This window comes from Nothobranchius furzeri, chromosome 10, assembly GCF_043380555.1.
Source record: "Nothobranchius furzeri strain GRZ-AD chromosome 10, NfurGRZ-RIMD1, whole genome shotgun sequence".
NCBI lineage: Eukaryota > Metazoa > Chordata > Actinopteri > Cyprinodontiformes > Nothobranchiidae > Nothobranchius > Nothobranchius furzeri.
This window is the reverse complement of record NC_091750.1, coordinates 53,661,308-53,772,046: the sequence shown is the minus strand read 5'-3', so window position 1 is coordinate 53,772,046 and position 110,739 is coordinate 53,661,308. Positions and strand designations below refer to the sequence as shown.

General features: G+C 42.2%; 9 protein-coding genes and 1 long non-coding RNA gene across 15 annotated transcripts in view; 6 read left to right on the top strand and 4 right to left on the bottom strand.

Moving 5' to 3' along the window:
• The first annotated feature begins 8,388 nt into the window (after window positions 1–8,388).
• Window positions 8,389–26,032, top strand: LOC129160063 (dynein axonemal heavy chain 10-like). The gene is made up of 25 exons (XM_070555766.1): window positions 8,389–8,719; window positions 16,861–16,952; window positions 17,066–17,183; window positions 17,272–17,387; window positions 17,466–17,622; window positions 18,739–18,896; window positions 19,082–19,312; window positions 19,442–19,632; window positions 19,776–19,974; window positions 20,087–20,269; window positions 20,371–20,541; window positions 20,643–20,822; window positions 20,895–21,035; window positions 22,683–22,849; window positions 22,938–23,089; window positions 23,185–23,349; window positions 23,424–23,631; window positions 23,714–23,867; window positions 23,954–24,433; window positions 24,516–24,674; window positions 24,755–24,871; window positions 24,965–25,067; window positions 25,144–25,322; window positions 25,396–25,607; window positions 25,756–26,032. Exons 1-25 carry the CDS (start codon window positions 8,494–8,496, stop codon window positions 25,916–25,918), a joined length of 4,422 nt encoding a protein of 1,473 aa, XP_070411867.1. The 5' UTR covers window positions 8,389–8,493; the 3' UTR covers window positions 25,919–26,032.
• On the bottom strand, window positions 16,954–27,103 carry LOC139072239 (uncharacterized). Its single transcript, XR_011521821.1, has 3 exons — window positions 26,966–27,103; window positions 18,545–18,804; window positions 16,954–18,090 (listed from the first exon to the last, which is right to left on the bottom strand). It is a non-coding gene; the product is annotated as an uncharacterized lncRNA (long non-coding RNA).
• Window positions 26,886–71,918, top strand: LOC139072237 (uncharacterized). 3 transcript variants are annotated; one of them, XM_070555773.1, is made up of 6 exons: window positions 27,610–27,736; window positions 28,158–28,214; window positions 65,347–65,479; window positions 66,727–66,944; window positions 69,094–70,159; window positions 70,244–71,918. In XM_070555773.1, the coding sequence occupies exons 5-6, from the start codon at window positions 69,589–69,591 to the stop codon at window positions 70,411–70,413; spliced, it is 741 nt and encodes a 246-aa protein (XP_070411874.1). In that variant the 5' UTR covers window positions 27,610–27,736; window positions 28,158–28,214; window positions 65,347–65,479; window positions 66,727–66,944; window positions 69,094–69,588; the 3' UTR covers window positions 70,414–71,918. The 3 variants fall into 3 exon arrangements, 2 of the variants coding, with proteins under 2 accessions (XP_070411875.1, XP_070411874.1); XR_011521819.1 differs by lacking the exons at window positions 27,610–27,736; window positions 70,244–71,918 and adding an exon at window positions 26,886–27,234 and having other exon boundaries at window positions 69,094–69,593; XM_070555774.1 differs by lacking the exons at window positions 27,610–27,736; window positions 66,727–66,944; window positions 69,094–70,159; window positions 70,244–71,918 and adding an exon at window positions 26,886–27,234 and having other exon boundaries at window positions 65,347–66,698.
• On the bottom strand, window positions 47,528–49,655 carry LOC139072236 (uncharacterized). Its single transcript, XM_070555772.1, has 9 exons — window positions 49,522–49,655; window positions 49,358–49,408; window positions 49,245–49,289; window positions 49,099–49,163; window positions 48,797–48,920; window positions 48,636–48,665; window positions 48,253–48,418; window positions 48,039–48,149; window positions 47,528–47,880 (listed from the first exon to the last, which is right to left on the bottom strand). Exons 1-9 carry the CDS (start codon window positions 49,603–49,605, stop codon window positions 47,780–47,782), a joined length of 777 nt encoding a protein of 258 aa, XP_070411873.1. The 5' UTR covers window positions 49,606–49,655; the 3' UTR covers window positions 47,528–47,779.
• On the top strand, window positions 55,959–58,169 carry LOC139072234 (uncharacterized). Its single transcript, XM_070555770.1, has 2 exons — window positions 55,959–56,801; window positions 57,181–58,169. Exons 1-2 carry the CDS (start codon window positions 55,959–55,961, stop codon window positions 57,505–57,507), a joined length of 1,170 nt encoding a protein of 389 aa, XP_070411871.1. The 3' UTR covers window positions 57,508–58,169.
• On the bottom strand, window positions 58,714–65,350 carry LOC129160064 (uncharacterized). The gene is made up of 5 exons (XM_054737201.2): window positions 63,384–65,350; window positions 61,751–62,446; window positions 60,556–60,807; window positions 60,045–60,164; window positions 58,714–59,790 (listed from the first exon to the last, which is right to left on the bottom strand). The coding sequence occupies exons 1-5, from the start codon at window positions 63,633–63,635 to the stop codon at window positions 58,714–58,716; spliced, it is 2,397 nt and encodes a 798-aa protein (XP_054593176.2). The 5' UTR covers window positions 63,636–65,350.
• On the top strand, window positions 71,487–77,062 carry LOC139072043 (dynein axonemal heavy chain 10-like). The gene is made up of 6 exons (XM_070555232.1): window positions 71,487–71,502; window positions 72,426–72,551; window positions 72,625–72,770; window positions 72,846–72,991; window positions 73,359–73,506; window positions 76,197–77,062. The coding sequence occupies exons 1-6, from the start codon at window positions 71,487–71,489 to the stop codon at window positions 76,209–76,211; spliced, it is 597 nt and encodes a 198-aa protein (XP_070411333.1). The 3' UTR covers window positions 76,212–77,062.
• On the bottom strand, window positions 77,062–81,259 carry ftr97 (finTRIM family, member 97). 2 transcript variants are annotated; one of them, XM_070555775.1, is made up of 5 exons: window positions 81,150–81,257; window positions 81,015–81,071; window positions 80,126–80,941; window positions 79,553–79,680; window positions 77,062–79,127 (listed from the first exon to the last, which is right to left on the bottom strand). In XM_070555775.1, the coding sequence occupies exons 4-5, from the start codon at window positions 79,619–79,621 to the stop codon at window positions 78,543–78,545; spliced, it is 654 nt and encodes a 217-aa protein (XP_070411876.1). In that variant the 5' UTR covers window positions 79,622–79,680; window positions 80,126–80,941; window positions 81,015–81,071; window positions 81,150–81,257; the 3' UTR covers window positions 77,062–78,542. The 2 variants fall into 2 exon arrangements, with proteins under 2 accessions (XP_070411876.1, XP_070411877.1); XM_070555776.1 differs by lacking the exon at window positions 77,062–79,127 and adding an exon at window positions 79,135–79,269 and having other exon boundaries at window positions 80,126–81,071; window positions 81,150–81,259.
• Window positions 81,260–84,169: 2,910 nt separating this feature from the next.
• On the top strand, window positions 84,170–99,842 carry kif4 (kinesin family member 4). Of its 3 annotated transcripts, none has more exons than XM_015961231.3 (31): window positions 84,170–84,275; window positions 86,044–86,128; window positions 89,613–89,757; window positions 89,842–89,956; window positions 90,067–90,257; window positions 90,342–90,431; window positions 91,198–91,364; window positions 91,544–91,638; window positions 91,821–91,940; window positions 93,044–93,219; window positions 93,461–93,522; window positions 93,603–93,735; window positions 94,262–94,320; window positions 94,642–94,747; window positions 94,827–95,171; window positions 95,263–95,366; window positions 95,459–95,603; window positions 95,909–96,019; window positions 96,100–96,183; window positions 96,263–96,376; window positions 96,477–96,632; window positions 96,706–96,803; window positions 96,904–97,033; window positions 97,117–97,287; window positions 97,365–97,457; window positions 97,527–97,595; window positions 97,668–97,769; window positions 97,952–98,110; window positions 98,236–98,361; window positions 99,273–99,386; window positions 99,481–99,842. In XM_015961231.3, exons 3-31 carry the CDS (start codon window positions 89,635–89,637, stop codon window positions 99,688–99,690), a joined length of 3,768 nt encoding a protein of 1,255 aa, XP_015816717.3. In that variant the 5' UTR covers window positions 84,170–84,275; window positions 86,044–86,128; window positions 89,613–89,634; the 3' UTR covers window positions 99,691–99,842. The 3 variants fall into 3 exon arrangements, with proteins under 3 accessions (XP_015816717.3, XP_015816718.3, XP_015816716.3); XM_015961232.3 differs by lacking the exons at window positions 84,170–84,275; window positions 86,044–86,128 and adding an exon at window positions 86,159–86,329 and having other exon boundaries at window positions 94,827–94,934; window positions 95,013–95,171; XM_015961230.3 differs by lacking the exons at window positions 84,170–84,275; window positions 86,044–86,128 and adding an exon at window positions 86,159–86,329.
• Window positions 99,843–107,007: 7,165 nt separating this feature from the next.
• Window positions 107,008–110,739, top strand: part of adssl (adenylosuccinate synthase, like) — a 5,513-nt gene continuing 1,781 nt past the window's right edge. The window contains exons 1-11 of the mRNA XM_015961229.3: window positions 107,008–107,340; window positions 107,739–107,841; window positions 108,166–108,234; window positions 108,874–108,924; window positions 109,003–109,069; window positions 109,160–109,267; window positions 109,715–109,796; window positions 109,938–110,064; window positions 110,147–110,301; window positions 110,378–110,502; window positions 110,589–110,686. Of these exons, the coding sequence (XP_015816715.3) occupies window positions 107,107–107,340; window positions 107,739–107,841; window positions 108,166–108,234; window positions 108,874–108,924; window positions 109,003–109,069; window positions 109,160–109,267; window positions 109,715–109,796; window positions 109,938–110,064; window positions 110,147–110,301; window positions 110,378–110,502; window positions 110,589–110,686 (1,219 nt within the window). The 5' untranslated portion in view covers window positions 107,008–107,106. The remainder of the gene's footprint in view (window positions 107,341–107,738; window positions 107,842–108,165; window positions 108,235–108,873; window positions 108,925–109,002; window positions 109,070–109,159; window positions 109,268–109,714; window positions 109,797–109,937; window positions 110,065–110,146; window positions 110,302–110,377; window positions 110,503–110,588; window positions 110,687–110,739) is intronic.

The window sequence follows — 110,739 nt, the reverse complement described above, 5'->3', positions numbered from 1 at the left end:
TCAAAAGAGGAAAAAATCAACAGGTTCCACACACCAACTAAAAACCCTAACCCGAAGAAGAAAAGAGGGCCTGGAAACCAGCCAGTGGAGGATGAGAGTACTGCCTCAGCTATTTTGAAAGCAGTCAACGCTTTAACAGTAAAAATGGATGAACAGACGGCCCTGCTTCGTAAGTTGGATCAACGCATCGAAAAGAACACAGCTGAGATCGGCCAGAACAAGGAGTCGATTACCAAGCTTCAAGAGAAGGTTGTTGAATTGCACAAAGAAAATAAATTACTGCGCAGTCTTTGCGAGGACCAGGCTCGTTACAAGAGAAAGTGGAACTTGAGGTTGATCGGTCTGCCTGAAAAATCTGAGGAAAATGTAAGAGAGACGGTAATTGGGTTACTCACCAGAGTTGTGCCAGTTTCTGTGGATAAACTGAGGGATACCGTGGATACGGTTCATCGGCTTGGAGTGAAAGGGAACGCTGCCTCTTCCACGATCCCGAGAGCTGTAATGATCCAGTTCAGCATGAAAACGCTCCGAGACGAGGTTTGGAAAAAGTCCAAGGATGCGAGAGTCTGCAAGGAGATGAACGTTCGCTTCAGGGAGGATTTCTCCAAGGAGGACCGGGAGGCTCGCACTAAACTATGGCCACTAGTCCAGGAAGCCAGGAGGAAAGGGAAGAGGGCCTTTCTGAAAGATGGGTATGCCCTTATTGACAACAAGAGAGTGGATCCAAACTGAATTAATAGGTGGGATTCTATTCTACTCTACCTCAAAGACATGTGATTGTTAAAAGGTTGCAAAAATAGCTTATTTCTTAATAAAGGGTTATTGCACAAGTATGTTCTTGAAATATATGTTCAGGATAAAGCTGGTTGTTCCTGCGCCAAATTACTTCTCTTAAAAAAAAAGGAAAATAAAACAAACAAAAAAACTAAGTGTTCAGAAGCATTCTATGTTATCTTTTATTTCTTTAAATACAAGGGGGTTAAGAAATAATGTGAAACGTAAAGCAATTTTTCTGTTTTGCAAGGAGCAAAAGTCTAATTGTGTTTTTTTACAAGAGACACACTCAGTTGAAGAGGACACAAAGTTCTGGAAGTTACAGTGGGGGGATTCTATGTTTTTTAGCCATGGCTCCTCGCACTCAGCTGGCGTGATGATTTTATTTAACCGGTTTCCAGGTAATGTTATTGACTGTAAGAAGGATCCTGAAGGTCATTGGATAATGGTGGTGGTAGAAATTCAAGGTTTGAACTATATTCTGCTGTGCTTATATGGATATAATGTCAGATCTCAAAACAAGAAACTAATGTCCTTATTGAGTGATCAGCTGCAAAAATGGAAACTTAATTATTTGTCTGACAGAGTTGTTATTGGTGGAGATTATAACGTTGCCCCTGATTTATTCTTGGACCGCCTTCCTTCTAGGGCAACATGTCATACTTATGAAGATTATATTCTTAACTTGACTACCACAAACAACCTTTGTGATTACTGGAGAATGAAAAACCCATTTGCAACTAAATTCTCATGGTTTAGTCCTTCAAACAATGGTCAATGCTCTCGAATAGATTATTGGTTACTATCAAACAATTTAAGTGATATGGTTTCTAAATGTGATATATCTGCATCCCCCCTGACGGATCATTGTGTTATTATCTTAGATGTTTTACTTGACAAGCGAGAACAGATAACTGCAGTATGGAAGTTTAATAACAGCCTTTTACATAATTTGGACTTCTGTACAGAAGTTAAAGCTTTAGCTGAGGAAATTGAAGCGCTGGAAATGTCAAGCTTGAACAAATGGGAATGGTTCAAATTCCAAATTAAAACGGTATCGATCAAAATAAGCAAATCCTCCTCAAAACAGAAAAAACACGAGCAACAAAACATTGTTGAAGGTATCAACAAACTATGCCTCAAAAAGGATCTATCACTGGAGGACCATATTCTTCTTAATAAATTTCAATCTCAACTAGATAATATTTATCTAGAAAAAGCTAATGGTGCTTATGTTCGCTCAAGAGCGCGATGGATTGAAGGAGAAAAAAACTCTTCATATTTTTTCAACCTAGAAAAACAAAGACAAACAAAGAAAAAAATTTGTAAACTCTCATTGCAAGATGGAATAACAGATGATCCAGATAAAATAAATAAGGAAATATTTCACTTTTACAGGGAATTATACAAATCCCATTATTCTAAGGAAGCTGCCACAGATTTTTTTGGAAAAATAAAAGAACACATCACACCACTAGCAAATGACTTAAAAAATCTTACAGAGGGAAAACTTGAGATTGGTGAGTTGGATAAATCATTAAAACAAATGCCTAAAGGTAAATCTCCAGGAATTGATGGGTTGACTGTAGAGTTTTACATCGGTTTTTGGGAAAATATTAGAGTAATGTTGTTTAACGCTCTTCTGGAATGCATCTCTAAAAATAGTCTCTCCCCTACAATGAAATATGGTCTTATAACACTAATCCCAAAACCCAACAAAGATAAATTGCTTCTAGATAACTGGAGACCCATAACGCTCCTATGTAATGATTATAAATTACTGGCCCGTGTATATGCTAACCGCTTAAACAATTGTTTACCCCAACTAATAGGTGAATATCAATCAGCCTTTATAAAGGGTAGAAATATACACAATCATATTCGGTTAATCCTTGATATGCTTGATTATAACGAGCTGATAGAATCGGAAAGCTTGATTTTGTTTCTAGACTTCTGTAAAGCCTTTGATACGGTTGAGCATCCCTTTCTGTTAGATACATTACATCACTTGGGTTTTGGGGACACATTTTGCAAAATAATAAAAATGTTTTACTCTGATATCTCTAGTTATGTATCTCTTAATCCAGGAATGACCAACAGATTTGAGGTTGAAAGAGGTATTCGACAGGGATGTCCAATCTCCCCCAAACTGTTCATATTGACCACACAATTGTTAGCGCTTGCAATCCTAAAAGACCAAAATTTAAAAGGCATAAATATTTTTGATAAGGAATTTAAAATAAGCCAATTTGCTGACGATACGGCCCTATTTCTAAAAGATAAATCTATGGTAGTGCACGCCCTCAACACCATCTCGTTATTTTCCCAGGCTTCAGGACTGTTTCTAAATATCAACAAGTGTGAATTACTTCCGGTTCATTCATGCAATGAATCGGAGATAGATTCAATAAGGGTGGTAACCGAAGTGAAATATCTAGGTATAGTTATGACCAAAAACACAATAAGGAGAGAAGAAATAAACATCTCTAATTGTATATCGAACATGAAATGTTCTCTCAGTAGATGGCTAACTCGAGACCTAACTATTTTTGGAAGAGTCATTCTCTCTAAAGCAGAAGGAATCTCTAAATTAATATACCCCTGCCATTCTCTCTATATTTCTCCCAAAAATATTAAGAAAGCTAGCTCCATAATTTTCCAGTTTCTCTGGAGAAACAAAACTCATTATATTAGAAGGTCCCAGTTAGTAAAGGACTACAACAAAGGTGGTGTTAAAGCCCTGGATTTTGAGTCCTTAGTTGGAACCTTTAAAGTTAACTGGCTCAAAGCTTGTTTAACTCAGTCTGATTCTATGTGGTTCCATATACCCAAATCTTTATTTAAGAAACTAGGAGGATTGGAATTTTTGTTAAAATGTGATTTCCAGATCAACAAAATTCCAATGAAACTTTCGAACTTTCATAGACAAATTCTTTTGTTTTGGAAAATGGCATTTACGCACAATTTTTCTCCCCACATGTCAACATTATGGAACAACAGAGTAGTTACGGTTAACGGAAAGTCCCTTTACATTAGAAACTGGCATGAGAAAGGTATTCTGTTTATACATGACCTTATGGACTCAAATGGGAATTTCCTAGATGTTAAACCATTTACACAAAATTTTAACTTTAACTGTGATCAAAAAGAATTCCATAAAGTTTGTAGAGCAGTCCCAGTGGCGCTACGGCTCCTAATACATAATAATATGTTATATTCTAAGGTTTCACCAACACTGCCTAATCTTAAAATAGGTGAATTTAGGCTACTGGACAGTAAATTGGGAAATAAAATCATTAATGCAAATTTTAAAGCTATTCTATATCAAGGTTTTACTGCTGGAAGGTTTTTACAAGCCCTTAATAGGGACCAATCCTTTATGGAAAAAGCCTTATCTAAATTTGTAAAGTGGCCAGTTGCACCCAAAGTCAAAGAAACACATTTTAAAGTAATCAATAATGTTTACCCAGTTGCTGATTTTCTAGAGAGAAGGTTCAAATTTGAAAGTATGCAGTGTGCTTTTTGTGATTCAGCCTGCGAAACATTACATCATCTCTTTTTTTGGTGCCCAATATCAACTACATTCTGGTGGCAAATATATAATTGGATTTCACTAAAAATTAATAATATTCCAAGATTTGAAGTTGATCATATTATTTTCTACATGGATAATCTGCCTCCTTCTATATCGGATATGATCAATGTAGTGATTCTCCTTGGGAAATACCATATTCACTGTAGCAAGTGGAAAAACCTATTACCCTCCTTTGCCAGATTTATGAATGACTTTAAACAATATTTTTCCTCGCTTAAGCATCTAAAATCAGGCCGATTTGTTACAATTTATGACAAAATCTCATCTCTCTTGGTCTTAGACTATTAGACTCTTATCTCCGGTGCTACAGGATTGTATTTGTACTTGCAGGAGTATTATTTGGACGTTGTGTTTACATTAACCCCCTGTTTTGTGTCTCGATTTTGGAAATGTCCCTTTTATTTTAGTTATGTCCCTTTTGTTTTCACATATCTATTTTATGTTGTACATAGATGCTGTCATGTTGTTCACTAAGCTGTTGGTTTTGGCTGTTGTATTGACGAGACTGTAATCCTCAATGAGAATATGTATCTTGTTCAATTATAAATAAAGAATACAAAAAAAAAAAAAAAAAAAAAAAAAAAAAAAAAAAAGGCTCGGGGTCCGTCGACTGCCAATGACGTCTAAGTAGTTGATTGGCTGAACATGAACCTCACTGAATTACGTAATCATGTTACGTTGTTATCACGTTACGTTGGTCCAGGCAAATCTGTCTATTGGAAAGATGGACAACTTTTACAAAGAAATCCATCATTACCTCTTTGAAAATACACTTTTAGCATAGAGCTGCATGTATATTAGGGCTGAACGATTAACTGCATGTGCAATTAAATTGCGATGTGACAAAAGGAGATTTTCTAATCTCAAAGGCTGCAATTTGGCAGCGAGTGGTTAGCGCAATGCTAATATACATGGGAAAACCCATAGGAATGCTAATGCTAATATCGCCGATTACATTCTTACAAATTATGAAATAGAAACGTGCCAAATGATTACATTTGGAGTCTAATAGAAAGTAAAAATACCATCAATCAAATAAGTACAGACAGATATTTTAGTAAAGCCAGGAGATTTTCTAATCTCAAAGGCTGCAATTTGGCAGCGAGTGGTTAGCGCAATACTAATATACATGGAAAAACCCATAGGAATGCTAATGCTAATATCGCCGATTACATTCTTACAAATTATGAAATAGAAACGTGCCAAATGATTACATTTGGAGTCTAATAGAAAGTAAAAATATCATCAATCAAATAAGTACAGACAGGTTTTTTAGTAAAGCCAGAAAACTTTTAACTCCAGAGTTTTGGCTAGCAGCTACAGTCTATGACAAGACGTCAAAAACTCTAAACACAAAATACTTAAATAAACGGGACACACTTCTTTCCTGCAAATACAATTTCACAGGTGTTGCTAATACCTATGATTCTTCAAGGGATGTGCTCAAAGAGGAGTTCAACATTATGAATAAGATATAGTGTTTTATTTTACAAATACCATTATAAACACAAACTTACGTCTTAAGAAACGTTATTTTAACAACGAAAGTGCTAAATTCTTTCCAACAGTATAGACGTGTAGTGTATTTTGTCCGAGTCGGTTTGCCGTAATTTGACGTCATCGGCAGTCGAAGGACCCCGAGCCGATCTTGCACCCGAGCAGATCTTGTACCGACACCTGTCCACCGGTCTTACTGTGAGACCGGGTTGACGCGTCACGCTTGTGCGTATGCGCTTCCTGAGCTGAAGGATGTCAGATTCTGGGCTTCTCCTCAGACAGGTTCCTGGATGCGTCGCCACATTGGAGACAGGAACAAGCGCTATTCAGCCAAAGTTTCATAATCAAGGAACATTTTCTAAGTGACAAGTCTCTCTGAGAGACCGGGTTTGGAAAACACTCGCTTCAGTGGGAGGAACCTTCCCGCATGCGCTCTGGTTCTGAGAGCCTGGATTTGTATTCTGAACAGTCTAAACATGTTTTTAAAAGAATCGCGTGACAAAAGTGGCACCTGCTCAGTAAAACCACCAACAGGGTGAAAAATATCAAAATATTGTAGGCAGAGAGGGGCTACAACTTCTGGATCATCTTTATATAAATCGTTTTATTGGTTATCTTCTTACGAAAGATAACTTTGACGTACACGAGCGACCAGGCGCGTTGCAAACTTTTCAAAAGTGTGGGGGATATTGTCTGTGCCTAAAATAAGTTCATGCTATTCATCTTGTTAGTTTAATTTCCATAATAGCGGAGCAGGTGCGAATTTTAGATGCGTCACGCATGTCTCCGTTTTAAACATGTTTAAACTGTTCAGAATCCAAATCCAGGCTCTGTCTCGTTATATTGGTATAACTAAAGTTTGTACTGAATGAAACTTTACATTAAACCATGTTGAAAAGAAAAGGATCCGATTAAATCATTTCCCCTCATTTACAGTCACGACGTACAGCGCAGTGCGCGTGGCTCTGGGGTTAATCAAGTTTAATTGTTTCTCTTTGCAACAATCTTCACAGGAAGGCAAAACAGTTAAATGGCAGGTTACAGATATTTATATTAGACTTTTATTTTGACGGATAAACTCAAGGATGTTCGTTGATTTCCTCCCACTGAAGCGGTCTGGAAACCCGGTCTCTCTGAGGGATGTGTCACTTGGAAAAATGTTATTTTTATGAAATTATGAAAGTTTGGCTGAACAGCGCTTGTTCCCGTCTCCAATATGGAGACGCATGACGCATCCAGTCGCCTCTTCAGCTCAGAAAGCACCTGTAGAGACATTTGATCACGCACAAAGTTTATGTGGAGCAGAAGCGGTCGGGCCACGGCAGGTGAAACGTTCCTAGCCTACATGAAGTGAAACTGTTTAATTGTAACATTAATATGTTACTGGACACGCAGGTCTGGTTGGTTAGACCAGTGTTTGAAGTGGAACACACACACACACACACACCAGATAAAATAATGCTGATAGCATGGACTAGAAGACAGGTGATGGTTTACGTATTTAAATGATCAGGCTGCTGTAAAATGTAATCTCCATCCACATCCAGACACAATTATCCTCTATTCTTTCTCTAGTTGCTCTGCTCTCGTCTGGGCCGATAGCTGACGGTGCGCGCGGCACGCCTAACTAGCGGCTGATGCACATTTTACGCATTTGGAGAGGTGGGCTGGATGCTTTGCGTTTACTGGAAGATGGTCCACTTAACACACGGGTGTAGACTACATATTAATGACAAATGAATGAAAATTAAATTGGGAGTTTTTACTTCATATTTTATAAATAAAAATGAGAGGGAAACACATTTATGACGTCTTATTAAACTAAATTTCCTAGCGCGACCTGCCTGCTTCACTAAGTCACTGCTTATTAAGGTCCGTCCAAAATTACCTTGGCCCACCCAAAAATGAAAACCTGGCGCCGCGCCTATTATAAACCTCTGCAAATGGTTGTTCTTCACTTTATCAAACTCAGACTTTGTACAGCTAATGTCAAGATGTAAAATTATGAATTCAGTCGAGCTCTTCCGTCCCTCCCTCTCCTGCTCTCCTGGAAACCCGACATCGGCTGTCAGAAGCGGAGGTGAAGAAGGAGATGAGGCAAACAGAGTGAGTGTGACGTAAAGAAACCAGACTGGTGTGGAGGTGAGCAAAACAGCTGGAAAAGTGTGGTTGTTGAATCCCCCACGGGTGCGACGCCCATGGTACCGGCTGCTGTCACCTGGTTGTGAGCAGCTCTCTGAGGCTAGGCCCCGCCCACAACGATGCGACTGCTGCGGTGTTTTCTTTACTGTGGGAAATGGGTAATAATGGCTCTTTGATGGGAACAGGTTGCCGACCCCTGGTAAAAGATCTGAGCTGGTAAAACAAAAATCCTCATCAGCAGGCTTTTTTGAAAGTGGGGGGGACACAGCTGCCAATTACAAATTTTGCCGGGGACATGTCCCCGGTTAAAATGACGCCTATGGAGACATTCCAGTCACTGCCCCCCCCCCCCCCCCCCCGGCCCTTTTAATCTACAAGACCGTTGTCAGGGTAACGGGACATCGCTACCAGCAACAGCGGCTGTAAGTGATTTGAACGGTTTCAACCACTTTACACGATTCGAGCTAGATAAAAATCTTAAAGAAATGGGGATCCACGATATTCGCGTGGAGTGGATCCGAAAGACGGTAACAGTTTCTTTTGGTTTAACAAAGTATCAAGAATCTTTCGACGAACTCCTGAGTCGGGACAGTGGCGCAGAAGAGACGATCATCCGGTTTTTAAACGGCGTCTCCGACGTGGACTGTTTTTCATGGCTTTATTTCCTTAAACATATTAGAGAGGAGGAAATAGAAGAGCAAGTTCCCGTCGGTAAGTGTTTATCTGGACAAACTCGCCTAAAACACCAAAATTATCTAGACCAACGGTTGTAAAAGCTGAATCAGACATTTACATAGTGTATTTGTGGAGGTTGTAGACTGAATAAGTTAAAAATATTATATATATTGCTTCTAAAAGTGCTTCTGATGTATTTGCCTAAGTATTATCTTTTATGTTTACAGTTTTATCTATTTTTTGGAGAGACCAATTGCTATTCTAGAGTTTGTTATTAAACGTTTTTAGCTGGTTTGGCATTGACTAGTCAGGTCTGAGTTGGCGCGAGGGGAAACGTTGAGCTTCTACTCAGTCATTAATAGAGTGGAAACGGCTGAACTCACACCGTGTTTGCGTGGTTCTCTCTATTCCCCTTTTATCTGTTTAAATTTATATGGGGAATAGAGAAAGAACCACGCAAACACGGTGTGAGTTCAGCCGTTTCCACTCTATTAATGAATTAGTGGAAGCTCAACGTTTCCCCTCGCGCCAACTCAGACAACACCGGATTAACCAGTGGCGGCTGGTGAAAAATATTTTTGGTGGGGCTGTGCTATTTTTTTTTAAACAAACTTGTGCGTTCTGAGCTTTGTGCACAACTTCACTATTTCCTGAATTAAGCACAGCTCTTATTTCCTGTCTTACATCATTGGACAAACTGATTAATCCAAGTGTGTCTGACTATTGGCACGCTGCCTTGCAGACCAAGGTTGAAAAATACTGCATTAAATTGCACATAAAATAACATGACCATAAATGGTAAATAGGCAATGCAAGAGGCAACAAAAACATTTTGTTTAATTTCAACATTTGAGTGAACACGAAAAATTATGAGCAGGTCACTGTTACAGTAATGGTAGTAAACACTACTTAGACAAAATGCCAGAAATTTACACTGTTAAATATTTCTGGAGTGTTGTGCCAAGGTCAACTTTATACAAAGATCAAGTGGATGCATTTGTGTGTGTGTGATACCTCATTTGTACAGAAATTTTGCCCTTCTGTCCTTCTGAGTGGCAAAGCTCTCGATTAGCTTTTTATTGAAGTCAGGAATGTTTGTGACAAGCTTTTTTTTTCCATGGAGAGCATGGCAAAAGCATTCAGCCCATCCTGTGTCATGGTGTTCCTCAAGGAAAGTCTTAATCCTCTTTAAAGTAGATAAATAAAACAGATAAGTACATAGGAAACACTTTCATAGGAAATAATATCAGTATCCACTTACAAATGTCATATTTCCCAGTTTTTGGGACAATTAAACATTTCTGATTCTGTCATGACCGAGGGAAGTTTCCTGACCCAAGACATGCAGAATTCACACTAGGAGACGTGGTAGGAAAAATAAATGGTTTATTTTAAGTAGAACTAAAGGTGCACCGCCAGACGTGGTGGTGAGGCTGAGCAGAGCTCCGGGCTGGGTCTATTGGAACAAACACTGTCAGTGTTGGGCAGCGAGGAATAGAATCTTGCAGGATTTAGTTTGTAGTGGATCTTACTGTGGGGCTGAGATCCAGAGCTTGGGAGGGTAGCCAGGACTGGGGTGAGCAACTTCAGCATGAATCCAAAATCCAAGGAAGGTGAGCGGTGGGAGAGCGGGTCGGTTCTGGTGAGGAGGGAGATCAGGCTTGGAGATGAAAAACCAGGTTATTGCAGGAAAGGTTCGTGGTGAGAATTCCTGATGAAGGGAAGGTAGAGGTCATCAAAAAAAACCATCAACAACAGACTAATATCAGGCAAGCCTAAACTGTAGTTTACTATAATGGCAAGAGCTACCCAAGGTGCGTAATCTTCCGGCGAGGTGAAGTGATCTCCAGCTCCTTATAAACCCATGTAGCCGATGAGGGAAACTCACTGCAGCTGGCCACTCTCCAGAGCCGCCCACCTGCAATGACTTAAGGTGATTAGAGGAATGTGCAGACTCACCCCAGATCCTGACAGATTCTCAATCAGATGTTTTTACATTTGAGGTAAAAACATCTAATTGAGAATCAGAAATGTTTTATTGTCCCAAAAGCTGGGAAATTTGTTTGCTGCAGCAGAAGTGTAACAAGTAAAATGGAATCAGATTGATGTATGTACAAATTTACATGAAATACACATTTACATGATTAAATATGTATAATAAGTATGTGTGTTGAAATTAGTTTTTACAGTTATTGCACATTAAACAATGTACATGTTTTTAAACAAATGTCCCAGTTTGTGGGACAACCAAGGATTTCTGATTCTGATTGTCTTGTTCACAGAAATGTAATGTACAGCTTACCTCTGCACCCAGCTGCTGTTGTTCCCTCGTCGAGCTGCATGGCAACATTAGCTCTGCTGCCTAGCATGGCTAGCTTCACCGTGTTGTTGTCCATGTGTGCCCGGGATGACTCGTGTTTCTTCACCTTCTCAGAAAAATGTTTCATGTCTGTAACTCCTGACTCATCCATGCCTTATCTGTCCCAGCAGTTTTGAATAACAAACACGGAAAGCAAAATAACGCATTAGCGTGATTGCATCCAGCTAGCCAAGCCTTCCTGGTGTACCAATTTCGGGAGAAGCCTAGTGTGTACAGTTTACCTCTCTCCTTCTCCTGCTGGCTTATCTTTACGTCGGGCTGATCTGGTCCAAGCTCTTTGACATTAAGTTTTTCCACCATAGTTCTCCTCTCGAACGGATACTGGAGAAGAGACCGAACTGAATTCAGTGGCTGCTGAGATCCGGTACCCATGCTGGTTGTTTTCACTGGCGGCGTCCATGTTACATCTGCGTCACGACCAAAAACGACTCTGCCGAGTTCTACCGAACACCAACGAAACCTTTGGCGGTAGCTCTATCGCCCATCATGCTTCTGAAACAACGTCGGCGCTGATTGGATACATTCCCATTCCTACCCTTTGATTTTCTTGTCAGCAATTGGACAGCTGGTCTCGTCTTGTTTGGGCGATTGAAACACAGCACACAGCCTCCACCGCTCGGCAGAGACCGGCAGAGATCGGCAGAGACCGGCAGAGACCAATATATATATATATATATATATATATATATATATATATATATATATATATATATATATGATTTATTTTTGTTACAAAACACACAATTAACTTAGAATATGTGATTATTGTTCATTTTATTTATTTATTTTTTAAATAAAAATTAAAAACACGGGAAAACTGGGAGGGCGGCGCCCTATCGCCCTCTACTGGCCAGCCGCCACTGGGATTAACCATATGGGCAATTGGGCAATTGCCCAGGGCCCACGAACTCTGAAGGGCCCAGGGCACGAGCAAAATACTGTATCTGTAATTTCCCGCTTTATGGAGGACTATGGTGACCGTACGTTCCGTTTTCCCCGGACATGTCCACTTTTCACTCTCTGTCCGGCGCGTCCGGACTGCGGGTTCTTGTATTGATGAAAATGTCCAGCTTTTCATCCAGGAGCAGGGATCGAATTGTGGGGGAGCTGTATATCCTACACATCCAGGGGAGCCGGAAAAAAGTTTTCTACCTATATTATATCATTTTTGGACTCTTTTGAGCAGAGAGCGGCACAGCGCTGTTGTTGCGCAGCGATCCAGGCAGCTGCTTCCAGCGCACGGTCCATTCTCAAAGTGGCGCAACCAAAAAAACTATAATTAGCACACGATCGTTCATGTCTGCACATGTTCTCTATTTTCTGTCTTATTTGTGCCTGAAGCGCTCAGCCACTGCGGAGCTCATCACCTGTGCTGCGGTCGGTGATTTCACCTCACGCAGCATCGAAAACGCGCTCTGCGCTTTGCGGCAGGAGATCCCTTTGATCTGCTCAAAAGTAACTGATGAGGTGAAAAATTAAGAATCCAGGCAACAGATTTTCTGGAGAATTAAGAGGAGGTGCAGATGAGAGACAGACAGGACAGGAAAATAGTTGCATAAAAACAAGAAAACAAAACTAAGTGTTGAAAGTAAAATGTAGATAGATTTATCTCCACTACACGTTTTACCAGTATAAAACAATAAGTTATACACATGTCATATTTATACATCTGATACAATTCAGATCACCTTCAAAACTCAGTCACACACCCAGGGCCGTTTCAAGACATTTTGGGGGCCAAGGCAAAATGCCCACCCACCCCCACCCACACCCCACCCCACCCCCCATAACTGGGCTCCCCAGAAGCCTGTGTGTAATTCATACCCTCTCCAGGAGTGTTAGCTATACAGTGTTTATAAAAGCCCCTCAGACATCACTGACATGTTCTAATATTTTCAGATGAAAAACTAAATTATCAGACACGCTGTCTCATCTGCTTCTTTTCTAAACTTGCAAAAAGTAACAAAACTATTTGAAAGCCACTATTTGTGGATTCTCTGAAAGTTTCCATGGAGTGTGGGACAACTTATTTTTTCATTGATCCTATCGTCTAATCTCACAGCTGAAACAAGCATCCTTAATAATCTGTGCACAGGAAGCTTACCGATGCTGTAGTAAAACAAAAGGTATAACAATTTATTATTAATAAAACCTTGTTGCAGCACTAAAGCAGAAAAAGGAGATTTTGCATTAAATATGCAAAATATTTACATATGAACTGTTTTGGAGCCCTTTTATTGGCAGAATCTGATATTAATTTAGTTCTTACAAAAAATGGGTCCCAACATGGTTTGTGTGGCTTTGTCATAGTGTGATGTCATAGGCACAGATCGCCTGTCCTCTTGTTTGGAAATGGAAATATGGTCACCCTATATTAAACAAACTGTCCACCCGGGATTTTGCACTGCAGAGAGACGCTTCGCTGCCTATGACTTTGAACGTCAGTTGAGAGTCAGTCTCATGCAGACTGACCAATGAAGAGAGGGCCTCAAGTTAAGACCCTCTCCTCATTGGTCAGTCCACACGAGGTGGGTCAAAGGTTACTCTGGGCGGGTTACATGTTGTCAGGCATTCAAGTATTGAGTATATTTACTGCATATTACAGTAAAATATTCTGTATGTGACCACATTATGGTGATCCTCGGGTCGTGATGATGGGGCCCTTGAATATTGTTGCCCAGGGTACAACAAAGTCTTAATCTGGCCCTGAACTCAGACCTGACTAGTCAATGCCAAACCAGCTAAAAACGTTTAATAACAAACTCTAGAATAGCAATTGGTCTCCAAAAAATAGATAAAACTGTAAACATAAAAGATAATACTTAGGCAAATACATCAGAAGCACTTTTAGAAGCAAATTTTGTGTCGTCTTGACAAGGCAGGAATAATCGATCACAGATCACTCGATCTTAAACTGCAGTGCATTCTAACTCTCACTCATGAGCAAAATAGCATTTTAGATAAACTTGTCTTCTACATTACGAAATATTTCAACAAATCACTCATTTCAATAAAGTATGTTTCTAACCAGCTTAACCATGAAATAAATCAAATATTTTTTACTTATTCAGTCTACAACCTCCACATAATGACCTGGGGCAGTGTAATGACCTGGCTGGGGTTGTAAGCCAGGTGCATTCTGGGTATTGTGTTATATGTGTTTCCTATCATTCTGCTAGTTTCTATGTGTTGATTTGAGTGTTATGTTAATGTAAGCCACAGGGAAGGTGATGTGTGTTCTGTGGAGCGGGTTGAATTAGCATGGTTAACTGACACCATGACTCTGTGTGGTAGGAGCGTGATAGAGGTCGGTGTCTGTAGCGTTGCAAAGCGTTGAAGAAGAAACCTAATATAGGTCTGGTGTGCACCGCTACTGCGTCCTACTGATAGATTTGGGGACCACAAACCTGCCGCTGAGACGCTCGGGGTCGCTACAATATGATGTTGTAGGCCAGAGATTCCTAAAGTGTGGTGGGGACTACAAACCTGCTGCTGAGACGCTCGGGGTCGCTACAATATTATGTCGTAGGCCAGAGATTCCTAAAGTGTGGTGCGCGCACCCCGGGGGGTGCGCGAGCTGCCGCGGCCCGCCAGGGGGTGCGCGAGGTGAAAAGTGTAATGGCTGCGGAGCTCAAAGAAGTCTGTCATATCATATGTCACCATTAGCGTAGCCAGAAACTCATTTGTGGGTGGGCCAAAGAAAAAGTAAGTGGGCCCAATAAATGTAATTGAAAACAAGTATATTTTTGCGCGCGCGCGCGTGTCCTCCACATGTGCCCTATAGCTTCATAATAACAATGCGCCGAGCTTCAGTACCCTGGCCTGCCCACGCCGATATGTTCCGTCGCGCACGCGCGTCCCCCACGTGTGCCCTAGCTTCACAATAACAATGCGCCGAGCTTCAGCACTCTGGCCTGCGCACGCCGATATGTTTCGCCGCGCGCGCGTGTCCTCCACGTGTGCCCTAGCTTCACAGTAACAATGCGCCGAGCTTCAGCACTCTGGCCTGCCCACGCCGATATGTTCCGTCGCGCACGCGCGTCCCCCACGTGTGCCCTAGCTTCACAGTAACAATGCGCCGAGCTTCAGCACTCTGGCCTGCGCACGCCGATATGTTCCGTCGCGCGCGCGCGTGTCCTCCACGTGTGCCCTAGCGTCACAATAACAATGCGCCGAGCTTCAGCACTCTGGCCTGCGCACGCCGAAATGTTCTGTCGCGCGCGCGCGCGTGTCCTCCACATGTGCCCTAGCGTCACAATAACAATGCGCCGAGCTTCAGCACTCTGGCCTGCGCACGCCGATATGTTCTGTCGCGCGCGCGTGTCCTCCACGTGTGCCCTAGCTTCACAATAACAATGCACCGAGCTTCAGCACTCTGGCCTGCGCACGCCGATATGTTCCGTCGCGCGCGCGTGTCCTCCACATGTGCCCTAGCTTCATAATAACAATGTGCGAGCTTCAGCATTCTGGCCTGCGGACGCCGATATGTTCAGTATTTGATCATTTTTAACGATGTTGGAGGAATCTGAAGGTGGCGAGCCATTCTGGCAGATTGTAATTAACACCGTGTCTCATGCAGGTGTTCTGACATTGTAAACCTCACACACAGAACATTGTGGATGTAACAAAATAAATCAAGAAATGATTCCCATTCAGGCTATTAACAGCGTGCTGAAGATCTGAAGTTCAGAGCGCGTCTGTCAGAGGTCACAGGCGTTACAAAATTGGTTTAAATAGCACCAATAACGAGACGCGGTGACTTGAGCGGCTCATGGAGCTGTGCCGCGTGTGCACACACACACACACACACACAGATTCAATAAGCGCGCACGCTGCGCAAACTCCGGCGCGCTGTCAGACTGAAGACAGAAATGAACGCTGCCTCCTCCGTGATAAAAACTTTTAAGAGGTTTTTTTTAACAACATTTTTCATTCAAGGTCAAATTAAGATATTAGCTTCTATTTTGGGATGACGTATTAAAGTCGGGTCCGCTCCAGCAGTGACTCCTCATGAACCTGACTACAACTCATGTTACTGCAGCATTTGTTGTTCCAGTCCGCGTGGCAGCGGATCGCAGATTCAGCCACAACATAAAACAGCAATAAGTCTGTCTGAGGCAAAAGTGAACGTCATGGCTTTTCCACCTTTTCCCGTATAGACATTTGATTACGCACAAGTAGGTGATCAGCTCAGGTTTACGCAGAACAGAAGGAAGGAGAGTGCTCTGGCCGCTCAGGTTAAACGTTCCTACTTTAAGAAAACCGTTAAATTGCATTGTTTATGTGCTACCTGGGCACTCTAAATATTTATTTAAAATTAAATCAAAGGAAATTGTAATGGTATCGAATGTTTATTAATTACTATTTAAAAAAAGAAAGTGATGGGGAAAAAGGTCGATCATATTTTTTTAACCCTGTCTGTTTAGCTTGACGTCTGATATATATATATATATATATATATATATATATATATATATATATATATATATATATATATATATATATATATATATATATATATGGCCATGCCCTGATGTGGGGGCTGGGGGGGTGGGGGGTGCGTCGACATGGTCGGGACATAGCAGGGGGTGCGCGGCTAAATAAGTTTGGGAACCACTGTCGTAGGCTACTGAAATTTGCTCCCTAATTGCATTAGAGTGAATCCACCACATTATTCTGGCTGGGGCAGTTTTATACGGTGCCTACTGGTGATTTCTGTGAACAGCTATGGAACTGACTGCCTCAAAAATGATGATATAAAAATGATTATTGTTGTTGTTACACTGAATAACCCAAGTATCTAGGACCTCAGAGCAGAATAACGGCGTATCTTCAGATCCTGACCACGAGTCCTTCAGTGAAGTGGAGTCAGAGACAAATGACAACTATGTAAGAAATTTCCCACAAACTTGTTTAAATTTATTTTAAAACACCTTTCCAGGTGATTGTAGGGATGCAGAAAATACAACCACCTCTGTTTTTTTCTTTGTGTTTGTTTTCAGAAGACTGAAGTTAAAGTTGTCCGTCACGTGGAATTATACGTATCATTGGACGAGATTCCAGAGAGATTTCATAAGAATCCTAAAGATCCTATCTTCTATTTTAAACGAAACCTTAAAGGTGACATAACTATTTCACAGTAAAACAAAGTTAAGTTGACATTAAAATTACAGACAATTAAATTAAATCAAATTTTACTTTGTAACAGAGACTATTGTTCACCCAGTGGACATGAAAGAAGCCAATACTCTAATGACTAGGTTAATAGACATTGGTATGCAGAGTGGAGATACGCTTGAGGCGTTTCGAAGGCAACTGCTCCATGTAAGTCCATAACAATGAAACATTTGTTACATCTGGCTCTTGGTAAATAATGGTGTATATTTCTCTGTCACCTTTCAGATTTATGTACCCTGGTTTACTGCTGAAGCAAGACCAACAGCTGCCCCAAAGAAAGCTCCTACTGATCTGCCACTTAAGGGTCGTCATTCGGTGCTCACCAGTGTGCACAAATACCTCGGAAAGCTCAGTCAAACAATCCGACAGATTCATGCTCAAGGTTTGTTTGGTTCACAACAAGAAAATAAAGGGAATGAAAACAGAATGTATTATTGAGGGCCAGAAATCAGGAAATAATTTGAACTGAGTAAAAAAAAAACATTTTCATCATGATGAATTTATTCTGAGTACAGTTGTCATGACTCGAGGTAAGTGCCTAACCCAAGACATGCAGAATCAGACTCGACGAGTAGGTTGAGTAAAAGAAAAGTTCTTCATTCAAAAAGCGGGAAAAAAAATAGCACAGGGAAGTCCTATGGGAGATGAGCGGTGCAGCTCGAGTCCATGTAGCGCTTGGGGTGAACAAGGGAGGCGTGAAAGCCGAGGTGAGTGCTGGGCAGAGGGTGAGCAATCCGGGATGGGTGAGGTAGCAGAGAGGGACCAGACAGGAACAACGGAGGAGGATGGGACGTGGTGTATGTAATCCAGAGTTCGAAACAGCGAGGGTGAGGCAGGTTGTGTGAGGATCCTGAGGGAAGGCAAACAAACACCAGATGTAAGGGGTAGTCCCAAAACGTAATCCACAAATCAGTCCGAGGTCAAAATCCAAGTAATCCAAGAGCGAGTCAAAGCAAACAAACAAGTACAAATGGCTGTATTTGATGTAGCGCCTTCTAGAGTCCTGGAAACCCCCAAGGCGCTTTACAACACAATCAGTCATTCACCCATTCACACGCTGGTGGGGATGAGCTACGATGTAGCCACAGCTGCCCTGGGGTGCACTGACAGAGGCGAGGCTGCCAAGCACTGGCACCACCGGTCCCTCTGACCACCACCAGCAGGCAAGGTGGCTTGCCCAAGGACACAACGACAGCGACAAACTGAGCGGAGCTCGAACCTGCAACCTTCCGATTATGAGGCGAGCACTTAACTCCTGTGCCACCGTCGCCCACAAAAGTACAAGTACAAGTGGCTGGGGCTACCTAAACTGGTGCAATCATCCGGCGTTGTGAGGTGCCTCCATCCTCCTTTTAAACCCGAGTTCCTGATTGGGAATCTCCTGCTGCTGCAGCCCCCTCCGCTCCTCACCTGTGGGAAATCAGCTCAATAACAGTTAGAGTGGAGATGGTGTCACTCACCTCGGCTCGGGAACATGACAACAGTGTCTTTGCCCTAGGTGAAATTGTACTCCAAATTCCTGACCTGGACCTGGAGCTGGAGGTGAATGTCCTGCTGAACAGTCCTGAGATAGTAGAGAGGTTGGAGCAATGTGTGATGAACTGGCAGACTCAGATTACCACCATTATGGAGGAACAGCAAAGCAATCAGCCAGAGGTTTGCAATGATCCATCATTCATAAAATTACAACATAACTGATCGTTTCAGGGACTGGAGCACATTTCATCACTCACATGTCAAGAAAAGAACATTTTTCATTCCTCTAATGATTTGGTAGAGGAGGGGAAGGGTTAATTCAGTGATACATCTGGGAGAAGTGATCACCTGTGATTCTCTTTCAGGCTCCTGGACCTATTGCAGAGATAGAACTTTGGCGGGACCGTGCTTCTGTTCTCAGTGCTCTGTGTCAACAGCTCAAACAGCCGATGGTACAGAAGATCCTGGATGTGACGACTAAAGCAAATCCAGCCATTATTCACACCCTCAATGGAACCATTGCTGATCTATCTAAATACCACTCAGAGTCAGATAATAATGTATTTTTCCTTAAGACGCTGGAAAGACACTTTTTGGTGAGTAGCCTTGTTTCTTTACACCCAAGTTTTTCTGAACAATTGAACAAGTAGGCGTTGGTCCATTTGTTGTGGCATCTCCTCCTTTAGAGGCATCTTCTCCTTTAGACGTGTTGTTGTCCTTTGTAGAATTTGGCTGCTGGGTCAGATTTTACCATGATGAAGGAGACTATCCCTGAGATGATGGAGAGCTTACAGATCATCTGGCAAATCTCTCGCCACTACAACTCAAACGAACGTATGGTCCCTCTAATGGAGCGGATTGCGTGGCAGCTTTGTGAGCAAGTGTCTAGAGGACTTCATGTTCTGAAACTGTTGAAGTATGCATTAATGCTTTTCATTTTATGGTTGAAAACAGCTCAAAAGTAAAGTTTTGGTGCTAATTTGTGAAAACAATATAATCGTCTATTCAAATGGATTTGCTGTTTAAGTCTAACTTCACAAAACGCTGTGTGTTGAACAGAGTGAATAGGGAAGAGGCCTATTCCATGGTGCTTTGCGCTAAGAGTGTCCTGGAGCAGTGGAAGTCATCCTACTATGACGTGCGCGCTGCAATTGAAAAATCAGGCAGAGCACCTCGATGGGAATTTGATCATAAAAGACTGTTTGAGATCAGCGATTACATGGCGTCTGTCTGCCAGGATCTGTGTTATGTGTTTCAGGTCAGGCTATTTATATTTAGTGAAACTCCAAAAGTTACTGGCCACTTACACAAAAGCCATATTGTAAATTTAGAACTTTTGACAAAGCTCTTCTGGATTTGGGGTTTTACAGGTGCAGAAGGAATTCCACAACTTCTTTGACCCAGACATGAAAAGTAGGGAACAGATCAAGGAAATGTTGATCAGACTCGATGGTCTAGTTTCACTTTTTGAGGAGGTCGAGTTTGATCCTTTCAACATCTCAGAAAACGGCAACTGGAAAAAGGTCATGCAAGACTTTGACTCTGCACTTGGGGTAGGTCCAGGAAATGTATAACTAGACCAGTTAATATTCAGCATAATTGAATGAAGAAAGGTGGATTTTTTTTTATCAAGCTTGTTTGTTTTCTCACTCAGGTTATCGATGAAGAAACGATTGAATTTGTCGATTTGGCTTTTAAAACTGTGCATTCGTCTGCTGCTGCTTTTGAAATGCTGCTGAAATTCCAACAAATCCCCTTCAGAAAGGCCATCAATGACCATTTGAAACGAAAGTTTGATGGATTCCTAATCCAGTATTGCAATGAGGTACTGTACAATCAAAATCTACAAAAGCTAGAAAAACTAAAATGTGGGGATGAAAGTATTTTGCAGTATGCAGAGAGTAAGTATTTTTGTTGCTGCTACAGGTTGACAGAATTAATAAAATCTTTGATGCAGAGAAGAGCAAACCATATTTAGTAAAGTGTGAGACTCCTGTGGCAGGATCCATTACATGGGCCAGAACTCTTTTCTGCCAAATTAAAGAACCCATGCTTTCCTTCCTGAAAGCAGCACAGATGCTTGGAAGTGAACAACAAAGCTACATGGTGAGTTGTCTTCACTCTGTTAAAGTTCCAATATGGGAAAACATTTATGGTTTTCACAGTTTTTCTGCTCAGGTCAAAATCAAGTATAAGGACACTGCACTGCGGATTAGGCAATATGAGACAAAGAAATATGAGGACTGGCTGAAACAAATTGAAAACAGCTGGCCACTATTGAAACAGCCTCTGCTGACTATCAGAGAAAACCAAGACCTGGTATGGACCACTCACTGTTACTCATATCAACTTGTTTCCCTCGTGTTTTTTTTATCGGCCGCCAATTGTGCACATTCTCCCACTTAAAAAGATGAGAGAGGCCTGTAATTTTCATCATAGGTGTACCTCAACTATTAGACAAAATGAGAAAGAAAGTTCCAGAAAATCACATTGTCTGATTTTTAAAGAATTTATTTGCAAATTATGGTGGAAAATAAGTATTTGGTCTCCTACAAACAAGCAAGGCTCTCACAGACCTGTAACCTCTTAATGGCACCTGTTGGAACTCGGTATCAGTATAAAAGACACCTGTCCACAACCTCAAAGAGTCACATTCTAAACTTTACCATGGCCAATACCAAAAAGCTGTCAAAGAACACCAAAACCTGCACCAGGCTGGAAAGTCTGAATGTGCAATAGGTAAGCAGCTTGGTGTGAAGAAACCAACTGTGAGAGCAATTTTTAGAAAGTTGAAGACAAGACCACTGATAATCTCCCACGATCAGGGCTCCACACAAGATCATACCCCATGTGGTCATTATGATCACAAGAACAGTGAGCAAAACTCCCAGAACTACACGGGGGACCCAGTGAATGACCAGCAGAGAGCTGGGACCAAAGTTACGAAGGCTACCAACAGTTAAACACTACGCCATCAGGGACTCAAATCCTGCAGTGCCAGACGTGTCCCTCTGCTTAAACCAGTACATGTGCAGGCCTGTTCTAAGTTTTCTAGAGAACATTTGAATGAACCAGGAGAGTATTGGGAGAATGTCAAATGGTCAGATGGAACCAAAATAGAACTTTATAGTAAAAACTCTACTCGTCTTGTTTGGTGGAAAAAGAATGCTCAGTTGTATCCAAAGAGCATCATACCTGCTGTAAAGCATGTGGGTGGAAACATCATGCTTTGGGTGTGCTTTTCTGCTAAGGGACCAGGATGAGTGATCTGTGTAAAGGAAAGAATGAATGGGGCAATGCATCGTCAGATTTTGAGTGAAAACCTCCATCCATCAGCAAGGGCATTGAAGATGAAACGTGGCTGAGTCTTTCAGCATGACGATGATCCTAAACACACTGCCTAGCTAATGAAGGACTGCCTTCATAATGGGGATGTAAGAAATTATCGATATGGCATTGTATTGTGATATTTTTTCTGCAATATTATAGCAATATTCAAAAGCCGTGTATCAAAAATATTGATATCAGAGTATATCATGATATTTTTTACTGCAATATTACATTGATATTCAAAAGCCTTGTATCTAATTTTTGGAACAATTTCCTTGCAAACTTTTGTGTATTTTCTTTTCTTTTGGTGCAGTTCAAATGCCAACCGCTGGTTGGCAGCAGTGTGCAGTGGGTTTTGTTTCCACCATTGAAATGTAAATCCCTTAATGGAATTTTGTTATGGACCAAACACTTATCTTCCACTGTCATTTGCAAATAAAGTCTTTAAGATTAAGACAGTGGGATTTTCTGGATTATTTGTTCTTCTTTTTGTCTCTCATAATCGAGGTACACCTATGATGAAAGTTACAGGGCTCATCTTGTTAAGTGGGAGAACGTGCATAATCAGTGGCTGACTAAATATTTTTTTGTCCCACTGTATATAAATATCCTAAAACCTCTTTTTGTTATTTAAAGAAAGTTCCAAGACCAGAACAAAGCAAGAAAAGGAACGTGCACTACATAGTAAACTTTCCTCCACAATTAAGGAAAATGATTTCTGAGATAAAGCCCCTCATGTTACTGGGCTACTCTGTTCCGAAAAAGGCAGAAGACTTGGCTATGTTGGAACACAGTCTCCTGAGGTGAGTACACTTCCTAAAGCACAGTGTATACTAAATGTTAAACCGTTTATGGTGTCTCTGCTTTCTGCTGCTTTAACCTCATCTTTAGGTCTGCTGATGATCTGAACAACCTTATCGAAGACTTTCACTCATTGGTGGACAGCCTGCGTGAGGAGCATCTCGACATGCTGCTGCCACATATAGAAGTGGTCAAAAAAGAGATGGAATTTGGATTGAAGAAGCTCAACTGGTGTTTCTTAGGTTTGTTAGCTTCACAGGATAAGCTATTTGAAGACCATGCAGTGGTTACATTATTCTTTCTGTTAGATTAAAGCACAAACGGTGTTTGGTTTTAGGGATACCTGAGTTCATCAGTCGAGGTGTCCAGGCTGTTTCTAAATTCAAGTCCATCGTCAACCAGATTCACAACAACGAGCGTGCAATTGATTCCAAGCTACAGTCGATAACTCTGTCCAACTTGCTGAAACTGCCAGTATCTGATAAATCTAGAGACTTGCCAGGTAACACGAAATTAAGGAGATATTTACTGGTTCAAAAAATGAAAATCTACCAGTGTAAAATCTTTTTTTTTAAGATATCAAGGACTTCTGTGACTGCATTGAGGGAGAGCAAACCAAGACTCTGAATATTCTCACTAAGAATTATTCTGACATCAGTTTCCTCATCAATGAGACAGAATATGTGATTATGAAAACCAAAAGTGGCAAAGCCAAATGCATGGCTAGATACTATAAATACTGGGAGTGCAAAGTGTTTGATTCCCTGATAGAGATGCTCCAGAGGTAATCAAATTATGATTTACCCTTGTATGTTTTAGTGTTAAAAACACATTCACACATTTGTTTGTCCTTTTGTGACCTTAAGGAGCATTCAGACGTTCACCAAGGTGCTGATGGGAAACACAGCTGTTTTCAAAGCAAACGTCGTCCTATCTACTGGTATTGTGTTAGAGCCACGAAGTGACGTCATCAACAGGATGATCACGGGGTGCATTGACATGTGTGTAGAGAGCACCAAGGTGAGCTCCTCTGGTGATATTTCTGGAAAGTATGTGCATTTAGCATCAAACTAGTGACTTGATCAGGCACATCATTTTGATTTCAGCGTTTTCCACGTTGGATGCATGGGACCTGCATCAACTGCCCCATACAACTTGTGAATGATGAAGAGGGGTCTAAGAAATTCACATTCTTCTGTGATGTGTCTAAGCATCCTCAGATAAAGCAAAGTCCTTTAATGGTGTCCCAAAAGATTGAGGAGCTGCTCCTCTCAGTGAGTCGCAACTTTGAGTACTGGAAACGCTACCAGTTTCTTTGGGAAAAGGACAGATGTCTTGTGACTGGAGAGTTTGCAGCCAAAAATCCATCCTATGCCAAGTATGATGATGAGATGAACGTCTTTGCTATGGCTAAGCAAGATGTGAATCTGGAGCCTCGCTGCAAGACGGAGAGCATGATCCATCTGAACCTATCGCCACTGCTTAACACACTACAGGTGATCGCAGAGTCCTGGATCGATTCACTTGGTTATTTGCTCAACAAATCTGCCAAAAAGAATCTCTTCAACTTTAGAGATGAACTCACGGTACTGAATCATGCTCCTCAGTCAGATGTTCCCAAGCTGAATGTTTCTGGATTTTTAACTTAATATTTGTCTTACACAACAGCAACTCTCTAAAAAGCTGAAGCAAAGCCCAGACACTGTGAACGACCTGAAGTCTGTTCTCAGCACCATCTCAGACATCAGGTACATGTCTGTAGACATGGAAATAAGAATCACTGATATCCAGGAGAGCTACAGAACCCTGGCCATCTATAAAGCTGAGGTACTGTGTTCAATTTGAAGTTGTTACTCAGAGATTGTATTTCTCACCCAGGTAATACCACAGTTCTGTGTGTGCCCTAGGTTGGAGAAGATGAAAAAGAGCTGGTGGCCATTATTGACCAGACATGGAGTGACCTTTACACAGAATCTAGACAAGTGGATCATAGTCTGAAAGATGTCAAGAAGTCATTTGCTGTGGTACAGTTTCAACAAGTCATTCATTAATATCTGAACTGAAAAGAATGTTTCAGAAATACACAGAGCCAACACATCTTTTTGGTTTCTGTTAAGATTACCAAAGAGAAGGTTGAAGAGTTCAGACAGAACGTGTCCATCTTTGCTGAAAGCTTCAACCTGCATGGTCCTGGAGCTGTGGGAGAAGATTTGGATAAAGGTGCCTAAATCAAAACCAGTAAAGGAATGTTTACATGTGAAATGCTGACATTTTCGTTGTTGTTGTTTTTTTCCAGGACTGAGCATCATGGACAAATATGAAGAAGACCTTGCCAAGATTGTGGCTGAATGGGAAGAGCTGACTAATGCTGAAAAGCTGTTGGACCTGCCTGTCACTGTGTGCCCAGAGGTCACCAGGATTCAGAAAGACATGAGCGGCTTAAGACAGGCTTATAATGTGTATGAAGCACAGAAGGTGGGAGAATGTTTGAATTTTCCCATCCTCAATTGATTCCACACTTTCTTGCTTGAGTTGGTTCTTTTTACAGGAAGCAAAAGCAAGATGGTCTGAAACACTGTGGGTAGATTTGGACATCCAGATGTTACAGGACAACATAGAAGGCTTCATCAAAAGCCTGAGACAGCTGCCCAAAGATGTGAGGGCTTTACCTGTTGCTTTTTTTCTGGACGCGAGTATGAACGAGTTCAGAGAATCACTGGCTCTTCTGCAAGACTTGAAGCACGAGGCACTCAGAGACAGGTTTGTCTGGAAAATGAAGAGTTTGAGTTCATTTCTTTTTTAAGGCAAATTTTTATGCCAATTAATTTATTTCACATCATGAGAACATTTGTTGGTTTTTCTTTTATCATGTGGTTACTTTATTATTGTTGTTTTAATTTTATTTTAGGCACTGGGAGGAGCTGATGGAAAGGACTGGCACCAGCTTTGAGATAAACCCTGACAGCTTTACTCTGGAGAACATGCTTGCTATGGAACTGCATAAATATGCAAACGTCATCAGTGACATTGTCACATCTGCTATAAAAGAGCTGAACATCGAGACACAGTAAAAAAATGACTGTGGAATTTACATAAAAACTTTGTAAATGCACAACAGAAATGTTATGTAAACTGCAACATGTATTTTCTGTTGTAATCACATTAAATGTTTGGAAATGATTAAACAATATGTTTATGTTATATTTACATTACCATTAAGTGAAAATAACTATATCTATTTGTTAAAACAACAAATAAAGGTAAAAAATAAAGCAAAACAATGTAATTGTTGTGAGCTGGGAGGTGAGCACTCCACACACACCATGACATCACCTGGCTTGTGAGTTCTGTTTTCAGGAGAGAGAGCAGCAGCTGCAATCAATCAGCTGATCAGTGGGTGGCCTTCATAAGGAGGACGGAGGACACTGCTAAGCCGCCGGATGATTACGCCTACTGGTAGAGTCCCAGCCACAGTGTTAACTCGATTTTGAAACCTTGACTTTGAACTGTCGGATCTTAGACTTTGAACTTTGAAACCTTAGCCTTGAACTTTAGAAACGTGTTTTTTGCTAGCGATCTTTTGCTCAGATTTTGTTCTCGTTTTGTCTCAGGCTCAGTCATCTTTCCATACACCACCTCCTCGCTGAGACCTTTTGGATTTACTACTCGACCATACTACGTCTGGACTTCACTCCCGGTTCCCGTCCTCCTCACGGCACTAACTGCTCCCAGCACTACAGGCTCTCTCTCTCCTTCCCTCCGGTTGTAAAACCTTGCCGATCTTCATCACCCCGGAATACTCATTCACTCTCCCAGCTCACCCCTCCCTGGAGATCCTCCACCACGCTACATCTGTAAGTCCTCCTACCAAACTCATCCTCTACCACACTACAGTTTCAATCAAGGACTCACCTCTGTTTCCCTTCCCTCAGACGCTGCTCCCGTTTACCCATTCACTGGATTTCCAGTGCACCCTAAGTTCTAGTTACCAAATAAATCTTTATTTTTTCACATCCTGCTCCAGTGTGTTGATTCTGCATGTCTTGGGTTAAATCATTACCTCAGATCATGACAGAATCATCCGGCCAAGACGTTAACCCAGCAGAATCGATACTCACCTCTCTTTCTCACAGATTAGCCCAGCAGGAACAAATCCTCCCGAAACTCATGGAGCAGTTAACCCAATCCAACCAACGCTGCCAGCAGTTGGAGACAATAGTTCGGCAACTGCATGAATCCATTTCTACGACTCGTCCCTCCACATCCTCCTCGGATTCACAGTTAAATCCAACCACTGCTACAAGCATTCATGGAGCTGAAGCTACAAGCTCCTCAGAGGAGACTCATTTCCGCGTTGCCCCGTCACCGGCGACAACCACCTTCGGAGGTGAGTTTGAGGAGTGTCACAGTTTCCTGCTTCAATGCAGATTGGCATTTGAACGTAGCCCTGCTGCTTTTAGATCTGATTCAGCCAAGATCTCCTATGTTGTTGGCAGTGGCGGAGCTTGATATGTGCAACATGTGCGGCCGAACAGGGCGGCAGTCTGCAGGGGGCGGCATTTAATTTCCTTTTTTTTTTTCCTAAAAAATTTTTTTTTTAGCATCAACCAATACATAAACAAAACATAGAAATCGCATGTTCTTAATAATAATAGTGATGATAATAATATTTCTGTAATAAAAGCACAACAAAGTGTAACCCATATCAACTACTCCCTGTCACATGACCCACGTCAGCTGATGTGAGGTCCCTCTCCTGATTGGCTTCTTCCAAGTTGCGGCAACCATGAAAGCTGCTCCTGCCGTAAGCTTGTTGCTTGTAGAACGGTGTTGGAAAACAAAGCGTTTTTTCCCCCTCAATTCATTTATACTCTCATTTTACCTCAGCGGTAAGTGTTCTTAACATCTACCAATAACACCCTTTTACTTGTCAGTGACCAGTCGATCGTTTTCGCTATAAAAAAATGACCTTGTTCGGCGGAGTTCCCACCGCGAGCAGAACTCCGGTTCGAAAACGCTGTTTTTGAAACACTTTTATTTACTTATGCACTTTAATGGGCTTAACTTGAAACCAAGAGCAATCGAATGATTATTGTTATGTGTTGCCTTGAATTCGGCTATGCTGTCTGTCAGACAGTTGTTTTCCTTTATTGTTGTTTTTGTATTTGTTTGTAGCAAACGCTACTGGAATGCACAGATTGAGCTACGTAGCCAAGATGATTAATAATTGACCTGTTGTACATTCGTGATATGTTTACCGGTAAACTGAATCAAACTTGATGTGCTAATGAACATTTCTCTGGCCTACAGGTCAGGTTTTTTTTCCCCATGTTGAACTGATCTTCTTCATATTGAAGTGGCAAGCTGGTAGGACCATTCTTTCTTCTTGGAATCGGGAAATTAGCTATTATTTACCCCATGAAAAACGGAGGGGCAGCGGGCCGCTGGAGGTGCCCTGCTAGTATGATCCCGTTTAAACTGTAAACTGCCATAAAATAAAAACTATAATAGCTAGAGCGGTCTTTTTTTAGCTGAAAGTTGAGACTCTCGCCTTTCAGCACATCTGTACTGTACAAGTCGATGATGCCGACATGTTGCGTTAAGTGTGTCTATTTCAGTAGAACTTTGACAAGTGGTGAGAAGGTGGCCAGGAGCTGGATGTTGTATTCAGTTAGCAAACGTTGTTATATATACACTCCACACAATCTGAAACAAAGTTGTAGGTGTACTGTTTTTTCGTGTGTGTGTGTGTGGGGGGGGGGGGGGGGGGGGGTCACAGGGGTATCTGCACAGGGCGCCATTTAGGCCAGCTCCGCCTCTGGTTGTTGGACTTTTACGGGGCAGAGCCTTAAGATGGGCTGAGGCCAAGAGCCACAATGATTCGTTTTTACATGGACTCTTTAATGACTTTGTGACAGAATTCACCCAGACGTTTGGCAGTGTGGAATCTGTTTCTGACATCAGGAGGAAACTAATAAATCTCTCCCAAGGCAGACGTTCTGTGGCAGACCTGGCTGTGGATTTTCGAATCTTAGCAGCACGCACGACTTGGGATGAGGATGCCCTTATGGGGGTGTTCACTGAGGCCCTGAATGACAGGATCAGGAACCAGCTGGCTCTTTGCCCCGAACCCAAATCGTTGGCTGAATTAATCAGGCTGGCCATGTCAATAGACAAGCGTCACCGCGAGATGAGAAGAGTGGAGTTGGTGACCCCTCTTCCTGTTCCAGAACATTACTCCGGGGCCAGGGGGCGTTCCACACCCGAACTCCTACCCAAGGACGAACCCATGCAAATGGGCAGAGCCAAACTCACTCAGGAAGAAAAAGAGCACCGACGCAAGATGGGACTCTGTTTATATTGTGGAATAGCGGGACATGTCGTGAACAACTGTCCCTCTCTGGTAAAAGGGCACGCCCACCGGTAAGACCGGGTCTATTGGTGGGCGGTAACCTGATTTCTTCTGTGACCCGGTGTTCTTTGCCATGCACTTTGTTTTATCAATCTAAGCAGATTCCTCTTGAAGCCCTAGTGGATTCTGGGTGTGAGCAATCGTTATTGGACCCTCGACTGGTGACGGAATGGGGAATTCCCACAACGAAGCTCTCTACGCCTCGCTCTGTCTCTTCCCTAGATAACCGCAATCTCTCATCCATAACTCTCCAGACGGTTCCTCTCCGCCTTCAGGTTTCAGGTAACCATGTGGAGACTCTCACTTTTTATGTGTTCCCTTCCCCTCAGTCTCCACTGGTGCTAGGACATTCATGGCTTGTCCGCCACAACCCCATTCTCGACTGGAGGGAGAACAAGATCATTGGATGGGGCCCAGAGTGCTCGCAGTTGTGTCTGCGCTCCGCAGCTCTGCCTAGCCGTGGACCTGTCAATCCCCCTGCAGAGAACATCGATCTGGCTACGGTACCACAAGTTTACCATGATCTGAAACTTGTTTTTAGTAAAGACCGTGCTTCTTCATTACCCCCACACAGACCGTTTGACTGTGCCATAGATCTATTACCCGGAGCCCCTCTGCCTTCCAGCCGTTTGTACCAACTGTCCAAACCGGAGAGAGAGAGCATGGAGGATTACATCCAGGACTGTCTTGCAGCCGGCACTATTCGACCGTCATCCTCCCCTCTGGGTGCCGGCTTCTTTTTCGTGCCTAAGAAGGACGGTTCCCTCAGGCCCTGCATTGACTATAGAGGTTTGAACCAAATCACGGTTAAAAACAAGTATCCTCTGCCTCTACTTTCATCCACGTTCGAACCAGTACAGGACTCCACCATCTTCACCCGACTAGACCTCCGGAACGCTTGCCACCTGGTTCGGGTGAAGGAGGGGGATGAATGGAAGACGGCGTTTAAAACGCCAGTGGGTCACTTCGAGTATCTGGTGATGCCCTTCGGACTTACTAACGCCCCTGCAGTCTTCCAATCCCTGGTTAACTCCGTGCTGGGTGATTTCCTTAACCGCTTTGTCACAGTTTACTTGGATGACATTCTGATCTTTTCTAAGACCCTGGAGCAACACATCCGGCATGTGAGAGCAGTTCTCCAGCGCCTTCTCGAAAACAGACTATACGTAAAAGCAGAGAAGTGCGAATTTCACGTCCCAACCGTCAAGTTTTTGGGGTTTGTCATTGAGGGTGGTAGGTTGAGGGCGGATCCTGAAAAGGTGCAGGCGGTGACCGAGTGGCCGACTCCGACGACTAGAAAGCAGCTTCAGAGGTTTCTGGGGTTCGCTAATTTTTATCGGAGGTTCATTCGTAACTTCAGTCAAATCGCCGCACCCCTGACCCAGCTGACCTCGATTAACAGAGCTTTTGTTTGGTCCCCAGAAGCTGAATCCGCTTTTCAGGTTCTGAAGAAGAGATTTGCCGACGCACCCATCCTACACCGGCCTGACCCTCAACGTCAGTTTACACTGGAGGTGGATGCCTCGGACACTGGTGTGGGGGCTGTGCTCTCCCAGGTGGCTGAAGAGGACAAACGCCTGCATCCCTGTGCATTCTTCTCACGACGCCTCACACCTACCGAGAGCCGTTACGACGTAGGGGACAGAGAGCTGTTGGCTGTGAAACTGGCCATTGAGGAATGGAGACATTGGTTGGAGGGGGCTGAACAACCATTCATCATCTGGACTGACCATAAGAACCTCATCTACCTCAAGGAAGCCAAACGTTTAAACCCACGCCAGTACAGATGGTCTCTTTTCTTTTCTCGGTTTAATTTCCTGATCTCTTACAGACCCGGTACAAAGAATACCAAACCCGACGCACTCTCTAGACAATATGCTCCAGACCGGGATAACCCACCATCGACCATCCTTCCCTCCAACTGTGTGGTAGGGAGCGTCACCTGGGAGATCCGGGAGCAGGTACTGGAGGCCCTTAAGACTGACCCTGGTCCAGACAACGGCCCCCCGGGTAAACTGTTTGTTCCCCAATCTGTTAGAGGCAAGGTCATTCACTGGGCTCATGCTGGTCGGTTCTCCTTACATCCGGGGGTGGCACGCACTGTGGCCCTTATTAAACGTACATTTTGGTGGCCGTCCATTTTTAAAGATACCAAGGACTATTGGTGGCCGTCCATTTTTAAAGATACCAAGGACTATGTTTCTGGTTGTCACACCTGTTCCCAACACAAGGGGGACCATCGCCTCCCAGCCGGTCTACTCCAGCCTCTGCCTACTCCCTCACGGCCTTGGTCGCACATCGCCCTGGACTTCGTCTGTGGTCTCCCCATCTCCCACGGTTTCACCTCCATTCTTACCATAGTCGACCGGTTTTCAAAGGCTTGCCACCTGGTGCCCCTTAAATCTCTCCCTTCATCCACAGGCACAGCGCAGCTCCTGGTTAAGCATGTGTTCCGTCTCCATGGCATCCCGGAGGAGATCCTGTCGGATCGGGGTCCGCAGTTCGTGTCCCAAGTATGGAGGGAGTTCGCAGAGGCCTTGGGGGCGAAAGTGGCACTTACCTCCGGACACCACCCCCAAACCAACGGCCAATGCGAACGGATGAACCAGGAGCTGGGGGCCATGCTGCGCTGTGTCTGCTCCATTCACCCGTCGTCCTGGAGCACCCATCTTCCCTGGGTGGAGTATGCCCATAACAGCCACATCTCTACAGCTACAGGTCAGTCCCCGTTTGAGGCTTCCCTTGGTTTTCAACCCTCGCTTTTCCCCGCACAATCTACGCCTGGCTCCTCCGTTCCCCAATTCCTCCGTTGTGCCCGTCGTGCCTGGACCACCACCAGGGCGGCGCTGGATCGCACTGCAGAGAGGAACAAGCAGATAGCTGATCGCCGACGGCGTCCGGCCCCAGTCTACGTCCCAGGGCAGTCTGTGTGGTTATCGTCCAGGGACATTCCACTGAAGGCCTCTTCCCGTAAGTTATCTCCCCGGTTCATTGGTCCCTTTAAAGTTTTGGCTGTTCCGTCCCCCACTACAGTCCGCCTGGACCTCCCTCGGACCCTACGTGTGCACCCGGTGTTCCACGTCTCCCTGGTCAAGCCTGTGGTCACTAGTCCTCTCTGTCCCGTGCCTGCACCTCCTCCTCCGGCTCGCCTGCACCAGGGGGACTTGATCTACACTGTTCGCAGGATCCTGGACTCCCGTCCCCGCGGTCGGGGTATGCAGTACCTTGTGGACTGGGAGGGCTACGGTCCCGAGGAACGCTCCTGGGTGCCACGCTCTGCCATCCTGGATCCTTCCCTCATTCGGGATTATGAGGCTGCTGCGGCTAGGACGCCTGGAGGCGTCCGTTGAGGGGGGGGTACTGTTGTGAGCTGGGAGGTGAGCACTCCACACACACCATGACATCACCTGGCTTGTGAGTTCTGTTTTCAGGAGAGAGAGCAGCAGCTGCAATCGATCAGCTGATCAGTGGGTGGCCTTCATAAGGAGGACGGAGGACACTGCTAAGCCGCCGGATGATTACGCCTACTGGTAGAGTCCCAGCCACAGTGTTAACTCGATTTTGAAACCTTGACTTTGAACTGTCGGATCTTAGACTTTGAACTTTGAAACCTTAGCCTTGAACTTTAGAAACGTGTTTTTTGCTAGCGATCTTTTGCTCAGATTTTGTTCTCGTTTTGTCTCAGGCTCAGTCATCTTTCCATACACCACCTCCTCGCTGAGACCTTTTGGATTTACTACTCGACCATACTACGTCTGGTCTTCACTCCCGGTTCCCGTCCTCCTCACGGCACTAACTGCTCCCAGCACTACAGGCGCTCTCTCTCCTTCCCTCCGGTTGTAAAACCTTGCCGATCTTCATCACCCCGGAATACTCATTCACTCTCCCAGCTCACCCCTCCCTGGAGATCCTCCACCACGCTACATCTGTAAGTCCTCCTACCAAACTCATCCTCTACCACACTACAGTTTCAATCAAGGACTCACCTCTGTTTCCCTTCCCTCAGACGCTGCTCCCGTTTACCCATTCACTGGATTTCCAGTGCACCATAAGTTCTAGTTACCAAATAAATCTTTATTTTTTCACATCCTGCTCCAGTGTGTTGATTCTGCATGTCTTGGGTTAAATCATTACCTCAGATCATGACAGAAATCCTTTTAACACAACAATTCTGGCAAGATTACATTAAAATATTGTAAAAAAAACTTTATTTTTGGCCTATTTTTAAAATACAATAACAGAAATATGTAAGTCACTTTACAAATTTAAGCTGTACCTATAATTGATTAAATTGTGCCTATTTCCGGTAATAGAATTGTTTTCAGTAAAAAATTAATCAGCATCATGAGAAGTTATGAGCTGCTGGGGTCTTAAGGTAGTGAGATCCGACTCCCACTGGTCAACATTATGATAATGTTACAGAAAATAATAATAATAATAATAATAATGCATAGGTGGATTTATAAAGCACTTTTAACAACTACTAAAAAATGCTGTTCAAATAAGGAGACAACCAGACAAAAACAAAATATAAATGAAATGTTATATATATAATTTTTTTGCTAACCATAACATTTGCATGCATAATGTTAAATTTAGTTTTAAATGGTGATCTACAACTTTTCCTTCTGGTTTTCTGTTTATTGATGAAAAATAAATACTAAAATGAGCACAGTGTGACTATCACAGGCTAAACAACATGAAAGTGCCTCCTCTGAAAGTGGACTTGTACATTTTCTTTTGTTTTTAATACGATTTAGCTGAAGAGCGTCTAATTTTGAATTTGAAAATTTAAAGCTGAGGCTCGTCTCTGATTGGATAAGACGTGAGGGCGGGAGGAGTACGTGCTTCACGTTCACGGTGCGACTGACGTCAATAACGAGCGAACGAGATAGACGCGGGCAAATGAGCTGCGTGTCGCTACCCGATCCGTACCGGAACCTCAAATTTCCTATAACTCCAAAAGCCAAAGAAATCCATTATAGAGTTTTAAATGACGTATACCCATCTGGGGAATTCTTACGACAGAGATGTGGTTTTGAAACAAATAAGTGTATTTTGGAGGTGGGGAGAGAAAGGAAGATGGCGGGAGTGCAGGCTGGTGGCTCTTCAGCTCCAGCAGGCTTGAGAGCCTTTGGTGGACCCAGAGCTAAACCAGTGATTTATAACACTTCTGATGGCAAGACTCTTGTTGAAGATGAGTTTTTAAATTTTCTTGTTAAGATGAAAACGTTATGCCATGATGACATCATTTTGCTTGCTGTGAAACACTTTGGTTCGGAGTGGATTGAGGCCTCAAAGAAGGTCCTCCATGATTTATGCCCGAGCCCAACGCTGCGTCTAGTAACGCACAAAGGCCCTCAAAAGGACGTTAACAACGTGAAGAGCTGCTTGAAGCTTCTTAATGAGGCCGGCGAAAACATCCCCCGCTTTGTGTCGCATCATCTGGACGAGCTTCCCACAATTACTTTTAGCAGTATGGATGTCTCCTGCCTGCTTGGTAAAATTGAAGCTAAGCACTGATGTTTCTCTGTTGACGCAAGCGATGTCTACCCAGACGAGTGTCTGCAAAAATCTCCGTGTGGTGACAGCTAACATGAGTGATCGCCTGGGCGCGGTAGAGCAACTTGGTGTGAACGGCGGAGGCAACCCGCCTTGTTCCGATCAGCTGGTGACGTGTCAAAGGATGGAGAAGACGGCGCGGCAGATCGGAGCTACTGCTGAGGTGCAAACGGCTTCATCACCTGCTTCGGGCGGTGGGGCTGGTGCCCGAACGGTGAGGAGGGATCCGGTGGTTTCAAATAATGTGGGGGCTTTGGATCCGAGTAACGCTTCTCCTGCCTGGAGTCAAGTTGTTAAAGAAGGACGCCGTCCAAAGCGGGCTCCAGATGACGGCCCCGCGCAACTAAGGCCTAAACGGAATTTCGCTAAGAGGCATGTTGTCGTGGGATCCTGTGCCGGAGGAAGGATCAAAGTTTTAAAAACGAAACTGGTGAGTGTCTTCGCAACGAAGTTCTGCCCTGATCTTATGCCGAGTGTGCTGGCTGACTATCTTAAAGAAAAACTACATCGTGAGGTGCGGTGTGAAAAGATTAACAACAACCAGAGCCGATGTAGTTCCTTTAAAGTTTCGGCAGAATGTGAGGAGGTATCTGAACTGTATGATCCTCAACTGTGGCCTGAAGGAACCTTCGTGAGGCGTTTCTATGAGAAGCGCAGAGCTGTGGCTGTAGATGGAGCTGCGGGTGGGCCCAGTGGGGAGCCACTTACTCAGGGAGCTTCCAGTAAAGCATGAGAATTGTGTCATATAACTCCCGTGGCCTGCGCCTTGGTAACGGGGCTGGGGATAGGGCACGTCGTATTGTTGTCGATAAACTTTTGGAAGATGTTGACATTTTATGTCTGCAAGAGACAATGCTGCCCAAACAGAACCTGGATCGGTTAAACTCCTTTCACTGCAATTTTTTTGGTGCTGGGGAGTCCACTACTGATCTGTCATCTGGAATTATTCAAGGAAGGATACCTGGAGGCGTGGCCATCCTATGGCACAAGGATTATGACCCTTTTATTTCTGTTGTCAGGCTAAATGTGGACTGGTGCATAGCAGTAAAAATTGTTATGGATGACAAGGTATTCATGATCTTAAATATTTATATGCCATATGAGAGTCAGCAGAATGAAGATGAATATCTGGCAAAACTTGGTTTTTTAAGCTCGTTTATCAGTCAGTGTGAGTTTAATTGTGTTTTTATCGTTGGTGATATGAATGCTGATATTTCAGACACTCGCTCCACCTTTGGGCAACATCTGATTCAGTTTTGTGTAAATAATAACTTGGTTTTAACTAGCAAAGAGAGACTGCCAGCAGACAGCCACACGTATGTCAGTGAGGCATGGCACTCAACTTCCTGGCTTGATCACTGTATATGCACTGAGGATGCACATGAATGCATATCCAGGGTGGAAATCTTATACTCCCTGGCAACATCTGATCACATCCCTGTTTCCTTAGTGGTAAACTGTGAATGTTTGCCTGTGCTGCTCCAACACCAGAGGCCCTCACACACAGAGAAGCTTACTTGGGCTAAAGTGTCAGTCGAGGATATTAGGAAATATTCCTTACTGTCAGACTGTAGTCTGAGATCTGTTAGTGTCCACAAAGAAACGTTACAGTGTAAAGATGTTAACTGTGAACATATAGAGCACAGGCTGCACTTATGCACTTTGTATCAAAATATTGTGGACAGCTTGATTATTGCCAGCGAGTTCCTCTGCCAAAAAGGAGCAACAAAATTTAAACCGCTTCCAGGATGGAGTGAGCATGCTTATGCGTTACATGCGGAGTCCAGAGCAGCCTATAAAGTCTGGGCAGCTGCTGGTAAACCAAAATCCGGTTCAATATTGGAGTCTAAGAAAGCCGCGAACGTTAAGTTCAAGAATGCTGTTCGCTATATCAAAAGAAATGAGCAAACAATGCGGGCAAACTCCTTGGCGAACAAACTAAAGAATAATGATGTTTCGGAGTTCTGGAAGGAGTTAAAACGCTCCTGTATCAGTAAGCAGCTGCTACCCGCATCTATAAATGGGGTATCAGGAGACAAGAACATTGTTGAAGCCTGGAGGAATCACTTTAGCAGAACTTTTAACTGTGTAAATAGTGAAAGGTTCAATCTTGGCAACATTGACTATAATGATGGTATGATTGTCAGAGCTGATGAAGTCCGTCTCGCTATAGAGAAAATGTCTTTAAACAAAGCTTGCGGCCCGGATCAACTATCAGCAGAGCACATGAAGTACGCTAGCTGTAGAGCTCAGGTGTTACTTTCATTGTGCTTTACCGGCTTTTTGAAGCATGGAATCTTGCCTGACCATGTGTTATCTGTTCTCTTAGTCCCTATAGTCAAAGAGAAAACTGGAAAAATCTCCTGTATTGATAACTACAGGCCTATTGCGATGGCAAGTGTGTTGTCCAAGGTGTTTGAGCATATTTTGCTGGAAAGACTGCAGAATTTTATAACTACGACAGAGAATCAGTTTGGTTTTAAAGGTAAACTTAGTACTGACTTGTGTATTTATGCTTTAAAAGAAACTGTAAGCAAATACATGAGGCATAATACTTCTGTTTTTATGTGTTTTTTAGATGCCTCTAAGGCCTTTGACAGAGTCAATCATCAGAAATTATTCATTAAGCTACAAAACAGAGGGGTCCCTTCTTACTGTTACACCCCTCTATGGGCTCAGCTAGGAAGGTGAGGGGAATAAACATAAGATGGACCAGTCTAACAAAAAGTGACCCTCGTTGGGGAGAAAAAGGCTTGTCCAAGCAAGACCAAACTCAAAGTTTCCTTTCAAGGATTTTATTACAAAAAGAAAGTACCAAAAGAAGGGCCAAAAACCCTTACCAAACTGAGTTTAAACGAATAACTAAAAATGTCCAGAGGACCAACCACTCTTAAAATTAATCTCCTTTATTTAAAAAGGGAATGAAACAGCAAAAGGGGAAAATCCCACCCTTAAATTAACCAAGGTTTGTCTAACAGACAAAACCAAATGCTGAATTAACTTAGGTTACCCAAACAACAAAAATAGCTCAGGAAACTGAGACTTCAAAAGGGGAATAATCCCCACCTGGTAATTTAAACCACAAGATGGTCTAGCAGACACACCAAAACCAAAATTACCGCTTAAATGCAACTATCCCAAAACACAAAAGGTTCTAAAGCTGCTTCTTTACAAAAAGCCAACAACAACCTGTTAACTGCCAACGGGGAGAGAACAAACGTTGTCTCTGCAACTCCAAACATTTCTCTCCCCTGATGAGCTCCAGCTGGCCGCTTTTGAAGGGCCGGCTGATGAGATAAAAAGTCCCAGCTGCTTGTGCCTGCCGCTCCGGCGCTCTCCATGGTGCTGGAGTAAGGACAACATCCCAGAGCGTAGCTGTCCGTGGTGCTGCGCTGCTGCACAGGGAACGGCGCGGAGCACACCTCTGGGCTTCAAAACGGCTGCGGCCGTAACATCCCCACCCTTAAAAGAAAAAAGGAGGGGGTGAGATAAAGAATCTAAAACCATACCTAAGACACCACCATCTTTTTTCTTAAAACGCAAGATGCATTTAAAACTCAACAGTATCCTCCATTTACACACAACCAGGGCATCCCGCTAACTACCTATGGGGGAGCTTCTCTAACTCAACCCTTGCTCTTCATGCGGGTTAAGGCGGGCAGATTAAGCACATGTGTGGGTGTACACATACAAACCAGCGACGACGAGGGGTGGCCCATTGGCAAGCCCGTCCCCCATCACCCTGGGGTGCTCCCGAGATGTCTGCAGGACACAGACAACACTAGCCTCTTGCCTCAACCCTAGAGAAAATAACAAACGGCAACACCCTAAAGAGGGTGAAGCCCTTGTGCCTACAAGGGGCCCTGGAAGGGGGAGTTAAAACAAATTGTATGCATCTGTGATATGTAGTGGTTATTGGACGCTACAGGTTACCAAAACTTCTGGACAACCCATCAGCAATGATGTTGTTAGTCCCCTTCTTGTGTCGAACCTCGATGGCATATTCCTGTAGGATGAGCGCCCACCGCATGAGCCGCTGGTTCTGGTTATACATCCTACTGAGGAAAGTCAAAGGGTTATGGTCTGTATACACTATTGTAGGAGAACAACTGGAACCCACGTAAACGTGGAAATGCTGCAATGAAAGGAGTAGAGCCAACGTTTCCTTTTCAATGGTGGAATAGTGCAGTTGTTGTCGGTTGAACTTCTTAGAAAAACAGACCGGATGATCAATACCAGCTGAATCTTCCTGGATCAGCACACTTCCAGCGGCTATAGCGCTGGCATCAACTTCCAGCTTGAACGGCCTGGTCAGATCGGGTGCAGCCAGGACAGGAGCAGAGCACAGCAGCAGCTTGGCAGCCTCAAAAGAGGCTTGGCACTCCGAAGTCCATTCAAACTTCCTTTTGGGACTTAGCTGATCTGTGAGAGGAAGAACAACGGCAGAAAAGTTTCGACAAAACCCCCTATAGTATCCAACCATGCCCAGGAACCGTCTCAGTTCTCGGCGAGTAGAGGGAGGAGGAAACGACATCATAGCCTTCACCTTTTCATGCAGGACCTTTACTTTCCCCTGCCCAACTTCTTTACCTAAGTAAGTGACGGTAGCCTTAACAAAGTCACATTTGGCCAAGTTCAGGGTCAGGTTGGCCTGCACCAGACGATCAAATAACTGAGTGAGAGTGTTGAGGTGTTCTTCCCAGGTGTCTGTATAAACAATATCGTCGAGGTAAGCACTACAATGTGAGAGGCCAGAAGTAACAGTGTTAATTAACCTTTGGAAGGTGGCAGGTGCATTTTTCATGCCAAAGGGTAACACAGTGTACTGTAAAAAGGCATCTGGGGTAACAAAAGCTGACATAAGAGAAGCTTCTTCTGTTAAAGGTACCTGCCAATATCCCTTTAACAGGTCCAACTTAGTCACAAACTTGGAAGGTCCCACACTGTCAACGCAATCATCTATACGGGGTAGAGGATATGAGTCTGAGATGGTAACCGCATTTAACTTCCTGTAATCGGTTATAAACCGAGCGGTTCCATCTGGTTTCCTCTCCAGACAGGGTGAACTCCAGGGGCTCCTGCTGGGAATAGCAAAGCCATTTTTCAATAAGTACTCCGTTTCTTCTTTCATAATCAGTCTTTTCTCGGGACTAGCACGGTACGGATGCTGTCTAATGGGCTTGGCTTCACTCACCTCAACATGATGTGCTAACACAGTGGTCTGAGTGGGCACATCAACAAACAGACTCTTCCTAGAGTGAATTAACTTCACCAAGTCTCCAGCCATTTCAGGTGACAAATGTGTTATCTGTCCTTCCAGTTCCTTAAGTGCCTCGGAGTTATTTAACCGAGGACTACAACTAGAGGGGAAGTCTTCTCCGACTTCACCAGCTTCCTGTGGTACCATAGGTTTGTTAGCAGCATCTGGTACTAAAACACAAGTTGTTACAGGTTTAGACAGAGGGGAACCATCCTCATAGCGCTTCAACATGTTAACATGACAAACCCTGCTTTTCTGTCTCCTGGCAGGTGTGTGTAGCACATAATTTGTGTCCCCGAGCTTACTCAGGATCTCAAATGGTCCCTCAAATTTGGTGCTGAGAGCCGAAATGGACAAAGGAGTTAGAACCAGTACCTTGTCTCCAACTGCAAAGTTACGTCTGGTTGCCGTCTTATCCTACTGAACCTTCATCTTCAGTTTAGCTTTGTCCAAGTGAGTTTTAGCAATAGAGTTTGCTTCCTTTAATCTTTTCTGGAAGAGTTGGACATACTCCCGCACTTTTCTGTCAGGCGGATCAGAAAAAAGAAATCTCTCTTTTAGAGCTTTCAGGGGACCACGAGGAGTGTGTCCAAACACAAGCTGGGCAGGACTAAAACCAAGAGAATCCTGCACAGCCTCACGAGCAGCAAACAACACAAAAGGCAATCCTTCTTCCCACGTTTTGCTTTTACTTAAGCAATACTTTGTCAGCATTGCCTTTAAAGTTTGGTGCCATCTTTCCAAAGCGCCTTGACTCTGAGGATGATACGCGGATGACATGACATGTGTGATTCCTAAGGTTTTTGTTACCTGTTTGAACAGTTTAGATTTGAAGTTTGTCCCTTGGTCGGTCTGTATTACCTTTGGTAACCCAAAGATGGAGAAGAAATGGGTTAGAGCTCTGATTATAGACCTGGTGGTGATGGAGTTCAGCGGTATGGCCTCCGGAAACCTTGTAGCTGAACACATAAGGGTTAACAAAAATCGCTTTCCTGTTCTAGAAGGAGGTAAAGGTCCCACACAGTCTAAGATGACATGGTCATAAGGCGTACTCACAGGAATGGGCTGTAACGGGGCAGGAGGAATGGGCTGGTTCGGCTTTCCTGTCATCTGACAGACATGACAACGCCGACAGAAGAGAGACACCTCTTTCTTCATCCCTGGCCAAAAGAAATGCTGCAACAACAGTTTATAAGTTTTGTTGACACCCAAATGGCCAGACCAGTCACTCTCGTGTGCCAAGGAGACCACATGTTCTCTGTAAGAGGATGAAACAATTATTTGTTTCACCAACCCCCATTCCATGCCCTCAGCCGCGGGCTGAGGCCAACAACGCACCAGCACATCATTATCTAATAAATAATGTGTTGTAGTTTTGTCTGTTTTATCTGAAGTGGTCACCTGTTCAAAATAAGGTTTCAGAGTAATATCACTCTTCTGTGCAGCAGAAAGGGTTTCTGCCGTAAGTGGAAAAGGTTCTCCTTGCTGAGGATCAGCATCAGCCTTTTCTCTCTGCTCTTCTGCGTCTGATGACGGAACAAATCCAAGTTCATCATGGGCTGTCTGTTCGGAGTCATCACTGAGGAGTCTCATCAGCACCGAGTCACTTAACTGGATGTCCGCATTATTCTGCGTTTGCGAACGGGTGACAGCACAAGCTGGGTAAAAATGTGAATCAGCAGCACAATTTACATGTTCGGCTTGAGGTTGAGGAACTACTTCTAGAAGAGGTAGCACTTTACCTCCAGCAACATCATTCCCCAACAACACATCAACCCCGTTTACCGGTAAATGGTCACAAATGGCAACATCAAAGCAGCCGCTAACGAGCTGGCATTCCAGGTGAACGCGGTGCACCTGGGCAGGCAGGGATTTCATTTCAATTCCCTGTAACAAAACAGCGTACCCGCGTGAACTACTGGCTGAAAATGGGAGTGCGCTGCTCAGTATTAACGTTTGAGACGCACCTGTGTCTCTCAAAATGCGAACGTTTTGCTTGTCTGCATCACCAGGAGTCAACGAGATCTCCCCCGAAAGAATAAAGGGTGCAAAACAAGCATCAGGCTCCCCGGCGGCGCACAAGGGGTTAACCACAGGCGACTTTTTAAGGAATGCTACTTCCTTAGGAGCTGCAGTGGGCTTCCCGTTCTTTTTCTGCAACATAAAACAATCCTTAAGAACGTGTCCCGTTCTGTGACAATAGTAACAGGTACGGGTTTCAGGATTTCCGTTTTGAGAGCTTCTTTTTATGGATTTCTTCATCAAAACGGGCTGAACGTCTTTTCTCTCATCTCTCCTCACAATCTCTCTGTGAGTGAGTGTGAATTCGTCCGCTAAAAGGGACGCAGCTGATAAAGTGCTGACTTTTTGTTCGTTTAAGTAGGTTACCAGTCTCTCAGGCAGCTTACGTTTAAAATCCTCCAAAAGGATAAGCTCTCGGAGGTCACTCAGTTTTAATTTTTGTGGACGAACACCATTTATCAAACAGCATGCTTATTTCACGTGCAAATTCCACATGTGTTTGTCCAGCACTTTTCTTAGCTTGTCTGAATTTTTGACGATAAGCTTCTGGGATTAACTCATACGCTTGTAGTATAACAGTTTTCACTCGGTCATAGTCCAGACCATCTGTGACAGGGAGCGCAGACAGAACTTCTAAAGCTCTGCCGCTCAGCTTGCACTGGAGCAGCAGAGACCACACCCCGCGCGGCCACTGCAACGTCTCCGCAATTCTTTCAAAAGCTACAAAATAGCTGTCAACCTCGGTCTCTCTAAATGTAGGCATTAAGGAAATGCACTTACTAATGTCAAAGGCCGGGGTTGTGGCGGGTTGCGGAGCTTTGGTGGGCGTGATATGAAGTCCAGGGTTGGAAAGCTGGGCTTCCAGTTCCAATTTCCTTATTCTCACAGCTGTGTCAGCTTCAATCTCCATCCTCCGAACCTCCAGTTCCATCTGGAGTCTTTTAGCCTGGGCTCTCTCCTCTCTTTCCATGTCCAGACGTGCCAGCCGCACCTGCAGTCGTGCGTCTCGAGATCCTTCCGTCGGCGAACCTGGGGAGGTCGGAACAGACTTTCGTACGGTTAGAGGAGTTTTTCCTGTCTCCATCGTCTCACCCTCATGATCCTCCGCAGCAGCAGGGACTTCAGGATCGTCACATTCATCAGGATCTGCAGGAGATCCTTCTGGTTCCGTCTTTGCACCAGACTCATTCTCAGTCTTTAAAATCCCCATGTCCTCCAAATGCTCCACAATGAGCAATTTCAAGTCTTTTTTCAGCACAGGGTTTGGGATGTCAAGAGCAAGGTTGACAGCTATCTGCAGAAGGTCAGCCTTGCGGCAACGCTCCAGCACCTCATGGGATGGAGCCTCCATAAATGTCTCCACACAAAACTGAGCCATGTTTAAGCACAAAACAAAATGACACAACACAAAACAGCGTGGGTTTTGTGTCTTCACAAAACCAACAAAGAGCAAATGTTAAAACTAGTCCAAACGTTTGGCACGGGCTTAACTGATCTAAAACAGGCTATAACCGTGTAATAAAACAGCTATAAATCAGTGAAATCCCGGACGAGCTCCCATTTATGTTACACCCCTCTATGGGCTCAGCTAGGAAGGTGAGGGGAATAAACATAAGATGGACCAGTCTAACAAAAAGTGACCCTCGTTGGGGAGAAAAAGGCTTGTCCAAGCAAGACCAAACTCAAAGTTTCCTTTCAAGGATTTTATTACAAAAAGAAAGTACCAAAAGAAGGGCCAAAAACCCTTACCAAACTGAGTTTAAACGAATAACTAAAAATGTCCAGAGGACCAACCACTCTTAAAATTAATCTCCTTTATTTAAAAAGGGAATGAAACAGCAAAAGGGGAAAATCCCACCCTTAAATTAACCAAGGTTTGTCTAACAGACAAAACCAAATGCTGAATTAACTTAGGTTACCCAAACAACAAAAATAGCTCAGGAAACTGAGACTTCAAAAGGGGAATAATCCCCACCTGGTAATTTAAACCACAAGATGGTCTAGCAGACACACCAAAACCAAAATTACCGCTTAAATGCAACTATCCCAAAACACAAAAGGTTCTAAAGCTGCTTCTTTACAAAAAGCCAACAACAACCTGTTAACTGCCAACGGGGAGAGAACAAACGTTGTCTCTGCAACTCCAAACATTTCTCTCCCCTGATGAGCTCCAGCTGGCCGCTTTTGAAGGGCCGGCTGATGAGATAAAAAGTCCCAGCTGCTTGTGCCTGCCGCTCCGGCGCTCTCCATGGTGCTGGAGTAAGGACAACATCCCAGAGCGTAGCTGTCCGTGGTCCTGCGCTGCTGCACAGGGAACGGCGCGGAGCACACCTCTGGGCTTCAAAACGGCTGCGGCCGTAACACTTACCTAGTTAGGATTTTGCACTTCTGGTACTCTCATCAACTGATGCAGGTAAAGTGGGGGACAGAAGTGTCTGAACCTTTCTCCGTATCAAATGGAGTCAGACAAGGCGGGATTCTGTCTCCTGTCCTTTTTAACCTGTACCTTGACGAGCTGTCTGTTACTCTGACTGCTATTAAGACTGGATGCTTGGTGGGTGACCGACTGGTAAATCATTTAATATATGCAGATGACCTAGTCCTCATGTCTCCCTATAGCGCAGGCCTGCAGCAGCTGCTCAGGGCATGTGCTAAGTATGGTGAGCAATTTGACATCCTGTTTAACCCTAAAAAGAGTGTGGTTATGATTGCTGCTACTAAAGGGGACCTGAAGCTTAATTTTCCATCTTTTAATTTAGCAAATCAGGTCCTCGAAGTGGTAAGCAAAGTAAAATATTTGGGGCACATTTTAAGAAGTGACCTCTGTGATGACGAGGACATTAAGAGGCAATGCAGTAAGCTGTACATGCAGGCTAACACTCTGGCACGTAACTTTGGCATGTGCTCAGATCCTGTTAAAGTGTCCCTCTTTCGTTCCTTTTGTACTCCTCTCTATACAGCCCACTTGTGGTGCAACTATAGTAAGGTAGTAATGAAGAAGCTTCAAGTGGCTTATCAGGATGCTTTTAGGATCCTCATGAAGCTCCCTAGATGGACTTCGGCAAGTCACATGTTTGTTACGAGTAACATCCCTACTTTTCATGTGCTTCTGAGGCTCTTCATGTACAAATTCATCTGCCGACTGAGTTTGTCAGCTAACGCGGTTGTTAGAGCTCTGTCATCTTTATCTTACAGTGACACGAGGTACTCCTCAGTCCTTTGTAAACATTGGAGCAACTGCCTATACGGTTTTTAATTAGAATGTGTTTGTATTTTTTTTATTTTATTCTTGTTATGGACATATCCCTTGTCTGAAATAAAGTTTGATTGATTGATTGATTGATTGTGATGATATAGAAACCTCGGTTCATTTATTTTTTCAATGCATCTACTCTGAAGCTCTCTGGACTGATATACATGACTGGCTATACACAAAGATGCGTATTGAACCCTTGTCGGAGAACGATGTCATTTACGGAGCCATATTAGATAATACTGAGTGGGACTTTCTGGTAAATAACATAATCATTGTTGCTAAATTTTATATTCACAAATGTAGATATGGAAAGGTGAAGCCTAGATTCTATGCATTTCATAACGAGTGTCTTTCTTTCTCCAAAGCCCTTAAATTTATGAAAAGTAAACATGCAATGAAACTCCTTAATCTTTTTGAAAAGTATGATTTGAAAACAAAGCCCTAGCTCTGTCTCTTTTTTTGTTTAATTTATCTATTTATCTTTTGTTTGATTGTTTCCTTCACAAATATTCTTGCTATCTACGCAAAGTCTCTTTTGTTATCTTTTTTTGCACCTGATCCCGGGTAATGTAAAACAAAGGAATTTATGCCATGTTGTTTGTAAATGAAAAAGTTCAATTAAAAAAAAAAAAAAAAAACCCCGATCCGTACCGGAAACCCGATCGGTACCACGCATGCGCGAAAGGCGTCTACTTCCGCTCAAAGCATTTTACGGTAGTTACGGGTCAGAGTATCTGTTAAGATGTTAAAAAATAATAAGTATCTATTAAAATGTTTGCAATAGTGAAACCTTTCAATATAATGTAGATAAAAATGAAAAAAAAAAGAAAACGTCGGACCATACAGATCGGGTCTACCCGATCCGTACCGCGCATGTGCAGATGTTCTATTCTTCTTGTGATCCATTCAATGGCAGTTTAATCCGCAGTGTACGAGGATACTGCCACTTGCTGACCGAGCGAATTAGCCCGATTGTAAACTAAATTTGCGTTGTTACAAATCGTGTTTTAAATGCGTGTTAAATTTGATTTAGTGTGTTTATGCTTGTATGTGTGGAGACGATTGATTTGAACTATCTTGATGTTCTGTTGATAATGTCCACTGTAAATTGTCAGTAAACACTGGCTGATTAGTCTTCAGGTAACCTATTACATGTTTGTTTTTTCTCCACACAATAGGTTATATTTTCATTTAAAAGCTGAAAATGTGTCACTGTGATACAGCAGATATTCTTAATTTGCACTACATGTCCTATGAATGTTTTCCAATATGAAATGTAATATATTCTTGCACAAAAGCCAATTTGGCTCATCACCTAAAATTTGTTTACTTTCTACTTTTGTGTTAGATTTCTTAGTTTGCCACTTTGTCTTGAAATAACTTAATTCTTTGTAATACCATAGTGATCATTTTCACAATGTTGCAAAATTAATGTTTGAAAATAGTTTCTCAAGGTATTCATAGGTTAAACATGTTAAATACAGATTTAACTACACTCATGTTTATATCCATATAAAATAACACAGGACCACTTTATAATTTCCACACGTTTACTGTAATAATGCGGAACACAAACAACAGATTACAAGAGCATGAACAACAGAACAAGGATTGAGAGGATGGTTACAACTCAGATTATTTGAATAAGGAGACACATATTGATGGAAATAAAGCTTTTTATTTTCAGCCTGTCCTTTCTGGCAGTGTGGTACTCTGAGTACCAGGTACAAGCCCAACAGATTCACTTTCTCAAACAGAGTGTGACAGTGTGTGTCCTGTCACAGTGTCCCGATTGATCATGCGCCCTGGCTACTTGGCCAAGGGGATGTCCCTTTGGCTGACTGGTTAGAGCGTATGACTCTCACCCGGGAGTCTGGGGGTCGAATACCGCCCGGGCCCTCGTTTATCCACCTTGCCACAAGAGCATTACAGTTTTTGCTCTAGAACTCCAAGAAGAATGATCAAAAACTCTCACAAAGAAAAACAGGCATCAAAACACAATCCAAGATGTGGGAGAACCACTGATGGGGAACCTGGTCACTACAACCAGGTTGGTGTGTGTGTGTTCTTGTACATACTACATACTGAGGACCATTTTGACCACTTTCCCTACAAAGTGAGGACATTTTTTGGTCCTCGCTTTTTTTAGAAGCGTACCAGAAGCTTACTATACCAGTTAGAGGCATAGTGTGAATTAAGTTTTAGTTAAGGTTAGGAAAAGATCAGCGTTGGTTATGGTTAGGGTTGGGGTATGGGTTAGGCATGGTGAAATCACAAAAATGAATGGAAGTCAATGAAGGGTCCTCACTATGATAGAAAGACAGATGTGTGTGTGCATGTGTGCGTATGTGTGCGTGAGTGTGTGTGTGTGTGTGTGTGTGGTTGTGTGTGGAGACGGGGGCGGCGACAGAGCAGACACATTAACTGTTCATTTGGCTGCAAAAGTGGCTGCAGTAGCCTGGGAGCATCTCCTCCGAGTAAAGTGCCCTTAGTTCTCCTCTTTTTCCTCTGCCAACGTATCCTGTAATAAAAAAAAAATATATATATATATATATATATATATATACATCAACCAGAGAAGAATAGGCTCCAAGTGGTATGGTTTTCATGATGTCATGCATCATTGAGATTTTTATTGTATGTAATGACAACAATATAAGATTATAGAGTGTTGCATACCTCCGGGGCAGTGTTTGTACTGGTCTCCACATTGAAGGCAGATCTCAATAGAATACATATTAAAGTACTGTTCTCTGTACTTTTCTGAGAACCTGCTCCATGTGCAAACACCTGTGGAAAGCAGAAGTATAAAAACAAAATTACATTTACATACTGTCAGTGAAAAACATGTGACAACAGCAACAATAACTGTGTATATAATTTCATTATTTACTGAAGTCCTCACTGTGAAGCCACTTGAAGTGTGCTCGTCTTCTGAAATATTCAGTAGACACAAGGTCTCTGAACATGGAGCACACCAGAGCCAGTTTGAAGATCGCTGTATCTCCTTCGTGAAGAACAACCTCTTCCAATATGTCCATTAGGACACGTTCTGGTAACTGTAACATTTATGTCAGGTGACAATAGTGAAAATACAAAATTTGTCCATAAAGTTTCCGAAATATGAGGACTGGAAACACATTCCATTGAGTAGTGTTTTCATAACTATTACTTCATTCTACTACTGGATAATGTCTCTGAAGGAGCTGCCTGTGACCATAACTACTAATTCAGTTATATAAATAAATTAAAGAAACAGGAAAATCAATAGATTACCTCCAGTATAAGACACCTGTCAGCCTCAGCCTTTAACAGAAAACATGATTATCACATTAGACTGAAATGAAGACTACCACCATGTATGTAAACCTGCATTGTGATGAATAGTCTCAACATTGTGTGGTTCTGTCCTACAAATAGTTATCTGACTCTCTCACCGGTCTGATTAGACTTGGTGAAGGCTTGGAGGAAGTTGCCTTTGGTACCCTGAAGACAGGCTGGAGAGTCCCCTGGAGGAGAAGGGATGCTTCTTCTGTCCAGAAGGCAAATCTTTGTCCATGCCTTTAGAAAACAACGCCAGTCTGAATGGACTCTAGTTGTGGACTGCTGCTTTCTTCAGTATGTTCAGTCACAGGGTTTACAGTAAGCCACTTTCACAAACATCTGTTTGACCTGATGTCTTGCCTGAACCAAAGCTGCAAATATGATGGTGCCAGTTTGTCTAAAGTGCCTGCCATACCCCTCAATGCCGAATCTCTCCAGCAGCTGAATACACCACCACAGGCGAATTGCTGGCATTTCGTCCTGAAGACAAATATAATATAAGGTTTATGAAGACTGGACACTGGCACAGATACTTTGGTGGTACTGTCTGAAAAAGCTTACCTCTGTGAAAGATGGTGGAGATGAGGTGCAGATGCAGAGAGCATACTGTAAAGTAAAATCAATCTTTAACATGTTAAAATGTTATATTCAAGTAATGGCAAGACAATTCTCACCATCAGCATAAAGATGCCGCAGCAATTTCCCATGAACTGCTGGGGAAAGAACTGTAAAAAGAAACATGTTTCAATAAATGAGGAGAGCCGACATGCACCAGCTAGTTTTTAACTGCATTATTATGCACCTGATGAGCTTTCAAACTTTTGCACTGAAAACATACCTCAAGGTCTCTTCCTGTTTTCTCCACCCAGAATCCAGAGTCAATGAAGCCTGCAACTCTCCTGGCATTGTAGAGAACACACATAACACACCAATCAAATGTTTGCCATAAAACAAAAATACATTCATGTTGTAGGGATGCAACAATACTTTTTCAAACTGATACGATACAGCTAATTGGATCCGAGTACTTGTTGATACCAAGTACTCGTGCTAATAATTCTACCACACAATGGAATGGAATGAATCGGAAGGCAGTTTTATTTTCTGCAGTGCTTGTTACAAATAATGGTGAATTAGATTAAAAAAAAACATGAATTAAAATGACCACAAAATTCAAAGTTCAAGTGAAAAATAAACATTTTCTGTGAAAGTTTTGCAGTTTCCACATTTAAAGTATCGGTTCATAGTATCAGTTAACTAAACTATGCAGATACAAGTTAATTAGAACAGTATTGGCCTGGATATCAGTATTGGTGCATCCCTATCATGAAGTAGCCTTAGAACGAGGCTGCCTCCCAAACCTTTAAGCCTAAGAACGAGGCTGCTTTTAGACGATCTTTCCAAAGAACACAAGAGGCCATTGAACAAGGCCAGAACAAATTTTCATTTTAGTGTCAACCTAAATGTGGTTCGGTAGAGATCATCTCCAAAACCATCAGGGCGAAGTGAGTCCAGAAACAGTATCTGTCTCTCAGCTACCAATATAGCCTGAAATAGACATGTTAGCATCATCCATGAAAACACGACATGTCAACCTCTGTTATTTTCTATCAGATGAAAAAACACAGAGCAAGAAAGATCAAGGGCACTCACACAGAGCAGATAATGGTCAGCTTCACCTGCCTGCCGACTCCAAGCAGGAAAAAGCAGGATGTCCTTGGACCTAAAGTTTTCCTACATGTATTGGTACAAATTAGTAAACATGCACATGCAGGAGTAAAACCAACAAAAACATACCGGCAAGCAACGCAGCAGGTTGACTTGTGGATCCTTCCAGGTGGCCACGACATAGAGGTCAGCAATGTGAACATCTTTTCCCTAAAGGAAACACACACAAAACAGCAAAATCAATACACAACAACCATTCATGGCTATAACCAAAGAAAAGGTGTACCAGTACGACAGATTACATGTCTTTGTGCAGCTTCCCCCACAATCTTCAGACAAGCGTTCCCGATCTGAAAGAAATAGCAAAAAGCAGTAGAATCAGTTTCATTCACTATTCTTAAAATCTTACATTTCATTATCTTTTCTCTGCAGTGCACTATACTAAGTAACAAGATGTACTTACAGTAGATTCCATGGACTGTTCCAAACCCAGGCTCCAAAAGTCTTCCCGAGTTAGGCAGATTTTGTCTTCCTTCACAAGGAGTTCTCCTGGAGGTCGGTTTTGGTCCAAGACATATTCCACCTAAATGAAGAGCATTTCATGTGATTTTGCTTCAGTACAATATAGAAAATAATAAAGATTAAAAGGGCAACTACAAAATAAGGCTGGCGTTGTTTCTCATGCTTCAGCAATTCTAAAACTATCATCGACTTTGACTTATTGAGGTCTAACGTGACTGCATAGAAATGTGCCGTACCAGACTGGACTGAAGAGGGTCCAAGTCTTTCTGCCACTTTGCTCCTGGGCTGGCATACTGATGATCAATCTGCCATTCAGGAGTCCCATATAAGTGGTCCAGGAGAAACTTCCCATCAGTTGGTGGATCTGATAATATACAAATATGTGGCATGACAGACCACCTTAAATCCATTTTTAACATTAAATCAATATTGAACTGTGACTTCTTATTACTTCTCATACTGTATGCTTACTTTTTGATCTGTGGTAGTTCCTCAGCCTGGACACGTTTACCTTCTGGCAAGTTGCTCCCTTCACAATAGTGGCCACCCCCTTTGGTGTGATGCTGGCCACAGTGTACGGTCCCTGGTGATGGCTGGAGAATGCATCTCCCGTGCGTCTCCTTTTTGGATCTCCAGACAAAAGCACGTCATCGCCTGCTTGAACAACACACTGCCTTACTAGCTTCCTTTTCCGTGTTCCAAAGGTCTTCCTCTGGGTGTCCTGTGCCCTCTCAATATTGCGAAGAACCTACAAAAACATTACATGAAAAGCAGAGAGAGAAATATAAATATTTATTATTCACCAGGCCGCCATGGCAACGCTCATTCTGGAAATATAGAAATACAGAAAAGTTAGCTACTAAAGCAGAAAAAATGTTGAATACACAATAAAAAATGAGAACTGTATTAACCACATTTCCCCTTTTTTCCCCTTGACAAGTCTCCTTTCCCTGTCAGTCAGCCCTCTTCAAATGTACAGACCGTTTCATTCAGAACCGTCATCTCCTCAACTCTTGTGTCGATGTCCACTTCTGGGTCTGCAACCTCAAAGTCATCGTCCATGGGACAGGCGTTCATCACAGCAGGAAGACGTGGATGTCGGTGGAAGAGCAGGAAATAGGGACTGTGGCGGGTGGAGTGCTGATCACACGAAATCTCTCCATTAATTCATTTTCTCTTGCACTTGTCAATAACTTCTTTTTTTATAAGCTTAAGTTTAAACACATTCTTAAGACGACACTACACTGTGAAGCAGCGTAAAAGTCATACAAAATGTCAAAATAGGAATACCTGCTTTGCAGTGTTGATGCCGTACACCACAGCAGCAAGGTGAACGTCCCAGTCATCGTGGTTCTGGTTCACGTACTTTCTGAGAGCACGCTTAATGTTCTGGTTGGTCCTCTCATCCTTTGAGTTGTATTGCAGAATAGATAAAGAAGCATGACTGATTTCACATGAGTTACTCAAGGTTAGATATCCAAATGCTAACCTGCCCGTTGGTCTGGGGGTGGTACGCACTGGAAACAGCATGTTTAATATTCAGCATGCTGAAAATGCTGTCGTTGAGCTGCAGTGGCATGAGCAGACTTGGTCTAAATACATCATCTCAAATGTCAAGGTACGACTAACACTTTCACAAATTTTACCTGGTTCACAAACTCCTTTCCTTGGTCAGTGATGATCTTCCTCACCATGCCAAACATGTATAACTTAGATGTCATGACTGCAGAGACCTCAGCAGCAGTCTTGGACTTAAGAGGTTCTGCAATCACCCACTTCGTATACAGATCGGTCATAGTCAGGACATATCGGTTCCCTAGACGTGTTTCTGGGAGTGGTCCAATTAAATCCATGCCCAGCACCTCCCAAGGTTCTTTTACCTGCAGGTCACAGAACTTATCAAGTGAAAATTTAAAGCTAACATGCAGCAGACAAGCTTATTAACTTGAAAATTAAATGTAAATAGCTTTAAGATGTACCTTGATGGGATGTAATGTTGGTGCCACGGTCTTGATTGGGTCATTCATCTGGCAGCGATGACAACATCTGACCTGAAAGGCGTATTCCAAACAATATGTCTAGGAAACCCTAAAGCAGTTGATGTAAATTGATAATAAAAAAAAGACATAAACTAATGTTGAAATTAAGTGTGCAAGTAAACACATTCAATTATATAGCCTACAGATGTTTTAGAAAAAATTATGACGACCTGATTTAGCTTCTTCACTCAAATAAGGCCATTACCCATTCAGCGATGTCCTGGTTCAATGTTGGCCAGTAATAGCCAGCAACAACCCTGTTTCGGGTACCTCTGACACCATTGTGGTTCCCGGTACCAGGGTTATTGTGGCACTCCATCAAAACAGACTTCTTCTCCTCCTCTGACATGACTACCAGGCGCATGCTCTGCATACTGGGGCCAGTGTAGAAGAGTCTGTTGTCTGGGACAAGATAAAAATGAAAAAAGAAAAAAAAAAAAGATGAGAGTTGCTGACTAAAGTAAATTGAAATGTCTGACAGATATTAAAGTTTGAGATCCGCACCAATGTGGTACATTTACCTCCAATTGCAATTATCTTTAAAAAAATATATATATAGGCTATATATATATATATATATATATATATATATATATATATATATATATATATATATATATATATATATATATATATATATATATATATATATATATACAAGTGCTGGCCAGTAAATTAGAATATCATCAAAAGGTTGAAAATATTTCAGTAATTCCATTCAAAACGTGAAACTTGTACATTATATTCATGCAATGCACACAGACCAATGTATTTCCGATGTTTATTACGTTTAATTTTGATATTTATAGGTGACAACCAATGAAAACATCAAATCTGGTATCTCAGAAAATTAGAATATTCTAAAGGCCAATGAAAAAATGTTTGTTTCTCTAATGTTGGCCAACTGAAAAGAATGAACATGAAAAGAATGTGCATGTATAGCACTCAATACTTAGTCGGGGCTCCTTTTGCCTCAATAACTGCAGTAATGCGGCGTGGCATGGACTCGATCAGTCTGTGGCACTGCTCAGGTGTTATGAGAGCCCAGGTTGCTCTGATAGTCGTCTTCAGCTCCTCTGCATTGTTGGGTCTAGCGTATTGCATCCTCCGCTTCACAATACCCCATAGATTTTCTATGGGGTTAAGGTCAGGCGAGTTTGCTGGCCAATCAAGGACAGGGATACCATGGTCCTTGAACCAGGTGCTGGTAGTTTTGGCACTGTGTGCAGGTGCCAAGTCCTGTTGAAAGGTGAAGTCTGCATCCCCATAAAGTTGGTCAGCAGCAGGAAGCATGAAGTGCTCTAAAACTTCCTGGTAGACGGCTGCATTGACCCTGGACCTCAGGAAACAGTGGGCCAACACCGGCAGATGACATGGCACCCCACACCATCACTGACGGTGGAAACTTTACACTGGACCTCATGCAACGTGGATTCTGTGCTTCTCCGCTCTTCCTCCAGACTCTGGGTCCTTGATTTCCAAAGGAAATGCAGAACTTGCTTTCATCAGAAAACATAACTTTGGACCACTCAGCATCAGTCCAGTCCTTTTTGTCCTTGGCCCAGGCGAGACGCTTCTTGCGCTGTTTCTTGTTCAAGAGTGGCTTGACACACGGAATGCGACACCTGAATCCCATGTCTTTCATGAGTCTCCTCGTGGTGGTTCTTGAAGCGCTGACTCCAGCTGCAGTCCACTCTTTGTGGATCTCCCCCACATTTTTGAATGGGTTTGTCGTCACAATTCTCTGCAGGGTGCGGTTATCCCTAGAGCTTGTACACTTTTTTCTACCACATTTTTTCCGTCCCTTCGCCTGTCTGTTAATGTGCTTGGACACAGAGCTCTGCGAACAGCCAGCTTCTTTAGCAATCACCTTTTGTGTCTTGCCCTCCTTGTGCAAGGTGTCAATGATTGTCTTTTGGACAGCTGTTAAGTCAGAAGTCTTCCCCATGATTGTGGTGCCTTCAAAACAAGACTGAGGGACCTTTTAAAGGCCTTTGCAGGTGTTTTGAGTAAATCAGCTGATTAGAGTGGCAGCAGGTGTCTTCTATATTCAGCCTTTTCAGAATATTCTAATTTTTTGAGATACCAAATTTGGAGTTTTCATTAGTTGTCACTTATGAATATCAAATTTAAATGTAATGAACATTGGAAATACATTGGTCTGTGTGCATTGCATGAATAAAATGTACAAGTTTCACGTTTTGAATGGAATTACTGAAATATTTTCAACCTTTTGATGATATTCTAATTTACTGGCCAGCACTTGTATATATATATATATATATATATATATATATATATATATATATATATATATATATATATATATATATATATATATATATATATATATATATATATATATGATATTGTATTTACGATTTTTTTAAATCTAAAATAAGACCACACACCAAGATGTAGACCTATATATAGTTTCGATATTACAGACGATGCTACACTGTACACTGATATTACTCGTTACACCATCCTGAATCAACGCAGGCGTCATGCAACTTTAGAACAATAACGGAGTCTCTACCCTCAAGCAGCAAGGGCAGCTGTAGACCACGATAAAAGATCATCTTTAATTTTCGTACTTACCTTTAAGTCTGTAATTAGGCGCCATTCTTCTTATTTTACGGCGCTTTTGTTCAATCGCCGGAAGCTCTCCGTTGAGGAGAAAATCATGAATTTCGTTGTAAATGGAGGTATCCATTGTTTAAACGTCCCGCAGTCGGTAACTGTCGCAAAGTTGGCAAAGAGAGGAAGTGACGTAAAATTCGCGCATGCGTGGTACCGATCGGGTTTCCGGTACGGATCGGGTAGCCACTGCGCGAGAGCAAGCGAGCTGGTGTGAGATAGTACGTACGGAGCCCCTAAAGGGACATGGGAGGGGGAAAAAAACTATTGCGAGATCTCGCAAAACCTTTTGCGAGATCTCGCAATAGGTTTTGCAAAAGGTTTTGCGAGATCTCGCATTACTTTTGCGAGATCTCGCAAAGTTTCCCATGACAGTGAACCGGAAGATAAACAGACACACAACAACATGGAGGAGCGTCCATATCATTCGTGGGGGAAGTTTATAGATTTTTATTTTGATATTGGCTTAACATACAAAGACATTAAATTCGTTCTTGGCTGCAGACATGGCGTTGATATAAGTGAGAGACATTTGAAAAGAATTCTCAGTGCGAGGGGACTTTCTCGTCGTGAAAGTTACTGTGATATTGCGGACTTGGTTGAATTCATTAGCAACGAGCTACAGTACTCTGGCCAGCTTCACGGGTACCGCTGGATGTACGCCAAGTGTCGAGAACATGGATTACGAGCAAAGAAGGAAGATGTGAGGCTGGTGTTGAAGGAGCTAGATCCGAGAGGAGTGTCAATGAGGCAAGCAAGACGCCTAAGACGACGGAACTATTTTTCAAAAGGCCCGAACTTCATATGGCACATTGACAGCTATGACAAACTGAAGCCATATGGCTTTTGCATCAACGGATGTATCGATGGGTTTTCCCGAAAAATAATCTGGCTTAATGCCTATATAACGAGTAGTGACCCAAAGTTGATCGGGGGTTATTACGTTGATGCGGTCCAACGTTTAGAGGGATGCCCTAGGATTGTGAGAGGCGATCTCGGGACAGAAAACGGCCATGTCAGAGGCTTTCAGCGGTTCCTTGTCCCCATTAATCTAGACGGCTCTGTCGACAGCTACCTGGAGGGAGCAAGCACCGCCAATCAACGGATTGAGTATTGGTGGGGCTTTCTGCGCAACCAGTGTGTGGAATTCTGGATGTCTCTGTTTGCAGACATGGGAGACAATGGATTTTTTGACGGCGGTTTTCTGGACAAGGCTATTCTTCAGTTTTGTTGCATGGGACTCATCCAGGTGAGAGAGAGAGAGAGTGTGTGTGTGTGTGTGTGTGTGTGTGTGAGAGAGAGAGAGAGAGAGAGAGAGAGAGAGAGAGAGAGAGAGAGAGAGAGAGAGAGAGAGAGAGAGAGAGAGAGAGGAGCTAGAGAAAGGGATGAATAATAGAATGGAGCAGAGAAACAGAATGTGAGGAAGGAAAGGATGAAGGGAGGAGGGAAGGATGAAGGGAGGAGAGGGAAGGATGGAGGGAGGGAAGGAAGGATGAGGGAGAGGAGGGAGGAAGGATGGAGGGAGAGGAGATAAAATACAGAGGGAGGAGAGAGAACATTTTTGCATTTTTAAAGTGTATATGAATGTGCAGTTTTTCCTAATTCTATTTGTTTATTCTTTTTAACAGGATGAGTTAGATGACACTGTCCAGGTTTGGAATGCACACGTCATCAGACCATCAAGGAACATCCATGTCCCAAGTGGTCGGCCCAATGTGATGTATGCATTGCCTCAGCTCAATGGGACCAGAGACTTTCTTTCCCCTGTTGAAGATGAACCTCTTCAGCTGTGCAAAGATGAATGCGTCTTTCGCCGGCCGATACCATGCGATCAAGATGTTTATGAACTATGCAACATCTTCATTGCGGAGTCCCATCTGACCTTGCCATCAGATCCTTATCAGGCTATGACTTTGTATAGGCACCTAAGAGAGGCCATCACTGCATCTTTGTGATTCAGGGATATTTCTTTATGCCCTGTATGGGAACAATAAAGTACCCACTATTTGATAGATAGTTGATTTATCATTTTAATTTTTCTTCTAAAAAATTCAAAAAATATTTTGCATTTCCCACTATAGGTTCATCTATTTCCCAAAACATGTTCATATATTGCAGTAGTTGACAGTGAAGATACAGTATGTGCAGATGAACAAACTCTGTAGCCAAGCTTGTGATGTCAGAGTGTAGCAGAAAATTTATTATTCTGTATGAACTGTAAAAAAACATGTGAAATCTGCTACCTTGAACTTGGCCATATCTGACTGGTTTGTCAATAAAAAACAAGTGATATAAAAATTTACACTGCAGTACTTATAGGTCACGTAATGACAAAATGCACTCACATTCAATAAAAATGTATGTGGTGGCATTAAGTTCCACTAGTAAATTAATGTAATGGAAATATTACAATCTTTCTGAAGGCCATCTCACACAGGCAACCGCAGCTTATACAGAACATTTTGTAAACAGGAACACTCATCTCTACAGTGAGTATCAAACTTTTTCTGAATAAGGAACATTCTGGTGTGAATTTCAATTGATATTCCACCTTTATGTAGAATTTTATCTTTAGTTATATTTCAGAAAAAAAAAACCTTGCCCTGTCATTCCCCTCATCTGGCTGCAGCCAGTTTGCTTTGGTTACACATGAAAACAAAGTAAATGGGAACAACGAGCATTTTGCTGGTTATATTCCCTTACATTGTTTTATGCTAAATTAGCGCAAACTGGCTGCTGCCAGATGGGAAGAATGACAGGTCAGGTTACTAAATGTTTTTTCCTAACTTTTCAAACTCAGGGGAATATGACAAAAGATAAAATTCTAAATAAAGGTGGAATATCCATTTGACATTAGCATTACACTAATGTTCTTTAAGGAACAAGTTCAGCAATGAAGCTGGGTTATACTCAAACTGGTGGAAATAAAAGCTGCAGTCATTTTCAAAGTATATTTCAAAACAAAATTACTGTAAAAACTATGGAGGTGTCCTATTACATCAATGAAAAAATCAAATTGCAAGCTAATATAAATTTAAATGAACAACTGCTTACTCCAATTTTCAGTGCATCAAGTTGTTTAAATTATAACAAAAAATAAATAAAATCAACCATACAATAAGGCCTATTAATATGTGGCCTTTTCAACATCACGTGCAAGTTTAAATAATGTCCATATCTAAGTAGTTGCTGGACAGGATATTGTCAAATTCTGTGCGGAATTCTGGGTAAGAACTGTATGTACATGGTACATCAAGTGTAGCTCCACAGGTGTGAGCAACAGGCCTTCTGTTGAGGCCAGTTTCTGCATTAAAGCTAACCATAATTTTCTCAACACAAATAACTGAGGAACCTGTGCAGAAACACAGGATTTTCTCAGCTTTGGCTTGATCAGCATTTTTCACATAACGCTGGAGATGGTAAAAGGTTGCTTGTTCTCTCTGAGACAGCACCACCTTTGTTGTTTCAAACAGTTGCATCACTCTTTTGCCTGTGGGCTTCTTTAACTCATACAGATTTAACACACTGTCCTTATCTGGTAGTTTCAGCTTTACATGTGACGTGGGAGTGGAGAAGGAATCAACTATATACTTCGGCTCTTGGAGAATGGCTTTGTGGGCCATCATTTCTATGGCAGACTTCATGCCATTCTGTGGAGGTAAGGAATGAGAACCCATCCGTGTGAAAAGGTCCATCAAGTCCTCTTGATCACTTTCTTCCATTGTGCCCTGGAGAGCCTTCTCAACAGCTGATCTTTCGATAGGAGGCAGGTAGTTGAGAAACGATGACATCAAGGTCTCTGTATCAACGTAGTCAATTCCGTTGATGCATGCTAAAATGAAAGCCAGGGAAAGCTTCACTGGCATTACACCATGATCGAGAAATCCTTTTACCCAAATGCATCCAACCGCTTGCCATTCAGCCTCAGAGAAATCTGGCCTCAGCCTTGGAACTCGCTCCATTTCCCCCTCACACTGTTCAAGAACTTGCTCCCAGAAGGCTGTGTACACCTCCCTAGACACACCAGCATCATCAACGGCTTTTTCGTTTACAAAATCCATCTTTAAAGTCACATTCATGATGCTGCTGTCGGTAAATACAGCCAAAAGATCATCGACAACCTTTATCCTGCAAATTGAAGCACGCCGCATGGTCTGTGGATTTCCTGCGATGCTGGACGATGTTGTTGAGGAAATCTGGCTGCTTGAATCCGATGGCAAATTCAGCTCACTGTCCAGCTGGAAGAACAAAATACATAAAAAACAGAGCGAGTGACTAATGAGTAAAGCAGAAGCCAAAGTAGCCCTTACCATGTTTGTGCCAAGGTTGAAGTAGCTTTGGGTCCTATGTTTCACATAAAAAGAAAACCCAAGCATATTTTATATGATGTCACAAACCCCCTCGTCAAACTGCTTTCTATTCAAAATGTGTGATCTCTTACCCCAGTACAAGATAACCTTGAGAACATCAAAGTTAAAATGGTGTGTCTTACCTGAGCAGTTTGCGCTGCCTCCTCACGTATGAATAGCTGCTCATCCAGTCCAGTTAGGCCATCGCCTGAAGGTGCTAGAAGCTGTATAACCTGTGTAGGGGCTCCACTCACCTCAGCAATCTGAAAGATATAATACATCCCAGAAGAAACATTAAAGCATAAATATATGATGTCATTGCTGACCTTTTTTATAGGTCTTTCTAAATTACTCTTCTTCAGTGTAACTTCTAGAAAAAAAAATCAGAAATTCTCCACATACCATGTAAAAACTCACTTAGGTTTTGAGAAATGAAAACACTCTTACATTTTAGAGACATAACATTATAATAAATTCATAAGTCAGAGTTACAATTTCTGCATAATCCCAGGAATAAGATCAAAAGGCCCTAACTGAATTCCACTTTCACTAAAGATAATTATTTGTTTTCAGTACAAGTTGATCATGACACACCAGTAAATATTTGAAATGAAAGTTCATGAAAAATATTTTCAAACAGAAAATCTTTCATACCTGTATGACATCATCTCCCTCAAAATGGTTAAAATTTACAACCACCACACCATCGTCATCGGAATCCCACACAAGTGTATCGGCCTCTTCAAACGGGGGCTTCGGTAAACTAAGCTCACTTCTGTTTTGTCTTTGTCCAATGTTACTACTTGTAATGTCTGTTGGGGTTGACTGAAAGGGATGTGGTGGACCTGGGCTTTGTGCTGTCTCCGTCTCAAGTATTTCCCTTCTCTTTTTTGATCTTGTTTGCATCTGAAAACACAGCAAAGACAGTAGGCTTTAATGTAGTATCCAGTAATATTAGAACATATTCCACATTTATTATAACATGCTGTGTAAGATTACACATTAAAACACAGTATATTAAACGTTATAATCCCTACTGACATATGAGTTTGACTTTTCTCTTTATTTTATCAGTGCCTGGTGCTTTAAGACCCATGACAAAAAGACATGCTGCACAGAGAAAACAATGAAGGTAAATTAATGTGCTGTTCCTCAAAACTTTAAATGTTTACAATATATCATCCAACAACTCCAAAAGACTGAATAGAGAAGTTGTGACCTGTGCATTCACCACAGAATGAAATAATGAACATTACCCGAGTGTTTTTCGTGCCAAAAATAAAGCTGGAACATCATTTCAGACATCGCGCTGTAATGAGTGATTTCAAACAGCGCATGTTTAGTTCACCTCCATTGTGTTCACTGTGCAACACACACATCACCTCGAGAAATTAACAGGCACTGATAATTAAATGGAATTTACCTACGGTGCTCATATGACTATGGGGATTACAGAAATAGGCTAATTTAACAAATGCTGAACTATCGCTTAAGAATAACGCACATCTCGGCAATCGTTTTTAGATTGTCCTGCATCTTGTCTCAGTCTCTATAATGCAATGGCAGAAAAACGTATATTAATGATATAATTGTGAGAAAGGTGTGTACCACAGACAGTCATACAACAATAATGCAAAACATAAAGCCTTGTTAGTACACATGTAATCCCAAATAAACATGTTTAGAGATGCAACATAAACAAACAGACACATCACAGGTTTGCAGGTATATGTAGAAAGACAGTCATAATAAAGTTATTGACTGAAGAGAGTAATCTTTTTAGCAAATAATTTACATCAATCCTTGTTAGTATCATTATTCAACTTGTCAAAAATATATTTCAATATACCTGGGTGCCTCCATCACTATCAGATGAATTTGAAAGATCCTGCAGATCTGTGATGGAATCGCCTGAGTGACATCCATCTTCTTCATCTTCAAGAAGCCCCTTTTCCTTAGATGAGTGATCTGTTGAAGCTCCCTCTTTTGTACAAATGTAAAATCTGAGCAGCTTCAGTTTAGTTTGTTCATACATTTGGCCAATAGTGCTATCCAAGGGAATCTTGTTCTTTTTAAAATCACAGATGCCAAATGTGAAGTCTTCAGCTGGTCCTTTTGTTGAGCGCCCATCAGGGAAAAACAGCTCCTTTCCTAATTCCATGATCTGAGCAACAGTTGTTGTTTTTGCCAGTGTTGCATGTCTTGTGCCTCCACCACTGTTGGTCCGTACTTGACTGTATCCATTACTGCCAAAATGAAGCCATCCAATTTCAACCTTCCTTGAAGTCTTCTCTGCTGCCATATTTTTTTGTCTGGCCATGGTACTTTGGGGTTCATCTGGTGTACCACTCACTGATCCTCTTGTCTTGGACTTCATCTTGCGTGCCCCTATTTTACATTTTAATCTCTGTAATAGAGTCTCTTTATTGGTGCTATGACACTGCGTTTGTTCACAGAAAGATAGGACAGCTACTCGGTCACCATATGACGTGATGTATTTTGACATTTGCTCATCAGTCATGATGCGCAATACTGCCTTGTCAACCTGCAGAGAGACAGAGAGAGAGAGAGAGAGAGAGAGAGAGAGAAATAATAGTTTCAATGCAGTGTTTCAGTGGTAACCTGCATCTGTAAACAGATGGGATCTTAGAGTACAGTACAAGTTTCCACATATTACCAGACAGAATGCTAGCTTTCTGCACACAAATCCCATTTTGTCTATTTCTAGGAATAAGAGCTGGTTTAGCCCTGCAAGGGACACATTTATTTATTCAAATGCATTAACTTACCGGTACTGACTATAGTGACAGATTCCCTTTTAACAGTTTTAAAAGCCCCTTCCATGAAACAATTTTGACTGGCAACCTGACACGTGCACTTTTATTCATTAAATAATTCCAATTCTCGCTAATCAATTTCCCTCTGGGATTAATAAAGTATTTTTGAATTTTGAATTGAATTTGAATCTGCAGTTAATGTACAAATTATTTTGGCAGATGAGAATTCCAAGATTCAGCATCATTAAAAAAATAAAAATACATACAAACATACAAAAACGCATCCAGGTAATCTCAACCTGAACAAAGCCAAAGGCTTACCTCACCATAGCACCTTAAGCCACCTGTACGTGTAGGCGTTATTAATTTCTCTATTGTTATACTATAAACATGCACTGGCTAATCTGATAATGTGATACTCTGTCGTTAATTTGGTAACGACGATACAGTTCTTATCAGTTTGCTGAGAATAGTCCGTGTGCGCATTACTTTTGTTCGTTGTTCAAATTTAATCGTATCATTGCCATCACTGGTATTAGGTACAGTAATTAGGCTATCAAGTGTGCCGTTCATAAACAAAAACGAAACGATTAAGATTTCAGCTAACCATACTAGTATTAGCTTATGATAGCATAGCATTACTGCTAACTTTGTTACCCACGAGTGTTCTTACATTTACACTGAATGAACGGCATGCTTACTCACCTTGTCTCTCTTCATCCGTGTAATATCATCCTTTGGGACCTCTCTACAAATTAAGAACTGCTCCAAATCATCCTCCATGCTTGCAACTGAGCGGCCCCACAGTAGATGGTGCTGCGTGACTGAGATGTTGCTGCGTGACTGACTTTCAGGTTCACGGTCACGAGAAACCTTTGAGAGATCTCGCAAAAAAGTATTGCGAGATCTCGCAAAAGGTTTTGCGAGATCTCGCAATAGTTTTTTTTCCCCTCCCATGTCCCTTTAGGGGCTCCGTAGGAGGACAAATATACGATTCAAGTGTGGGGTCTTCAGCTGTACAAAAGGCAAATTACAAGTTTGCATGGTAAGCTTCACTTTTATGTTTCTTTTTAGACCTAACAGTGCTGTGAGCACATGTTTTAAGCTAGTAACAGGTTAAGCTAGTCACGTTTTTTAACACCTGTAAGTCATTGTGTGAAAACTTAGTTCGGCTGAAAATCACACGTGCTTGGTGTTCTAAAAATGATTACCTGTGTCTTTTGTAAAAAGAAACTTGAGACATTAAGAGGCTATGTTCTACATTGCAGAGTACGAGCCTCGTGGTCTTTTCAAGTGTATTGGCGCCAACTGTAATCAAACGTTTACCACTTACTCAGCTTTCAGGGGTCATTTTTATCGTGTGCACAATGAACCCACACTGCATGCTACTTCCATTGTTGGAGATTTAAAATGCGCACTTGCATTATGCAACTGTAATTTCCACACTGTGAAAGAGCTAGTGTCTCACTTAAATGATCATATTGGAGAGGGTAGACCTGTGTCATGCCCAGTTCGTGGTTGTAAGCATATCTTTACAAAGAAGTCATCATTTACTTCTCACATGTGCAGGAAGCACAAAGCCAGCTCCCCTGATAGTATTGATGACATGTACAGAGAAACTTGTTCTCGGTCACAAAGTGTGATTGCCAATACAGATGACCAAACCATGGCAACATCAAGTGCAACAAGTGAGATTCTTGAAAATATGATTACCAGTACAGCTGATTTAGAAAACACACACAAAGCCATGGGAACACCAACTTCAACAAGTGAGATGTTAGAAAATGATAGTGAGTCTTATCTCCGAAACCTGTGTCTATTTTACCTTAAACTGCAAGGACAGCTGCTTATTCCTGCCTCTACCATACAAACTATTGTTGAGGAAATGCTGAATATTCACGAATTAGGTCAAACCTACACAATAACTAAGCTAAGTTCTTTGTTAAAAAAAGATATGAGCCTATCAGATGAAATGATCAATCAAATCTGTGAATGTGTTAAAGACTCAGATTTATTCTCTGCCTTTCACCAGGGACAGTTAAGAACAACATACAGCAGAAACCAGACCTTTACAAAAATGTTTAAATACATAGAACCACGAAAGGTTCCATTAGGAATGGATGAAAACATGACACAAAAATATGCTTACTATATACCAGTATCAAAAACTCTGGAAAGCTTTTTACAGTCATGTTTATGGAGAAATACAGTCACAAGAGTTTAGAGATGCTGATGCAGACGTTTTTACTGATTTATATGATGGCAAAACATTCAAATGTCACCCGTTTTTTAATGAAAACCCTGAAAGCCTCAAGTTGATTTTGTACCAGGACTCATTTGAAATTGTGAACCCCCTGGGTTCTGCAAAGAAGAAGCACAAAGTTCTTGCTGTCTATCTTTCAGTGGCAAATTTACCCATACATATGCGTTCAAATACTGATAATATGTTTTTAGTATTGTTGTGCGTTGAAAAAGACCTTAAACTTTTTGGAATGGGCAAAGTATTCTCAGAGTTGCTGGCAGATCTGAAATCCTTGGAGACAGATGGAGTAAGTGTAGATGGTGAAAAAGTAAAAGGGGGTCTGTACTGCATTGCAGGGGATAACTTGGGTTCTCATTGGATTGGTGGGTTTACAGAGAACTTCAGCCGCTCTCAATATTTTTGCAGGTACTGCGAAATCACAAGACGGGAGTTTGAGACTGATCCAAATGCCTGTGGTCCTCCACGCACCCCAGAGACATATGACGCTGCTGTTGCTGAACTTCAGGTTGAAAACATCCAAGAGGTTCGAGGTATAAAGGTAAACTCTGTCTTTAATACCCTTCAGTCTTTTCACGTATGTGAGCCTGGTCTGCCACCTTGTCTAGGTCATGACCTCTTTGAGGGAGTTGTGTCACAGGATCTAGCACTGTACCTGAAGAACATTGTGAAAAAGAAAAAATGGTTCACATACACACTCTTAAACAGGCGCATCAAACGGTTCAAATATAAAGGATCTGAAGCACTCACAAAGCCATGTGCTGTCAGCACTGATGGAGCCCGGTTGTCAGGGCAGGCCATTCAGAACTGGAATCTTTTGAGATTGTTACCAGTTTTGATTGGTGACAAAATTCAAAATCCCGAGGATGAAGTATGGCAGTTAGCTCTTCAGTTAAAAGACATTGTGGATCTTATTTGTGCTCAGAACATTTCTGTGTCCCAGATAGCATACCTTGACATTTTGATCCAAGAATATTTAGAGTCGAGGAAGATGTTGTTTCCTGAAACTCTACTTAAACCTAAGCACCATTTTTTGCGCCATTATCCAGCACTGTTATTAAAATTTGGTCCATTGATAAGGTTGTGGACGCTTAGATTCGAAAGTAAACACAGTTATTTTAAAAGGTGTGCCAGACACTTGAAAAACTTCAAAAACATTTGTCAGACATTGTCAGAGTGTCATCAGATGTATCATGCGTATCTTTTAGCTGGGCAAGAATACAGTCACCTGCAAGTGAAGGACAGCTGTGAGTTTTATCCCAACCTCTACAGTGATGCTATTAAACATGCAGTCAGGGAGTTTGCATTTTCAGAAAGCAATACCACAGTGGCCACACACATTCAGTACAAGGGCACAGCATATAAAAAAGGCCAGTTTCTTGTGTGCAGAAATGATGAGTACTTGGAGTTTGGTGAACTTCTACTCATCTTGATTCAACATGGTACAGCTGTGCATGTTATAATGGATATCCACAAAAGCACCTTCCTCTCAGAATATCATCTATATTCTGTGACAAAACACAGTCTTGGGTTAAAGTGTGTTAACATTAACAATCTGCCAGATTTTTATCCTTTGGTGTCATACATTCTTGATGGATACCAGGTCATTCCACTGAAACACAGTATTGGGGCAAAATAAAGTCAACTAGAAGTAGTAAACTGTAACTGTCTTAAAACTGTAAATAGTCTTAACATTAACTATTCAAGCTCTACTTGATGCATGCCCCTCCTATACTGTACTGTATATATTTTTTTCTGTTTTGTTCAAAGAAGACATTTATTTTTCAGTGCAAGTATGAGTGACTCGGAGCCCACCTTCCTACATGATGCCATTGTGGAAGTCCTCCCAGAACTTCCTGCTGTAACAAAGAACATCCTGGAAGAGCATTTACAGTGCATTGGGGTTGAGACATATGATGATCTATGCTTCATAGAGGAGGCTGATTTGATGACAACATTGAGACCTGTTCAAGCCAGAAAACTTCTTTCTGCTTGGAAAAGAAAATGTAAGTAAAAATGCCAAACAAGCTTTTTCTACATGCTTAAATAATCAGTTCAAAAGCACAACAGACCATTAAATTGTGTGTGTGTGTGTGTGTGTGTGTGTGTGTGTGTGTGTGTTCTAGAATAAAATGTTTTATTTTATTTTAATTACCTTAAAAGACTCAAAGTCTCTTTTTACACTTTATATTTATTTAATCAGGATCGTTGTCAAGTCGACGCCAGAAACAATGAAACACAACTTGAATATCAGATGAACAACAAGGCTTTATTCAACCGGCATTTATACAAGTTATCAATCATGAACAAAACATTTCTCTTACCGTTGCTTATGGGTGGAGAGCTGAACACCCCAGTTAGAAAACGTAATCCATGATAGGTGAAGAACTGAACACATGTAATCCATGAACCTCGTCAGGTAGAATCCTTCAAGCAGCTCTAACAACCTGAGCTCTGCTCTGCGCTCTATAATCCACAGTCATTCTCCATGAACCATCTGATTTCTTCACTGGCCATAAGGGATTATTCCACCGTGTGGTGCATGTTTTCAAAACTCCTGCCTCCAGATATTCTTTAATAGTGTCCGTAATTTCTTTCTGACCCCCAGGCAACCGGTATTGTTTTTGTGATACCACCTGTGTTGCTTCAGGAATGGGAAAAGGTGTCATTTTGACCTTGCCTACCAAAATGGTGTGGATTCTGTTTATACCAAAACAAAATCGACCATGTTTCAGATGAAGAGTCATTCCGGCCAATATATCCATTCCAATAATCCATTCCTTTGCAGGAGCCACTACTACACTGTAATTTCTAATAGGTTGATTTCCTATTTTTAAAGGCAAAGTTACTCCCTTTCCTACTAACATCTGCCCCCCAAGTCCAGTCAAAGGTACAATGTTTCCCTTTATTTTATCAGGATTGCCATGAATTACCGAGGCCTCCGCCCCAGTGTCAACCAATGCCATTACTGTCTGTACTGATTTTTTCCAATAAATCTGTAATTCCACATGTGGTCTGATATCATTTATTGACCATCCTGAGGCACTGGCAACAACCCGAGCTTGACCTTCATCCTATTCATCATCATGTTCCCTTCGGTGCTGTTTTTCCTTTCTACGCTTCACTGCCGCCACCTGATAACACTCATCTGAACTCTCCTCCTCTGAAGATTCCTTGGGAGGGGCGGAAGGTTCAGCAGGCTTCGACGCCACCTCCTTGATCACATTCTGCAACATTCCAGCCAATTCTGACACAGACATCCTGTCGTCCTTTTCAGGACAATGTCTGAACTGACAATGGACCTTCAGTCCCATTTGTCTGCATTTCTCCATCAATACATTAGTGGGCAATCCATCAATCTCCTCAAACGGCACTCCCGCTTGTCGCAGTGCCCTCCACAGATCTGTTCTAGAGGGGCCCATTGCCCCCCCTTTACGACCCCTTGAATGTGGATCAATCCTGGGTTTATTTTCAGTTCTAGCTCCCTCTCTCCTCGTCTCAGACCAATCACCCAGCGTGGTGAGTTCGCCAAGACGATCTTTTATCGCGGCAAAAGTCTGGTCTGCCGCGCCAAACAACAAGCTGGTCACCATGGGTTTATAATGTGGTGGGGCATGTCTGATGAGGTGATCTCTAGTTGCCTTAGAGATGTTACAGTCCACCACTCCAGCTCCCCCGTTTCGAGCCACTTGCTCTCTAATAGTGAGTCTGGTGAGCCGCTGAATGGCATCTCTCACTGTCTGCCATTGCCCTTTAATCTCAGACCAGTCCGCCGTGGTAGGATAGATTACATGACATGCCAGAGCATATGCATCCCCCACATTGAAATCTTCATCAGCTGGCAATGCCCGGACTGTAGCCCGGTATTCAGCATTTATCTGTGCATCAGTACTTAATCCTGAAAATCTCATGGCATCACCGGCATCTATGGTCGGCTCTACCATGATTACCCTTGATTACATCCTCATGATAAGTGTGATTGACAAACAGTAGTGATCAATAACTTATATAAAGCAATTATACAACAGATGACAAGTTCATTTTTATTACAGTGTGTGTGTGTGTGTGTGTGTGTGTGTGTGTGTGTGTGTGTGTGTGTGTGTGTGTGTGTGTGTGTGTGTGTGTGTGTGTGTGTGTGTGTGTGTGTGTGTGTAGACAAGACTCCTGAGAGCAGCTCACCATCTGTGGAAGCCTGACCTGGCCGATCTCCGTCAATACTCTCTGTTTCACCCCGAAGTTCAACATCCTCAGGCAGCCAGGGATTTGGCACACAGTGGGAGGACAGTTTTGAAATTCCATGGAGTAAATTTCCAGAGGAAGTAATGGATTCTTTGGAAAGGGGAAAAAGGCCATCCCCAAAACTGAGGAGGCAGATGATTCGGATTGTAGCGACTGAAATGATGGGAAAATGCCCTCATGCAGGTAAAAAGAATTCAACCGAGGTTGCTAAAAAAATGGTGGCAAAATACCCCAAATCTTTGCAGGATGTAAGAGGGAGATATTGTAGGCAAAGGCTACTACTCCCTTGTCAAACAGTTACAATACAGAATTGAAAACGCAAAGCGTACTTCAACACCTAAAATCAGAAAAAGGAAACATCAAACTGAGTCAGACGACACAGACGAGATCCCATTAGAAGAAAGAGCAGCAATGCAGGACACATATGGATGCATTAAATGGAATCCAAAATTTCTTCCCCGTGGAGAAACTCAACAGAGCCAGCAGCAAAAGTTGGAAAAACTCAAGGTGATGTTTCTACAAACTAATGTCAGTCCGGAGGAGATAAAATGTCTCATGAAGTCTACCTTTTACACGCAACGCCAACATGTCAACCAGGGTAAAAGTATTCAATACCTCAGAGAGGAGTGGCCATTTTGGTTTGATGAACTTGGCATGTCAGTGCACTTCAAGGAGCTTATTGGGAATAATCTCAAAGAAATGTTCACATGTAATTTGGATTTAAAGGGACAAAGGCTTCTCAACTACATGACTACTGTTTGTGCCAGGAAGAGTAAGAAGTTTCTTCAGACGTATGCAAGGCTGCAGAGGATGCGGGGACAGCAGAGTGGCTGCTCAGATGATGTTAAAGAGCTGGTCCTGCTTCTGCTCAGCTACTTTGATGAGAAGGAGGAGTCCTTGTTCTTCTATGTAGATAATACAAGTCTGCCAGAAGAGGTCCAACTAGAGCAAATGCCTTTGACACCAACCATCGTTGTCTGTGGTAAGTCTTTCATTTCTAATTATTTAAATAATTATGTTAATAGAATTTGTGGCGTGACTGTACTGCATGTCAATTTGTCCACAGGACAGTCCTGCTATTCCTCAAGAAGTTTCATGCTGAGTCTGGATCGGACCCTCGTCAACACGATCTCCTCCTTCATTTCTGCACTGTGCCTGATGTTTGGGAGCTACTACTGTTTCAACATCCATTACCCTTCTGAGCTGGCTTCAACTCTTGAGTTTCTTCAAAGGTGAGTAAAGCATGGTTGTCCTAAGTCTGAATAGGCTGGTGAAGGTCCTGTTATCTAGTAATCCAAAAGGGTTCAAATGAAGGCAACTGGACTTCTTTGGTTTCTTGAAGGCGTTTCTCTTCTCATCCAAGGAGCTTTGTCCATTCTATCTGGAATATGAGAGAGTCAAGCTTATAAGCTGTAGCTGTCTGTTGTTATTTAAGGAGTCGAAACTACTCTGGGTTAGGGATGCACCGATCAGGTTTTTTGCTGCCGATACCGATATCAAAGAATGCTGATCACTGATCACGTGGATTGGCCAGAAATTTTCTACAACATTAGAGTGCTACAAACTACATAATCTGGCAACAAAGGAAATGTAACCTAATCTAAAATGGTCTGTATTAGGGTTGTCACGGTGTGAAAATTTAACCTCACTGTTATTGTGACCAAAATTATCACGGTTTTCGGTATTATCGCGGTATTTTTTTTAAACGTGCTACTTTTTCACACAATTAAATAAACCCTGTATGTCAGGAAATATTGTCCTCAGTTTGTGTCTAAAATTTGCCTAAAATTTGTTATTTTGTAATCATGTTGTTTATTTGTTTACATTTTTCCCCTTTAGTCTTTAAAATACCAATATTTGCCCATAACTTCTTATTTTTTGTCTGTTTGATGTCATCATTTTAAAAATATTGGATCAGATGATACTCAGTACTCAAGTAGCCTTCTAATCAGATACTTTTTACCCTTACTTGAGTAATAATCCCTATATCAGGAAAATATTGTCCTCGGTTTGTGTCCTTCCAGTGAGCTTTGCAGATGTGGGAAAATGTCATCAGGCAGTAATCATTGTTAAATTCCTAATTATTCTCGGAGAGAGACCAACTCTTATCTGCCCCTGGGAGCCCCGTAATGCATAGCGTCATTTCAACATGGCGGTGTCCGCGACACGGTTTATATGCAGGTAGAGGCGCTGCGGCTGCTTTATATAGCAACTCGTTGTGTTCTCCCTCAACCCAAATCCTCGGATCACGCGTTTTAGCTAAAGCACTAACGTTAGCTTGCCTTGCGTTGACTGTAGAGTTGTGGGTAATGGTCACGCAGATGTGTCATGAGATTTGAAGCGTTGCTGCCTTTCACAGACACTTTTTCTGCACGTGCTGCAAACAGGATAGCCGTCTTCTATAAACTCCCTCGGCATTCTTCAAATATCCAAAAGATGCCCGTATTTCCGACTTTGTCTTCTTTGAGGGATAATAAATGTCCTGAGCGCTGCCGTCTCTTCCTTTGGCCATTATTTCAGCTTTAGCTTCAAGAAAGTTTTGGTTGTAAACAACAAAGTGCGCATGTGCCACCGGCAACTTCAGCAGATGATACGGTGGCTGGTAAGGGTCACCGCGCCGACAACGCAGCCACGGTAAACCCACCAAGCTAATAGAGTTTTTTTAAAAACAAGACGGTTATTATTATTGTCAACTTTTTTTTTTTTACCGGGGTTTACTGCTACACTGGTTACTGTGACAACCCTACCTGATCTGTCTGCATCTTTTTCAGTATTTTGAATGTTTTATGAAAATGACAATAGTGGTAATTAGCAGGTTTTTAAAGTAACTTTCACAGTATAAATTGATTATTAACACAAAAATACAACATTAAATTTGTGTATAAATTACAAAATAGCTTAATTTAATATACAAACATTTACAATGGTTTTACCAGTTAAAAATTGTTTTTTGTTCAATATTAGCCAGTGATTTTTGCAAGTATTTTATGCACAAAAGACGTCCATTACAGGTATTAAATACAGGAAAGAGTCTAATTGGGAACAACATTTCTATGCAAAATTTACATGTAATTTATGTACACTTTACAGATTTTAATGTGATTTCAGCTGTGATTTCAATCACTGTAAATTAATTTACACATTTTTTTGTAATTGTTTTTACTGTGTAGCTGTAACATTTACAGGAAAACTCTGGTAACTCCAGCTGCCAGCGATTTCCTGTAAAATTTACATTTTTTTTTTTACAGTGTACCTGACTGCTCTGGTTCAAGCTGCATGCAGGAAAAATGGCTGGCCTCTGGATCGTTCCACTCTGTACACAAAAGTGACCCCCTTCCGCAGCGAGGTTGAGGTCACTGACAGACCAAAAGAAGGTAACAAAAGACATTTATCCTTTCCCGCATGGTTAGTAGGTAGTTGTAGAACTAACAGTGGTATTGGCCTTAGGCTGCTTCGCATCTGGCCTGTATCTGGAGGGAGCAGACTGGGACATGGAGAAGGGCTGCTTGATGACAAGTAAAACAAAAGTTCAGGTTGTTGAACTTCCCATTCTCAAAATCATCCCCATAAAGACACACTGTCTTGGACTGGAGGTATGGATACCCACACTGCTCTACACATTTATTTTATTTGGGATATTCCTCTGTGACTGTCTTCATTCCTACCAGGATACATTGAGGACACCAGTTTACACCACATCAACCCGCAGGAATGAAATGGGTGTGGGGCTGGTGTTTGAGGCTGATCTGTGTACCAACATGGACATCTCAGACTGGGTCCTTCAGGGAGTGTGTTTGTGCCTCAACACAGACATGTAATCTTGTGTGTGTTCCTATTAAACTTTTAAATGTGTGTTTGTGCCTCAGCACAGAAATGTAATGTTGGGTGTGTGTTCTTGTTAAACTTTTAAATGTGTGTTTGTGCCTCAGCACAGAAATGTAATGTTGGGTGTGTGTTCTTATTAAACTTTTAAATGTGTGTTTGTGCCTCAGCACAGAAATGTAATGTTGGGTGTGTGTTCTTGTTAAACTTTTAAATGTGTGTTTGTGCCTCAGCACAGAAATGTAATGTTGGGTGTGTGTTCTTATTAAACTTTTAAATGTGTGTTTGTGCCTCAACACAGAAATGTAATGTTGGGTGTGTGTTCTTGTTAAACTTTTAAATGTGTGTTTGTGCCTCAGCACAGAAATGCAAGGGGACCAAGAGGGAGAAGAGGCAGCAGAACATGAACAAGAGGAGCCACAAGCATCTACTGTTTGGAGGTTCTTTGAAGAACGGGCAACTGGAGACACAACAAGAAGGAATCCCTCAGCAGATGCAATACTCGAAGTGAGGTCATATCTGGAGCAGCCCCTTTTCCAGAGAGGTGCAGACCCACTGAGCTGGTGGGAGACCAAGGGTCTAGGCTACCCACGTCTTACACATGTTATGGCACGGAGACTGTATTGTAGCAACATCTGTACCCTCAGAGAGAATCTTCTCCAAAGCAGGGCAGATAATAACAGAAAGAAGAAACAAGTTTAGCCCCTCAAAGCTGAGGCATTTGGTGTTTCTGAATGCTAATCTTCACTAAAGATTTTGTTGTCATTCTGTGAGTTTGTTCAGGTTGCTTTAATTTAAATAGTTGTTGCACATTTGCAACCAGTGAATATTCTGTTTTGTTTGGGTTTGTTAAAACGCAGAGTCCTGGATGGGCTGGCTTTTTTATAGCCTTCTTTTGCACTTATTTTTGTAACTAATTAAGTTGAGATTTCTTAAAGTGTTCAGTTAATAAATCCATATAAATGATAAATATTTGATATAGTGCATTTTTTTAAATTAATAAATCATTTTACATATAGTTTTGCATTATTTTTGGTGATAAATATACTTTATGCAACAGAAAATCTAAGGAGCCACTTGGGAGCCGAAAGAGCCGGCTCTTTTTGGTGAGCTGAGCCAAAAGAACCGGCTCTCTAAAAAGAGCCGGAATTCCCATCACTACCCCCAAGTCTGTTCCTCTTTCCTTGTGACAGCTCCACTGTCTGTGAGCTTCTGATTGTCCTCTGTTGGCCCCTCCTTTTATAGGCTCCATTCACCGTATACCGGTGAATCCCTAATTAGGCCTCATTATAGCTCCAATTGGCTTCTAAATTTTATTTTGGGCTCAGGAGAGTTTAAATTTAGTTGTAGGGTGTCCAAATTATTAGGATCAGGTAGGGTTCAAAGGGGAGGGTATTTTTAGGGTTAGGATGGGTTAGTGGGTAGGGATGTATTAATTTAGATAGGGCTGTAGAAGTTAAGATTATTTCATCAAGTAGGACCTGTGGTTAGCTGGCTCATGTAAAACATGTCATGTCTTGAAAGAATCGGAATCAGGAATCGATAGGAACCGGAATCGAAAAATCAAACGATGCCCAACCCTAGTAGCAGGCGTGTTGCAAGCTTTTCAGAAGTGTGGGGGATGTGTGCCTAAAATAATTATGTTAATCATCTTGTTAGTTTAATTTCCATAATAATTGAGCACGTGGGAACTTTAGACGTGTCACGCATGTCTCCGTTTAAAACATGTTTAAACTGTTCAGAATACAAATCCAGGCTCTGTCTCGTTAGATTGGTGCAACTAAAGTTTGTACTGAATGAAACTTTACATTAAACCATGTTGAAAAGGTAACAAAAGGATCCGATTTTACAGTCACGAAGTACAGCGCAGTGCACACGGCTCTGGGGTTAATCAAGTTTAATTGTTTCTCTTTGCAACAATCTTCACAAGAAGGCAAAACAGTTAAATGGCAGGTTACAGATATTTCCATGTGACTGTTTATTTTGACGGATAAACTCAAGGATGCTGTTATGAAAGAATTGCCCCAACGCACACTGATACAGATGAGCTGACATTAAAATCGTTACGCACATCGTGGAGGTAACTCAAGAAAAGATTCCCATCAGAACATCAGAGCTTTATACTGGACACTGTGCTCAGCGCAGCTCGCAGCGCACACGGTGGACAGTGAGCTGAAGATCTGTAGAGGGGTTTGCAGCGCAGCACAGAACCACGGTGCATGTGGTAAGATTTCCTCCCACTGAAGCGGTCTGGAAACCCGGTCTCTCTGAGGGATGTGTCACTTGGAAAAATGTTCTCCGATTATGAAACATTGGCTGCATAGCGCTTGTTCCCATGACGCATCCAGTCTGTCTGAGGCAGAATAGCCTCTTCAGCTCAGAAAGCACCTCTAGAGACATTTGATCACGCACAAAGTTTATGTGGAGCAGAAGCGGTTGGGCCACGGCAGGTGAAATGTTCCTAGCCTACATGAGGTGAAATTGTTGAATTAATAATAATAATAATAATGCATTGAACTTATATAGCGCTTTTCTAGACACCCAAAGACGCTTTCCACACACTCTCACATTCACACACTGCTAGTGACGGTAAGAATACACAAACACAGAGACTCAAAATCCCGGAGCAGTTTCCAAGCCATGCCAAGGCTTTACTGAGGCCTTTCCATGCAGCTAGCTCTGCGGTCACGTGGGTCTGATGCTCGTTAATTATACAGAATTTTAGGCTTTTAATACACTTAAACAGAAGAGTGAGAAAAAAATTCACCCCCCTCAGAGTTGTCATGAGTGTAAACTAGATCATTTAAACAAAAAACATGTTTTGGTACCAGGCTGTAAACATGTTTATTTCTGCTGTGAAATTGGTATTTTTAACATGGGAGTCAATGAGGATTTGCTAGCTTCTGACACCAGCCCCCAGCGGATGAGGGTGGAACTGCAATTTTTGGTACTTCCGGGTTGAGACCAATTTTAGAGCCGCATTGTGGGGGCTTGGATTGAACATAATACCAAACATTGTCAGTGAATAATATAGTTTGGGAAGACAGCAGGAATAGAGGATTGAGAGAATGAGAATGAGAGAATACTGCCCTTAACCTGATCAAAACCCGAATATTGGCTGCATGTAAATGTAGTGACTGTTACATGTATTCTATCACTGTGTTGTAAAAATGGTTTCTTATGCTCTGATATTTCAGATCAGCACTTTATAAAGGCTAGCGGTGAGCTGCCAGACCCAGCAACCCTCAACCCGACTGCTGTCTACACTGACTGTCTTTGACCCTGACTCTCTTCCACTGATCTGTTCAATGAATATCTCACCTGACAAACCCCTTGTGGACTCCATCTTTGGTAAAGTACAGGCTGGCAGCATTCTATCCTACCAACATCCACCTCCTACATCTGATTGCGTTATCGCCCACATGGATGCCCCACTGTTTCCAAAGTGCCACTTGAAGACTATCACCTAAAGCCAACGGACTGTAAATATGTGCCAACAGAACAAGAACAGCTGCCTTTGCAATCACTGTCCGTAACAAAGTCACAGTCACACAACATTGAAGAATTCACACGAAACCAGAGTGCAGCACCTGAGTGGCATTCATTGAGGAAGGAGAGGGTGACAGCTTCCACTTTTAGGGAGGTAAGCCACGTTAGAGGTGCATCCACAGCTGAAAACCTGGCAGAGAGGATCATCCGAGGAACACGTCAAACAGCACTCATGAAGAGAGGACTGGACCTGGAGATGGATGCCTTGAGGGACTATGCAAAACTTAAAAACCTAAACTGTGGACTGGTAATTCATCCAGATGCACCATGGCTGGGTGCATCCCCTGATGGGCTAGTGTTTGACCCATATGAGAGGCCACCATTTGGGTTAGTTGAAATGAAATGCCCAAATGCAGTTACATCAGTTATTCATGACATGCACAAACTAAAGGAGTCATTCTTATCATTCGCAAGTGCAGGGACAGTTGCTGATCACTGGTATGGAGTGGTGTGATTTTGTTGTTTGTGCCAATGATGACATGTTTGTGCAGCGCATCTACAGAGACACACCTGTGTTAAATACCCTGCGTGTGGCGTCGAGGGCACTTGTCAGGATGACCCTCATGCGCTCCGGAGGAAAAGTAATACTGAGGAGTCCGTTGTCCAGTGCAAACCCAAGTTTATTTTATTTACATTGTACAAAATTAAAATCTAGGCAGCACAAATCCATGCCTGCCACCTCATCCAACACTCAACTCTCAACTCCCTCCAACAAACACAGAGCTGTATTTATAACAGGTGTGACTAATTGGATTAGTCCTAAAACCCAGACACAGGCAAGTACAAAAAATACAATCTTTCAATACTCTTAAATGATCCTTAAATCATCATCTCTAAGATCTCCTTAATTACAATACAAAAATAGAAACATCCTTAATCAATCCTAAAAACATTCAATGAAACTAATCTGCCTTCCTAGAGCAATTTCTCAGGTTACCCCTCCCATTCCTACTGAATGGAATGTTCCGGAACCTTATTTAGGTGCTCCAGTTCCCCGGGGACTCTTTTAGATGGAACACTTCCAGAAGCACAAGGGAAACAGGTAAGTACAAACATTCAATCATTAATTTATCACTTTAAATCCTCAATATTCATACCAACTCTTCTTACAGGTCCAAACGCTTCACCCCTTCCAAATAAACATTAAAACAATCATTGAGCCTGGTTTCATTTATCCTTCAGTCATAGCAAAAGCCTGTGTAATGGACTTGCTACATTACACTGCGGCACAGATGTGATTTATTTTTCTTTTATACATATTTGCCAAAATTTCTCTCTGTGTCGCTAATCAAAAAGCTTAAACTGGAGCTGGATGAATGAATTCATGATGCATTGTTTAATTTTGATAGTTCATGTGATTCCATTCAAATATTTGTTTCAAAACAAATAACACATTAAATATGCACATTTGTTTTTTACAATTCAATGCATCACACATACTTTGTTACATTTAAAATCACATTTGACTACTGAGGGTCTGTTTTTCTAACATTAAAGTTAATCCATGCACACACATCTGTTTCTGGTGTTTTAACTATTTCCATTCCATGCATTTAGGACGGGGGTGGGCAATTCTGGTCCTGGAGGGCCGCTATCCAGCAACTTTTAGTTGTTTCTCGGCCTAAACACACCTGGTTTCAATCTGCTGGTGATTAACAGGCTGCTGCAGAGCCTGATGAGCTGCCGAACAGGTGGTTCATCCAGGAATCAGGTGTGTTGGGAGAAGGTAAACGACTAAAACCTGCTGGATAGCGGCCCTCAAGGACTAGGATTGCCCATCTCTGATTCAGCAGGTATGTGAAGTTGTAGTGCAATACATCCATACTTTTAGCTGCTCCTTGCCCATGCTTTGACTAAGGGTCCATTTTGGTAGTTAACCAAGAGACAGGACACTGTGTACAGCTGATTGATGCTGCCTGTGAGGGAAACGGGGATTACCGTGCTAAATATTTTGTGCTCCTTAACCCTTCCAATGATTCGCTCTACGTGCACTCTCAGCCTTGCAATAGACTGTGTCTGTCTGACCTCTGCCCCAGACAGTTGTTCTCGCTTTGACAAAAAGGCAGGAATGTAGATCTTGCAGGGGACACAATCTCCACAAGGAAACCCTTATCAACCATGATGGCTGCTGTTGGTTTTAGGAGGGAAACAATGCCAGACTGCTTCAGGATCTCTTTGTCACTGATGGAACCTTCATGCAGAGATGACACAAAGGTTATTGCACCATGAGGAGCCATACCAATCAGCCCTTTGAAGGTGCAGTGTGATTTGTATGCAGAGAACACCTCACTCTGCAGCAGAAGAGAGTTTGGTGTTTGGCACCGCAGCTCTGTGCAATCCAGCACCACTTGAGTGTTTGAGTAGTTCTTAAACACATCTGGTAGGTGGGCCTTCACTTCATCCTCAGACATCCAAATGCCTACATCTCCAAGCACAGTGTATAGAAAGTTAGCCCAAGTATTGATGATGCGGCTCACCGTTGAGTGATGAATTTTGAATCTGTGGGCCAAATCCTTTTGCAGCAGACCCAAAGACAAATATGTCAGGAACAGGAACATTTCATCAATAGGTTTAAGGGCCTATGAAAGAACAGAAATACAGAACAATAATATAAATGTTCATTCAGAGATAACATAACTCACAGTTGTGCTGGTGGTGGGCAGAGGGACTGGTGGCGCCAGTGTTCAGCAGCCTCGCCTCTGACAGTGTGACCCAGGGCAGCTGTGGCAAATATGTGTGTGAATGGGTGAATGACTGACTGCGTTGTGAAGTGCTTTGGATTGTTGTAGAACCCTAAGAACGTGCTATACAAATGCAGGCCATTTACTATCTAATAAGATTAATTTTGAATAAATAGTATAACATTTCTATAACATTGTACACAGATTTCTAATAAAGAACAAATGTAAAACATCATTCAGATACTAAATGAAAATCAAATCAAAATGCTAAAAACCTGAGGATTACATTTCGCTCTTCATATGGATGGGTGGAATAAACTTACCGTTAAACCTGTGGAGTGAGGGACATCAAGTTTCCCAAGTGCCGTCCGGCCTCTTGTCACACGCACCATGTCATGTGTTGCTGACTATCTGCCTCCAAAAGGCCATCGGGTGGGAATAACTTGCAAATCTGGAAACATGTAAATGTCAAATTTTTCATACCATCATTTTGTACTATATCTATTATATAAATATTGATTATTTTAGGAGCCATTAATAACTGATATTAAACCACAGATGCATGTAAATAATTGTGATATGAACAATTTACTGTAAATTCGACCTAAGTAATGCGTCCTCCATTTAAATTTTATTTAATATTGCTGACGGCAATATATCTTTATTTCTGTTGTTGGTTCATAGCAACTCGCACTCCCCCACGATCAGCTTCTGACAGCCGCTGTCACTCTCAGCTGTTGTCAGTCCTGCTGCACCCCACCCCAACACCCGGCCGCTACAGCGAACCCGAAACAGACTTTGAAGCTCCCAAACCACAACATCAGATACAAACGTGACAGCCATGGAATACATATTTTATTAGAAATCTGACAAACAAGGCTGGCGTTTAAAATTACCTTGTGTAAAATCTGATGTCGTCATCTGAAGCAGCAAACCGCTCCATTCCAAACTTGTTGCTGAGAGCCATCTCCTCCATTTGTTTACGTTGGCTTGCGATTTCTGCTTGGAGATCTTGAATATGGTCCAGGGCGAGATCAATTGCAGCTGGTTCAGCTGAAGAACAGTAGTCGTGGTCTGGGAGATGTTCATCCATGGGAGGGTCCTCATTTTGGATTATGTCCATACCTGTCTCTGGTCTCTCTTCTCTGTGCCAAACTGAGGGCCTTTGGGCTGGCAGAGTAAAATTATTCCACTGGAAAAGTAACGGGATGGCTCCATTCTTCAGACGTCTGCGTCCGCTCGGAGTTGAAGGCTCTATCAGTTCGGTACTTTGAAAGTGTCGACTGCAAACTCTGGTGTGATTTGTGATGGTGAAGTTGGTGCGTCTTATTTTAATCAACCACCTCTTCTGTAGCTCCATGTCTTTGGGAAATGTGTGGAAACTGAGAACCGAATTAAATTTAGCTGAAGCTGAACACTGCGGTACACAGCAGTGATGCCCTGATGAGCTGTCCTTCCTTCTTTGAAAAAAATTTTAGTCTTTTTTTCTTCCATGACGGAGCAAATAATCAAAACAAATACGAGCGATCAGGCTGTTTTAAGCTAGTAGTAGGGGGTCTCTTCGATACCGGAACTCGCAGAGTGGCCTTATAATTGACCGGAAATACGTCACAAACTCCCGTGCATAGAGCCTATTGGCTTCTCACCGGAGCAGGCTGGGCGAGTTTTCACTGTAACTCCGAAATGACCACACTGGCTCGGCTTCCTGACGACTGACGAAACAGTAGCTTCAGAAACTTCATTCTTTGAAGATAGAACATGTGCTTTAGCAAAAAAAGTTAATACCTCGTGGCCGCGTGCCACTTCGCAGGTCCAAGTTGAGTGCAATTAGTCTTCCACGTTCTAAATTAACACACAAAATAATTACAATACTATGCATAACAAATATTTACAATATTACACACAAATACAACAAGTTACCTCTTGGCAGCGCAGATGGCTCAGACAAAGCGGTCTGCGTGCTTCTTCAGGCACACACAAGTCTAATCTCACGTCTCACATCAAATCTCGCGGTAACTCTTCTTCTTCTTCTTCTCCGTCGTGTTTATTGGCGGGTGGCATCTAACTTCTAGATGCATTTCCGCCACCTACTGCGCTGGAGTGTGAGTCGGCGTAAAAAACAACAACAAAAAAACTAAATTCTATTCAACAAAACAGTGTGCTTTAGATACTCAATAACCAACTTCTATTTCCTTTCTTCACCATTTAACAAATTCTTTACAGTTATCACTCCACCTCCTATGTTTTTTAATTTCTCCCTGAGTTGTCCTCTACTTTCCTCATATTTTATGCAGTTACATAAAACATGTTCCACTGTTTCTCCCCCGACCCCACATCCACACAAACCTGTGGGATGTTTCCCTATCAGATGCATTGTATTATCAAGCCCAGTACGTCCCATTCTTAATCTTGATATCATTCTTTGATCTCTACTATTCATTCTTATATTTTTCCTCGCGGTAACTCAATGAGGAAGATACCACTTGTTCCAAAATAAAACACAGATTACCGATACAAACAAATATTTATATATTTTAACTTCTGGAACTAAATATGAATATTTTTATGACACTTACAACAATAAAACTTTATTAAAACCGAGACATGTGCTGTTTAGTCTTGTACCTCAAATCTGGAGAAAACTTTGAGGTTCTTCTCATCTTGGATACAGGAACAGAACTTGTCATAGTCTTTTTTTAAAAAAAAAAAACAAAAGTCAAATGTTCTACTGGAGAGTCATAATCATGGTCCTCTTTCCAGCTTCGAACTGCCTCAAAGACTTCCTGCAGTTCTTCCTCATCCATGGACAGAACTGTTGGATAATTATTTATTAAAACCAGGTCGCCTTAAAAAGAAGTCAAACGCACAGAAGATTAGAGCAATATTATTGTACAGTTTTCTTTGCAAAGGGAGAAAGGTGAAGCAATGAATACAAACCCGTAAGCTTGATTCACACAGTCTCAGAGAGCTGAGCTCTCTCAGATCTGTTATTAAGACACACAAAATAATGCAGAAATGCAATTACCCTAACCATGCGCGATCCCGCGGTGGCTAATCATTTTTTGGCACAACACTGGCGCGCGGTGCGCACTCCACTATTTTGCGGTCGGTAGATCTTTTTGAACTGCAGTTCAAAGGTAACTCATAAGGTGAATAAATATGAAGGCATAACAGTTTTTCTTTAGGACTGAGAGGAGATGCAGGAAGATAATAAACAGGCAGGACAGAAAAATAGTCAAATAAAAACAAGTTCATTTTTGTACCTGGTGGTTGCAACAGACACCATTGAAGGTAATCAGAAGTGAGGAACAGAAAATTAAATGATTCTTTCAATGTTAAGATCAGCAGGAACTCTGAGAGGCTGCAGGCGCATCAGCGAGTTTGCGGCCGCTGCGCAGGGGGAGAGGGCTGAAGCAGGCAGTAAAGATGCAACAACTGCCGTTGTTAAAAGAAATATGTGTTAACTTAGAAAATGTGGGCGCAATTTTAATTACTTCTCAACATTTTTCTCAAACATTAAGACTGCTGCACAAAAAAAAAGACTGCTGCTTGCGTGGGCCCTCTTGTGGCTGTGGGCCCCTGGGCCTGTGCCCAGTTTGCCCATATTATAGTCCGGTCTTGAGTCTGACCTATTACCTGTCTGACAGCAGAATCCACTGTCAGATGATCATACAATTTTTAAGCTGTATGACACTTTGACAGGCGGATTGGTTCGGCGTCTGCAGTGATGCGGACGCTGAGCCGATCTGTCGTGGGGAAGAGGGAGCTGAGCCAGAAAGCCAGGCTCTCGATTTACCGGTCGATCTACGTCCCAATCCTCACCTATGGTCATGAGCTTTGGGTAATGACCGAAAGAACGAGATCGCGGATACAAGCGGCCGAAATGAGTTTCCTCCGTAGGGTGGCCGGGCTCAGCCTTAGAGATAGGGTGAGGAGCTCGGACATTCGGGAGGGACTCGGAGTAGAACCGCTGCTCCTCCGGATCGAAAGGAGCCAGTTGAGGTGGTTTGGGCATCTGGTCAGGATGCCTCCTGGACGCCTCCCCGGGGAGGTGTTTCGGGCATGTCCTGCCGGCAGAAGGCCCCCGGGTCGACCCAGGACACGTTGGAGAGGTTACATCTCCAATCTGGTCCGGGAACGCCTTGGGGTCCTGCCGGAGGAGCTGGTGGACAAGGCCGGGGAGAGGACGGCCTGGAGCTCCCTAATTGGGATGCTGCCCCCGCGACCCGGACCCGGATAAGCGGAGGAAGACGAAGACGAAGACGAAGACGAAGACACTTTGATCAGATCGTCATACACTATGTTTAGTGTGTGATACCCTGATGGGCAGCTTTACCAGGCAGATCATCATACACTGTTTTAGCAACCGTATGACACCCTGATGGGCCATTTTACCCATGAACTCATCATACACTTTGTTTTACCATTGTTTTAGCAACCGCATGACACCCACCAAATAGTTCCCAAGTGGTGACGTGTTTGTAGCTCACTGGTCCCCCATGGGGATGGGTCAAATGTGAAGAACAAATTTCAACACACACCAGTGTGTGTGACAACAAACAAGACTTCAGCAACTGTAAGACACCTCAACGTGCTTATTTTACCAGTCAGATAATCATACACTTTGTTTTTAATAACAGTATAACTTTTCCATCTTTATGCTGAACTGACAGGTCCTCAGAACATAGTGGAGACTTAGATGAATGTGCATGTGCACACATGTGCCTAAACTGCTCGTGAACTGCTCTGATGTGCATGGTGCTATGCCAGAACACCTGCTCATGGGACCACAACAACAAAAAAAGACTATTCGTGTTTTAGAGAGAGAAGTTTAAGTTGCGGTCCCATGAGCTGAGTTATATAATGGCACTTACACATTTGGGTCAGTTTGGACAGAAATTTGGTTTCACACCTGGGTCAGATATGCGTTTTACATTCCGAAGTGACTCTTTTTTTCCAGACCTTTTCCTTGGAGGTCCAGCTGGGACTGAAATGACACTACGCACTGACTGACCGGCTGAAATTCACGCCTACCACCTCCGATGGGTGAGTTAAATCAGCCAGCAGGGATTTTGCGATTCATTTTCAAACTGGATGCTTTTAAATAAACATTTCTGTCTGTAGCACGAAGCTCGAGCTCAGTGGGTAAAGAAAAAGAGACGAATGTGTGTTCTCTGAGCAGCGACCATCTCTGTAAGGAGCTCTCACCCCAGATGCTCCATGGGAGGAGAGAGCAGCGAGTGTGTGTGTGTGTGTGTGTGTGTGTGTGTGTGTGTGTGTGTGTGTGTGTGTGTGTGTGTGTGTGTGTGTGTGTGAGCAGAATTTGAGGACACACACAGCAGTGAGAAAAAAGGGAGTAAATTGATGAGATAATGTGGTTCAGAGTCTCCAAAAGCAACACAGCTGACGGCCACCTTTGCTTATCTCATAAAGGACACCGCAGACTTTCCTGCCCACTTTTCGATGTGCTCTGGGATTTCCACATTCCTGAGAAGTCCTTTGGAACCACACGTGAACACTACTTTGCCCGTAGGAGATGACTGTACTGACCCAGATGTGTAAACTTGTAAATGTGTAAATGGGGGCTCGTCCGGGATCATATTTCTGATCATTGAGGAGACTGAACTTTGAGTTGGAATGAAACAGAGGGGAGTTTAATTTAACATTTGATGTTTGGAAAAAGAAAAGTATGACCAAGACCAAATTTCTAACCTCCTAAAATAGCTTATTGCAGAAAAACACATCTTTCCCACTAAAACAGGGGTGTCAATCTCCAGTTCTCGTTGGCCAGTATCTTGCATATTTTTGTTGTTTCCCTGTTCCAACACAGTTGATTCACCGGTGCAGCAGCTCATTAAACTCTCCAGAAGCCTCTTGATCAACTGCTGATTTAAATCAGGTGTGTTAAAACAGGGAAAACACTTAAACATGAGGGATAGTGGCCCTCGAGAACCTGAGTTGACATCTGTGCACTAAAAGGAAAACACATGACTCATCAAATTAATAATATTGCTCTCTGATTACTTAAAAATATAAATGTAGCTCACCCTATAAAGATCAGCTTTTGAAGCTACAGCGGGAAAAGGGTGAAGCAGGCTGTACTTCCTCCTCTCCCAGCTGCAGCTCAAGTGTGTGCACAAGTAACAAGACTAAGATGGCATATACAGTATACAGCAATTTCAGCGGGGTGAGCTGAGAGCAATTATCACTGAAATAAAAACTTGAAAATTCCTCAGAGGAATACTGTCAACCACCACCTCCCAGCCCCCTCACAGCCTTACACCTATAAGAGCTGCTCAGTAGTGGGTCATAAATAATCAATAAATGGCAACAATTACTGTGACATAAGACATGTCTGGTGTCAGTGTGTGTCTCATGGCTCATTCGGATGTATTTGTAAAGTTTCACTTGGCTTTTCACTGCAGAGCCAGCAGCATCTGTGTTTAAACAGAAGGGCTAGTCCAATAATCTTTTTTGGTTGGAAAAAATCAACTCTACCCATGCTATAGCTCTCTGTACTCATTTGTTCCTGCACATTCAGCACACGTGTCTGAACTCATCTGTTTTGGCTCCAGCTCTTAATGTAATGATCTTTTCCTTCCAGTCAGGACATAGCCGCTATTTTAGATGGAAATTTCATCTCATTCAGATATATCATGCAACTTCCCTGCATTAAATAAAAGCAGCAATTTTCACTTAACACCATTATTGTATGTTTTCAATATTCCAATTTACACGCTGAAGAATAAACTAAATTGTTTAGAAGGGTTTAAATTAAAAATAGATCATTGCAGTTTTGCTTGTTGCCCACTAGATGGCAGTAACTCTGGACTTCAGTGACGCTCCCTGCCTGCGAGCAGAAGAAGAAGAGGGCGTGGCTAAATATTTGAAAGTGGCGGGTAGGAACAACTATATATTTTCATTGATTTGTGTTTTGCTAATCGAGCGAAGGAGAAACTTTTATGAAGTTAGCTGTTAGGTTTACCGACATTTGAATGCGAGTGGTGTTACGTCGCGTGTTACTGTTACCCGCGCTCCAACAGACGTTTTGTTCGTAGTTTTCGTGAAGTTTCTCAGCTGGCCCTGGTTGGAGTTTGAAGGTACGTTAACGTTTACGTGCTGTTAGCAATGGCTACAGCTAGGTGATTTACGTTAAGCTTATTCCAACTGCTGTATGCATATCTGTCAGCCCGGCCGATCCAGTTTTCGTTATGTAATGGCAGTTATAAAATGCGCTGTTTCTTCATGAATGTTGGCTGATGCTAGCAAGTCCAACCCTGGTTCTCTGGGCCGACTGTCCTGCCTGGTGTTTTCCTTCTCATCACACTTGACTCGGTTTAGTGATCGTGTTGCCTCCACAATCTGTAGACGCGTAATCTGTTTAAATATATTTATTAAAACATTAAAGCAGCTAAACCTTGCAGGAAATTTTACTCTGTAGACAAGTCAGTCACAAAAAGCAGATTATCCTTCATAAAACTGTACATCTTCACTACACCAGCTCATTGTACAACTTGGTTTACATCTGCCTACACCAGGAATGCTCTGTCAACCTTTACCATTGATGGAATGGATCTGCTAAATAAAAATGACAGTGGGTTTTCTCTATAAACCACTCAAATAACATTTTCAGGAATCAGGATGCATCAAAACACATTAAGAGGATACGACTTTCCCCTTTAAACTGCCATTGTAGGAAGGTTGAGCATTTTTAAATTACTTTTTAATTTTCAGAATCAATATTAAAAGAGAGAAGTAACATCTATGTTTTAGACGATATCTGTTATACTAACACTTTATAGTGAGGAAAACACTCCCACTCAAAAATGTTTGTCTCATTTGGAAAATGTACTTGTTCACAATTTACACAAACATGAATTTAGTTAATGTGACATGTTGCAAATCTTCACAATGCACACCTTTTGGGGGACAGTAGTTGAGATTTTTATTGAACTTGGGCATTTTTGCTAAAAAAAAACCCACATTTGAGCAGACTTCAGTTGCTCCAATTATCAATTTTTCAAGGTAATTCTAATGAGAGTTTGTTTGGAGTATCTCTGCTTACAGGGAGTGCAGAATTATTAGGCAAGTTGTATTTTTGAGGAATAATTCTATTATTGAACAACAACCATGTTCTCAATGAACCCAAAAAACTCATTAATATCAAAGCTGAATGTTTTTAGAAGTAGTTTTTGGTTTGTTTTTAGTTTTAGCTATTTTAGGGGGGTATCTGTGTGTGCAGGTGACTATTACTGTGCATAATTATTAGGCAACTTAACAAAAAACAAATATATACCCATTTCAATTATTTATTTTTACCAGTGAAACCAATATAACATCTCCACATTCCCAAATATACATTTCTGACATTCAAAAACAATACAAAAACAAATCAGCGACCAATATAGCCACCTTTCTTTGCAAGGACACTCAAAATCCTGCCATCCATGGATTCTGTCAGTGTTTTGATCTGTTCACCATCAACATTGCGTGCAGCAGCAACCACAGCCTCCCAGACACGGTTCAGAGAGGTTTACTGTTCTCCCTCCTTGTAAATCTCACATTTGATGATGGACCACAGGTTCTCAATGGGGTTCAGATCAGGTGAACAAGGAGGCCGTGTCATTAGTTTTTCTTCTTTTATACCCTTTCTTGCCAGCCACGCTGTGGAGTACTTGGACGCGTGTGATGGAGCATTGTCCTGCATGGAAATCATATTTTTCTTGAAGGATGCAGACTTCTTCCTGTACCACTGCTTGAAGAAGGTGTCTTCCAGAAACTGGCAGTAGGACTGGGAGTTGAGCTTGACTCCATCCTCAACCCGAAAAGGCCCCACAAGCTCATCTTTGATGATACCAGCCCAAACCAGTACTCCACCTCCACCTTGCTGGCGTCTGAGTAGGACTGGAGCTCTCTGCCCTTTACCAATCCAGCCACGGGCCCATCCATCTGGCCCATCAAGACTCACTCTCATTTCATCAGTCCATAAAACCTTAGAAAAATCAGTCTTGAGATATTTCTTGGCCCAGTCTTGACGTTTCAGCTTGTGTGTCTTGTTCAGTGGTGGTCGTCTTTCAGCCTTTCTTACCATGGCCATGTCAGCGAGTATTGCACACCTTGTGCTTTGGGGCACTCCAGTGATGTTGCAGCTCTGAAATATGGCCAAACTAGTGGCATCTTGGCAGCTGCACGCTTGACTTTTCTCAGTTCATGGGCAGTTATTTTGTGCCTTGGTTTGTCCACACGCTTCTTGCAACCCTGTTGACTATTTTGAATGAAACGCATGATTGTTCGATGATCACGCTTCAGAAGCTTTGCAATTTTAAGACCTCTGCATCCCTCCGCAAGATATCTCACTATTTTTGACCTTTCTGGGCCTGTCAAGTCCTTCTTTTGACCCATTTTGCCAAAGGAAAGGAAGTTGCCTAATAATTATGCACACCTGATATAGGATGTTGATGTCATTAGACCACACCCTTTCTCATTACAGAGATGCACATCACCTAATATGCTTAACTGGTAGTAGGCTTTCGAGCCTATACAGCTTGGAGTAAGACAACTTGCATGAAGAGGATGATGATGTGGACAAAATGCTCATTTGCCTAATAATTCTGCACTCCCTGTAGTGTTTACATAGACTGCATAGTGCATCACTAATACACGTTCACTAACAGTTGTTGGTTGTTTCAGTGTTTCAAACACCATAATGACCAGATTGCATCAACGTCCTGGCATATTATTTAGGGATGCACGATACATCTGTGCCAATATCAGTATTGGCCGATGTTGGTCAATTCTGAGCATATCGGTATTGGTCTGATAAGTAAAACTGGGCCGATGTTGACAACCGACATTTTTTCCATCTTGTTTCCGTTTGTGTATCTGTTTCGGGGGGGTGGTGATGATGTGTAATTGTTTAGTGCTGTGACAGTAATGGTAATAGTCTCAGAAACGTAAATGTGTGTGGTGTGTGTATATAAGATATTGCAAATTGCAGTTTATAGAAAAGAAGCAAAACATTCAAAAATTCAGCTTGCATAATTTCAGTCTATACAAAATTAGCTGATTTCAGAAGCGTAAATCTGTATCGGCAAATATCGGTGTCAGCCCTTAAAATTCATATCGGTGCATCCCTAATATTATTTTATCGATTTGATTAACTTTGAACATTTTATTAATGTATTCATTCATTTATTGAGGTAAGGGGAAGTTGCATTGCTATAAAAAGGATGCTTTAATTGTATAAAACAAAAAAATAATAATGTGCTTTGTTACCAAATGCAGTACAATGTTTTTTTTTTGTTATTGCTTAACATTTTCAATAACAAATTATCTTTTGTGTTTAAGTTGAGGTGCTTGACTTTAAGTATTGTGATTTATTAGGGATCAATTGGAATTTTACAACATGACAAACGAGGATGGGAAGGTGATCCCGGTGCGGGTCGCTCTACGATGTCGTCCGCTCGTGCCGAAAGAGGTCAACGAAGGATGCCAGTGCTGCCTCACGTTTGTGCCGGGGGATCCACAGGTTCTATTGGGGTGGGCGGGTTACATGTATTTGATGGACTAGTTTCTATTTTCTTTCTATATCGTGCCTTTTTTCCTCCATCAGGTGATCGTTGGCACAGAGAAAGCCTTCACCTATGATTATGTGTTTGATCCCACTGCTGAGCAAGAGGAGGTTTTTAATACAGCTGTGTCGCCCCTACTAAGGGGACTTTTCACAGGTAGATCTGCTAAAAGAAGTTTGTGTTTTGCAGCATTTTGTGACAGTTTTATTTATGAAACACACATTTGGTTTCCTTTGATTGCGTCCCTCTCTGCTAAACCTCGTTAGGTTACCATGCCACAGTTCTCGCGTATGGACAAACCGGGTCAGGAAAGACCTACTCAATGGGAGGAACATACACATCAGCTCAGGAGAACGACCCTTCAGTCGGAGTTATTCCCCGAGTTATCAGCAGGATCTTTGAAGAAAAGGAGAAGAAAAAAAACTCTGAAATCTGTCTTGCTGTGTCTTACCTGGAGGTCAGTGGACATGTTTTCAGTTCTTCCTGAAATCTTTTCAGTTTGTTACACAGGGGCTCTTAATTTTTTTCTTTCTGATCGTAGATTTATAATGAAGAAATATTGGACTTGCTGTGTTCATCTAAAGATAAACCTGCTCTCAGCATTCGTGAAGACCCTAAAGAAGGCATTAAGGTGTGGAAAATGTCAAACATGTAGCTGTTCATTTCCTAGCAGATGGACCTCTGTGTTCATTTATTTACTTACACAGCTGCTCCTCCTGGAGTTGATTTAATCTAACATACAATTAGAGTACACATAGAATAATAATACACACAATAATATTACACATACTATATTATACATAGAACAATAATACAAATAATACACACATACTATAATATACATAGAACAATAATACTCACAAATAATAATACACACATACTACATACAAATAATAATACACATACAACTCACCTTGGGTTAGTGAGGGACTCTCCGGCAGCTGAACGGGGTTTACCATAGTAACCTAGTAAAGTGCCTTTCTAGATAAAAATCACAAGGCACTTCAAGAGGCAACATTGAAATAGCTTTGTCTCGTCAACATTGAGGACAAGTTTTACCTGGAGAAGTAATTGTTGGACAACAACTAATCTATCTGCTGGGTTTCAGTTACCTGAGAATGCGATGTTCCAATACTGTAAATAACTATATAATCAACATAACAATGCATAATAGCATCAGAAACATTTTGACCAAAGTCATTGATGTAGAAAATAAGTAGGAGAGGGCCCAAAACTAGGCCCTGCGGCACCCCGTCCAAAAAAACCCCCTCAAATTTAATGTCCTGTTCTTTAGGTAACAACTCCATGTTCTGACAATCCAAGATCATGGTGTCAAGAGCTTTCGACGGGTCTGTAGGCAGTGAAGCACACTGTAATGTAAACATTCTGGGTTTCAGATCGTTGGGTTGACGGAGCGGCAGGTGTTTTCTGGTCCTGAGATGGTGAGTTGTCTGGAGCTTGGTAACTCTGCTCGTACCGTCGGCTCCACAGCGATGAACGCCGCCTCCTCGCGCTCTCACGCCATCTTCACCATCACTCTGGAGCAGCGCAGAGGATCCGACAAGTCCGTCGGGTTAACGTTTCATTTTCACCTAAAACTCATTCTCAGCTGTTTATAATTTATGTTTCCTGTTTAGAACCAAACGTGCTGTAGTTTACTAATCAGAGTGTTTGTTTTCTGAGTTCCTTGAAATGCAACAACTTCTACCACAGGTCTAATGTCAGTACAAACATCTGTTGCAGGGTGGATTCGGTTATTTCAAAGCTGCACCTTGTGGATCTGGCTGGTTCAGAGAGACAGAAAAAGACCAAAGCAGAGGGAGACCGTTTAAAAGAAGGTAAACGTTTTTCTACTAGAGGTGTTTTGAATGACGTGTCAGTACCTACCTTTCTTTTTTTGTTGTTTCAAACCATGATCTGCTTTTATCTTGTAATGAAATGAATGAATTTAAAACTTTTGAATGCCAGTGAGTGTGTGTGCACACACTCATCTTGTGATGCTGTCCACGTTTATTTGCAGGCATCAGCATCAATCGCGGCCTTTTGTCTTTGGGTAATGTGATCAGCGCCTTGGGGGACGAGAGCAAGAAAAGCACCTTTGTTCCTTACAGAGACTCTAAACTCACCCGTCTGCTACAAGGTGGGCCCTGATTGGATGATGAAGACTCGGAGTGTTGCATTATTTCCATTTTTATTAAATTCATCTTTTACACCTTTGTGCTCCACTGAGAGGGTGGATCCCTGTTAATTTATTTGCCATCAGAAGAGAAGACTAACTCTGATCATGAAATGGTTTTCTTTTCCAGGCTGGAATGAAGCTTCCTGGGCGATTTTTAAAAACAAAAAATGCATGCATGTGCTGGATGTTTATATTTAATTTTTTCTCACACAGGGTCAAAATTATACATTCAGGCTTACGGGTAAACATAGAAACTCACCACTAATATTTAGTTAATTACCCCAACGAAAGTTGCACCATTTATTTACGTTTATTTAGATGTGTTTGTTGGTTTACTCCAAAGAGTCAGCTTTAAATCAAAGACCGTTATAGAAGTGTAAACATAATGATCCAGTCAGAAACCAGTTCTGATGTGTGTTTAGGATCACTGCCCTGTTTCCAATTCAGTTGGCTTAATCCTAGGTGGTTCTAGTGTTGTACCTGAATATCTGGACCGCTGGAGGAGATAATGCAAAGACGGATTCTCCAGAGAATCAAGAAAATTATGGACAACCCTGAGCATTCTCTTCACAAGACTGTCCGACAACGGAAGAGTGTCTTCAGTCAGAGGCTTCTTCAGTTTTGCTGCAACACTGACCGCTACTGGAGATCCTTCCTGCCAACAGCCATTGTAATATACAATAACTCTTTGATGACTTGATTATTAGTATTATTCTGAGCTACTACAGCAATCAATTTCCCTCTGGGATTAATAAAGTATTTTTGAATTGAATTGAATTGAATCTGAACTAGGTTTCCACCCATCTGAGCCCGACAGATGAGTCTTGTTCAGTCAGAGTGCTGTCAGATAAAGCCTTTTCATGCTGCAAGGGGAAACCATCAGCTTCAATCAACCATGATCACCAATGCACCAATCACAAGGACTGCAGTGCTCAAATCTGACCACAAGGCGTTATTCTTACTTTGTGCACCTTTTTGTTTAGTGGAGAAAAAGTCTGGAAACCCAGAAACGGTTATGATTCAAGAAAGAAGGATGTGTGGTAAATGTGCTTTTGTCTCCTCAGACTCTTTAGGAGGCAACAGCCACACACTGATGATTGCCTGCATCAGCCCTGCAGACTCAAACATGGAGGAAACCATCAACACGCTGAGATACGCAGACAGAGCTCGCAAGATCAAAAACAAACCGATTGTTAACGTGGACCCCAGAGCAGCTGAGATGAGCCGACTGAAACAGCAGGTACAAAGGCTTCGATGCGGAGGAGCAAACTTTGTTATCAGATCTCCAACTGTTGGGAGTTTGTAGTTTGAAAGTTGTCAAGTTCCTAAATGAGTTTCCTGTCTTGCTCTTATCCTATCTAGAAACGTTAGTGTTTTTAAACTTCCAGAACAACAGGATTTGGCTTGAACCAGTGACAAAATCAAAGAATTTCACGGATAAACTTATGCGACTGAATTCTGAGGTTCTGCTTTGTCTTTAGGTTCAAGAGCTGCAGGTGATGCTGCTCCACGCCCGAGGAGGCGTAGCTCCTGTGCTGTCTGGGTAAGACAGTCCAGGAGAATGGGTCGATCTACTGAGTACGTCCTCGAGGCTGTAACTGTTCCTCCTCCTCTTGGTTTCAGACCAGAGTCAGCTGAGAAAGTAACTAAACTGCTGGAGAGGAACCGCGTTCTGGAGGACGAGAACAGCAAGCTGAGCAGAGAGCTGAGCGAGGCGGCCGGACAGACGGCGCTCATGTTTGAAAAGATCATCATGGTGAGTCAGACCTCCACCTGCCTCTGTTTGGTGATAAATGAAGCAGGATCCCGTTTTTAAAGCCCCGCCCACTCACCTGCACACAGCCATGCTTTTAAGCATCAGATAACGATCTAGAGCTAAACCGACAGGGAAAACTGATATTTTTAGCGTACATCAGCAGATAAGAACTACGTGAATACAGTCAACATCTGAGGTTTATGTTTAGCTTTTAGCCCCATTTGTTTTCGTGGAGGGGGTGGGGCCAAACAACCAGGTGCTTCAAGCTGCTACAGCCATTTGTCTGTTTGGTGTCTAATCAGACCAGAGCAGCCAATTTTTGAAATCCTTGTTGAATATAAATGTGTATAAAATTAGATTACTGTTTTATTTTTTCTTATAAAGGAGATTCGATTTTATGGTCTTCTGTGTTAAAACTATTAACGCTATGAGTCTGTTTTTGTTTGTACCAGCCTTTTCTCTGATATTTCACTTTTTTGTGGATATTCTTAATCTTTTTATTTTTATTTTTTACTCATTTTTGCAGACGGAGCAATCGAACGAGAAACTGCAAAGCAAACTGGAACAACTTCAGCACCACGCAGCGTAAGCTTTTAACAGATTGAATCCGAGTTTCACAAGCATGAGTCGTGTTCTGCTCACGCCTCTGATCTGTTCTGTTGACATTTATTCTGAGGGGTCGTGTGGAAGTAAAGATGTTTTGCTTGGTCCAATTTTATTTTATGCTTTTATTAGCCTGCTTCATAAAAGTCCCTTTTCAACAACAAAAGCATCGTGTTAATCACGCTGTTTGTTTTGAGTTGAAGCGTACGCTGTCCCACGTGTACAAACTCCACCTGTTGAGGAAACTTTATTTGGTTGTTCCGGGGAGGTTACTTCCTGTTTGTTTTGCTGATTTGCCCCCAGGTGCACGGTTGATCTCCAGAAGGTGCTGCAGACGTTGGAGGACCAGGAGCTGAAGGAGAACGTGGAGGTCGTGAAGAACTTGCAAGACCTAATCTTGGAACTCAAGGTTTACACGTCCCCGACATTATAACGAACCAAACTGTCTATCTGAGCTGACGTTGATAATTCTGTGTTGGTTTTCTAAGAACGAGAGCGCAGGAATCTCCGCCTCCATCGATGCCATGGCAGCAGAAGAGGATGTTCCTGAAGCGTTAGGCAACGACAGCAAGAACTCATCAGCTACGTCCTCATCAGTGCGTTTCTTTTTGAGTTTTCCTCTTGGTTTAAACCTGAAGACATTAACATCCCAGACACACTCTGCTTCTCTCAAGGATTCCCCAGATGGCTTCACGGCCCATCATGCACTGCGGCAAGCTCAGCTCTCCAAAGAGCTGATTGAGCTGAACAAAGTGTTGAGTTTGAAAGAAGCTTTTGTGAGGAAAATGTGCGAGAACGACAGCCAGCTGGAGCCGATGCAGTCAGAGCAGCAGGTGAGGGACCCCGAAAGGTGCTGCTGACCACAATAAAGCTTATTCTAGTCCAAATGTTGGACAGATGTGAACCTTTTTATATGTTTAACAGAAAAATGTGCTAGCTCTGCAGTCCTCTGTGGATTTACTGCAGAAGGAAAAAGAAGAACTGATTTTGGCTCTTCAGTCTGCAAAAAAAGGCACCAGCCAGGCTAAGTGCGTTGGTTTGTTTTAGCTGTAGCGTCTTTGTGATGCAGCTGTGCTGATGTGACATCATCTCATCATCCCTCTGACATCTGAACATCCAGGCTCAGCGAGCAGCGGAGGAAGAGGCTGCAGGAACTGGAATCCCAGCTTGGAGAAATGAAGAAGAAGCTTCTGGATCAGTCGAAACTGCTGAAACTCAAAGAATTATCTGTTCAGAAAGTCAAGAAGCTCATGCAGGAGATACAGGTCAGTACAGATGTAGAGTCCTCGTGAGCGCCCTGCTCTGTTTTAAACACATCTTAGTTATGTAGGAGATGTCTTGTTTAATAAATGACATTTAAATCAAACAAATTGTTAAAGAAAACAAACCTGTTGAGTTTAAAGTCTCTTGCAAATGAACATATTTTATCATGTAGTATTACGTTTATTTACATGATTTTCTATCATTAAAGAATGGTTTCAGACTAATCTACCATGTGAAATGTAGAAGACTTAGGATTGTGGGTACGTCAGCATTAAGCGCAAACATCCCAGTGGTGCTGTTCCCTCAGGCGATGAAGACTCAGCGGATACAACTGATGAAGCAGATGAGAGAGGACGCCGAGAAATTCAGACAGTGGAAGAGCAATAAGGATCGGGAGGTGCTGCAGCTGAAGGAAAAGGTTTCTTCAGCTGCCGAGAGGCTAATTAACGTCACCTTTTTTTGTTTCAGTGAATCACAAACGTATCTGGTGCTTTGCAGGATCGTAAGCGGCAGTACGAGCTGCTGAAACTCGAGAGGGATTTCCAGAAACAAGCCAATGTCCTACGGCACAAAACCGAAGAAGTAAAGTAGATTTTTTTTCTTTATTAGATAGTTTAACTGCTTCGTGACATTCAAAACCGTCTGGTTTGTTTATCTGTAGGCGGCAGCTGCTAACAAGAGGCTGAGAGACGCCCTGCAGAAGAGAAGCGAGGTTGCAGAGAAACGTAAAGATGCTCAGAGCCGAGGGGCTGAAGGAGCTGCTGCACGAATGAAAGTAAAACACCGGATTATCAGCCATCACTTTAGCTTTCAGACGGTGCTAGATGAGCCTCGTCGTTTTGGTGTCAGCGGTGACGTTGTCCTTTCCCTGTCAGATGTGGCTGCTGAATGAGGTGGAGGTGATGGCGAGCACCGAGGAGGCCCGGCGTCACCTCAACGACCTGCTGGAGGACAGGAAGGTCTTGGCTGAGGAGATCAACCACCTCAAACAGCAGATAGAGGCCGGGGACAGGCCCGCTTCAAAAATCAGGGTGAGGAATCAGAATTATTATGCAAAATCTGCACGTAAGACCAGTTTTAGTCTGTTTTTTTGTTTCCGTGCAGCGCCGGACGCTGATCATCTCTGAGCTGGAGAGGCAGGGGGCGCTGGAGACTCCTCTGGCCAAACAGGTGGAGAACCTGGAGACGGAAATAGGCCTCAGGTAAGATCAGATAGACATGTCGTTTGCCAAAGTTAATTAAAAATTTGAAGTACAGGAGGTGGTCCTGTCGAGGTTTGCTAAGGGAATTTAACTCCAACAGGAACGCCCAAATCGCCGACCTGCAGCAGAAAGTGCTGGCTGCTGACGGTGAGGGGCGTCTGAAGCAGCGCATCAATGGCATCTCGAGCATCGTGGAAGCAAAGGGCGCTCTGAGGGTTCTGATATCAGAGGTAACAGTTTTGCGACAGTTTGTGTTTTTGCTTTTTAGTGTGTGTTTGAAGTTTGGTTTTCATTTAGTCTCCTCTAATCGTAGCTTGTTGCAGCCAAAACTGCGTTCTCCAAGCTGGAAAGTGAGTTGAATCAGGAAAAAGGAAACGCTCAGGACTTGAGGAAGATGCTGGCCGATGAGAGAAACGTGATGTCCACCATGGACATGGAGCACCAGCAGCAGCTGGTGGAGCTGGAGCAGAGGCATCAGGAGAAGGTGGCGTCTCTCATTTAGCATCCACCCCTCCAGCGCTCGCAGCTCTGCTCATTCCGTGTTTTCATGTGGACTTCCAGGTTGTGTTCCTTCTACACCAGCTACAGGGCAAAACGTTTGAGGAAACGAAGGACGAAGATCAGAGCGAGCTTCTCCGGCGTCTCCAAGTTCAGGTTTGTGTTTTAACGTACTTTTAAGCTTGTTTTTGGTCAGAAATGGTGTCAGGTTATTATTTTATTCAGGAGGAAGAGCTGGAAAAACTAAGCGAGCAGAACCAGAAACTCCTGGATCAGAATGAGCAGTACAGACAGGTAATCACTGTTGTGATCTGATCTGGAGATCACCTCCAGGGAGTAAACGGCATCATCTTCTCCCCGCATTAGAAACTCTCATTGCTCCACCTGCCGAGTGAGAAGAAAGTTCTTCTGCCTTCGATTGAGAATAAAAAGACTCCTAATGACTCATTTGAGTACGTTCCTCCAAAGGTACGTTTAAATACTTTATTTATAACCCGGCATCCTGTTTGTACGTCTTTTTGAGGTGACTCTTGTTGCTGTGATGGTTGAAGTCTCCATGAAAACATCTCAACAAGACCTAAACTGTGATGTGATTAAATGAGCTGTTGGATTCGTCACAATCGTCGTTTTCTGTGATGATATTTCTGTAGCCGAAGCCGAGGCGCCCCACCACTGCTAAAGCACAGCTGAACACAACCATCACCGTCGCTGAGCTGTTGTCGCCTAGCGAGGACGAGGGGGACGAGGAGGAGGACGAGTGGCGGCCTGAGAAGGTGCGCATAGCTTCAAGGAAGTCCAGATTAACAGGGGTGAGTCTGGGCGGTGTGATGTAAATAACCAGAGCAGCTTTTCACACATGGATCCGTTCCTGTTTTGGGTTACATTCAGACAGATCTATTGTTTAGAATGATGCTAGTAGCTTCTCTGTCTGCAGTGTGCGTGTAAAGGCCGCTGCAGCAACAAGCAGTGCAGGTGCCGCAAAGGAAAGAGGACCTGTGGAGAGAACTGCCAGTGTGATCACGAGAAGTGTCGAAACATGGACAACCAGGCTAATGCTGAGGTCAGTCCCCTGTCTCTTTCAGCTTTTCTCTTCAGGCATCGCCACAGCGAACACACACCAGTCTCCGTTAAGTCCCGGTTTGCCTCTAATCGTCTCCGTTCACTCATTGCAGCAAGTCTAACGAGAACACAGAGCTAGCCAACACTAAAACCCGCTCTGGGTTTCTCAGTCCTGCAGCACCTGAGTGACGGTTACAAGTGCAGAGAAAAGGGAGCCTGCCTGATGTAGAACCGCATTCCTGCCCCGTCGCAAGAGCACGTCACTCAATACTGCCGCATGACGACGTGAAAAATGAAGCTACTTTTAAATATAGTCCTAATATTAACACGTTTTCTATTCATGTACTTCCTAAACAAGTGACAAGTGAAGATAAACTCAGGAAATGACAAATACAGGAAAAAAAGAAATGCATGAATAAAAATTAACTTATTTTAATGTTTTGCTGAAGTATCAGATTTGGACTGTGTTAAAGGACTCAAACTGGGAGCAAAAACGTGAGATCGGAACATTCCCCTTCACCGACAACTCTTCTAATTTACCCAATCCTGGTTGTTTTGGCGTCTGCTGATGTCCTTTTCCAGTGAGCATGAGTTAACCACAAGTCCTGCCCAGCAAGCGTTCTGAGCCTTTTCAAGTTCATTCCCCAGTTCAGGCACTCAGTCGGTCCATGACATGTCCCAGAAAACGGTCCTTTCAGTTCAGTTCAAGGCACTTCACAAAGTAGGCCGGCCTGGTGACTCGCTCATGCCACGAAGGACCAATACAATTACCCTGAAGTTCTGAACTCACCCTCTAGCTTTAGCTGTACATTGTGCTCGCTCACACAGTCACCGAGCATTTCTTTTACATTTTTTTAATCATTCATTATAATCAATAACCACTAATCATTCATTTAAATTTGTTTGTTTCAGGGTGGAAGTCGTGCAGAAATGGCGACGACAGACGCTGCATCTCTGCAGGATCCTGCAGCTGACAGTCCTGAGAGCTCCTTCTTCCAGCTTCCGTCCTGCACGCCCACTAAGAAGGTGACTCTGCCGTTTGAACACGAGCTGATGGTCATGTGACGGATGATCTTACCTGGAAACCCCACAACTCTGATGTATTAAAATTCTGTTGTAGGCGATGAAGGAAATCGGAGACAGGGTCTACACCCCCGCAGAGCTGAAACTGGTCAAGAAGCCAATCCTGGCAGAGAAGGACAAGAATGAGGGGGATGATGAAGACGAAGAAGACAGAACATCAGTCAGCATCAAGAAGAAGAAACGATTGCTGAACAGTTTTCAGAACAGTTTTTTCTCTGGCTGCACTCCAATTATAGAGGAATCTTGATCAGAACAGGTGTGTTTATTCATTAGTTATTAACTTGAATTTGTCATTCTTATATAATTAAACTTTTGTACGGTAACATGAAATTAGCACGGGGGAACAAAAGGACTGATTCATTTACTGGATCTAATTTGTCACTAAAATCATAACTCGGCTGATTCACTTCCTGTTTCTAGACTTGCTTTTAGTATCTGACATGAACTAAGTCTTTAATGGATATTTCAGCCATTTTCAAAGTTGTTTTATGTGTAAAAGTTGGAAATTAGCTTTTAATGTCCAACAGGATTGATGAACTAACTGATAGTCGAACAGTTAACCCATCAGTCTCGTAAGATTCAAACTATTTCTCCAAACTGAGGCCATCCATGCGTCCTTTAACTTCATCTTCACTGTAACCCCCTTTTTTCTGAATGTTTTCATTTCCTAAACATTAGAAATAAAAGCTCAAGATCTTATTTTATTTATTTTTTTGTCTGTTTGGTTTAATAAGTGACCTTTTTCTTCTGCTTCTACGTTTATTGGATTTACTGTCTCCTCCTGAAATACTTCTGCTAAACACACTTTAGTCTGACTGATCGGTGACGTTTCCTGTTTTCATGAAGAGCATTTTATTCCAAATCCAGCACTCAAAGGACTAAAAAGATCGTCTTCCTCCCCTTCTCCCTAATTTAAAAGGTTTGATTGTGAATGTTTAGTACTTTTACTTTTTTCTCCATGCAAGTTTGGGATGAATTATATAATCTCAAACTGTTTTATTGTGATCCTGTAATTTCTGGTTAATTGATGTTCTTGTTGATGGAAATAATAAAACATTCCCTTTTAAATATTTCCTCTGATCTTGTTAAATAACCAGTTTATAAGTGAAGATGCCACTTATCTAGGCCTCTTCCAGCCAAAATGAGAAATTGTGTCATTACAGCATTTCTATTTCTAAATGTTTTCATACTATTTATTCATATATTTAATAATTTATTCTCTTGGTTAATAAATTTTTGTTTTATTTCCACATTTATTTTATCACATGGAAGAGTCTTACATAATTACAGGATGTTTTTCAAATTTCTCCCTGCAGGTCACTCTGGTTAACAGCAGAGGGCGACATTTCTCAGTTTTTTCCCTGTTATTTAGTGATCAGCAGAAAATGTTCATCAGACATGATCCTTTCCTCCTGCGCTGATGTTTTATGTCCCTAATAAAATTCAAAAGGTCAAAGGTCATCATAAAGTCATATCCTCAAAATGTTTTGATCACAAAAACAACAGAAATAACTTCCAAATCTTACAGATTTGAGGCAGAATGTAAAACTTAGTTTTGTAATCTGCTGTAATCATGTTAGTTTACAAATGGATGTTTTTTTTTAAACAATACAAGATCCATCAGATATTGTTTTACAGAAGCGAGGGGTGCTGCTAATCAATCTGGGAAAGATTAAAGGTAATTCCAAACAGTTTCACAAAAGGAAACATTTCAGACATCTGTCAATCTTCCCAGGCTCTGATGTTTCAGTAAAATCAACCCAACGTCCGATCATGCAATACTCAGGAAATCAAATCATCTCAAACTGTTGAAGCTTCACTTGTCAAGTTACAGGTCAAAGTTCACATTAGAAAAGTTTGAACCCAATAAAAGCAACGTTTGTAAAACTGGTTTTGAATGGAATGTTTTACCAAGAATGCACAGCTTCACGTTCGGAGAAAACCAAACAGCTCAAACCAGCTGTCAGCACGGTGGTGGAAGTCTGGTGATTTGGGCTCCTTTTCTGATCCTACATGGTGGAATCTTGTGTTTTATGGATGCTTGAGGTCAGACTTGTATGAAGTTAAAACCTGGTAAAGTTTTGATTATTTTACCAGAGAACTGCCAGTAATAAAACTGGATTTTACACTAAATTAGTGAACAGTTTCACTTACAAAGAGTTGATAATTGATTGTAAACATCTTTAGAACACATTACTGCTTTTGACCTCAGTCACATTTAGCACACAAACCAAAGTCCAGAAGCAATGAAAAGGAAATCTCGAATAAGAACTCCAAAAATGGTCAACACCATCCACCCAAAGTGGACCAACAGAACAAAGATGCATATAGCTTTGAGCTCCAATTAGTCATTGAGCTCAGAAAATGACAGAAAAGAATAAACAACTCTAAACGAGTCAATGATTGGTGAAATGAGATCATTCTTCAGCTCCAAGCTGAGAAGGACTGCATGTGACTCGTGAGTGAGACATCAGCAGATTGCTGCTGCTATCTGATCTAAATGACATCTGAAATTATGACCTCCCATCACTGTCAATTCCATGGAACAAGAAAGTGCGTTATCTGAGGGGCAGAAGTGCTGCATGCACATTCTCCCTCCAGATGCTGGACTCTGCTCTCAGGCGTACCAATCCCCTTGAACCGCGGAGATAAGATAGAACAAGTTTATGGATGTCAAACGAGGGGGAGATGCCAATTCTGAATTACTACAGTTTAGGATTGTGTTAAAGTCAAAGGAGATCCACGTATGATGATGAGTTCTTACCCTGTTGGACTCAAAGGAGGAGCTCATGGAAATAAAGTACTGTGCTGTGAAAAGTAGCCACCTCCTTCTGTTCTTTTCTGTTTGTTTCATATCAGGAAATAAAATTAAATATCAGACAAAGATAATCTGAGCAATTGTAAAATGCGGTTTTCAAATGATGATCGTGTAACCGATAAAGGTGTGAAACACTGAAAATCCATTTTTTAAACCTTACTTCTGATTATAATCGGTCACTGAGTTTTTTATGCAGACCATCTATCTATCTAGCAAATGGACAGTGAAACTCTAGGATTTAAGCCTGACAGATCTACGTCACACTGTCACAACATTCATGGACTCACCCATCTTGACTCACGATGGGGAAGGCTTGGCACTCTGTTGGTTTAGCGTCCAGGAAACAGCAGAGAATGTCTCGGCTAGTAGAAGCTAACAGTTAGCATTAGCAACTCCACCACACAGCAGAAGCTCCTTTGGCATAACGTCAACATCATCTTTGCAAGTCAATGGTAGAGTTGCGTTGTTATCCAGTCTGAGGAAAGATGTCCAAATATCAGGAATTAACACTCCAAAACCTGCTGTCTGAAGCTCAGCTGTGATGTGACACTTCTAGTCCCCCCAGTATGACTCAGGAGGCATTAATTCCTACTAGAGTCCACTGCAAATTCTTCCACATCTTTTATTAACTGGGATTAACACGATTTTTTTTTGTAAGTGTGTGTCCCATTCCATCTGGGGTGAAACTATTACTGCATCTGATAAAAACAACATAAGAAAGTCAGACACAGCAGTGGTAGTGTGATGGTTTGGGGCTGATTTACTGCTTCAGGACCTGGACCACATGCTGTGACTATTGGAAGCACAAATTCTGTTCTCTTGCTGAAAATCCTGAAGAAATATGTCTGACCTTTGACCTTTCATGGTGGAAAACTCTTTTTAAAAACTGCATTTTGCTCTCACCCAGCTTACCTTTGTCTGATATGGACATCTGTTTGTTCATCTGAAACATTTTAGTGACAAAAATTGTAGCCTTTAATTGTGCTGCAGTTCAGCTTCGCTCCATGACTACAGTATACTTTCTGCTTCCTCTTGGTGTTTGAGTGTGTGTGTGTGTGTGTGTGTGTGTGTGTTTGTGTGTGTGTGTGTGTGTGTGTTGGCTCAATAAACCCATCATAATTATGAAATAAAATGTAATAAAAAGCAATGAAAACTTTGACAAACCACATTGAGTTGAAGTGATTACACTTTCAACCGAAGTAACCTGAAAGATTTTAACTCGTATTTTCTGCGGAGGGACAGAATGGATGTGCCTGACTCGGGCGGGCCCCACCCTCAGTGTCAAAGTAGAATCAGGATGTTGGACTGAGGGGCAGGGCGCAGGCCGACCCGGTTAAACATTCACCACAGCTGTAATAATTAACCTTCCACCAACTCCTGCCCTCTTAAACTGCGCCTCGCTGCCATCGCCTCGCTGTCTTTCCTTGCATTTACACCAAAGAAATGCTCCTCGTTGGCCCGCTGTGACAACATTTTCACAAGTCCCGGTTCTGTTTGATGAGTCGGAGCTCATCCCAACTTCCATCTGAACGCCTTGGGAAGGAGGTCGTCCCGGGCTTCCTGTGTCTCGACACCCGTCCGCCTCTCCAAACGTTTGGCCTCGTCTGTGAAGTCCACCGGCCCAAGAACGAGAAGGTGAGTGCAAACTAACATTTCAGAAGGTAAAATCCAACTTTGAAATCCTTTGCTTTGATACTCTGAGGAAAGCTTCTCTATTTATTGTTAAATTTAACAAACATGATGTAATTAGTGCTTCATTTTATTTTGGCCTACATTAGTGAAAACTGGTGCAACAATAAAAGTGCAAGACCCTGACAGCTTAACCTTAAACCATTTCTCAGATTTTCCTTCATTTAGTGGACATTTGAGATAAAAAGAGACTTTGGGAAGTCACGGATAGATCCTGAAGCCGATCCCTGTTCCTGATTGTGAAGACAAAGTGTGAGCAGGAAGCCGAGGGCCTGCAGGTACACAGGTCAGACACACCCATACGCTTGCCCTCATGTTGGCAGCGGCCATAAAATCGGCGTTATCTACACGGGCCTTGGCCCTTTGGCCGTGCTGTTGGAGGAGCACTGATGCTGTTTATACTCCGGGCTGTAAAAACTGGGAGGAGGAAGCTGTCAGGCCAAAGTCACTAGAAACAGGAGACTCCTCACAGTCTGAAGCAGCTCCCTGAGAGTGGAGATCTTGAGCTGACCTCTGTGTTTTCTGTGTCTCCTGAAGGAAACCGGACCGCTTCCGGGTGGCGACGGAGGAGTGTTGTGGTTCTGGTGCTCGCTGGATGTAACAGCAACTCCATGTGGAAGGTGTCTGTTCCAGTGGAGGTGCTGTTACCTGCAGAGGCCGACCAAACTCAACAGAGTGTTCTTGAGGGGGTCGCGGACCTCCAGAAGGTCAGAAGGTTTACATGTTAAAGCCTCTGAGGACTGATGGGGCACAAGGTGATGACCTATGAATTGACAGCCAGTGATTTCAAACATCTGCCTGTCAGTTCTGTAGGCCACTGCTGCGTTTGTCCCTCTCAGCTAAAATAATAATAGTTTCAAAATGAAAGTGGAGAGCATTTTATACTTTGGCAATAAATGCACTGTTTTATGTGTCTGTTTCAGTAAATAAAAGAAGAATTTGTTGGCTTGTCTGTCTGTTGTTTGTCAAATTCCACATTTATAGATGAGAAATGTCTCTGAAGCATGAACAACAGCTATTGAATATTATTAAGAGGGCTGCATGGTGGCACCATTACAGTGAGAAGGTTGCAGGTTCAAATCCTGGCTGCAGCCTGTCAGCGTGGAGTTTCCTTGTTCTCCCCTACAGTTGCTTGGGTTAATTGGTGACTCAAGTCAGTGAGTGAGTGGTTGTGTGTCCCTGTCCAGGGTGTCCCCCGCCTCTTGTCCAATGACTACTGGAGATAAGACTCAATCAGTGACTAAGACTGTGAGTTTTGCAGGTTGTGATGCATCAGAACAGCGAAAGCGGCTGTAACTCGCTATAATTATGGTTATTATTGCATGAATGCATTTAAAAGGTTAATGTTTACATGTAAAATAAAGGTGACCTAGACATGTACCCAAGTGACATTATTATTAATTGTAAATGATGTGGTGATAAATCAGAATAAGGAAGTGTCCTGACCCAACAATGGATTTATGAAGGTGGTTGTGTTTAAATGAGGGCTTCCCATAATAAATATTAAAATGTCACAACATTAATACGTGCAGCAGAGAGTCTGACCAACTTCTCTTTGGTCATATTTGAGCTTACAACTGAAACTGACGGGTGTTTTCAAACCGTTTGATCAAGTTCTGTAAAAACATAAAACATAAAGTCTGCTCTGAGATGCGTTTTTAGTTACTGATCATATCTGCTTTTCTTTGTTTTATAAAGGGATCTAGGCGTGTATCCACGGTGACCTCAATGAGCCACTGGCTGTTGCACTGACATTTCTTTTGAATGATCTTACATATCTCATAGTTTGTTAAACTCAACAATTACTAAAATAAGTTATATTGGTTGATAATTTCTTAACGTGTTTTTTTTCATAATGGAAAACTAGTAATCAAAATAATCCAACAACCCTAAAACCAGGACTTTTCTTGAAGAAATACTGAGGGATGCTCAAATACATATTGCAAAATGTCACCAATTTGATGCATAAACTGTACAAAATATGTAAGATCATTCAAAAGAAATGTCACTGCAGCATTGAGGACCTCATTGAGGTCACCATGGATACAGTTTATGCATCAAATTAGTGATATTTTGCAATATGTATTTGAGCATCCTTCAGTATTTCTTCAAGACACATCCTGTTTTAAGGTTTTTGGATTATTTTGATTTCCATTATGAAAAAAAAACATTAAGAAACTATCAACCAAAATAAGTTTAACAAACTATGAGACATCTCATCTAGATGCTGAACCATCTGACTCATGAAGTGTCCTATCCTGGTTTTGGGAGGCCACTATCCAGCATGTTTTAGTTGTTTCTCTGCTCCAACACATCTGATTTGATGATTAAGCAACATATTAAGCTCTGCAGAAGCCTGTTTATCGCCCACTGGTTAAATTAAAGTGTGTTGAAGCAAAGAAACCTCTGAAATATGCAGGAAAATGAATTTGTTTTGAGAACGTGATTCATTTTAATGATAGGATTGATTCTCACAGTGATCTTACTTTCATTATGATTAGAATTTTACAGCCTTTTCCCCGTAATTATAGAATTTAAAATGTTCTCTGCAGACTAAATCTTTCCAGGTTCTGTCAAAAAGAAAGGTGTGAAGGCATTTTAAAACATGAACATTTATGTTTGTGATCCTTTCAGTATTTAATCTTTATCCTAATGTGTCTAAAAATCTGCAACAGTTTAAAAATAAATTATGTATGTTGTATGGTGATTTATTAGTATAATTTGTTGTTTTACATATGTATTTTTCTTTTTTTAATTGGTTTTATTTGTTTGTTGCCTTTTAAATAAAAGATGTTAATAAAACCATTTTACAGTCGTTTTATTACTATTACTTTTATTGTTTTCTTTTTTATGTTGTTTTTTATGCTTTCACAAATTGGGTTTTATTCATAAATATATGTTTAAATATTATATTATATTATATTATATTATATTATATTATATTATATTATATGTTACATTTTTATTTATGAATTTAGTTTATTTAATCTGTTCTTCGTTTGTCCATAAACAATTATCAATAAAGGTTGATACAAATTAAAGGTATGTTTGTCGTGGCAGGATAGCGTCATCTGGTGGCGACGAGGAGGGCAACATTTCCTTGGAACGAAGAACGCGGTAAAACGATTTTCCGGTGAACGTAAGGAAGAAAGCAGCATGGCATCCGACAGCATCATGGCTAACCGTAACGGCCAGGAGTCCGTCTCCTTGAACGGGGAGCCGGTCGTTAAACGACCCAGGGACAGCGTCGAACCGGACTTGTCGCTCCGCGCGCTGAAGGAGCCCCAGAACAAAGTGACCGTAGTGCTCGGAGCTCAGTGGGGCGACGAGGGGAAAGGGAAAGTTGTTGACTTGCTCGCCATGGATGCGGATATTGTCTGCAGGTGTCAGGTAGTAAAACACATTTCACATGTTTTAATTCGCTTTGTCCACATTTCCGCGGTTTTCTTTAGACTAAACGAACGACAGCGTTTCTGCGTATTACCCGGTGTTTACAGCCTCCTCTCTGTATCTCTGACCACCCGGATGTGGAAGTGCTACTTTCATGTTAGCAATGATTTTAGAACAAATTTCTGCTTTGTTTTGGTGTAACAGACATGGTAGGGAAAGTATTTCCAATCCAGCAAATGAGCTGACACCGGCTGTGTGTTATGTAAGCCATCGAGCTGTGGCTATCACCCGGCTGCCCGTTCCTGTTGTGACAATCGGCAGCAATCTAATGTAGCTGTTATCTTGCTGCCTGCAGAAACGGCTCGTTTAGCTGCTGAATCTCATGTGTTTTGTTTCAGGGAGGCAACAACGCAGGACACACCGTGGTGGTGGACTCAGTGGAGTACGACTTCCACCTCCTGCCCAGTGGGGTCCTCAACAAGAAGGCGACCTCCTTCATCGGTATGAGATCAAACCCCTTTTATTTTCCAGACAGGTGTTGGATATCAGGATGATAAAAGGGCCAAACAATAAAACCAACATGGGCCTTTATCAGAGCGATCATCAGAACAGCCTTATCTGGTTTTGTTGGGAAGTGATCGTAAACGTTGTTACTGATAGAAACAGTCAATAAGTACAGTTCAGTAACAGGACAACCTGGTCTAGTTGTGCCAGAAACACATAGTGGATATTTGTTTTTCCCTATCGTGTACTTCCTCCCTTTGTTACACTTGTTTAAGGAATTTGATGGTTTCCTCTGATTGTTGAAGTGATTTGACATTTCAGGCAACGGAGTGGTGATCCACCTACCGGGTCTGTTTGAGGAGGCTGAAAAAAACCTGAACAAAGGCAAAGGTAAAAGCTGAACACACCTCTGCCTGCCTCAGCTGCTTGCGAGAGGCTTTTCAGCACTGCAGGACTCATTTTCAGACCCAAAAGGGCACGTGTTGATGCAAAGAACTTTGAAAACCACCTTCTGATGAAGCTCAATAAAAAGTTTATTTTGTTTCAGTCAATTCCTCTCATAAGGAAATAATACTTGAAGATTTGAAGTGAACTTGATTTAATGATCACAATGTTTTAAGTCAAGTTGCCGAAAAAACTATTTCAGTTAAATGCTCCCATATGTGGTGATAGCAATAACATTAATAGCATCATATCTCCAAGAATTATTGTTGTGTTGTTGAAATAAACTTCTCAATCCAAACCAGATGCTTTTTTCTGTTATTTAAGGTTTAATTTTTTTACTTTTCGTACTGAAGTACTTTTTAGAGCCTGTATTTTTTACTTTAGTAAATAAATTCGCTCAGTACTTTCTCTTTTACCCGAGTAGTTTTTTACACAGGTATCTGTACTTCTACTTAAGTAAAGAACGTCGGTACTTTTGCCAGCATTGGGTATATTTTAAACATTTTGAATTAAACATAAAAGATGCACAGCCTGTAGATTTAGTTGCAGATGAGTGACATTAGTTGTTTTCTGTATTTCCTGCAGGACTTCAAGGATGGGAGGAGAGATTAAAGATTTCTGATCGCGCCCACATCGGTCAGTGGATGATGTTTCTTCAGCCTGAATGTTGTATTCATAACAGACGTTTCACTCACGCTTTGTCGTGTCCTCTAGTGTTCAACTTCCATCAAGCTGTTGATGGGATCCAGGAGCAGCAGAGGCAGCAGCAAGAAGGGAAAAAGTAAATTTTACTTAACGTTTAGAGAGCTCATTTAAGAGCAGCAGACGACGATAAAGGTGGGTCAATAATCTGTTTTTATTTGTTCTTCAGTTTAGGAACCACGAAGAAAGGCATCGGCCCAGCCTACTCCTCCAAAGCTGCTCGCAACGGCCTGCGAGTCTGTGACCTTGTCTCAGATTTCAAGGTTTTTGAGGACAAGTAAGAAGATTTTTCTTCTTTTTTTTCTGAGTGTGAGACACAGTTTCCTCCGTTATCTGTTATTATTTACTGATTTGACTCCCAGTTTGATGTTTGGATGTGATAACGGTAGTCTTGAACCTTCTTAGAAAACCCCCCCCTGAAAAGTAAAAGCTTAGAAGTTTTTTGCAGAGCTGAACGTAGCGAAAGCAGCTAAGGAGCAAGGAAAACAAGTTCAGACTTTAAATGGATGGGAATGTTTTTCAAAAAATTCAAATTAAACTTTTTTTCCTATCCGATGGGGAAATAAATCCGGTATAAAAGTAGTTTAAGTTGTCTGTTTGTCTGGCTGCCAGCAGGTGGCGAGACTCTTCTATAATGGCTGCTCACCTTTATGTTGTGAGGGAATTCCAGATGGGTTGAGGATGTGGGAAGTTTCTCATTCTCTGTCCCGGTTGGGATTTACAGATTCCGAATGCTGGCCGAACATTTCCTAACGATGTATCCAAACCTGAACGTGGACGTCGACGGGGAGCTGAAGCAGCTGAAGGTGAGTGCGGCGGGACACGTGGGACGTTTTAGCTGATATGGGTTTAAAATGTATTCTGATGCTAATCACTTTATCCTGTTTACTAATAAAATCACCTGGAGTTTACAGGATAGAGTTCTGCGTGTGATTTATTACTTTTAGGAGTTTGCAGAGAGGCTGCGCCCTCTGGTGACAGATGGTGTGTACTTCATGCACAAAGCACTGACTGGACCCAGTAAGAAGATCCTGGTGGAGGGGGCCAATGCTGCTCTGCTGGACATTGACTTTGGTGAGTAACCAGATTAGGATGACACTAATTAATATGACGGAGAGCTGCTTTCCCCCTCAGTGACTTACACAGTTGTGCTCAGGGACATATCCTTTTGTGACGTCCTCTAACTGCACCGTGGGTGGCGTCTGCACTGGACTCGGGGTTCCCCCGTCCTACGTTGGCCGAGTGTACGGCGTGGTCAAAGCCTACACAACCCGAGTGGGCGTTGGTGCTTTCCCCACAGAGCAGGACAGCGTGAGCTTAAAGACACAGTAGTCACAAACCAGGAATAAAATGGTTAAATCGTTTAATTTGTTGCGTGTTTTTGCAGGAAATCGGGGAGCTGTTGCAAAGCAGAGGAAGAGAGTTTGGTGTGACGACGGGCCGAAGGAGACGATGTGGTTGGTTGGACCTGATCTTGGTTCGATACGCCCACATGGTCAACGGCTTCTCTGCGTGAGGAACCTTTTCACATTAATACCAGCAGTCTAATGGTTTTAATGGCATTTAGCTTTTTCATGCTCTTTATTTACTGTCTCTAGAATCGCCCTGACCAAGCTGGATATTTTAGACACGCTGCCTGAGATTAAAGTGGGTGTGGCCTATAAGGTCGATGGAGAACCTCTGCCGAGTTTCCCAGGTGGGTTGTTCCTGCTTTAATGGTCTTCTAAAGCAAATGTAAATATAGTTTGT

Coding starts and splice junctions, on each gene's coding strand:
- LOC139072043 (XM_070555232.1), top strand. Junction 72,552..72,624: donor CACTGACAGACCAAAAGAAG/GTAACAAAAGAC, acceptor TATTGGCCTTAG/GCTGCTTCGCATCTGGCCTG. Junction 72,771..72,845: donor CACACTGTCTTGGACTGGAG/GTATGGATACCC, acceptor CATTCCTACCAG/GATACATTGAGGACACCAGT.
- LOC129160063 (XM_070555766.1), top strand. CDS start 8,494: ATGGGGATCCACGATATTCGCGTGGAGTGGATCCGAAAGACGGTAACA. Junction 19,975..20,086: donor ATCTGTGTTATGTGTTTCAG/GTCAGGCTATTT, acceptor GGGGTTTTACAG/GTGCAGAAGGAATTCCACAA. Junction 25,068..25,143: donor GGGAGAAGATTTGGATAAAG/GTGCCTAAATCA, acceptor GTTTTTTTCCAG/GACTGAGCATCATGGACAAA.
- kif4 (XM_015961231.3), top strand. CDS start 89,635: ATGACAAACGAGGATGGGAAGGTGATCCCGGTGCGGGTCGCTCTACGA. Junction 91,639..91,820: donor GGGAGACCGTTTAAAAGAAG/GTAAACGTTTTT, acceptor GTTTATTTGCAG/GCATCAGCATCAATCGCGGC. Junction 96,633..96,705: donor GGCCCGCTTCAAAAATCAGG/GTGAGGAATCAG, acceptor GTTTCCGTGCAG/CGCCGGACGCTGATCATCTC.
- ftr97 (XM_070555775.1), bottom strand. CDS start 79,621: ATGGTGCGTGTGACAAGAGGCCGGACGGCACTTGGGAAACTTGATGTC. Junction 79,128..79,552: donor CTCACTCCACAGGTTTAACG/GTAAGTTTATTC, acceptor GTTCTTTCATAG/GCCCTTAAACCTATTGATGA.
- LOC139072237 (XM_070555773.1), top strand. CDS start 69,589: ATGCAGGACACATATGGATGCATTAAATGGAATCCAAAATTTCTTCCC. Junction 70,160..70,243: donor ACCAACCATCGTTGTCTGTG/GTAAGTCTTTCA, acceptor ATTTGTCCACAG/GACAGTCCTGCTATTCCTCA.
- LOC139072236 (XM_070555772.1), bottom strand. CDS start 49,605: ATGTGTGTTCTCTACAATGCCAGGAGAGTTGCAGGCTTCATTGACTCT. Junction 49,409..49,521: donor AAACAGGAAGAGACCTTGAG/GTATGTTTTCAG, acceptor TTCTTTTTACAG/TTCTTTCCCCAGCAGTTCAT. Junction 47,881..48,038: donor GTACAAACACTGCCCCGGAG/GTATGCAACACT, acceptor TTTTTATTACAG/GATACGTTGGCAGAGGAAAA.
- LOC129160064 (XM_054737201.2), bottom strand. CDS start 63,635: ATGGGAGGGGAAAAAAAACTATTGCGAGATCTCGCAAAACCTTTTGCG. Junction 60,808..61,750: donor ATAGTGATGGAGGCACCCAG/GTATATTGAAAT, acceptor CTGTGTTTTCAG/ATGCAAACAAGATCAAAAAA. Junction 59,791..60,044: donor AGGCAGCGCAAACTGCTCAG/GTAAGACACACC, acceptor TTGTTCTTCCAG/CTGGACAGTGAGCTGAATTT.
- LOC139072234 (XM_070555770.1), top strand. CDS start 55,959: ATGGAGGAGCGTCCATATCATTCGTGGGGGAAGTTTATAGATTTTTAT. Junction 56,802..57,180: donor GTTGCATGGGACTCATCCAG/GTGAGAGAGAGA, acceptor TCTTTTTAACAG/GATGAGTTAGATGACACTGT.